The sequence below is a fragment of the Nelumbo nucifera genome, chromosome 8 (genome assembly GCF_055504915.1).
Source record: "Nelumbo nucifera cultivar China Antique chromosome 8, China Antique-T2T, whole genome shotgun sequence".
In the NCBI taxonomy this organism is placed as follows: domain Eukaryota; kingdom Viridiplantae; phylum Streptophyta; class Magnoliopsida; order Proteales; family Nelumbonaceae; genus Nelumbo; species Nelumbo nucifera.
The window spans coordinates 44,391,567-44,535,745 of NC_142656.1; the positions used below are offsets into that span (position 1 = coordinate 44,391,567).

The 144,179-nt window shown below is 40.1% G+C and overlaps 3 protein-coding genes and 1 long non-coding RNA gene across 7 annotated transcripts; 2 read left to right on the plus strand and 2 right to left on the minus strand.

Annotated features, from left to right (window-relative positions):
- Nucleotides 1-438: 438 nt before the first annotated feature.
- LOC104611382 (hsp70 nucleotide exchange factor FES1-like) lies at nt 439-9,268 on the minus strand. The gene is made up of 6 exons (XM_010278398.3): nt 8,988-9,268; nt 8,282-8,424; nt 8,123-8,173; nt 1,856-2,077; nt 1,658-1,760; nt 439-1,293 (listed from the first exon to the last, which is right to left on the minus strand). Exons 1-6 carry the CDS (start codon nt 9,071-9,073, stop codon nt 768-770), a joined length of 1,131 nt encoding a protein of 376 aa, XP_010276700.1. The 5' UTR covers nt 9,074-9,268; the 3' UTR covers nt 439-767.
- A 15,028-nt stretch (nt 9,269-24,296) lies between these two features.
- Nucleotides 24,297-69,592, plus strand: LOC104611380 (Cation efflux family protein). 2 transcript variants are annotated; one of them, XM_010278397.3, is made up of 13 exons: nt 24,297-24,921; nt 25,011-25,086; nt 41,765-41,897; nt 42,089-42,144; nt 43,101-43,215; nt 43,376-43,433; nt 43,506-43,624; nt 51,128-51,247; nt 51,645-51,746; nt 51,828-51,900; nt 52,415-52,482; nt 69,100-69,160; nt 69,251-69,592. In XM_010278397.3, exons 1-13 carry the CDS (start codon nt 24,600-24,602, stop codon nt 69,373-69,375), a joined length of 1,428 nt encoding a protein of 475 aa, XP_010276699.1. In that variant the 5' UTR covers nt 24,297-24,599; the 3' UTR covers nt 69,376-69,592. The 2 variants fall into 2 exon arrangements, with proteins under 2 accessions (XP_010276699.1, XP_088749350.1); XM_088893224.1 differs by lacking the exon at nt 52,415-52,482 and having other exon boundaries at nt 24,307-24,921.
- A 48,045-nt stretch (nt 69,593-117,637) lies between these two features.
- Nucleotides 117,638-118,258, plus strand: LOC104611379 (uncharacterized). The gene has a single exon (XM_010278396.3). The coding sequence runs from the start codon at nt 117,766-117,768 to the stop codon at nt 117,967-117,969; it is 204 nt and encodes a 67-aa protein (XP_010276698.1). The 5' UTR covers nt 117,638-117,765; the 3' UTR covers nt 117,970-118,258.
- Nucleotides 118,259-129,951: 11,693 nt separating this feature from the next.
- On the minus strand, nt 129,952-142,130 carry LOC104611378 (uncharacterized). 3 transcript variants are annotated; one of them, XR_016079777.1, is made up of 2 exons: nt 140,867-142,130; nt 129,952-138,598 (listed from the first exon to the last, which is right to left on the minus strand). It is a non-coding gene; the product is annotated as an uncharacterized LOC104611378 (long non-coding RNA). The 3 variants fall into 3 exon arrangements; XR_016079776.1 differs by having other exon boundaries at nt 129,952-138,634; XR_016079775.1 differs by lacking the exon at nt 129,952-138,598 and adding an exon at nt 139,384-139,807.
- Between the last annotated feature and the right edge of the window lie 2,049 nt (nt 142,131-144,179).

Sequence of the window (144,179 nt, forward strand, 5' to 3'; positions counted from 1 at the left end):
TTAGTCCCAAATTGGATTGGGTGTCGAATTGCCTCTACACCGAGATGGTTTTTTGAGCCGAGGTGGCTAATACCCGAGCTCCGAATGTTGTGAACTAGGTTCACTTGGCTGAATTATCACCCCTCGCTCAGATCGCGCCTACGTATCCCCTTCTTGCTAGGTTGTGCCAAATCACCCTTCATCATCAACCAAGTACAAGTCGCAACTCATACGGGTGAAAGAACAAAAAATTTCCCCGGAGACGGCCATTTTCTGTGTGGAAAACCTCAAACAACAGGGGTTAATGCCTCAAGGCCCTGACCGAGTAAAATGAACCACAAGTTACCTCGATTAAGCATTTCTCATAGGGCAGAAAACCTAATGGACACACCTATATCTGGATTTGATACGTTAATAATGTGGATTCAAATAAATACTTTATCCATGGAATTCCGATGGGAGCTTAAATGGAATTCACATATTCAATGCCATTAAATATAAAATAATGAATCAGAAATATTGTATATCATTAACAAGAAATGAACTGAAAAGGACTTAAAATGTTGTATAGCATGAAAAAAATACTTTAATATTGTATAGCATATTCATGACTTCAAAATAACTTCTCCTGACTAAAATCCATGACTCTAGCAAACAAGCCAACTATTACAAGCTTATACATTTAAATCCTATCAGATTGGACAAACGGACAAATACCATTTGTAGCTCTAATTTTCTTTTGATAAATCATTTGTAGCTCTAATTTCTTGAATGTGCTTTCTTAATTTCTAGGTATCAGTTCTTGCATCACCACCTATGCTCGGACCCGCCCCCAATAGCAAAGGTGTGTCTTTCCTTTTGCTGGTTGGGTCTCTATCAGCAGCACAGGCTCTCAGTGGAGGTTCAAAAAACTTGCTGGCAACATCAGGTGGGGGTGCATCTTCTCCCGGCAGAACAAGTAAACCTTTCTCTCTGAGAGAGGACGGCTCATTATAACAGGCGTTCCACAGGGAGTCAACAAGCTGTCTTTCCTCCTTGGCTGCCCCAAGGTCATCGGAGGACATGGAGCTGATATCTTTTATCCGATCCTGGAGAATTTGCTTTAGCTTCTCATCATCTTCAGTAAAAACGCTTATGCTTTCACCTTTTCTGTCTTGGGTAAGCTCCAGAAGGCCCCTAAGTGCAGCTTCTCGTACATCAGCATCACCACTTGATGCTAAGTGCATCATCAGACGGGGAAATCCTAATTCTGTAACCACACTGCAATCGGAACTATTTTCGTGTAGAAGGTACTGGATCAGGTTGAGTGCCTTCCTGTAAATGGCTTATTTATTAGAAAACACTGACATTCAGAGAGAAATAAATGAAAAATAAGGTGCTAGTCATGCCAACTGAAGGACAGGCAGCAATAGAGGCAAACTAGCATAAACCGGTTAAAATAAGCAAAAGAAAGGCACTGGATCAGGTTGATACGTCAACCACAAGGCACAGAAGGCAGGCAACAACAAGGAGAAACTAACATAATTTGGTTAAAACAAGCACAAGCTTTTGTAAACAAATTAAATGCAAGTAAGTTCACCTACTTTTCAACAATCATGCAATGAAGATCAAAAAAATGGCTACATAAGACCAATGAAAGAGCAAATAAAAATATCTGGAAAATCTTTGGAAGAAATACCTTTGAAATCTGGCATTTTCTGATCCCAATGCTTCCCTCAGTGCTGCATAACCATTTGCTAGACGAAATGCAGAAATCCCAGGTTTATTGTGTTGTATAAGAGCTGAAAGACCATACAAGAAACAAATTGTAAGCAGCTTGACCAAACTTAATATAGGAGCTGGTAGGCAGGGGGAGAGAGAAAGAGAGAGTACTTACATGATATTGCACCAAGTGCTTTGGTCCGAACAGTTATGTCAGAATCTGAAGTGAAATTATGGAGGAGAGATTCCAGACCATTTGCCTCCATTACAAGTTGCTGACTTCTGGGGTTGTTCTGAACAATGGTGGTTACAACCTCTGCAGCCTTTGCTCGGATGCCAGCATGGGAGTTTTTCAAGTAACCTAGAAGAGGTACTAAACCACCTATTGAATGAAGATCTGCACAACCAACAGAAGATACTAAGCAAGTCCCATTTAACAATATATAGATTTGAATCCTCATTATCACAGGTCATACAATTTTGCATGAGAACAAAAATAAATTAGATGAATGGATTTGGAATCTACATGAGTCAATCATCTAAAACAAAACCATTATCAAATTGTTAATGATTAATGAAAATTAGAAAGATTCCATGAAAACCAAATGTGGTTCTTTCATCAACTTTTCAGTAATTAAACCATATTATAGGGTGAACTTACATATCCAAACCTGAAGAACATCAAATAACATGTATTCATTCCACATGGCTTAAATTGCCCATTAATCTTCCCTTAGTCCCTATTTTTTCACATAAAAAATGAACAGGGAAAGAAAGTATTCTTCCCAATCGAACTGAACTAAACCATAGTCATAGATCATAATCTTGACAGCTGGAGGTGGAGTAAATGAATCATAACAATTAACACATCTGTCCCTCCCCAGACCCCACATTGGTGGGAGCCTCGTGGGCTGCCCTTTTAAACACTTCTATAACAATAAAAAACAAAAGATATCAGATAGAATTGATGAGTGAAAACAAATTTCAGAACCCAGAAAATGATCCAAAAGGATATGGAATAATCAATCCAACAAAGCACAAGTACACCAGCTAAATGGCGGTCACCATATGGTATCAATTTAGAGCATTTGTAGGACTGTAAGGAGTAAGTAATCAGCCAATAACCAATTACTATTTGTTTGAGCTTATGAAAGAAAGGAAGAAACAACAGAACATTTGGAAGCAATTGGTTTGAAGCACAGCTGATGCTTGGAAAAATTGAACAGAACATCTCTTTACTAGTCTCCAACACCCCATCTAGAAGATTTTGAAACTTTGGTTCTCCAACCTTAGCAATGACCAGAGTTCATAGAGGATGTGCATAGTAAAAGCTTTTCATGAGCAGATATCCTATATCTACGTCTTTTTCTACTGCAGGGGGGGGGGTGCCGCTGATCTTCCTTTCTGCAGTTAACACAACATTGCATGGAGACTCATAAAAGACAAGGACAACCAGGTACAGATTAACGGATGAAGGATTTTGTAGCAAGAAAACACACCTGTGCAAGAGAAACATGCTATTGATTCTAATGCTAAATGTTAGTAACCTACTGAACCTAGAAACTAAGTATAGAAGGCCATTTAAGTCCACCAAAATGGAAGATCATAAATAGAGCATGCACACGGCATTGTGCAAAGGACTGGTTCTGGTTCTTTTTTGTTTGCAAAATATGGGCCATGTAAGGCCATCTCAGCAGAGTATGCTGAAGTTTTCGCCATAAGGGTGTGCTGTTCGACTGCTAAAGCCCTGGGCTTCAGAAATGTTTGGTTGGAAGTTACTCACTGAACACTGAAAAGGCTTTATCTTCCTGTTCTTTTTATTGCTCTCCAAAGGTTTGGCCTTTGCTGCAGGACATTTACATTTTACAGTTTAACAGGGCTAAATGTTAGGTTCATCCATGTTAGCCAAAGAAACATTTCGGCTGCCCATGCCCATGCTGCCAAAGCCAAGGCTGCTGATGCAGCCCTTGATAGCTCTTTTGTTGCAGGTGTTTCAGGTTCTCCTGGTTAGGTTGTGTGTTGTTGTTTGGTTCCTATGCTGCTTTGGTTTACTTACCCAAATAAATAAATAATAGAGCATTCACTAATAGTCTAGTGTTGTTTCCCATACTCTCCCACAGCTTCAAGAAATCTTATGTTCCAACTAGACCATATCCAAAAGCAAGAAGTTTTCCAACTTTCCCAACTAGACCAGCTCCAAAAACAAGAAGTACAACTAAATGCAAAAGGTTCCTAGAGCTTGAGGCATGGGCATGTGACTGAATAATGTGAGGCACCACATATGAGGAAAATAATTAAAGAAATGCCTAACATATATAGCAATATGCAAGCAATCTAAACTCAGGAAGAAATAAAATCCTGTTAGCTCAATTGGTTAAAGCTCATAATATTGCCACACCTAACCTTAGAACTTTAATGAAATTCAGATACCCATAAAACACTCTTATCCAATTTCAATAGAATGACTTTTTCATGTTTTAACTTGCTGAATGCCAGGCTAGTCTTTTGTTTTCTACTTCCAATCTATGACTGAAAGCAGATCCTTCTGACATAGATGGGTCTTTCAAGGACCTAGTTTTAGCCTTGTTCATATTTTAAATATGTTTATCTCAATTTCTTCTTCCTTCCCTTGGTCCTCTCTGCTTTTCAAAATAATGTAGTTTTCTTTTCCATCATAGTAAAATTTCATTGACGTTTGTTTTTTGCATGGCATTATAACTTGTATCATTATTTTATACTTTTTCCTTTCTAAAAACAAACCTTTTCCTTTCAATCTATTGGTAGTTTTGAAAAGTCGATTTTAGTCCTCCTAATTCAAACATCATGATTGCAACTCTTATGCTACTTATCTTATTACATAAATAAACAAATAATCTTCAGGTGGAGGGTTCTAGTTCCTTTATTTTGGCAAAAAAAAAAGGGAGCAATTAAAGAAAAATTAAAAATCTGGAAGTTGGAGAACAATTTGAGTTCATAAACAGAAAAGAAAGTCTTATTGAGCATTATTGAATAAATTGATTCAGCAGAAGAGGTAGCTCCCTTATCAGAAGAGTTGAGGCTGAAAAGATCCCAGGCAAAAATCAGCTTTGATGAAATGACCGTTAAGGAAGAGATCAAGTAGAGGCAAAGAACTAAGGTTTCTTGGTTGAAGGAGGGTGACAAGAACACTCGTTTCTTTCATAAAATGGCAAATGCCCAGGCTAGAGTTTCCTCAATCAGCAAGTTGAAATGGGAGGGAAGAATTGGGAAATCAGCTCCAGAAATTAAGGGGGTGGCAACTGCCTTTTATAAGAACCTTTATAGGGAAAATTGGACCTTTAGACCTCTTCCTATGAACCTTCCTTTCAAGCAGTTGAGTGAAAACCAGAAACTTTCACTTGAGAGACCCTTTACGGAGGAGGAAACTAAGGTTGCAATCAGCAAGTTAGAAGATGATAAATCCCCAGGACCAGATGGGCTCACAAACCTTTTCTATGTTAAGTGCTGGGAAATAGTGAAACAAGACTTGATGAATGCCTTCCAGGCTTTCCATTCAAATGCTTCCCTACAAAGAAGTCTTAATGCTACCTTTATTACCCTTATCCCAAAAATTGAAGGGGCAGTGAATATTAAAGATTTCAGGCCAATTAGTCTCCTTCACAGCTTCTACAAAATCTTGGCTAAAGTATTAGCTGAGAGAATGAAAGGGATTTTAGGTAGTGTAATCTCGAACAATCAAAGTGCTTTTGTTCCAAGAAAGCAAATGCTTGACTCAGTTCTTATTGCTAATGAACTTATTGATTCAAGAAGAAGAAAGGGAGTCCCTGGATAGGTCTGTCAATTAGATATTGAAAAGGCTTACATCTTGATTTTGTATGAATTACCTGTTATGGGCCCGCGAAAAGGATCTCGTCACGGGTCGGTCCATGGGGAAAACCTCCTGTTTTCCCTTGTTCCTCCCTTTTCTTGAAGAACCTATCTTGCCGCCCCTAAGGTGATTTGTTCAAGAGATCACCAACTCTCCTTTGCTCTCTTTCTTGACTGAAATTTCCGATGCCTTTATTGAATAATATCAGCTCCTTAAATAGGAGATTACAAGAGATAAGAGTCCTACTTTTAGGAAGACTCCTTGCTAATTAGGAAGACTCCTTACTAATCTATCCTACTGAACTGATAAGATAAGATAAGACTCCCTTAATCTATCCTACTGAACTAATAAGATAAGATAAGACTGAACTGATAAGATAAGATAAGACTCCCTTAATCTATCCTACTGAACTGATAAGATAAGAACTGTATCTAGCTAGAATTAAATAAGATGAGAATCAGCAAATCTTGCTCCCTTTACTGCTGCTGCCGGCGGTGATATGTCTTCCCAATAAAGGCATCCACATCATAACCTCTCCTAAATTCTCAGTCTTGATAAATGGACAATCTGCAGGGTTTTTTGACAATTCAAGGGGATGAGACAAGGTGATCCCCTATCTCCCTTACTTTTTATTTTTTATTTGTATTATGGAAATCCTTTCCCTTTTTTGCAAGAAGGCAACAGATTCTGGTTGTTGGGAAGGCTTTGCAATTTCTCCTGAGAGGGAAAAGGTCAATATTCTCCAGTCTAGTTGGAATTATTACTTGGGATCTTACCATGGTTTGAGGTGGTTCCTGGGCTTAGAGTTAACTTGAACAAAAGTTAGATTAGTCCAGTTGGTCAAATTTCAATTTTAGAAGATTGTGCTGAGGTGATGGCTTGTCAGACTGAGTTCCTTCCTATGAAGTATTTGGGACTTCCATTGGGGGCAAAACGGTCTTCTTCAGTTTGGGATCCAGTCATTGGAAGAATGGAGAAAAAACTAGCTTCCTAGAAAGCAAAATACCTTTCTTTTGGGGGCAGAGTAATTCTAATAAAAAGTACCCTTTTCAATCTTCCCACCTATTTCCTTTCACTTTTCCCTATCCCAAACAAAATAGCAAAAAGATTGGAGCAACTACAGAGGAACTTCCTTTGGAAAGGTTGGGAAGATGAAAAGAAAATACACCTAGTTAAATGGGATCAAGTATGCCTCCCAAAAGAAGAAGGTGGGTTGGGAATAAGGAATCTGAAGAGTTTTAATTCAGCCCTTCTCAGTAAGTGGATCTGGAGATTTGCCTCTGAAAGGAATGCTTGGTGGAGAACCCTTTTGGCTGCAAAATATGGGGTGGACTGGTGGAGTGAGGTAACTGGAGATCTAGGGATCCTCCTCCTAACTGGGGCAGCTCCCTTTGGAAAGGGGTTTCATTCAAGGTGGGCAAAGGGGATAGAATTAAATTTTGGAAGGATTCTTGGTGCTTGGAGGGTCATTTGGCTGATGCCTTTCCCCTCCTATTCCAGTGTGCTACTAACCAAGATTCTTCAATGGCTGAGAACTATAGTTTTTCTGGAGATTCTATTTCTTGGACCCCCCCCCCCTCTTTAGGAGGAACTTATTTGGCTGGGAGCTGGAAGAAATTATGGAACTTCTGGAGAATTTACAGAATCAGAAGATAGATTTATCTTTGGAAGACAAATGGTGCTCGAAGTGGAGCTCTGATGAATGCTTTTCTGTCAAATCTTTAGCTTCCAAATTGTGCAGCTCAGGTGCCACAGGCTTCCCTGCAATTAAGATTTGGAATCCAATAAATCCTTCAAAATCCAACTTTCTGGTGTGGACAATGGCCCTGGACAAATGCCTCTCCAGATCTAATCTTGAGAGGTGTGGTATCCAAATTTGGACTCCTCTTGTGGATTGTGTGGTTCCCTCCCAGAATCTATAGATCACCTCTATCTCCACTGTTCGGTTTCCTCTCTGGTGTGGGAACATTTCCTAAAATCTACGGACATCAGCTGGGTTATGCCAAGGTCGGTCAAGGAGCTGCTATGCTGCTGGGAAGTTAAAGGCTTAAGCAAGAAAGGAAAGTTGGTGTGGAAGACTATCCCTGCAGCTGTCTTGTGGTCCATTTAGACCGAAAGGAACAATAGAACCTTTTGTAATAGAAGTAAAAGTCCTGAAGATTTAGTTCAGAGAGCTGTGGGCAAGCTGTTCTCTTGGGTGTCTGTTACTGAGGAGTTTAGACATCTGAACTTGTCCCCCTTGTTTCAGTTTCAGTCTTGGTGGAGTCTGTAATTTGTGTTGTTCTCAGGCTGTCTTTGAGGCCTGGGTTTTGTTGTATCTTCTCTTTTCTGTTAGAATAAAATTACCTTACCTTTTCAAAAAAAAAAAAACAATCATGTTTACAATGTTTATGACTTATCATGGAAACATAGTTGACACTCCGTGTGTTTTATCTGACTTATTATCTGTTTGTGTCACAGGGGATTTCTGCTAAAAGGTTAATTAAGACAGAAAAAGAAAGAAATAGAACACACATCCATCCTCCATTTCACAAATCCAACATTGGAAAGAGAGAAAAAATAAAAAGATAAATGAGACGAGTGCAGCAAAAGTACCATTAGCCATGTCAATGGATTCAACATGCTCTTGCAGTTCATCTAACATATCTGCCAAGTTGTAAAACGAGTGGTGAGTAAAAAGTGCTAAATAGCAACAACAACAACAAATGTGAATAGCAGTGGAAGTTCAGTAATATGGAATATCAAATGTAGCACCTTCTATGTCTGCTGCAGTAACACCTTGAGACTCCAAGACTTGCTCGGGAGTTTGCATAACAAGAGTTATCTCTTTCATTCGTTTAATAACATCTATGGTCTGTGACTGCATAGCTTCCATGAACCATTTTCGGTCTTCCTCGCTGGCAAACAAGTAAGGCTTATTAGGTGATTATCAAATAGGTCCTCTTACGGGTTAATAGGTATGACCACTATGATGAAAGTAATTACAGCTATGCTTATGAGACAAGTCCAAAAGCAGATATCTCCCATTGACTAATATCATTGTGGGCACGCATAGTATTTAACAGTCCAAACAAAATAAGGGAAAATAAGATATAAGGAAGAAAAAGAAGCGAAAGTTTATAATGCAATCGGTTTATTCTTCAGAGTTCTATTGTAGCAAGGACTTGCAATGCGTTCCTAAGTCTCAGTTTGGAAGGAGTACAAATGCAAATATGTAGAGTGCAAAACCTTATATTTTGTATTATTTTATATGTATTTGCACTGTACATATTTGCATTTGTACTCTTTCGAAACTGAGCCTAAGAGAAAAACTCTTACAGTAAGCAATCTGCATTTTAGCTCTGAGAAAATCGAATAAGCTTCAACTATGACTATGAAACAACGCCAACCCAACTAAAATTGGGGAAAAAAACTCTCCTATCTACAAATTAATTCCAATTTTTGAGAGAAGGAGAGAGACCTCAAATTGCGAGTGGGGCGAGTTCCATCGGAGTGTGCGAGACTCCACTTCAGCAAGCCTTCCCAATTCGGTCCTTCTTTGGCCATTGCTACGAAAAAAAACCCTAGAAAGAGAGACAGTCAGAAAGACAAAGGATGAAAGCCGTTTCGGTTCTTGTAACACGCAATGAAAGCTGCTGCTGCAGCAGAATCAATCACTCGATCTTACGATCCTTCTGGAAGAAGAGAGCGATTAAGGTGTTTGATTTTGTAGCGGAGGACCGGAGGGAGAACTCGGGAAAGATGTGGTGTAGTTGAACCAATAGCCAGCGGCGAGACTCGGTGTTCCATCTCATGGGTCCCATTCTTGCAACTCGGCTGGCCCAACCCAAATTCAGTCCGGCCCAACTTGTGCTTTTGTACAGTGGGCTAAAATTGCGGACCACAGGCTGGACCTGGACCAGTAAAGACGGGATGACCAGGGTTGAGTTAAGGCTTAGGAAGGTTGAATTGGGCTGCTTGTGTAACCCATCACTTAACCTGGACCCGTATATCGGAGTCTAGACAACCAGGCCAAAATTTAAGATAAGTCACAATTCCTAAAACATCCATTGTCAATACCTAATTTTTATTCGGTCCGCTGCATAAACCCCTAATTCACCCTTAAAGCCCAATCAGACCATCTTGACCTCTTTGAAACACCCAAAAACCTCAAGAACCCGAATTTTAGCCCAAAAGCCCTAGATTCATCATTAAATCTACTTGATACTAATCTGATGGTCACAATCATCCCTCATTTACACCTTGACTCTTACATCATACATCACCATTAAGCCCTAAACATACTAAAACACCTACCCATTAAATTTCAACCCAGGATTCCCCCACTTGGCCTTTCATCAAACTAATATTCCCTTTTGAGCCCTCTTGTTAGTTTAAAGACCAGTAACTCATATCCCCTTTTATCCAAACACATCTGAACTAATCAGATCACGCCATTGAACTCCAGACATACCAAAACATCTACCCATAAAGTTTCAACCCAAGATTCCTCTATTTGCCCATTCATCAAACTGAGATTCCATTTTGAATCCTCTTGTTTACCCAATTTTCTATGATCTTGACCCTCCAGAATCAATCAGAGATCACCACCAGATCTCAGATTCCTAAAACCCCTACTTATGAAATTTCACCCAAAACTACCTTTGTTTACCCTTTAATCACACAAATATTTCGTTTCGAAGCTTCAGGTTAACCAAATCAAACCCCTTTCAAATTTACATAATATGGGCCTACATAGGCCAATGTTACCCCACTAATCAATTCATAATGTCCATAAACCCCACCCTTGCCAAATTTCAACCAAAAATCCCCATGTTTACCCACTAATCCAAAAATATTCCATTTTAGTTAAATCTTATTGCCCCCTCCCCCCTTCCCCCCTCCACACACAAAACCTATATACACTCTCAGACCCAATTGATAACCCTCTTAGATCTTTAACCTAACAACTCCCTTTCCTCCCTAGTTGCTCCAATGTGGGTCATTAGAGGACATTAAGTTGATATCTTTTATTTAGTAATAAAGAATTTGCTTTAACTTTTCATCATCTTTAGTAAAAATGCTTATGCTTTCACCTTTTCTATCTTGGGAAAGCTCGAAAAGGCCTAAGTGTAGCTTCCCATACATCAACATCACCACTTGAAGCTAAGTGCATCATCAGGTGGGGAATTCCTAGTTATGTAACCACGCTACAATTGGAACTATTTTCATGTGGAATGTACTTGGATCAGGTTGAGTGCCTTGTTGTAAATGGCTTAATAGCGACGACTTGTACGATGCATAAGATTTGTTAAGTGAAAGCTAAATAATAAAAAGAGTCATTTACTAAAATACCCCTATAATTTTATGGATTTACTAAAATCTATCATATAGTTTGTATTTTATTAAAACACCACTTATAATTTGCAATGGATTTAATCAATCTTCTATTAGATGATAATGGAAAATGACAATGTTAACCTTAATGTTCATTTAAATAAATTTAACCAAAAGGCCACTTTTTCCCCTAATAAGACACGAACAACCACTTTATTGGCAATAGTTGATCAATTTTGTTTTTTGTATAAAAAAGTGTTAAGGGTATTTTTGGAATAAAAAATCATGGGCCTAATGGCAAAACAAACACTCCTTAATGAAACGTTGATTAAGTACATAAGTTATAAAATATATGGGATATTTTAGTAAAATAAAAATTATAAGGTAAGTTTAAGTAAATATGTAAAACTATAAGTTGTGTTCTAGTAAATGACCCTAATAGAAATACATAAGAGTATGCAATTATTTTATATTTTCAACTTTTTAAATAATTATTAATATTTTATATTATACTTTTAATAATATTTTTATAATACAAAAATAATAATAATTAATTTCAGTTAGGTTTATTCATCAAATTGATGAAACCGACCAACCCGACCAACTTGACTCGAGTTGGTCAGTTTTCTAGTATTTTAGGTTGGTTTTGGTTCAAAAATTTCCCAACTCGACCAAGTTGGATCAGTTTCACTTTGGCCATTTGTAAAATGACCAAAATAGAATGACATAATCATTGATATATATTAATATTTTATATTTTAAATATAATTTTTAATATGGAAAAGTGGGAAATTTCCTATGTTTCATAGTCTAAAATGTTTTATATCATAAATTTATTTTTTAATAATTGCACTATAATTTTTAAAATTTAAATTTAATTTTTAAGTTTAAATCTTTTAAATCGACTGACCAAACAAAAAACGACCCAAATCGGTATAACTCAAGTGGGTCGATTTTCACAAATAGTCAGGCGATTTCAGCTGACCAACTCCCCAACCTGACCAGGTCAATTTTGTTGGACAAACAACCTACGACCAAACCAAACCAACTCATGAACACTTATAATTTCAACTAAATTAATATTCTCATCACTGCAAGAAAATTGACCTTTGGCAACAGGCACTTCATTACAATTGCAAGAGTTGTTGCCAAAAATAAATATTAACAACAATTGATCAACGTTGTTGCTAAATCAAATGAATTGACAACAAAGGCAACCTAATTGTTGCTCATTTTATATATAAATGTTGCTAAAGCAATAAATTAGAAACAAAGCTTACCACCGTTTGCTTATTGAATATCCAACTGTTACTAAATCAGAAACTAATGTGAATCGAATGTTGTGAATTCCATTCAATGCGATTGAATCTTTCGCAACAATCATTGAAAATTGTAGTTATAAACATATTTAATACATCAACAAATGGAATAGATAACAAAAATCTTAATGAGTCATTGGACAACCAAGTAATTAATTAATCAAAATAGGGTCAAATTATGGCATCACAATTAAAATAATAATATACAGAAAAAATTATTAAATAAGATAATAAAATATAAAAAATTGAAGAAAAATGTAAAAAATTATATTAAATATTTAAATATAATGATTGAGATGTTATAAATATAGAAAAATGAAAAAATGGGAAGAAAACTCAATTATTTTTTGTTTGAACCTTTTATTTATAATTTTGGAATTCAACTATGATAACAAACTTAAGTAGTAATGAGACCTTAGGTCAAATAGGTTAGACCATGCTACATCAATGAACCGATATTAGTAACCAAATTAATTAAATCATGGTCCTTGGGTCACAAATTACACACTAAATTAAAATTAGATCCTAATATTTAGAATTTTTGTCTAAATAAACAATTCAAATTAAAATATAAATATAAACTAAACAAAAATAAAACTTATATGTATACATGTAATTGACATGTTTGACCTAAATGATGATCAAATAAATGTATCACCTAGAGGCAAGACATTGGATATTTGGGATTTGATCTAATCTGATTTTTTTTTCAAAAAATAATATTTTATTAACATAAAAATAAATATAACAATTTAACTAAAGCAAAACAAAAAATGCAAGTATATTTCAACTATTTTCATCGTTTATATACATGTTTTTATACAAATAAATAAATAATATATATAACAAATTTACAAAAATTCAATATAAATAATATATTTATAAATAAATAAATAACATATATATATATATATATGTGTGTTATATATATTTAAATAAATAAATGACATATATATTGGCAGATTGATGGGATAGGGGTTGATTGTGCACGATCTAGATGCTCTTAGTTGGAGGGCAACTCAGACGTTGGTTGCTCAGCTCTCTGTCTTCATACTTTATGAACTTTCTCAGGTAACCATGGCGAATCAGCTCCTCGATCTCGTCATTCAAGTTGCGGCAACTTTTTATATCATGCTTGATGTCCCGGTGGAAATGACAGTACCAGTTTTGGGTTTCGGTTTGCGGGGTCTCCTCTCATCGTAGGCGGCCACTTGACATAGCCAGTGTCTTTGATGGACATCAGAATCTCGCCTCACTTGGCATTCAAGGTGGTGTAATTGGATTTTTGAATTGGAGGGGTTCTAGATCGCCGACCTGACCTAGAACCCTGAGGTGGTGACCAACTTTTTCTTAACGACTTGCTTCACCTACTACGCGGTGAGTTGCTCTTTCATCGTTTCTGCTTACTGTTGATTCCATCTTCATCATTCCTCTTCTTCTTCCCGGCCTAGAGAAGCTCTAATCGAGACTCGAGAGCCTCTTCTGCCTGATAAATTTATCGGTTTCAGCAAGGAACGCCTCCATGGAAGTAGGAGGGTTCAACTCGAGTTGCCACCTTAAATCTGGTTGGCGGACTCCCTTTTGGGCTGTAGTGAGCTACACAGCGCGATCGAGGTTCGGTACCTGTAGTTTCTATGAGTTGAACCTCTTGATATAGTCCCTCAAGGACTCATTCTCCCACTGGACCACGTTTAGAAGGCACGTCACGGACTTTGGGCACTTCTTACTTGTGATGAAGTGGGTTGTAAACAAGTCCACGAACTGCTTCCAACTTTTGGTTGAACTCAGAGGTAAGTTTTTGTACCACGACCTTGTTGTCTCTCTGAAGGTCATGGAGACGGCCATGCAGAGGCTGGCTTTGTTTGCCCCAGCGAGTAGCATCAAGGATTGGGAACTGTCCACATGGTCGTTTGGATCGGAGTTTCCATCATAAGTCTCCAGGGCGGGCGTCTTTAAGTCCTTTAGTCTTGGAGCTGAAAGGATCTCGGGTGTTGGGGGGAAGGCCAACTCAATGAGATGGGAGCCGGTTGTGCTGCTATCGGTCCCACTTCTTCCATCCTTTTCTCTACTTCAACCGTTGGGACGGTGCTGGTCTTACTTGAGGTGCATCGTGCGTGTCGGTGGTGTTACTTCCTCTTCACCTTGTTGGTGTTGTTCACTTCGATACTAGCCAGAATCTCGGCCCTAGTGTTCTCCCGGTCTCGGACATTGTCACGAACAGGAGGAGGGGGCTGATCTCTGTTACCGAGGTGAGAGAAGGGATCTTAAGTTGGATCCTCCCCTCCACCCCGGGCTGCTGGTTGCTAACTTCGTTAGACAGTGTATGCCCTTAGCTCCAATCAGATTGATGTACTTATGACATTTATTGTAAATGAATAAAGTACATATTTGATTCATGTTATTGTGGTGTGTTTCTGTGTATTGCCCTTAAGCTGGACACTTATGAGACTCGTGTTAGTATAGAATGTTCACAGCCGTTGGATAAGTCTGGGGAGATTTATCCTACTAAGGCTGACACTGATGTGCCGCTAAGTGTTGGGGTGACCTGTCTCAGCTGCCAAGGTGAGACCCGAGGTACATGCAGTGTATGTTTACTTGCAACCCCGAACCGGACCAGATTTCCAATATTAACCTGGACCTTGGTGATTAGTGGGAAAAACTGAAAAGTTACAACTGACCCCTATACTCGATTATGATACTGCACTAGGTGTCAGATGGATTGTCTTTGATATGTCAATCAGTGAGATCCTTAGCGATGGTCAAAACCTGGGTATGTTGGGATAGTCCGAAAATTCATCTGAGTGGATGATCATAGTGACAGGATCAACCCCTTTGTCGAACAAAGGTAATGATCAAGGATGCACTCTCTCTGATGGAAACCAAGACTACCTGCAGCCGATTTCAATCGTTGAAATTTGTTTTGCAAAATATATTTTATATATGGATATGAATATATATATATATATATATATTATATAATATATATATTATGGTTTCAAATTGTTTGCAAAAGGTTTTAATTCCCGGGATCCATGTGAGTAGAGAGTGCAGCACTGTTCCTTGCAGCCGAGGGAGAGGTCCTCTCTTGTCGGGCAGTGTTTGATCATTATGGGCTAAGAGGTTAAGTGTAAGACCATAGAGGGTAATACCTGATGGGATAATCTTGCATCTGCCCACAGTCCATGGGTTTTTATAAGGTGGCTTGGCCTAGGGACCACTTAGTGTAAGTGTTGGGCCCATTAGGAGTCCATGTGATGGGCTCAAGGGGGTTCACTGTCTTTTTAGTGAATTCGACCAGGCCTTGTAACAGTGGCTGGGCCGAACCCATGTGGCTGATGTGTAGATCAATGTTTGGGTCCCACACCATACAAAGAAGCCCAACTGGGCAGCAGGTTGGAAGTAGTTTGAGCACTTAGACTTATTGGGCCTAAAGCTCATTTCAAATTGGCCTAGTTTGACTAGTTAAATAAAGGGGGCGGATCTGGGATTAAATCAGCAGATAGGATAGGGTTACCCTATCCACTCAGATAGTCCATAGCTGAAAACCTCCTAATGAGATTAGGAGATACCTGATCTAATCTGCAGACAAGATAAGGGTTATCCTTATCTCTTAAAAAGAACTTCTTATCCAAATACAAATTTGGATTAGGAAACTCCTAATGAGATTAGAAGCTCTCTTTAAGGCTATAAAAGGAGGAGGGGGCGAACCATTCAGTTTGATGGAGGGTGATTTGGCCCGACCTCATAGCACGGAGACACGCGGGTACAACTTAATATAAGTGACAATTCACGTGGCAGCTTGGCCATAACGCCGCGTAATGAACTCGTCGGAGCCCAGCGATACAATTCGGTGGATGTGGCAACTCACCGAGAAGAAGCATCCAGCTTACCCGGAATTCTCCCGAAGGGAGGAGCGCCCCGAGCTCCCTCAAAGCAAGGACTCCCGAGCCCCTCCTAGTGGACCCCGAACTCTTCCTTCCTGAGAAAGGAACAGCCTGATCTACGGGTAAGTATCCCGAAGTGTTTCCACTTCGGGACAGCCCCATTAACACTCCTGCCCAAACTTGCCTAAGGCTCACCTCAAGCATAAGCACCTCGGCGTACACCCAACACCCCAGCGTAAGGTAGCTCGGACCAAGGCAACTCGGTGCAAAGTAGCTTGGCAACCTGTAGGAAAGATTTGCCTGACAATAGTACTTGTCGAATCTGGAGGTTGCGCCCACATCTCTTGTCAGGCGGCGTCGTGCCTGCCACTTCTGCCAGATGTGGCACGCCTGACAGGTCCGTACCCTGCAACGGCTGCCTGCATCCACCACCTCGGCTCTGGCAGTAACGGCTGCGGCAGAGGCCGTTATGCCTGATTTGAGAGATCTCCAATATAGAAAGGCCCCGACCCCCAAGGAGCCAAGGTACTGAACTTGCGCCATCTACACTAAGCTGGAAATGGACATCTCGGCTGTGCGAATGGGCTCAGCGGAAGCTTCGGCCACTGCATCAGCGGCCTCGGTGGCGACCTCGGGCTCCGCAGCTGCCTTTGGAGCAGGCTCTGCCGATGTCTCAGGCTCTCGAGGTGGTAAGATCTCCTCCAAATCGATGATCGGAGGTACATCAGGGAGCTCAGGCTCAGAGGTAGGAGCCTACAGAAGCTCGGGCTCGGAAGTGGGGGCCTGCGGGGACTCGACGCGAGCTCTCTTGGCAGCTCGCTTCTTCCTCCGCTTCATATGGCTGAAGAGCCTCTCCCCCTTGAGCTTCTCTTCTTCCATGGGTCCTACAATAAAGCTCGACGTCAGCAACTCAAAGGTACACCACAAAGGGAAAATGTTTTAACTCTAGGTAAGACGACCTACCCGGGCTCAAGCCAGCCTGTATGAGTTTGCTCTCGGCGATATAATCCTTGTAATTACACCCGAGCTTAACCCATTACTGGAGCATCTCCCTTGTCTTTTTGTCCAGGATAATGCCGGGGTCTTGAATAGCCACCCTCCAATGAGTGGGGAAGGGCCACCCCACGGTGTTCCGGACTACAAAGTAGTCCTGCTTCCAGGCCGGGACTTTGCTAGGAAGCTTGTGTAGTAACTTGAAACCCGGGTGAGGGGATAGGTAGTAGGCCCGCCTTTGCTCGGGGAGAACGCTTGAAGCGCTCTTCTTTATTGAGAAAATCGAGCAAAAAATGTCTAAGTTCAAAGGGAAGACGTACTCGAAGCAGAGGGAAATAGTCTCGACCACATTACGAATGGAGTTCGGGTGAAGCTAGTCTATTGTGACGTTGAAGTGGTTTAGGACCTCTATGATAAGGGGGTGGAAAGGAAGACGGAGCCCGGCTATAAGTTGCTCCCGAAAGATTACGATCTCGTCAAGACCGTGCTCCCATGGGAAGTTACCCGTAGGTAGACTGTAGGTATACTCCCTATGTAGATTGTATTGCCGGATGAGGTGTCGGAGCCTCTCCAGGTCATAGTGGAGGGACCGAACCTATCCGGCATCCGACCTCGGTGAGAGGTGAACGCCAGATTACGCGAGGCCTCCCGCGCCTCGTGAGACTGGACTTCGGTGGGGTCACCCTGTGCCGAGGTACCCACCTCGGGCTCATCCAGTTGGCAGTCGAAACTAGACATAGCGGAGAAAATGAAAACGAACTGGAAGGAAAGGAAACTAAAAGAAAAGCTAAGGGCACTCACCAAGGAAAAACAACCGAAATGGGGAGAATTAACCCGAGCTAGAGACCTTATACGCAAGCTCAAGACGAATGCTGAGAACTTATGGCGAGGGAAAAATGACCAAGACCCCCGCTATTTATAGCCACTGTACTCGGGCATCAACGGTCAAGATCAAGATGATCTGATGGCTCTCAAGAAAACCGGCTATGCGACCCTCGAGGCGTAACCGGTTTAGCGCATTTTTGACATCCGCGGAGTCCATAGATCGCGTGACGTCCATGCGTAGACTGTATGTGACCCGGGTTGCCCTTGATTGAGCCGAGCATTGAACTGGTCTGACCAATAAGTCGCTTGACCAGAAGGCCAGAGTTCCGAGCCAAATCCACCCGGTACACTGCGGACTCCCCATGCTGGGTCAGAAACCCCAGCACGAGGAGTGGGGGGCAATTGATGGAGGGTGATTTGGCCCGACCTCGTAGCATGGAGACACGTGGGTACAACCTGGCATAAGTGACAACTCAGCGTGGCAACCTGGCCATAACTCGGAGTAATGAACTCGCCGGACCCGGCGATACAACTTGGTGGACGTGGCAACTCGCCGAGAAGAAGCATCCAGCTTACCCCGAATTCTCCCTAAGGGAGGAGCGCCCCGAGCTCCCTCCAAGCGAGGACTCCCGAGCTCCTCCCAGTGGGCCCCGAACTCTTCCTTCCTGAGAAAGGAACACCACGATCTACGGGTAAGTATCCCGAAGTGGAAACACTTTGAGACATTCCCATTAACACTCCTGCCCATACTTGCCTAAGGCTCGCCTCAAGTATAAGCACCTTGACGTATCCCCAGCACCCCAGCGTAAGGTAGCTCGGACCAAGGCAGCTCGGTGCAAAGTAGCTTGGCAATCTACAGGAAAGATCTGCTTGACAATAGTACCTATCGAATCTGGAGGCTGCGCCCATGTCTCTTGTCAGGTGCCGTCGTGCCTGCCACTTTCTGCCAGATGTGGCATGCCTGACAGATTTGTACCCTGCAACGGTTGCTTGCATCTGCCACCTCGGCTCTGGCAGTAACGGCTGCGGCAGAGGCGGTTATGCCTTATTTGAGAGATCTCCAATATAAAAAGACCCCGACCCCCAAGGAGCCAAGGTACTGAACTTGCGCCATCTGCACTCTTAGCTCTCTCTCTCTTTGTATTATTCAGTTCTCTCAAAGTTCTAACTTAAGCATTCCCGCCGGGCGAGCTCCCCAGGAATTCTTCACCTTCCTCTTCATCTCAGGTACCGTCTGTCACCAGCTAGGTGCCAGGTTTTCGCCAACTAGGAGTGCCTAGATCGCGTTGCACCACAGTTCATCCTCAACATCCCAAGCATCTTGAGATCAGATCTCTAGAACACCTAGAGAGAAGACAACAATAGTGTGACTGCACCATCTTCTTTCTGCATTTCCTCTAGTTGCCACCACACTGCCAACAGGTTTTTGGGCTATGATAGATTCTAATGAATGGAGACAGTTGAAAGCAACATCAACATCAATTGGGAGAGATGTGGAAACCATAATCAGTGACATTAACTTTTGAAGGCAGTGTGAAATATATTATCAAATGATTGAAGCAATTGTGAAACTACTAAGGATTATAAATGGTGAAAAACAAGCAACAATGGGTGTTGTCTATGAAGCTATGCATAGAACATGTGCTGCTATTGAAAAAGCTGGTCCAAGATCTTGCAATAAGATATTAACTATTATAGAAAAAAGATGGAATAAGCAACTTCTTCATGATTTGCATGCAACATGTATGTTTGGTTAGTCATTTTTAATTATATTTACATAATTTGAATATTTAAATTGATATTAATAATATTTTGTTATTTTTGAATTTTAGCATATTATTTACACCCAAAATATCAATACTCTTTGGATTTCGGTGTTAATAAGATTTATTAAGATCCTTAAGGCTTGTTATCATAAAGTTGGAACGAAATGAAGATAAGACAACTAGGGCATTATAAGAGATAATAAAAAGTAAAATTTGAATAATTTTATAATAATATATTAAAGCTCTTGTATTAACAATAATTGTTGCAAAATAGATAAAAACATTTTGTGAGGCACAAGGGTTTTTTGGAAATTCTTCAAGCAAAAGATTAAGAGATAATTTCGATCAAGGTAATTTAATTTTCGTAACTTTTATAATATTAAATATTTGGAGATAAATTATGTATTATACTAATATATGATTTTTTTTGTAGCTGAATGGTGGCTTTTATTTTGGAAAAAGCGCTCCAAATCTACAATTCATTGCAATGAAAGTATTGTTACAAATTGCATCATCTAGTGGGTGTGAACGTAATTGGAGTACTTTTGGTCTTATACACTCAAAGTAACGAAATCGTTTATCATATAAGAACTTGAAAATGTTAGTTTATGTTCACTATAACATGATGTTAAAAATGATAGGAAACATTCAGAGGGATATATGATGACGATGATCCACTAATAGAATGGCTACAAGTTCAAAGTGCAAAAAAAATATAATGTTGCTAGATAAACCTAGTGATCCACCTAGACCCAATACATTTATTACTAAAAAACTACATGTAAATGTTGATAGTTGGGTTGAAGAATAATGCACTCAAAGGGATATTGATGAAACATAACCTGCTGATGATTATGATAGAATTGATAGTTACGGTAGTAATGGTGGTGATGATGGAAGTGGCAATGATGTGGAAGGTGATGGTGATGGTTATAGTGAAACTCAATATACACCACTAAGAGGCAATGTTGATAATGATAATAGCATTGTATTTACTGAAAAACAATATTTTGATCATGTCACACAATACCAAGATCATTCTAATCGTAAAAATACACAACCAAATCATAATCATGAAAGACAATCCCATTATTATGATGAAATGATGCAAGGTTTTATTAGTAAGAATTTGTCTTTATCAACTTCAAGATATGATTCATATGGCTATGGTTATGGTTATGATTCATATGGATATAATAGTTCTTACTAGTTTGTAGTTATTTGTTGGCTCTTTGGTTCTGTTCCTTTTGAGGGATATTGTGATAGTTGTGGTGTATCTTCACGTGAATTTGGAACACAATACGTCCCTCAAGAGAGATATCAACTAATTTTGAATGAGTTCAGAGATTATTATCGCAATTTCATGTTGGGACTGATGTAACCGGTTCCGGTCACGTATCATTTTTTCGTGATATCTCAATTTTTTGGCTAAATACCTCGTCATTTGATCTGCTCCCAGGTGGCCTATGGCTCAGAGGATGAAGTGGAGCTCTCTGGTGGCGAACTGCCTGGTGGTGAGCTACCTTGATGAGCTGCTTGGCAAGTTGCCTTGAGGACGAGCTCCCTAGTGTAGTGCAACTCGGTTGCTCCCTGCATGAGATGATCTGCTTCTCTTTGTAGACGGCGGGAGCTGAAGAACCTGCGAGAACTGAATTAGAGAACCCGGGGGTGTTTACCCGACGAGGTCACTTCGATGGCTAAGTTAGTACTCTGATAGCAGGGAGCTTAAAGATGATACTAGAGAATGAGAGAGCTAGAGAGCAGAGGTTACCATCCTTTTTCCTCCCTCTCCCCTCTCGGGGGTGAGGTCCTTATATACTGGAGTTCTCGTGGGTTAGTGTAACGGTCACTGGATCCCTGCTGTGATGGGACCTGCTGCGTGTTAGGTGGGTGAAAAGCCTTCAAACGGTAAGACTCGTCACATCCCGTCAGAATCGGAGTACGGTGGTGAGCTCCTCGGAGTTGTCAGCCTGGCGCCTGTGTCAGGCTGCTAGGTTGGCGTCTGTGTCAGCGGCCAGGTCGGTGCCTGGGCCGGGTTGTCAGGTTCGCGTGTGTGTCAGGCGGTGGGTCGGTGTTTGGGCCAGGTTGCCAGCTTGCGCCTGTGCCAGGCTAAGGGTGAGTTGCTTGTGGCGAGCTGCCTGTGGCGATCTGCCTATGGCGAGCTGCCTGAGGTAAGCTGCCTTATGGCGAGCTGCTTGTGGCTAGTTTGGGCTGTCTAGTTGTCAAGAGGTTGCATAGTTGGCATGAGGTGCCAAGTGTCACAATTTCACTAGAGGGCCAAATACGCCATCAACATTTGCCCCCCACTCTCGAGCTAAGAGTAACTTGGCGAAGGGAGTAGATTTCTCCTTTTGGCCCGTAAGTCAACGAGCTAGTAAGCGATGATCCAATTTCTTAGGCTTTGGGAGCTGCCTGTAAGTGACGAGCTGCCTGTAAGTGGTGGGCTGCCTGTAAGTGGCGAGCTGCCTATAAGTGGCGAGCTGCCTATAAGTGGCGAGCTGCCTGTAAGGTGAGGAGGTCTCTACTGTAGCCCTTAGGTTGTGGGGGCAACTTATAGTCCATTTTTGTTGATTTTGCCCATGCCGATGAGGCGGCTGGGTCTTGAGCAGTAGTATGGCCCTTAGGCTTTGGGAGGGTCCCGTAGTCCACTCCTGAATTTTGCCCATACTGAGAAAGCGACTTGGTCTTAAGCAGTAGTACGGCCCGTAGACTTTTGGGAGCGACTTGTTGTCCACTCTTCTTGACTTTGCCCATGCTGAAGAGGCGACTGGGTTTTTCAGCAGTAATGTTGCCCAGGCCGTAGAGGCGACTGGGTCTTTCAACAGTAATGTTTCCCATGCCGTAGAGGCGACTGGGTCTTTCGGCCGTAGTAGTGCCCATGCTGTAGAGGCGACTGTGTCTTTCAGCAGTAGTATTGCCCATGCTGTAAATGCGACTGAGTCTTTCGGCAGTAGTAGTGCCCATGCCGTAGAGGCGACAGGGTCTTTTAGCAGTAATAGTGCCCATGTCATAGAGGCGACTGGGACTTATGTGGTGCCGAGGTCTTTGCCAGTCCGACACTTTAACTCTTAGGCTCTGGGAGCGACTCGGAGTCCACTCCTAAACTTTGCCCAATGCCGAAGAGGCAACTAGGTCTTAGGCAGTATTGAAGCCCTTAGGCGCTGGGAGCGACTCGAAAAGTTCATATTTTGTTATATTTGGTCTATGATGTTTAGAGGAAAGCAATAAAAAGATATACACAAATAGAAGTAGTGGTTAAACTGTTCTCTAGATCCAACTTCCTACATCGATTAAACAACTAAATTTGTAGGAAACATAAACCAAAAGAAACAACTAAAATTACAACTCTTCAATTAACATGGTTCAAACTACTGATTGAGCTAAGCTATGAATTAAAGATAAGTGCGATAGAACTATGGAGGCTTGAAAATTTAACAAACAAAGCCTTGAAGCATTGTCTTCTTCACAAGTACTGGTCTCATGCAAAATTTAAATCAGTTACTAAATAATGTTTTGGCCCATTAAAAGTGATGAATGTTGTACGGTGGGAGAAGTTTTTCCATACGCAAATTTCAACCCTTTGTAAATTGTCCATAATTGTTGGAATTGGGCAAACGAACGGTGCAGATAATAGGGGTTCTCACCGTAAGCATGGCGATGGCATTGAGGACACTGTGCCCACCAATAGTGAAAGTGATGATGCAAGCACTAATCCCCTTAGCTTGAGCGTGCCCATCAACAGTATATTTGGCATTAAACTCATTGCAACACACAGTGAGTTTGAACTATAGTTTAGCGATGAGGTGGTTGAGCAGTGTGACCTCCTCCCCTTCTTTCTTTTTCTTCTTCCCATCTCTCTCTCTCTCTTATTTCTCTTCTAAACTCTTTTAGCCGTCGATAGCTTCTCAAATCTCTCTCATTCTCAAATGGTCAAGCCTTATTTCTCTTATATTTATATGCATCTTACTCTAATATTCCAATCTAATGGGTAAGATGACATATCACGTGTTAAAATATTAAAACCATTCGAACCGTTTGACCCAGACGGTCGAATCGCTGACCTGGAAACCGGTGGCCAAAATGGTTTCATTTTCGGGTCGGTTTTTAAAACCTTGCTCTTAATGGGTCTGGTAGTTTACTACTTTGTTACTAAGGCTTGTTTGGTTGCACGTAAATAAATTTCACTAATGTAAAATTATGATAATACAAATGAATTGAGTGTAAATTCTGATCTATTTTTTATTTTAAATTTTAGCTTATTTTGTTTAATTGTAGTACAAATGAAGTAACTTAAGACATGAAATAGAACAAAGACACCCAAAAATAAAATCAAATAAAAATTTGCATTTTTTCATTTGGACTACCATGCATTTGTATTAATGCAAATAAAATTGCACTATAACCAAATGCAGCTTAAATGCCAAATTATTCATTGAAATTCAGGTGAGTTTGAATCTCCTGCCCATTATAACTCTGCCCACGTCTACCCACAACACACTATTCCGTGCAGAACAGTAGGAAGATGAGATGTTCTCTATGTGTGGCTGCAATGATACGTGGACAGAGATCCGAACTCAATTCAGGTGGGTTTCTGATTGCATAATGTTTTTCAGGTACCGGACTTTTCGGGTATCGTAGAAAATGCTATTAGCTTTGCACGGAACGTATTTTTGTTCTGGGCTTATAAGTGGGTAGATGCCATTGTAAAGATGTCTTTCTCGCTGCAACGTTTCTGGCAACGACGTAGCGGTGGAAATGGAGAGAAGTTAGACTAAGTATATTCTCTCCGAGCTTAGATTCTCCAGAGTTTTCGAACTTTCTCACGCCATGAGTCTCGTTCTTGGGGCTTCCAAGCATCGCAAACCCTACCCTCATCGCAAAGCTAGAGCCTCTCCTCTCAGACATTCATCTTTTTCCGCTCCTCATCCCTTTTCTGCTCCATTCGAACATTCGATGGAAATGCTGTAGCATGAACTGCAGTATCTTCCGCACCCGTTTGATGACAACCTTTCGCATTCTCACGCACCTTCGGGTATCTACATTCAGCTCCTGGCCGGCGAGAATCTCCTCTTCTGTTCCTTGCAGTCTGTGTGAAGTGTCTCCGGTCGCTGATCAGATTTTTGAAGAATATCGACGGTTTCGGTTCGATACGACTCCAGAGTTTGGAAGGCGAACGTTTCGGACTTCACCAAGTGCGTTGAGCAATTTTTTGTCGGTAAATTGTTTCACTGGAATCAATTCTGTAGGTTCGATTTCGTCGGATTCTTACCATCGATACTCGTTTCGCCATCGTAAGTTTGATATAGATTTTTACACTTTGCCTCCGCTGAACCCTATAAATGGTTGTTTTTTGGCTTAAGTTTCGGTGATGTGGGTTTAGATTTTTGGTCGAGAGTTTCAGATGTTAAAAAGGTTGAAATCAAAGAGATTAAGAAGACACATATCATTGATCCAAGGTAACCACGAAATGCTGTTTTTGCTATTTTTCTTCGTAATTTCTTTAGTGAATTAAGATTGAACTAATTTCTGGACTATCAACTCTGTCTATGAAGTTGTGACTATCTTTAAATCTTTGTTCTATTTCTTCTCAAAGAACTTAAAATGGGGAACGTAAGATGTGATATTCAAGCCAGTAATCTTATTCTGCCTGGCTGCAAGCGAGGCTGATTTATTGATAACCCAATTTGGGGCTCAGTCATTTCTATCAGTTCAATATGGTGAACTTCGATGGGGATTGGGCAATAGTATTGGTAAGGAAGCATCATTCGGGAAGCAATTAAAAGTTCTCTTACGTACTTAAGTTAGAGAGCCCCATGCATTCCAGGCCAGTTTGTACATCTTGTTTGCTTGGATTTCTACGTTTGCTGATAACTTGGGGAGGACCTTGTAAAAAGTGGTGTATCAGAGGAGCATTTGTTTCATTGGTTTAATTTGCGCTGATTTAGTATTCCTTATGCTCTATTTTCCCTTCTCCTAAATGGGTCTAGAGATGGAGGTGTAATGTAGGGGCTCATAGATGGAAGGCAAGGTTGATGGGTAGCCTTGCTTCAAAATCCAACTAAGTATGCTCTGAATCTGGGATAAAATCTGGAGGATAGTTGTTAGTTTTCTTCTACTAGCAGAGAACTGCTGGAAAATAACAAAGGAAAAAGAAGAAATCACATGTTTCTCCAGCACTGATATCAAGAGTAGAAAAGAACAACTATAGAGGAAAGCAAAAATTAACTCATTCAATTTTCATGCTCTACAGATTTATGTGTATATGTAACTCAAAGCTTAGAAATTTGACAATTACTAAAACTGTAGCTGACTCCTGTTAGAATCCTAGAAGCTCCTAATAATGAAAACTTAACAAAAATAGAAACTCAATGAAATAGTAGTTGACTTAAACTAGTAGCTTCCTATTCTACTAATTGCAGACTTTAGAAAAACAGGACACTCCATAAAGAAAACAATAGGTGGTTTGAAAAAAAAAAGAAACCATAATTTAGGAACTGCTGTCAGCTTCCAAATTTAGGTGCAGCTATTGATTCCGACTTCTTCTACCCGTTTTAGTAACTTTGAGATGCTCAAAGTCTCCAGAAGTTAATTGTTGTATCATCCATTGTTATAGAAGGATAAACCATATCACTGACCCCCTCTTTAAGAACTCGCCCTCAAGTTCTCACTGTCATGCTCCCTGTAGTAAGGTGAAAGGTGCTTCACATGAAGGTGTTACTTATTTGCAAAAGTGCAGGAAACCTTACTTTGTAAACATGATCATTAATCATTGCCAGAATCTTATAAGGACAAATCTTCTTAGGCTTGAGCTTATAATAATTTCCACCATGATACCTCTTTTTAGAAAGATGGACTTACATTTTATTTCCAACTTTAAGTACAAGTTGACAATAATGTAGATCAGCTTGCTCCTTTGGAGACATCTTTTAATAAGATTAATATGACGTTGCATGCTATGCACATTTCACAGGAGGCAATTCAAGTGGCAATTCTTTAATGAAAACGTCCTTAAACTCTTCCAATAGGGGCTGTACTTGTTATGGAGTACCATCACCATCTTGGTGGTCCAAAATATCCCCTTTTTCTACACAAGCAAAAACCATCTGTTCTCCTTGTAGCATTGTACAAGGGCAACTATTTAGGCATTGTGTTCAGGACCAATTGGTTCTGGTGATTCATTGAGGGTAGGGATATCAGTAGTATTGCATGGTCTGAGACTAGGCAAACAACAAATCTACAAAAATATGGATGTATAGACTAGAAAGAGATTCCAAACTGGTGGTGTGGTGGTTGAACAATAACTGTCAAGGAACTTGGGTCCATAGACAAGCTATGAGGGAGATCAGATGGTTAGAAAGGGAGACGAAAGCTACATTTAAGTGGGCAAAACGAACAAGAAATAGTTTCACAAATACTTTAGCCAAGCAAGGTAAATAGGGACCAAGTTTGCTAAAGTGGAGGAGATCAAAGAAGAAATTATTTCAAGGATTGAGGAGCTAGATAAGGAAGAAGCTCTTAGAACTATGAGCAGTGAGGAAAGAAGGTGGAAGTTAAAATGTGAACTAGAATAGTCCTTAGGAAGGAAGAGATTTCTTGGGGGCAAAAATCTAGATGCAAGTGGCTGTTGGAGGGGCATGGCAATACAAAGTTTTTTCACTCTCTAGCCAATGGGAGAAGAAGAAAGAATCAAATTGCTAGGCTAGAAGTGGATGGCCTTGAGATAACCAAGGAGGAGGAGATTCTTAGGGGTTTTGTGGGTCACTTTAAGAATGTCTACCTGAGTCAAGGGGAGAGGAGCCATTTCCTACCAAATGTTCAATGGAATAGAGTGCCTGAAGCTATGGTTGCAGCCTTAGAGGTGGAGTTTTTCATAGAAGAAATTAGAGAGGCAGTTTTCTCAATGGGTCTAAAGCCCTGGACTGGATGGTTTCTGTTTATCTTTTTATCAGGAGTGTTGGGATCTTATCAAAAGAGATTTGTTGGAAGTGTTCAATGAGTTCTACGTTGAAGGGGAAATTTCTCAAGGTATAAACTCAACTTTCATTGCCCTAATTCCCAAAAAGAAGGAAGCAAAAATTCCAGAGGATTTTAGACCAATAAGCTTAGCAGGAAGTCTCTATCAGATTATAGCAAAGGTTGTAGCCGGGAGACTAAAAAAGGTGTTACCTTTGGTCATCTCACAACATCAAGGTGCCTTTGTTGAAGGAAGACAGATCACCGATCAGGTATTGGTAGCAAATGAATGTGTAGCAGAGAAGAGGAGGAGGAGGAGGGGGGGGGGGGAGGGGCTTGGTGTGCAAGTTGGATTTAGAGAAGGCTTATGACTTTGTGGATTGGTCTTTTCTTTTGGAAATTATGGGGAGAATTGGGTTAGGGGAGCGGTGGAGGATGTGGATGAAAGGATGCCTTAGTTCAGTGCAGTACTCGATCATGATTAATGGTGTGCCTAGAGATTACTTTCCAGCAAAAAGACGACTGAGACAAGGGGATCCCCTTTCCCCCTTCCTTTTCACTTTAATTGCTGATGTCCTAACTAGGATGATTATGGAGGCTGATCGGAGAAACCTTTTTAAGGATGGAGGATAGGAAGACTTGAGGTGACAGTCATGACAGTGAGGGACGCAATCAAGAGAGTATAAGGAATTTGTGTGAGCTCATTACTTCCTTTGAATTGCTTTCCAAGTTGAAGGTAAATTGGGGAAAAAGTTATATAACATGGATTAACTTGGAAGATGAAAGTTTGAGAGAGCTAGCTGAGCTTGTGGGGTGTGAGGTCAATCAATGGCCATTGGAGTACTTAGGGTTACCTTTGGGAGGGAATCCAAGATTAGAAGTCTTTTGGAAGCCAATGGTGGAGAGGTTTACAAGGGCGTTGGCACTTTGGAAGAGGAATTATTTATCCATAGGTGGGAGAATTACCCTAATTAGAGCAACTCTAGCAAATATACCAGTCTACTTCCTATCAAGCTTTAGAATTCCAACTAGAGTGGCAGGATAATTAGAAAAGGGAAGGTAATTAATTAGAGAGGGAGAGAAAGAGAGAGTAATTAATGAAAAAAACATTAGAAAGAGGGAAGGGTTTAAATTCATTATGCATCCATTGATACGCTTAGAGTATTGGCCTGTTTCAGACTGATACAAACGAAAAGGAACACTATATATAATTTCCATGCATTCCACATATTGGATCCTTGTTGGAACGATACATATCAGTCGATACATTGCGAAATTTTGAACCTTGTTGTGGAGTGACTTTGGTCTATGAACTTTTGAAAGTTGGGCAGGAATGGATTGGTTTTGACCTAGGGTTTCGAGCTTTGGGGTTTGAGTTGGTGGAAAAAGATGTTTGAAAAGGGGTGTTAGGATAGGCAAAGATATATGAAATAAGTATTGAATGTCTTGGAAAAAAAATCCCTAGAGTGGGTTCAAGTGTCCTATTTATAGGAAAAGGCTGCCTCTCAGGGACCCAAAAAGAATGAACAATAGGCTGGAGGTATATTCTAGAAGAAAATGGAAGAAACCAACTCAGCCACAGGGATAGCTCAACACAACTAACCAAGAACCAGCTGGCAACTAATCAAGATTCAGTTACAAGCAACAAATCAAGTAATCGAGGGGCAAAGTGGTTAGCTATAATAAAATGTCACATGACTATTACAAAAAAGAAAGATGCTTCCCACCCGAAGGATTTTAGGCCAATTAGCTTGGTTAATAGCTTGTATAAGATCATTGCAAAAGTGCTATCTTTAAGGCTGAAGAAGGTTTTTCCAGATATCGTTGCACACTACCAAGGAGCTTTTGTGAATGGAAGACAAATCACTGATCAGATTTTAATTGCTAATGAGAGTTGGACTTGGAAACGGCTTATGACTTGGTGGACTGGGAATTTTTGAGGAAAGTTTTGACTAAATTCGGGTTCGGGGCTAGATGGTGTAAGTGGATCATGGGTTGTGTCCGGAATTGTCATTACTCAGTGCTAGTGAATGGGACAGTGGTAGACTTCTTTCCAACCAGTAGGGGTATAAGACAAGGAGACCCCCTTTCTCCTTTCTTGTTCATTCTAATTGCGGAGGTTTTGGGGAAATTGATTTACAGAGCAGATTCTAGGGGGCTTATTAGAGGCTGGAGAGTTGGGAGGGCGGAAACCCCTCTTACTCACTTGCAGTTTGCTGACGAAACGATTCTGTTTTGTGAAGGCGGTAATGTGAGCTTTATTAGGAATTTGAAGTCGGTGATACAACTGTTTGAGCAAATATCCAACTTGAAAGTTAACCTTGGGAAAAGTTGTGTTGTGGGGGTGAATTTGGAGGAGGGAGAGATCAAGGAGAGTGCTGAAGTATTGGGGTGTGAAGTCTCGAGTTGGCCTTTGAACTACTTAGGGTTGCCTTTAGGGGATAATCCCATGAGAGAGAGCTTTTGGAAGCCGGTGGTGGAAAGGTTTGAAAAAAGACTGGTGTCATGGAAAAAGAACTACCTCTCTCTTGGTGGGAGAATTACTCTTCTTAAGGCCACACTTGCTAATTTACCTATCTTTTTCCTGTCGGTGTTTAAAATCCCAGTGAAGGTTGCTGATAGATTGGAGAAGTTAATGAGAGATTTCCTGTGGGAACCGGGAGAGGAAAAGAGGGATCATAGAGTAAGCTGGGAGATAGTTTGTAGGAGTAAGACATGTGGTGGCTTGGGGCTTGGGAATATTAGGAGAAGGAATATGACTCTGTTGGGAAAGTGGTAATGGATGGGAATATTAGAATAGTGGCAAGTATTCATGGACTGGAGCATAATGGATGGGACGCTGGAATCAGAGCTAGGACCACAAGCAATTCTCCTTGGAAAGCCATTCATGACCTACTTCCAGTTTTCTCCCCTAATATCAGGTATGATTTGAATTCCGGTAACTCCATAAAATTTTGGGAACAAACCTGGGTGGGGAGTGCCCCTCTAAAGGATCAGTTTCCTTCATTGTTTGCTCTTTCTGATTTGGAAAATGAGCCAATTTCGTCTTTTACCACCCCGTCCTCTTCCATTTTTGGGGTTGGGTGGAACTTGGGTCTAAGAAGGGATTTGAGGGACTCAGACTTTGACACTATTTTGAGCCTTATTGCAACTCTTGATAACGTTGTCTTAGACCCCACTAGGGCAGACTCTAGAATTTGGACACCTTCTCCCAATGGCATTTTTACTTGTGCTTCTTTCTTCAAAGTCTTAATTCAGTCCACCAGTCCTACCTTCCCTCCTTTTTCTGTTGATGAGGTTTGGTGCAGAGCAATACCTCCTAGGGTTGGTTGTTGGGAAGCCTATCTAAAAGAATCAACACTGGTGATTTACTCCAAAAGAAGAGACCCAATACTTGTTTGTCACCTCAGTGGTGTGTTCTCTGTAAAGCGGATGGGGAGACTGGTCTTCACCTACTGGTGTCTTGCCATTTTGCGAGGTCAATTTGGGAATGGGCTTTGTCCCTCTTTGGTTGTTGCTGGAACCCCCCATCAGACTTGCAAGGCCTTTTTTCCCCTTCTTTTTTCAGGTGGCGGATAAAAGGGGGAAGGACAATGTGGAGAGGACTAAGGGCTGCAGTATGTTGGACACTTTGGGAAGAAAGAAAATCCAGGATATTCTCAGAAGCTCAGAGAGGAGTAGCAGATCTGAGGGCTATCATTCATATTAGGGCGGTACAGTGGCTGAAATCTTTGGAGCTTTTCACAGATTACACTGTGGATGACATGTTGAGGAAGTGGGGTGAAATTGCAAGTTGCACACAAACTAAGTCAGTAATGAGTGTGGCTTGGACCCCTCCACCTAGTGAATTTGTGAAACTAAACTTTGATGGGTGTAGCAGGGGAAATCCGGGACAATCGGGGATTGGGGGTGTTTTTAGGGATGGAAATGGGGTCATTTCTACCATGTTCTCAGGCCCAATTGGAGTGGGTGACTCCCTTAGAGCTGATATCTTTGCAGTTACGGAAGGAGTCCAAAAAGCTAAGGAGTTGAACATCAGGAAACTCTTAATTGAAGGGGATTCAGAGGTGGTGATAGGGTGGCTGCTTAAAGATCACAATGGCTTATGGAAGTACAATAATGAGAGGAGGAAATTCAAGTGGCTGGTGCGGGAGATGGAAGTTAAGATACGTTGGGTTAAAAGATCGACTAATTCCCTAGCTCACGGTTTAGCTAAGCAAGGGGCAGAAGGGGATTCACTTTTTTGGGCCAAGCTGTAACTTTAGTGTGTTTTCTTTCTTTTCTCTTTCTTTTTTCCTTTTCTTGAGGTTCTTTGTTGCTCTTGGAAGATAAGCGTGTTTGTCTTCCTTTTGTAAATCTTCTATTGATGAATTAATGAAAGTGTTATTGATAAAAAAAAGAAAAATAATAAGAAAGAAGTTTACCAGATCCCATTTCTCTCTCTCTCTCTGTTTTCTTACTTTCTTCGACGAATGAGTAGATCGCATGGAGATTCAAATTCACAAAGTCATGGGTGCAGTGTTTTAAAAGCGAAAGGCGCAAAGCGAGGTGCACACCTTTTTCAAAAAGGTGCACAAAATTAAAAAAATAGAAAAAACATGTAGAAATTCTAAGAAATCAGGAAAATTTCAAAAACAAAGTTAATTATTAGTTCAATTGGTTAGATACTTAGATTATTAGACATTAGGTAAAGTATGTAATCAGCAATCTAAAGTTAATCAGGAAAAAATGCAATCATCAATCTTGAGTCTATAGAAATAAAAATTAGAGATAAAGTGATAAACTGATAAAGTATGCAATCAGCAATGAGCAAATCTAAAATCAATTATTAGTTTAATTGGTTAATCAGCAAAATATCCAATCAGCAATCTACAGAATTAAGAAATCAGCATTAAATAATTAAAGGAGACTACAAAAAAAAAGCAATAACAGAACAGTATAACACATTCAATGATTCAATATAAAACATAAAAGAATTAAATAATATGACTATGAGCACAACCTATATAACATTAAATAATCAGCATTAAAGAAGTTAAAAGACTCTTACCTCTTGGTATCAACATCCTCCCCATGGCTCACACATAACAAAATCAATATAAAAATTAATCATTTACTGTAATAAGCAAATAAGGAATCAGATTTGAAAAATATTAAAATTAACAAGCTATATATTAAGTATTTAAATATGCCAATATCAATTTTCTAATATAAAAAAAGGTTCTTTCATCAATCAGCATTCACAAAGCACAACCTATACAAAAAGCAAGTTTACTGCCTATACAAAATCTCAAAATCATTTTGTCATATGTCCATTGACACCATTCATCCATTCTTGATTCTTCTTTCCCCAAGATTTTTTTGATGAATGATAATAAATTTATTAATTCAGAAGCAGATTTAGAGTGAGTTCATACAACATCCCAAGGAGAGGCGCGAGCTGCAGCCCGTCCTTGAATCTTACAAGTAAACTAGGAAAGAAAAGCAAGAATCACAACTGAGCCCAAAACAATTCTTCCCTATTTACCCCTTGCTTAGCTAACACATCTGACAAAGTATTTGCTGATCTCCCCACCCACTGTACAGTGACCAACATATTCCTTGTCAACCAACTAAATTTCTTTATTTCATTCTTGTAACGCCACATAGCCTCTTCAGGATTTTTCAACCAACCCACCACCACTTTGGAATCCCCCTCGATTGTTAGGTGTTGTACCCCCAGTTGGTTTGCAAATTGCGCCCCTTGTACAACAACTAAAAGTTCTACCCTGATGGAGTCCCCAATTCCCAAGGGACCTGAGTAGAGCAACAAAATCTCTCCCTTCTCATTTCTCAAAGCACCTCCCATTTCGGATAATCCTAGATTACCCATGCTACTTCCATCAAAATTCAACTTCAGTGAGCCTTCGGATGGAGGAGACCAACTTGTAATTGATTTGTCCTTTAGGGATGAACACCTCGCTATTGCTGACCAATTTCTCCAAAGGTCATTAAAGGAGAATTGATGAAAGATTTCCAAGGTCTTCAGCCAAGGTATTGCCCTATTTAACACACAGTCTTTCAATTCCTGACTGTTCCTTTCCTTTTCTTGAAAAATTCTAACATTCCTTTCTTCCCAAAGAGTCCAAATCAAGGCAACACGAGCACATATCCACATAATTCTCCTTACTTTTGTAGGCCAATAAAAGGTAGAATGGTTGAAGAGCATGTGAACTTCTGCTGGTAGACTCCAACTACTCCCAAACAACGAAAGTAGCCAAGCCCAAAGGTCTGATAAAATTGAGGAATTCCACATCATCAATTTTCTTTTCTTCATTTAGAAATTCCACATCATCATCTTCATACTCATCAAATTTGTAACATAGTTTTTAAGGCACCAAGGCGAGGCTAGGTGACGGGGGAGCACCTTGTCGCCTAGGCGATGGATTTTTTTTTAAGTAAAACCATATATCCTAGGGTAGTTCCCTAGGTTCCATAACCATATTTCCTTAATAATTATTCATAATTTTCATAAGAGAAGTATAAATTTCATGTTTAAGTCTACAAAATCAACATTTTATGAGAAGAAAAAGAACAAAGGAAAGAAAATTAAAAAAATATAGGGGCTGAACCCTTACTTTTGTTATAGGAAAGAAGAAAATGTGTTGATTAGACAAAATTTTAACTTCTTCCCTTGCTTATTATTTGTTCAGGTTTTGAAAATTTTGAGGGTTCAATCAAGGATCAAAATTTCGATAAGATACGCCCGTATCGGGTGTATAGTATCGTATCTTTGGGGTCCCAATACCTGTTTACATGTGTTTTTGGGGACCCTTTTTTTAAATTATATATATATATATATTTAAAAATGAAATTAAAAACCAAAGAAATAAAAAAAATAGGGGGAGTATTGTTATAAGTATCGATACACCTCTGCCAATACACAGAGGTGTATCGATACTTTGAACCATGGGTTCAATACAACAGTTAGCAATGTTTGCGTTGATCAAACCCTACAAATTAAGAAAATAATAAAAAGAAAGTAGTATATAAACACATAAAATGAATATTCTAGTTTAATAATGTCTATTTTATAATTATAATGTCAAAAAATAAAAAATATAAGTATTTTATAATCAGTGCACAAAACTGCTTGGCGACTGGGCGAGGTGAGCCTCCAAGGGTGCCTTGTCGCCTAGGCGTTGCCTTAACAAATATGATTTGTAATCATCGACATTCTCTTCTTTTGTTTCTTCTCCTATGTCAAATTCATCTTCATCTTCCAAATGAAGTTGGGAACTTGATGTGCTAGGTCTTTTGGAATTGGTTGCCTTGGGCCACTTGGCTTGTAATTGTGAAGTTGAGCTTGAGCCCCTAGCTCTTGTATATTTTAGTGGCTCTTCAACTCTAGAAGCATGAGCTACATTTCCCCATGTCAATGAATCACCCTCAAACACCAATTCATCTTCAGCCCCATCCATCTCTCCCAATAACCAATCATTGCTCTCATCAATATCTTTTAGAGAGATGGGATCAATGTAACTGCGTGAATCAAAACTCTCTTTCAACATCTGGTTGAACTTAATAAACACTGAATCATTTAATCACTTTGTTCCAAGCGGTTCCTCTTTTTAGTATGAATTTGTGAATTCATAAAATAGCATTGAATTACTAAAAATTTAAAATTTAAATGTAAAATATAAATATAAGATAAATTATTACACAAGTAAATTTAATAAAGGCATACATGCTCAAACACACTCCAGTTCCGCTCGCAACCAGATGCACTGCATGTTAAACTTAGAATTTTGATGGCAATTTTTTGTAGATTTGGAGCTGAAGCACCAGATGCTGTCCACCAATCAGCTGAAAATATAAATATTAACTAAATTAGCAAATTGACCTAATAAAATTAGCAATTATTAAAATAACTAAAGTACTAAACACAAATATTAATTGTCTATATATGAACATTTACTTGGTGCTTTTTTCTTTCTCTGCCAAATAGCCATGTTATTACCAAAAATCCCTTCTGCATTCTTATACCTTGATAATTCATCAATGATTGTATTCAGCTTGTTCTTGTCACTTTCAAACATCTGGATTACTTTATGAAGGCCATTTATAATCTCTTCACCTGAATCAATTCTTTCTGCATCATCATAATAAAATTGAGGATTCAAATAGAAACCAGCCACATGCAATGGTTGGTGGAGTTGGCACTCCCATCTCCGATCAATAATCTCAAAAATTTCTGAGACCTTTTCCCTTTTACCATCAAATGCCTTTTGAATTGCTTCCTTTGCCCTATTAATAACCTCATAGATGTAACCCATAGTTGGCTTGTTTTCATGATCTACCAAGCGTAAGACATGAACAAGAGGGCTGCACACCTTAAGAATATATACAATATTATTCCAAAATGAAGGTATCATTGCTGTCTCTACAACCCTTCTACCCTTGGCTTCCTTCGCCCACTTGCTATCACTCCACTCAATAGAATTGAACATCTCCCTTAAGTTCATCTTTTGCTTAAAAATGCTTTGTAATGTAAAATAGGAGGTAGCAAAATGGGTTTTGGCTGGAATCAATTCCTTTTGACTTGTGAACTTTCTCATTAACTTCAACAGGCCCGGATGGTTGTATATGTATCCTGTTAGTGCTATAGCCCTCTCAATAGTCCTCTTGACAATAGGTAATTTGCCAATGTCTTTCATAATGAGATCCATACAATGGGCATCACACGGTGTCCAAGTCAAATGAGGATATTTAGCCATCAAATATTTTCCTAATAACACAAAAATAACAATTTAAGAAACAAGACAATAAAAAATAAGTAAAAATTATACAGAAAATAAACAAGTTAGAAAATTTACCTGCTAAAACATAGTTCGAAGCATTATCGGTAATCACTTGAATGACATTCTTTTCACGAATCCTCTCAATCATTTTCTCATTTAATTCAACTTCTCCACTGTTTTTATTTCACCTGATGCATTGATACTTTCTATGAACATCGTTCCAACACAACTATGGATAAAAAAATTGATTAGGGTTCTATCCTTTCTATTGGTCCATCCATCAAACATTAGAGAACACTCCCACTTTTCCTTTGTGGCCATGCCTCCTTATGATGTTGCTATAATGTCTTTGTGTAATCAACATCCTTTTTCAAGAAAGGAACCTTCACTTCATAATAGCTTGGGATCTTTAATCCAGGCCCAAATTGTCCAATTGCTTTTACCATAGCTTTAAAGCTTTTCAAGCGGATGGTATTTAAGGGAATATCCGCTTGATACAACCACTTAGTAATACGTACACAAACTTGTTACCTCCCTTATTTATTATATGTTTCACTTATAGTGGTTTGCTTCATTCTTTTTTGTTCCTTCTCATCTAGCAGTGTAAAAGGCCTAGGACATGAATTAGAACTACCACCAACACCATGAACTTGTACATCATCATCTTTTTCAATTTCAATCATATTTTCATGATCATCAAAATCAGGGATCCTATCCCTTTCTTCCATCACACTGTTTTCTTTTACCGTTCTTTTCTTTTGCATATATGCCAAAATTTCTTTTTAACATTCCTCTTACCATCAACAATGTGCTCTTTTGCCCTATAGATTCCTTCATTGGTCACTTTTCCATAGAACTTGCAAGTGACTGAGTTTGTATTATTAGGGCCTTGTAGAGAGCAATACTTCCATGCTGGATCTTTCCTATTAATTTCACGAGAAGTATTGCCTTTATCCATATCTAGTTGTACAAAAAAAAGAGGAAAACTAAATTAATATTTAATAATCAATCAAAAATAAAAATATAGAATGAAACTAAAAGTCTAAAACTCTAAAACAAATTAACTAAGTGACTAACATAGCTGAACTGAAAATAAATTAATATTCAATACTTCAATTTATAACTAGAAGTTCAGAAAATAATATGCAACAAAACTGAACCAAAATAGAAGTTCAGGAATATTTGAAACAATCCATTCGCAGTTACTCCATCCACTTCTGGGATAGAGCCCTGTTTTCGTGTAAAAAAGTTTAGAAAAAAAAGGGGAGAAGAAGAAGAAGAAAATGGGGAAGGAAGAAATAAAGAAAAACTGAAAATCCAAAAAAAAAAAAAAAAGAATGGGGCAGAGCCCTGTTTTGCTTTTTTTAAATGAAAACATTGTGATAGTGGGGGTGTAAAAACATTGGCAGGGTGGACTGTGGAGCCCCTGCTTTTAATGTAAAAAGCTAAATCAAATATTGGATAAGAAGGTTGGGCGTAGTCCCTGTTTTAGTGTAAAACAGTGAAGGAAAGAAGAAGGGGGTGGAGCCCCTGCTTTCAATGTCAAAACAAGAAAGGAACAAGGGGCGGAGCCCCTGTTTTACTGTCAAAACAGAAAAGAATGGAAAGCACGAAAAGAAGAAGAAGAAGAAGAAGTACCTTGTTTGTGCCAAACTGCTGAAGGCCTGAACCTGATGATTGAAGAATTAGAATCCTGGAGGCTGCACTTGCCGTTCATCTAACAGTGAGAGATGGTCTGAACCTGATGATCGAAGAAGAAGAATCTGGAGGCTGAACTTGCCGTTTGACTGAGACTGTGAGAGTCTGAGAGTTTGAGATGTTTGGGTTCCTTGTTGAAAGCCTTGCATGGCAAGTTTTTTGTCTCTCGATATGGCATGTTTTTCTCTCTTTCAAACTTTGACATACGATATATGATATTTGATACATAAAAGGAAACAAACCATTCATGTACAATTATAATGATATATAAAGTTAAATTTAAAAATAAATAAAAAAACAATGGACAGCTTAAATAGGTGCTCGCCTGGGCCACCTGGTGCCTGGCCTGAGGCGCACGCCTTAGGCGTAGAGGTGAGTGCCTTTCTAAAGTCTGGCCGCCTTGACCCATGCGAGGCGCCTAGTCTGGAATGCTCCTCGCCTCTGTGCCTAGGTGCACCTTTTAAATCACTGATGGGCGATTAGCAAGAAATCAAACAATTGCTAGCGGCGATAATGGCACAATTGGAGAAAAATTCATTGGAAGGAAACCATGAGAATGAGAATGAAGAAGCCAGTCGAGAATCAAAAGGAAATAAATGAGACTCAAGAGCATCAATGAGAATGACCAAACTCAATTTCCCAAACTACTCAGGTGAAGACCCCATAGCTTGGATTTTTAAAGATGAGAACACCTAGTCACGTGGTGAGATAAAAAAAGCCACGTTGGTCAGTACCAAATTCTCTCATGTTTTCACTCAGCTTCTTATGCTGATGTGGCTTAACTAAGGAACTTTCTCCAATAGAATATTCTAGAATCCCATCCTAGGTTGTATGCAAGTTGCATGGCAGTGTTGGGGTACTGCCCAATACAGGCTCCTCTTGAGAGAGTGAGAGATGGGATTCAGTAAACTTCTTTATTATTCTCAGAGTACAAGACCTCTTTTTATATATCTGTAATAGTCATGTGACATTTTATTACAGCAAACCACTTGCCCCTTGATATCTTGATCTGTTCCTTGTAACTGAATTTTGATTAGTTGCCAACTGGTTCTTGGTTAGTTGTACTGAGCTGTCCCTAAGTTGGTTTCTTCCTTTTTCTTCTAGAATATACCTTCAGCCTATTGTTCATTCTTTTTGGGTCCCTAACAGCTCCCCCCTCCTTGAAATTGTCTTCGTCCTTGAGGTCCAGGTGTGGAAACTGGAGTGCTAAGTCAGTACAAGGTGTTCCCATGTGGCTTCTTCCGTAGGTAGCCCAATCCAACTGACTAGAGCTTCTCTAGAAAATGACTGACCACTTTTCTAGGAGGTAGCTTCTCCCTCGAAGAGGAGCCTGTGTTGGGCAGTACCCTAACACTGCCATGCAACTTGCATACAACCTAGGATGGCATTCTAGAGTATTCAATCGGAGAAAGTTCCTTAGTTATGCCAAATCAGATTAAGAAGCTGTGAGTGAAAACATGAGAGAATTTGGTACTGACCAACGCGGCTTTTTTGATCTCACAACGTGTCACCATCCTATGTTTTGCTGAGATTGTTGTGTCATTGTGTGTCAAGAAGCAAGGTTTGTTTTGGAGAGCATGACTGCATCTAGCATGTCTCACAATGCTGGCTTTGCATGCCCAAGATTGAGAGTCACAAGGTACTGTAGCAAGCTAGTGGTGTTGAGCATGTCTATGCTCTTACATAGGCATGATGGGAAAGAGAGACCTATCTATTATGCTAGTTGTGTGTTCATGGATGCTTTGAGAAACTATTCCCCTATGGAGCAACAATACCTCTCCCTTGTCTTTGCAGCCTAGAAGTTTAGTCTCTAGCCACACTACCTCTTAGGTCACAAGGTCTTGCTCATAGTCAAAAGTGACCTTATAAAATACTTTATAGACAGGCCACCTCTGTCAGGAAGATTAGTCAAGTGGTTGATGCAACTTAGTGAGTACTCCTTTGTTAAGGCAGTCCTGGACTTACCGAGATATGGTAAAGAAGATCAAGTGGCATCTAAGAGGTGTAACAATAGCTTTTCAGTGGGTTCCAAGTGCTGCTAATGGGATGGCAGATTCTCTAGCAAGGCATTGAAAGGGAGCAATTATTTTGGGCTCAGTTACTTTAGGGAGCAAGTGTTCACCTTCTCCTGTGGGTAAAGGATGGGTAAGGAGTGATTGTCTTGGGCTTAGTTGTTCTATCTGTTTTTAGGGGTACTCGTACCCCGGTTGTAATTCTCTGTATATTCTTGTTTATATTAATGAAATACTTTCTGTTATCTATCAAAAAAAATGTGAAGGTTTCTGCACAAAACGACTTGGCCATACCTGTAGGCATAGTCCACTTGCAACTAAAGAATGAGAAGAAAATTTCCTAGATATAAGCAAATAATGGACAGGAGATTAGTAAATTGTAACAAGTCTTGCCATTGGCCTTACAATGTGTGCATCAATTTGGGGATAAACATGAATTTAGTATTATTCTTTGTAATGTGTCCTAAGTGTTGATCTTCTCATGATACACCTTCCAGCAGGGGGTCCTGACTTTAGGAGGAACAGGCTTGCTTTAAACTTCTTTGACAGGGAAGGACAACTGAGGGAAAAGGGAGGACCTGGAGCCTTGTAGAGGGAGACACATGAAAAAGAACCCAATGGATGGGGAGTCCAAAGGAGTCCAAATATGCTTATCCAGTTTAGAGGGGTCCAGGTAAACATCATTGGGGACTTGCAACAGATTGATCACATTAAGACCTCCACAGTCCGTCAAACCTCTTCAAAAACCCAAATCCCAATCAAAGCCCTTAGGCGAAGAGGAGGATACAAATTTTGGAATTGGTTCTCTTTTAAGGTTGCAAGTAAAATACAGGGAGGGAAAAGGTCTTTAAGAGTAGAATTACCCATCCATAGGTCTTCTCAAAAAAGAATTTTATTCTCAAAACAAACATCATATCTGACAAAATTTAGAAATTTTGGAAGAATACCATGGATAACCTTCCAGGGGAAGTCCAAGGTAGCTTGATGTGATGAACCAGCATTCCAACTGTTATCCAACATCCTGTGAATGCTTACCACTACTTTATGCCACAAATTCTCATTATCAAGAGGTAACCTCCACAACCATTTTCCCAGTGGTGCTTCATTCAATGTTCCCAAATCACTAATTCCCACTCTACCTTGGTTCTTGCTCCTACACACTACCTCCCATCTCACCAAGTGGTCCTTTTATTCCTTCATCCAGTTTCTCAATTGAACCTATTTAACATTATATTTTGTCAACATGACCAATAAACCTGTAGTCCTGATTTTTTATCTTTATACCCCATTTTACACCGCATTACTCTTTCCTTGCTAGTATTGGCTTTATGAAATTCTGAATTATGCTTATCTATCAAAAAAAAAAAGGAAATTCTGAATTATTCTACAGCCACTGTCAACCCACTTTTCTCCATTGCAATTTTTATTTCAGTTTCTTTTGTTGTCAAGTGTCTGATATTTCTTGTTTTTTTTTTTTTGTTTTTTTCTTTGGGCGTTTGTTCATTGAGCATTTGACCTTGTTGGAAAGAAACTTTGCTATTCAAACTAAAAGCAATAGTGGTAGATCTGCAGCTTAACTCAACTTGTGCTCTATGTTAATCCAGTATCTTGATTTTTGATTTGCCCCAAGTAAAGCAACCTTTCTTGTCTTCTTTTTGTTGTACCTAATTTTGTATAAATGCTTATTCCAGTCAGCGAGCAGTTACTACAGCATTATGGTGCAACTTCCTTGTTTTCTCTCTCAAATTTGGGGTCTGGTTAGCAACTTCCAGTCATGTTATGTTAGCTGAAGTTGTGCATTCTGCTGCAGATTTTGCAAATCAGGTATTTTGTTACTGGTCATTGGGGCATTCAAAGCCCATCTTGTGTGGTGGAGCTCCTTTTGTTGAAAACTTGCAATTATTACTTGTGTAACTTAATGTCTTTATTTTAGTATTTTTTATGCAATAAAAATTGACATTGATTGTTTTATCTCTTTTCAAGCTTTAAAGAATTAATCCTGTTAATGCCTGTAGGCTCTTCTTGCTTATGGTCTGAGTAGCTCAAGGCGTGCTCCAGATGCTCTGCATCCGTAAGTCTTCTATCCTGAGCCTAACATATCCAACATGCTCTCTCTTTCCGTGCACTCGAATGCTTAATATTCAATTGTAATCTAAATTGTTTTGCATTTACTTTATTTTGATTGATGATAAGATCAAAAGGGTCTACGTATAATGCTCAACAGTATGACCTTTCTCACTTATAGGGTGGATGGGGGGTCAAAAGAGTCCTGGTTTTTGACAATCTCAACTTGTCCATCCTAGAAATCAAGGCTCTAGCCTCTATAATAAGGTGTTAGAATCATTGCAGGCTTGTCTACAACTCAACTCAAGTCAATTCAACCTTAATCCAACTATATGGTTGGCTACATGTAGGGATTGGGTTCAGATTGATGCCAACCCATGGCAAACCTGACCCATCGACATTTATAGCATTGGAACATTTGTACATATAGCCTTGATTGAGTACGGGCGTACTAATTCTGGGCTGGGTTGGATCAGGTTCAGTATCCCATTTTATTTAGTCCGATTGGGTTGGGTTCAGGTTGAGCCAAACCCATATTGACTTATACTGGATCAGATTTGCTCTGGAGAATATAGAAGCATAAATAGAAGTGTGTTTAGAAAGAGAGAGAGACTGAATCATGTTGGCCTCTAAATATTATAGATAATACTTTAGACTGACAGACAAAAGTATCTCCGTAGCTTACATGACATAGAGAAAAGCTGACATATTGGCCTCTAAATATTACAGATAATACCTTAGACAAACAGAAATACCTATGTAGTACATATGGTTTCTGACTTTCTAACAAAATAGGATTCAAATATGATCACCTAGGCTCATAGAAGCAGTTGATTTTTGAAACATGGCAGATTGGATTAAGAATTGGCACTTTATTTGTACTTTCATAGTTTTCTGTCTGTAACACGATTTATTCTGTGTTTCATGAAGGTGCTTAGTTGCTTATTAACATCTTTTTGACAGTTATGGTTATTCCAAAGAAAGATTTGTTTGGTCCTTGATATCTGCTGTTGGTATTTTCTGCCTTGGTTCTGGTGCCACAATTGTTCATGGGTTCCAGAACTTGTGGACATCACAGGTAAGAGCCCGACTGGATTCACTTTAATGTATGCTCTACAAATTTTGTTGCTAAATTTGCAGTTGTTCAAGCCTCTACTTCTTAATCATGGTTCTTCGTGAACGCCTTCTCACCTGTTATTTGATATCCACTGATTTATATAAGCATGTCTTGATTATAGCCCCCTAGCAATATTCAGTATGCTGCTTTGGTAATTGGTGGTTCGTTCATCATAGAAGGTATATATCGGAATTATGTTTTTTAGTATTTGCACGGCTCCAACGTTCCTTTAATTCTGGTTTTCCTCTTAGGTGCTTCTCTTGTTGTCGCTATACATGCTGTAAGGAAAGGTGCAGCTGCAGAGGGATTGAAGGTGTGGGACTATGTATGGCGTGGACATGATCCCACATCTGTTGCTGTTATGACGGAGGTAAATTTTCTAATGATAACAAATGCCATGCTTTTCCACTTGGAACTTGTCAAAGCGGGTAAGAACATCATTTCAAAGGGCCCTGCCATTTTTTCTGAACCTGAAACTTCAATCCAGGGAGAGGGACAGCCACCATAGAAGTGTACAATCATTACTTTTGTGAAAAGTAAAAATTGAATTTGAATTTGACTAAATAATTGAATATTCAATTCAATTCTAATTCGAGTGACTAATTGTTTTAGGCAATATATGTATATATATAAATATAACAAATATTTTATATTTTATTTATATAAATTATTTAAATTTATCATCACAATCATCATCAAGCCTTATCCTAACTATATGGGGTTGGCTATATGAATCCTGTTTTTCCATTCCGTTCTGTTTAATGCCCCATCAACTTGCAAAAAATCACTTCCTCTTCAGGTGCACCAAACCATGTTGATCTACTTTCTCTCATTTTATCACTTGTTGGAGTTACACCTAAATTCCTTCTAATGACTTCATTTCTGGCCCTAGTGTTATTTGTATAATGAATGGTCAATGGTTCAAGGCTCTGTATGTACAGGGGTAAGGCTGTGTACATCTGTCCCTCCCCAGATCCTGCATTGGTGGGAGCCTCGTGCACTATGCTGCCCTTTGTTGTAGATATACAGTTGCCAGACTCTTTGCATTGCCCTGTGTGGAAAACTTTGGAAGCACTCTGACTGTCATCTCTTGGACCTCTGCCATTGTAAGGGGGGCATCAGAAACTTCACCGTCACCTCTCAGGCCTCTTATTATCAATTAATGTCTTGGGAAGTGAAGTCAATAGTCAAGTCGTTGGGATAAGTTTTGTGGTGTTTTATATAAAATTCTTGGTCGGAAGGAATTTATCTAAACTTGGGTAACACAAAGGAAATTGATGTAAGTCTAGAGTCTTCGTAGGGAGTTTGTTGAAGATTTAGTCAGTTTTGTGTTGTTTTAGGAGTAGTTGTTTTATGTTAACTGTTAGATAGGAAGTGGGGACCACAACAGTTATGTTGGGTCCATTATTTATTATTTATTTAAGTATTTTATGTGCTTTTTAGTGTTTGCCGCCCTATAAGGGCATATTAGTAATTGTACTCTTCTTATATTTCTAATATAAATATTAAGTGAAGGGGGCGACAAGACATAGCTCTCTTTTCTTTCTCAAGTTCTCCTTCTCTTCTTCAAGAAAATACTTTTTTTTTTCTTTCATAGTTTTTTAATTCAACGGATTTCTACTTGGTATCAGAGCTTCGGCTAGGGTTCTTGGAGTTTTCTCATGTAGCCCTAGATCAGCTGACTACATGAGGTGATAAAGGGCTGATTGATCTATTACAAATTGCCCAGTTCTTGGATTTTTTGGTGGGATCTAGTCATCAGGAAGGTGATCTACTTTTTGGCATCAAAATCATGAAGAACTGGAGTACGTGGAAGAGTCCTAGAAAAGCTGGATTCTTGATTTTGATATGATCTTGGGCGCTCAGGTATCATTGGATTTATCTTGTTTTTTTGTAGGGGGCGGTTAGGTTTCTGGAGTTTTTTGGGCCTCTTGGAGTGTCCTATTCACTTTTCTCTATCGTGGGAGACAGTGGGAGGAGAGAGATTTCTCTCCGGATAGGGTTTTCTTCTTCTAGAAGGGTTTGCTCCTTTGTGTGTGAGATCGAATTGCTCTTGGAGTCTCTCAACCTATTTTTTTTTTTTTTTTACTGTTGAATTGTTTGAAGTAAGATGGAGAGTTGGAGTACCAAGCTGAAATCCATTGGTACCATGGGACCGGGCGTTGGAGGTAGTAGTGATATTTTTGGGTTTGGAATCATTACTACAGTGAAGCTTGATGGTACAAATTATTTAGAATGGGCACAACCAGCCAAGATGGCTATTGGTGCCCATGGAAAATTAGGGTACATCATTGGGGAGGAGAAGAAACCTGATACAGATTCTTCTCGATGGGTATAAGAGAATTACATGGTAATGTCTTGGCTGTATAATTCTATGTTACCTCACATTGGCAAAATTTTCTATGGGCTAATACTGCAAAGGAAATTTGGGATCAGTGTTTTAAAAGCGCAAGGCGCAAGGCGAGGTGCTCGCTTTTTCAAGAAAGGCGCAAAACTACAAAAAAATAGCTAAAAAATAAAAAAAGGTCAAAAAATTAAAAAAATGTCAAAAAATTTAAAAAATGCAAAAAATTCAAAAAAATTGAACATAATGTTAATAAAAAATATAAACACAAATTTTAAAATAAATGTTTTAAAAAACCAACTATCTAAAATTAAATACATAAACATAACATGTAAAGCATTTCCAAGCATGTAAAACCCATAATCTCTTTTGTTCCTTAATTGCATTGCTTCAAGTAGCTAATGTGATGTAAAACATATTGCATTCTTGATTATATGAGTTGCCTTTGTACCATACCCCTCGAGGCAAGCCTGAACAAGTCTATGTTAGGGTTTGAAATTCTTATTTCTCACATGAAAAATAATGATTTTATAACTTTATTTGCCTTTTACGAAGATATTTTATTGGAATGAATGAATGAACAACATTAACAAATAGGGGGTTCTTGGAGCTTCGGTGAACGAGTGAATAAGAATTTCAAACCCTAACATAGACTTGTTCAGGCTTGCCTTGAGGGGCGTGGTCGGGGGTCCAGGGGTGGAGCCCCCGACCCAGCCATTAGACTCAAAAAGAGGTAAAAAGCGCAAAATTTTAAAAAGGTGCATGCCTAGGCTGGGGCATACGCCTAGGCGCACAAGGTGCATGCCTTTTGAAAGGAGCGCACCTAGGACTTGAGCGAGGCACATACCCCAAAATGCGCCTTGCTTATGCGCCTAGGCATGCCTTTTAAATCATTGTTTGGGATGGAGTGGCTGAAACCTATTCTCAGAAGTAGAATGTAGCCAGAGTTGTAAATGATGCATTAACCTATCAGAAACTGGTTGAGAAAAATAGGGCTTTTGAGTTCTTGGTAGGGTTAAACCCTGAATCTGACATTGCTAGGCAGCATATCCTTTCTAGAGAGAGTGTGACACTCTCTCAAGCCTATGCCTTTGTTTCTAGAGAGGAGAGCAGGAGGAATGTCATGCTGAGACAACCTGGGATTGACCAGTTTGCTATGGTTAGTACAACCATACCTAAGCCAAATGGAGACAGGGGGAGCAGTGAGACTAGGAGGGAGGATAAGAAGGACTTGGTGTGTGATTATTGTAAGAAGCCTAAGCATACTGGAGACACTTGCTGGAAGCTCCATCACATATAATACCTACTCGGATCAAGAACAAGAAGGGAAATGCAAATGTGGCCACTACAAGAGACTCTTCGGTCCCCCTTCCCAAACTAATTGGGAGTCCATTACAGTAGCAACAGTTAGAACATAATTGGAGAGGTTTGGACAGTTTATGAGTAAGAAAGATGTAACTAGTTCTAGCCCTTCAGATGGATAACAGAGTGCAGGAGTCAACTACGCCACTTCTTTTGCTTATATAGGTAGTTCATATGCAAATGCAAATTTTGCATCCACTTCAGGTAAGGAGGGACCTCTCTGGATTATAGACTCAGGAGCATCTGAGCACATGACTAATGTATTTACTCTTTTCAGTTCTTATCAGTTGTGCTTTGGTAGAGACAGAGTCTCTACAGCATATGGTTCACATATTCCCATTGTTGGGAAGCGGACAATTAGAGTGACCAATGGCATTACTTTATCTTCTGTCTTACATGTCCCTAGACTTCATACCAACCTTCTTTCTGTTAGTTCTTTGACAAAAAAATTGAATTGTTCAATGACCTTCCTGGTAATTGTGTTTTTGTAGGATCTAGTGTCAAAGAAGATTATTGGGAGTGGTCGTGAGTTGAATGGAGTCTACCTTTTGGATGAAAGCCAGTAAGTCAGGTTATGCTCTGGCATAATCGGTTGGGTCATCTTTCTTTTACTTCATTAAAATTCCTTTTTCCAAAGTTGTTTGAGTCTGTCCAATTATCTACCGTAGAGTGCGAGAATTGTCAGTTGGGAAAACATTGTAGACATTCTTTTAATCCAAGTAATAAAAGAAGTGCTTTTGCTTTTGATGTTGCTCACACTGATTTATGGGGACCATATCATATTCCTTCCATGGGTGGCTACCATTATTTCCTCTTGTTTGTGGATGATTATACACGGTATTCTTGGACATATTTGATGAGATCCCATGATGAGGTTCTTAACTTGGTACGATAGTTCCATCAGATGGTTCTCACACAATTTGGAGTGAGAACTAAGGCCTTCAGATTAGATAATGCCAGAGAGTATTTTGAGAAGGACATCACCACATATTTTTTGGAACATGGTATAATCCATTAGAGTAGTTGTGCATATACACCGCAATAGAATGGAGTAGTAGAGAGAAAAAAATAGACACATTGTGGAGGTGGCAAGAAATTTTGTGGTGTATGATTCAGTTCCTATTCATTTTTGGGGAGATGCAGTTCTTATAGCTGTACACTTGATTAACCGTGTTCCTTCATTTACCTTGGGGTTTAAGGTACCATTCAGTCTTCTTTTTCCAGATGGGGAGATGTTTCACATACCTTTGAGGGTTTTTGGGTGTGTTTCCTTTGTTCACATTCTTGGCCCCCAACGCAAGAAATTGGATCATAAGGCCAAGAAATGTGTTTTCCTTGGGTGTGCTCAAGACCAGAAAAGGTATTGTTGTTATGACTTTGTGTCAAGGAGCAAATTTGTTACTATGGATGTTACTTTTTTTGAGTCTACCTTCTTTTTCTCGAGTGGTTCTCCTTAGGGGGAGCTTGGGGAGGAGAACTCACAATCTGTTCCTCTTCCTGTTTCCTTTGTGCCCCCAGTTTTTCTATCAACACCTCCATCAGTTCCATTACCTGAGCCATTACGGGCAGCCTCACAACACTATCAGTGCCGCCAAACGATGGTTGACTCCACACATGCTCAACCAGTAGAACCTGCACCACTCTCCATCATTCCTTCTTAGGCTCCAGATTCAGTAGATACAGTTCCAGGTATTCCCCTTGAGTCTGAGCTTGTTATTTTTTCTGATGATAATGTTCTTGTACCTAACACTATTGTTGCAGCTAATCCCATTGACTTTGATCTTCCCATTGCACTTTGCAAAGGGAAGAGAAAGTGTATAGCCCATTGCATTTCACACCCTCTCTCCTATAGTGCCTTATCACCCTCTTATCGAGCTTTCCTTTCTTCCATGGATTCTGTGTCTATACCTAGGAATGTTACTGAGGCTCTCTCCAAACCTGAGTGGAAAACAACAATGCAAGAAGAGATGGAAGCTTTGGTTAAAAACTAAACTTGGGAAATAGTTGATCTTCCTCTAGACAAGGAGATAGTCGGATGTAGATGGGTGTTCACTGTGAAGTACAGGGCCGATGGCAGGAAAGATAGGTACAAGGCAAGGTTGGTTGCAAAAGGGTATACTCAGACCTATGACATTGATTATCTAGAAACCTTTGCACCGGTTACTAAGATGAGTTCAGTCCGTATGCTCGTCTTTAGCAGCCACCTATATTCATGGCCCCTATTTTAGCTTGATGTTAAAAATGCATTCCTCAATGGTGATTTGTAGGAGGAGGTATATATGGACATTCCAATATGTTTTTATGAAAATGTTGGTAAATGAAAGGTTTGTAAATTGAGAAAATCATTGTATGGCCTGAAACAATCACCTAGGGCTTGGTTTGACAGGTTCAGAGGGGCACTTATCTGTTTTGGGTACACACAAACCCATTCTGATCACACCCTCTTTGTGAAAGGAGCGATGCACTTGTGTCAATTCTGATTGTATATGTGGATGATATAATGGTTATAGGAAATGATCTAAAGGAGATTGATGCTCTCAAAAAATCATTGTAGCAAGAATTTGAGATCAAAGATTTTGGTGAGTTCAAATACTTCATGGGGATTGAGGTTGCAAGATCCAAGCATGGGATCTTCATTTCACAGAGAAAGTATGTACTAGACCTACTACGGGAGACTGGGAAGTTGGGAACCAAACTAGCTGACACTTCTATTGATCCAAATCATAGAATTAGTGTTGTAGATGGTGAGTTGGTAAAGGATGTGGGGAGATATCAAAGAATGGTGGGCTGACTGCTATATTTGTATATGACATGCCTAGATATTTCTTATGCCGTCAGTGTTGTGAGTCAGTACATGCATGCACCTCGGGTTCAACACTGGGAAGCTATTGAGAGAATACTTGCATACCTGAAGAAACACCTCGACAGAGGTATCTTTTTCTCAGATCATGAAAATCTGAAGCTGGAATCTTATACAGGTGCAAACTGGATAGGCTGTTTAGATGACAAGAGATCTACATCAGGAGTATGTACCTTTATAGGTGGAAACTTGATCTCATGGAAGAGTAAAAAACAGGCAGTTGTGGCTAGGTCAAGTGCAGAGGCTGAATATAGATCCATAGCTCATGGTGTCTCAAAACTACTTTGTGTTAGATCCCTATTGAGCGAGATTGGGGTAAAAGCAAAGGAATCTATGATGCTATACTGTAACAATCAGTTTGCAATCAATATTGTCCACAATCCAATCCAGCATGACAGGACAAAACACATTGAAGTTGATAAACACTTCATAAGAGAAAGGACAACAACTAGAGAAGTTTGCTTGCCTCATGTCTCTTTAGAGTTGTAGTTGGCTGATGCCCTCAATAAAGGGGTTGCAAAGAATAAGCTTGAACATAATTTACACAAGTTGGGAATGTGTGACATTTACTCCCAAGTTGAGGGGGAGTGTTGAAGATTTAGTCAGTTTTGTGTTGTTTTAGGAGCAGTTGTTTTATGTTAACTATTAGATAGGAAGTGGGGACCACAACAGTTATGTTGGGTCCATTATTTATTATTTCTTTAAGTCTTTTATGTGCTTTTTAGTGTTTGCTGCCCTATAAGGGCATATTAGTCATTTTACTCTTCTTATATTTCTAATATAAATATTAAGTGAAGGGGGCGGCAAGACATAGCTCTCTTTCCTTTCTCAAGTTCTCTTCTTCTTCTCTCTTTCTTCTCTTCAAGAAAATACTTTTTTTCTTTCATAGTTTTTTAATTCTGCAGATTTCTACTGAGTTCATATACATGGGTCTGAGAATCCATTTGTAGTCAGTCATCTATAGAATTGAACATGGCATTCTTGAATTTATTGAAGTTCTTGCTTCCTTGTTTCGTCCAGCAACCATAATCATCTTCTTTTCTATTATACTACTTAGCTTTTATATTATTTCTTCTTGCAAGATACGGTTTACTGTTGATTTGCTTCCAAATCTTGGATTCCTGTGGTTATTCCTGATGTTAAGAATGGAGTCAAAATATGTCCTTTAAATTAGTTGGATTAGTTGATATATAATGCTTTATTGTGACGAGTCTATTGCTTCTGGTTCATCAATTATGTTCCTCCTAGTCATGTTATTGCTTAGAATGTATTTGGCGTTGATTACTATATTGATCTCGATTTTGCAGGATGGTGCTGCAGTGACTGGGCTTGCTATTGCTGCAGCATCATTGGTGGCTGTCAATACTACAGGAAATGCAATTTATGACCCCATAGGATCTATTATTGTTGGAAACATACTTGGAATGGTATCATTATCTGTCCTGAAGTGTTTCTTTGTTTCTTTCTTTTCTCCTATAGGTGGCCTCTACTAATTTGAATTGCATTTTTCTTGTCTATAACTATTGGTATAAAGAAATGAAATTAAAGTGTAATGACTCATTATCTTCTAGTTCTAGTTGGTGGGGAAAATCTTATTTTATCCCCCTAATGGTCTCTTGTTAAACATGATTCTTTGTAGTTTCATGGGTCTTGAGTGTTTGATTTTGTACTTTCAGCACTGCCAGAATTTCCTTGAATATTTCCCTGCTTTTTCTCCCAACTATTGATATACATTTGCAAAATATTCTCATTTTAATTAAAATTGTTTATTATAAAAAACAATATTGAAATTGTTTGTGTGTATGAACTCAAATTGCATTGCAGGTTGCTATTTTTCTCATTCAGAGGAATCGACATGCTTTAATTGGTAGAGCAATTGATGATTATGATATGGAAAGGGTTCTTCGCTTTCTGAAAAATGATCCAGTGAGATTCTTACTCATAGTTCTATTTACTCTTGCTTTGTTGATTAATTTTACAAGATCAACTAATATTTCTCCATTGCAGGTTGTGGATGCTCTTTATGATTGCAAAAGTGAGGTGATTGGGCCTGGATTCTTTAGATTTAAAGCAGAAATAGGTAAACTTTCCTACTTGTCTCTGATTAATAGCGGCAGTAGAAGACTTTTGATACAGCTTGTATTCTTGTAAACTCCAGTTAACTTGTGACACACAGTTTGGTAAAAATACCCTTTAAACCTGGTCTTCTAAAGTTCTAATTCATATGTATTATACATTCTATGATTCCATAGAAGAAAGATTTGCTTAAACTATCAGCATATATTTATATTTATGCTTGTATATGTATAAACTAGTGTGGTACATACATTTAGTTTATACATGTATAAATATGCAAAAGTTGACACATTGAATGGGCTTGCTTGGAAGCCCTTGCATGACCATGACCTAAGATGAGGATAACGATGGAGTGAATGGAGCAAAACCCTTCTTAGAATCTCAACTTACATTATTGAAAATGTTTCATTGATAATGTACACACAAAAATATTGGTTCATTCAGTTGTCAACTTTTCACATTTTGGAGATTCTTCTGGTCTCACGGTGATTTGATTGTGACTTGTATTATGCAAACAGATTTCAACGGTGTGGTGGTGGTACAGAATTATCTAAAAAGGACTGGGCGTGAAGAATGGGCCAGACAGGTTGTTTGTTAATCCACAGTTACCCAAATTCTATTTCTTGCATCCGTAAGCCAAAAGCTAGTTGCAAATCCATCACATGATGGATCAAGTCAAGTCTATGAAGTGCCAATTTCCCACCTGCAATCTACAAAGACTACAACTGTTACGAGTTCATAATTTTGGGAATTGTTGTTTATGGTCAATACAGTAAGATTATCTTAAAAAAGATTTTAAAGAGGTAGTAACAGAATTCCTAGAGAATGTGGTGAACAGTGGTTTTCAAAGTTATTCATCAAAAAAAAAAAAACAGTGGTTTTCAAAGTTTTCTTTCTAAAGGGAATGCAATTTATTCTTTTAAAGCAAAACTCCCAACCCTGGGATGTCAAACAATTTAATCTATAAATATTGCAGAATAGCTCCATGTGGCTCCACAAGTGTAAAGATCTCCTTTGGTGTTCAAATCCAATTTGGGGTCAAATGATCCAAGACCTTGGTTGATAGTGTCTCAACATACAAAGTCACTAAACGTCCTCCCTTGCTTTCCCTAAGCCTTAGAGGAGCATCTTGGGTGTATACAGGTTCTCCCTACAGTCTTAAGTCCTTTCAAGAGTAGGATTCAATTTCTACTTCAAATATGTCTTAATTGACTCATTTAACTCAACATAGAGAACTCTCTTCTATATTTTTAGACTTGTGTAAGTCTTAATTTGAGATATATGGGGATCACAAGGTTTCCTAATCCAACACTCAAATGGAACTTGAGATAAAACCCTAAAATCCATTGATACATTTCACAGGAAATCAATCTTTGACATTGATTGGCTTGTTTGGGACCCATAAAGTTCCCCGATTGATAACCCAATAGTGATTCACCTTTGTATCTTTCTTTTCTGTTGGCATGCACTTATGTAACATTGTTTTTTTTTGCCATTGCAGTATTTTCATGCATGTTGGTGCAGGAGTGCTTGAATACATTTTCTCATAGGTGATGGTGCATATGATGCATCTAACAGATGTGCCAGTCCAAGTCAGATTTAGATCATAGAATTCTTTTTACAAGAGAAGTGGTCATCCAGTAAGTCAAGGTGCTCCTGTTGTGTATATTCGAGCACTCCTGCACCATGCTATAATCATACCATGGTTTATAACAGGACCATCAACCAACAGCTTATGCGAAGTTTACCTTTTCATAAGACCATTAGTGATCTTATAATGGTTCATATGCCCTAATTTTTTTATGATGAAAGATTGAAAATGAAGTTGTGGAAGTGGTTTATAGTCATATAAAAGTGAAACCCGTGTTCAAAGGTTGACCTAGTGATGTAGGAGCTGAAGAGTCAAAATTGGAATTTTATGAAATTTTGTATTTTTGGACAGTAGGGGTATATCTGTCATTTTGAAATTTTTTGTGGGGTCCAACGATAGGGTTTAATTTGTCTAGCTAGAGTTTGTTTATGTTTAAAATTTCAGAGTCATTGCATAAGTAGGATTAGAGTTATTGAGTCTTCTTTGAATTAAAATAGGATATGACAACTTAGTTTGAGTCCTACTAGGATTATTGAGTTTAATAATTTGACTCCTAAGACTATTATGAGTCTAACAGTTTGACTCCTAGGATTATTATGAGTTTAGAGTCTATAAATATGTATGGACGTTTTACACAAGGCAATGAATTATATTGAGTTTTCTTCACCTTATGCTAGCTATGGCGAGTGATTCCCATGCCCTAGAGTGATTATAGGCACCCTGTGAGTGATTCCAGGTATTTTCTCTCCTTTCCCTATTTTTTCTCTTATTCCTTCAAGAAGCCATTACAGCCATAAAACTCTAATCAAGAAGACCATTCAACATTCTCTAAGGACTAGAACTGAGCTGGTCCTACATCAGTTTAGTATCAGAGCTAATGGTTTATTCACTATATTCTCACAAAGTGGTCGATTCTATAGGCCTAGGGTATCTTCTAGACAATCTTATAGGTCTAGAATCAATGATGATTGGGTTTCTGAACCATATGAAGAGGGTCTTTGGTTGACTTATTTGAGAAGACTAGTATTTGTGTACGTGTTTTGCACATGATAAATTTTGTGATGATTATGGTATATAATATATTTCCAATTTTTTTATATTTCCACATCTATAAAAATTATTCTTATTTATCACATTTATTATGGTTCATTAATATAAAGATATATCCAAATAAAATTCTTGCAATGGTAACTAGAATTAATAAAATTCTTGTTATTCTTATTTATCATTAATAAAATTCTTATTATTCTTATTTATTATGGTTCATTAATAAAATTAATAATTTTTATTGGTTACCTTCGTTAGAATTTTTTTTTTGAATTCTCGTTACCTTTGCAAGAATAACTTCTATATGATAAATCCAACTTCAGCTCCTTCAACCATTGAAAACCTTACAATGAACTACTATAAAAAATATTACTTACTCGTGCAAATATTTTGCCATCCATTGATGTGGGCTTTAAGATAATGGAAATGAAAAATTAACCCACCATATGGTGGGATTAAAGAAGAGAAAATCATCTATTACCTTAATGATCAAGAACTAAACCAATGAAAACAGGTTAGAAATTTAAAAAATTCAAGAAAATAGTTTAAAGAATAAATTGCTCATCCATTTGCAAGTTGGAAATCTCTTCATGGGCGTTAATGCGATGTAACATTGGCTATTGAGAACATAAGATGTACTTTCAGTTTTCTTTCTTTCTTTCTCTTTTTTTTTTTAATTTAAATAAATGAAAGGGTAATTTGCTAAAACCTCCCGTAAAATTTTTGATCATTGCTGACCCCCCTAAAGTTTGGTAAATGCAATCACCTCCCATGAACTTTTTGACACAATTGCAATTAGACCCTCTGTTAGAATCTTCTTACAAAAAGCACATAAATGTCCAAAATACTCATGTAGTTACTTTTAACAAAAATGTTTATTTTCCAATTTCTTCATACTAATCACCACCTCAATCCCTTGTAATCTCTTTTTTGGAATTGATGTATTTTCCAAATTTGCCCTTCATATCAATTGCTCAAAGGGAAAATTGCATCTTTAAACTCTCTTTTTTGTTGTTCATAACATTTATATTGTTTTTTATTTATAAACCAGCCTTAATAATAATTACATGGGTATTTTGGATCTTACAAAGGGGGTCTACTTGCAACTGTGTCGAGAATTTTAGGGGAGGTGATTGCAATTACTAAACTTCAAGGGAGGTTTGGGCAATGATCAAAAACTTCAAGGGAGATTTCAATAATTATGACAGTTTGTTTTCCAATTATTGATAAAAAAGAGGGATTTTTGTGCATTTTCCCTAACAAACATTAAATGGGAATGTTAAATAACATTATTGCCATTGACTTTTTTACAATTATGAACAAAAAGAATGGAGTTTTGTGTCTTTTTTGTAATAAGCATTAAATGAGAAAGAAGAGTCATTTCCTAATAAGCATCAAATGAGAAAACAAAATTACATATTTACCATTACTCCTTTTCTGATTCAAACCTTAGAGATGGGGTATTTTAGTCTAGTGAAAATTCCAGAAGCCAATCACATGTATTCATACTTTTATAGATAATATAGATGGTGGAAGAAAACAGGTCTAATAATGTTGGCTACGGGAGCAAGGTTTTCAAACATGTTAGAAGAGAAAGGGAAATACCGGATTTCAAAGGAGATGATGATCCACAAGCATTTTTTGATTGGGTTGCTGAAGTAGAAGACTATTTTAATTGGTATGATATGCTTGACAAACAAAGGATTAGATTTGCACGCATGAAGCTGACGGGTCATGCTAAAGTGTGGTGGAGAGCAATGACCAGAAAATAGAGGCGATGATCCAATTAGTACATGGGCTGAGATGAAGAGGTGTTTGCAAGAAAAGTACATCCCACTAGATTTCAATGATGGGCTATATATGGAGTTGACTAATTTCAAGCAAAAGAAGCAGCAAGTTACAACAAAGAACTTGAAGTCAAGGGGAAGAAGGTACAAAGTTGAAAATAAAGTAGATGATTCCTTGCATGTTGATGCCTATCCTATATGTTAGAAACCAAGACCGAGCCAGTAAACCAGTTATCAAACAAGTATACTCAAGGAGAAAAGCACATGGGGTAAAAACAGCTAGGCAAGATCCATCTGTACAAGAGACAAATGGCAATCTTGATTCTTAATTTCTTGATTTGTTACAACTACTAACTTGTGCATCTATAAATACAAGGCAAAGTAATAAGAAAGCTATGAAAGATTCAACCTAGAAATCTCAATGTTCTCTCTCCCCTCTCCTAATTCTTCTCTAAGAGATCACACTATCTCGAATCAGTGTTTGTGTTGGGCAGAAACCCAACAACTGGTATCAGAGTCAATGCCAAGCACGCGATCTAACTCCATGGAAGACAGGGTTGACCAGATGGAGATCGGCTTACACTAGGTCACCATCAACTTCCAAAATATCAAGGAGTCGTTGAATGCCATACTGGCTCAGACTGGGAGGAGTGCCATTGACAGTAACCTGAAAGGCGATCAAGAAGTCACTGGTCGAGAACAAAGACAGATCAGCACTCGATTGGGAAAACTTGACTTCCCAAGGTACTCAGGTAACGATTCAGTCCCTCGGATTTTTAAAGCTGAAAGTTACTTTGAGTTCCACGAGACACCCAACAACCAATGTGTTCTGATTGCTTCGTTCCATTTAGAAGATGAAGCCGTTGTATGGTTTCAATGGTTTTAGCGTTCCCACCCTCAAGTTTCTTGGGCAGACTTCACTGAGGCTTTGTGCATAAGATTTGGACCCATCGGGTTCAAAAATCATGATGAAGCCCTGTCCAAAATACGCCAAAGGGGTGCTGTCCAGGAATACCAACATGAGTTTGAGAAGCTGGCAAATCGTGTACAAGGGTGGCCTGAAACTACATTGCCTGGGAACTTCATCGGGGGCGTGTGTGACGACATCAGAGTCGAAGTGAAGAGCATGCAGCCCTCCTCTGTTATGGCGGCCGTGCAAGACTGCAAGAAGAAAAACTGAACTAGTGGAAAAAGATTGGGTGACCCCCCAGTCCGCTCCTCTCATCAAGAACCCACCCAGAATCGAACCAATTCAATCCAAACCCATAATATCTCCAGCTCTATAACAGAATTCATAGGCCTTAGTCCCTTACCAGAAGCTTTCTTGGACTGAGATGCAGAATGGAAGCGCGGCCTCTGCTACAATTGCGAAGAGAAGTTTGGCCCAAGACACAAATGCAAGATTCAAAGGGCCTATCTACTCCAAACTGATGAGTCAGAAGAACTTGAGAATTTGGCAAACTTTAGCAGCCTAGAGGAGAACAACTAAGACTCACCGGAGATCTCTTTACATGCCCTGAGCGGTTCCAGCTCCCCAAGAACAATGAGAGTCAAAGGTATAGTGTCGGGTAAACCCGTATCTATTCTGATAGATAGCAGCAGCACATTACATTTCATTTCTGAGATTTTATCTAAGCAGTTAGGCCTAATTGTGTATCAGACCCAACCTTTCAACGTTTGGGTCGCCAACGGCCATAACCTTCCATGCTCCGACCTATGCAAAAATGTCATCGTGAAGGAACAAGGCTACCTTCTTCAGGCTGACCTGCACCTTCTTCAGTTCTCAGGAATAGACATTGTGTTCGGCATCCACTGGCTCACCCAACTAGGCCCAGTGGTATGTGATTGGGGGTGCATGACAATGGACTTCTCTGTGGATGGCGTGGATTGCCATCTTCAAGGTGTAAGGCCCATAACAACCCATAGTCAAAGTCTCCAGTCCATGATTAAGTGCTGCATACAGCAAGGGCACCACCTTTTGATGAATATGGGCCTAAGCTCAGACAGTCCCAAGTTGACAGAATTGAATTCAAAGTACCGTCTGTGCTATATACAAGAATATCGTCAAAAAACACAAGTATGAAATGACGAAGGTATGGTCGAAATACCTCATTCATGAGTGACTGAAATGTTGATGGCGCATTTGTGAGTCCGAATGGTATTACTAGGAACTCGTAATGGCCATCATGTGTTCTAAACGCCGTCTTGTGGACATCATCTAGGCAAACCCTTACTTGATGATAGCCGGATCTTAAATCCAGCTTGGAGAAGATAGTGGCTGATTTAAGTTCATCCAAGAGTTCTTCGATCAGTGATCTTGCGAGTCCTACGACATCCATAACAGAGGAGGGCTGCATGCTCTTCACTTCGACTCTGATGTTGTCACGTAGGCCCCTGATGAAGCTCCTGAGCAGTGCAGTTTCAGGCCACCCTTGTACACGATTTGCCATCTTCTCAAATTCCTGCTGGTATTCTCGGACGGTACCCCTTTGATGTATTTTGGACAGGGCTTCGTCGTGATTTTTGAACCTGGTGGGTACAAATCTTACGCACAAAGCCTCAGTGAAGTCTGCCCGAGAGACTTGAGGGTGGGAATGCTGAAACCATTGAAACCATACAACGTTTAGCTGAATGGAACGAGGCAACTAGAACACGTTGATTGTTGGGTCTCGTGGAACTCAAAGTAACGTTTAGCTTTAAAAATCCATGCGATTGGATTGTCACTTGAGTACCTTGGGAAGTCAGGTTTTCCTAGTCGAGTGCTGATTTGTCTTTGTTCTCGACCGGTGACTTCTTGATCGCCTTCCCGGTTACTGTCAGTGGCGCTCCTCCCAATCTGAGCCAGTATGGCATTCAACGACTCTTTGATATTTTGGAGGTCTGTGGTGACCTTGTGCAAGCCGATCTCCACCTGATCGACCCTGACTTCCATGGAGTTGGATCACCTGCTTGGCATTGGCTCTGATACTAGTTGTTTGGTTTCTGTCCAACACAAACACTGATTCGAGATAGTGATCTCTTAAAGAAGAATTGGGATAGGGGAGAGAGAATAGAGAGGTTTTTGGGTTGAATCTTTCATAGCTTTCTTATTACTTTGCCTTGTATTTATAGATGTACAAGTTGGTAGTTGTAACAAATCAAGAAATCAAGAATCAAGATTGCCACTTGTCTCTTGTACAACTGGATCTTGCTTGGCTGTTTTTATCTCATGTGCTTTTCTCCTTGAGTATACTTGTTTGATAACTGGCTTATTGGCTCGGTCTTGGTTTCTAAAACTATAGCTGAAGTTGAGGATGAAGCTAAAGAAGAAGAATTTCATGCTATTGAAATTGTACATATTAAAAGTCAAGAGGGTGCATGCTAAGAAAAAACATTGTTAGAGTTTCCAACACCCATGATCAGTCTGAGATTAATGATCAAGAAGAAATAGAAGAGAAGCAAGTTAAAGAAATTCAGGTGCAAGATACAAATGTGTTGACTGTAGTAGATGCTAATAAGAAAATAAGTGACTTTACCTTTCAAGTTCAACTAGAACTAATTCAAGTATTACAACCTAACATAGCACAAGTTCCACCAACATCAACAATGGAAGGAGTCCTGGAGTTTGTTGAAGAACCAAGGATAGCATAACACATAGAGATGGTGATTCCTAAGCTAGAGGTCGAAGGAAAGGTTCCAAATGTTGCAGTTAAGAGTTTGGATAAGTGAGGGGAAGATTCATCACAATGGTTGGTTGATGAATTAAGTGTTCAAGAAGCTAATGTTATCGATGATTTAATAAAGATGGTTAGGGAAGGCAGTGTTTCAGAAATACATTTCTTTCAAGATCCTTTTCTAGTTCTGTGTGTGGCCTCTACTCTACAGTCCAAGCATGTAGCTGTGGGAAGTCCTACTCCCCTTGTAATTAGGGCATACCAACTTTTCATCCTCAAGTTCTTCAAAAGTTGAGGACAAGTTTTTTTGAACAAGGGGAGAATGGTGCAGGAATTTGAAGAGTCAAAATTGGAATTTTATGTATTAATGTATTTTTGGACGGTAGAGGGTATTTTTTTCATTTTGCAATTTTCTATGGGGTCCAATGATAGGGTTTATTTTGTTTAGTTATAGTTTGTTTATATTTAAAATTTCAGAGTCATTGCATAAGTAGGATTAGAGTTATTGAGTCTTCTTTGAATTGAAATAGGATATGACAACTTAGTTTGAGTCCTACTAGGATTATTGAGTCTAATAAAACTCCAAAGACTATTATGAGTTTGACTCTTAGGGTTATTATGAGTTTAGAGTCTAAATATGTATGGACATTTTACTCAAAAGGCAATGAATTTTATTGAGTTTTCTTCAGCTTATGCTAGCTATGGTGAGGGATTCCCAATTTCCCATGCCCTAGAGTGATTCTAGGTACCCTGTGAGTGATTCCAGGTATTTTCTCTCTTTTTTCTCTCCCTATTTTCTCTCTTATTCCTTCAAGAATCCATTATAGCCATCAACAACCATAAAATTCTGATCCAAGCAGACCATTCAACATTTTCTAAGGACTAGAATTGAGCTGGTCCTACATCAGTTTGGTATTGGAGCTTATGGTTTATTCACTATATTCTCACAAAGTGACCGATTCTATAGGCCTAGGGTATCTTCTAGACAATCTTATAGGTCTAGAATCAATGGTTTTTGGGTTTTTGAACCATATGAAAGGTCTTTGGTTGACTTATTTGAGGAGATGGTGGAAGAAAACAGATCTAATAATGTTGGCTACGGGAGCAACTGAGCAAGGTTTTCAAACATGTTAGAAGAGAAAGGGAAATGCCAGATTTCAAAGGAGATGATGATCCACAAGCATTGTTTGATTGGGTTGCTGAACTAGAAGAGTATTTTGATTGGCATGATATGCTTGACAAACAAAGGATTAGATTTGCGCACATGAAGCTGACGGGTCATATTAAAGTGTGGTGGAGAACTCTTGAGCAACGACTCGAAAATAGAAGTGATGATCTAATTAGTACATGCACAGAGATGAAGTGGTGTTTGCAGGAAAAGTACATCCCACTAGACTTCCATGATGGTCTATATATGTAGTTGACTAATTTAGAGTAAAAGAAGCAGCAGCAGGTTACAGCAAAGAGCTTGAAGTCAATGGGAAGAAGGTACAAAGTTGAAAAGAAAGTAGATGATTCCTTGTACATTGATGCCTATCCTATGGCTGAAGTTGAGGATGAAACTAAAGAAGAATTTCAAGCTATAGAAATTGTAGATATTACAAATCAGGAGGGTGCATGCCAAGAAAAAACAAAAATTGCTGAAGTTTCCAACACCCATGATCAGCTTGAGGTTAATGATCAAGAAGAAATAGAAGTGGAGCAAGCTAAAGAAATTCAGGTGCATGGGTGAAACAAGGTGAAAGCCTTTATTAAAGAGGCATTAGTCTGCTGGGAAGGGGTACCAAATGAAGAAGCCACATGGGACCCTGCGCCGAGCTGATGCAACACTTTCCACACCTTGGCCTCGAGGATGAGTGCCAGCTTGAGGAGGGGGGAGATGTTAGAGGCACAAGGAGGCAGGAACTACAAGTATATTCTAGAAGGAGAAGAAGGCCACCTCAGCATAAGGAAGCCAGTGCAAAGACAGCTGGAATTAACTGAATCAATTTGGAGTTAACTAAATCAAACAAGTTGGCAAGTTACAATTCTGTTGTAAATTAGTTAAGGCCACCTCAGCATAAGGAAGCCAGTGCAAAGACAACTGGGGTTAACTGAATCAAACAAGTTGGCAAGTTGTTATAATTCTGTTGTAAATCAGTTACATTGAAGGCAAGATTGAATATAAATACAGAGGTGTACTGACAATAAGGTAAGAACATTTGATCTCTTTCTCTCTTCACTCTCACTTTCCCCTATTCTGGAGGTTATCCTCCCTCGAAGAGGATCTGAGTTGGGCAGCTACCCAACACTCTGCCACTCCGTTTTGTTGTGGAGTGCCAGGACAAGATCTTTGGAATTGAATTCCATTGTCTCAAGAAAATTTGAAAATCTCCATTAAGGTATTCACCCCACGAGTCTGAATGAAGAACTCCAATGTTTGCATCAAATTGGTTTTTGATTTTTGCTAGGAAAGATTTAAGGTAGAAAAAGCTTCAGATTTGTTTCTCAGGAAATATATCCATGTAAAGCGAGTACAATCATCAATACATGTAACAAAATATTTAAATTCCAACCTGGAAGCAACTGTAGACGACCAAACATCACTATGTATTATTTTAAAAGGAATAGAAGCATGTTCAATAATTGAAGGAAAAGATAAAACATGGCTCTTACTCAAGAAACAAGAAATGCAAGCCTTATAAACATTATTAAAAGAAGTAGCTTTAGAAGGCAAATAACCATCACGAAACAAAGACTCAAGTTTATTTGCATTAGGGGTGCCCAAGACACCTATACCACAAGCACCATTATCTTTGCAAATAACCTCAGTACTAGGTGTGGTAGTAAGTAAATAGGATGTGGATGAATGTCCCAGTGTCTTTTCAAATTCCAAGGCAAATAGCCGACCTAGTCTACGCCCCTTCCCTTTCACCGTCCCAATGCGTTGGTCGTGTATCAAACAACCATCATGGGAAAAAGGAAACAATGTTACCATCCTCAACTAGCTGACTGACTGAGATCAAATTCGTTGTAAGTTTAGGAACAAAGAAAGTTTTGGTTAGATGAAAGCAAGAATTGACAGATGTATTCAAGGACAAATCATTGCAACCAACAATATCCAATTTCTCTCCATTAGTAGTAATAATATGTTTATTCAAGGATTTGGGTTTAACGAACTGACCGGTGTGAGCCCCTGTCATATGGTTAGAGGCCCCGGAATCAATGATCCATAAGTGACTAGGAGAGGAACAATAATAGGATGACTCACCCGAAAGACCGATGGCTGAAAATACAGAGGAAATAGCTGAGGATACTAGCTGGCGCATTCTTTCTTCTGTAAGAGTCCCAAAATTTTCATCCATTCCTGCTGAAGTTGTACTTCCTGTATCTGCACCTTCAGTTGTTGTTTGGAAAGCCTTATGTTGACTCTTCTTAGAACTTGAACCATTCCCCTTTGCTGTCTTGGTAGGACATTTAGGAATAATATACCCATGCTGTTTGCAGTAGGTGCAGAAAATTTTCTTCCGATAGTGTGAGATAACATGTCTGTATTCCTTGCATTTATAGCACTGTACACGGGACATTCCTTCTTGGTTTTGGGTTTGTTCATCAGAAATGTTGTTTCTGTTCCTGAATCAGATTTCGACCTCAAGATTGATTGAGTAATGAGTCTAGTTTCCTCCCTGAGAAGCTCCCCCAAAATTGTGTTAAGTGTGGGAGTGCCCCTACTGAGAATGTTGGACCTTAAAATTTCATATTCAGGTCTCAGATGCATAAGAAAATGCATGATTTTCCTCCTATCAAAGTGTTCTTTCAGATTTTTGATGCAACAAGCAGAGATGCTTTCACCCATGTGAACTAATTCATATTCCATCCACAAGTTCACAAAACCAGCATAGTAATCCTGTATTTTCTTCTCACACTGATTGTAAGAAAGTATCTTTGTCTCTATCTAATATTGATGAGAGATGTTGGACTATTGGTACACCTTTTCAATATAGGTGGACATCTCACTAGCAGTTCGGTAACTTCTCATTGGAATAGCAATCTCAGTTTCAACGGACCCAAGAAGTCAAGGCACTACTTTGGCATTGTCGATCTTCCACTATTTCAGCCCCTTGGAATCAGACTCATCTGGTTGTTTTGTGGAACCATCCACAAATCCCCATAAGCCATTTCCTTCAACATAGAATTGGAAATGGAATTTCCAAAAGGCGTAGTTTGTTCCATTGAACTTTATTGGTAGAATATCCCTTTTCTCCATGATCACTTCAGCAATGAGTAAGCAAAGAAAACTAAGAAAATAAATCAGCCGAAGGTCCAAATAAATCCAAAACTCGATGGAATATGCGTGCCCAACCACACGTCACAAAGATGAATCAAAATCCAATAAAGAAACCAGTCACACAGAGTTTTCAAACTGATAACAGTCCAAAAAAGGTAAGTTTTCTGGACTGTCGAACAAGAAGAAGGGCAAAACACCCTTCAAAAGGAATCCGAACCAGAATTAAATTATAGATCTATATAGATCTGACCTGGGTGACTTCAGATCCGAGTTTCATAGTGTTTGGAGTTGCTGATTGAGTGAAAATGAAGAAACCCTATTTCTAATGGCGATCTTCCAGAGAAAAAACAGCAGAGATGTGCAGATCAGTACAGCAACCTACGAGATCCAAAACTGAAGTAGATGGGTCGATCTCACAGACCTAAACAGATTTCAATCAAGGACAGGTTGAAAAAGCTGCTCTGATACTATGTCAACTTAGATCAAATCAGAGAAGGAAAAGCTGAGAATGAAAGGGTGTGTTCTCTCTTGAATCTCACACCCAGAAATGTTTAACTTATATATGAAAGAATACAATGTTATGGAAAGGACAGTTATGCCCTTGTCTTACAAGAAAGAATAAAACAAAAGATAGTGTACATAAGTTACAACATAAAAGAGTGGCCCCAAGAGCCAAAAAAAGGGAAGATGTAAGAAACATAAATCAGTCTCTACATGTTGAAGAACCAATGATAAAAGAACACATAGAGATGGTGATTCCTAAGCTAGAGGTTGAAGGAAAAGTTCCAAATGTTGCAGTTGAGAGTTTGGATAAGCGAGGGGAGGATTCATCACAATCGCTGGTTGATGAATTAAGTGTTCAAGAAACTAATGCTATTGATGATTTAACAAAGATGGTTATGGAAGGCAGTGTTTTAGAAATACGTTTCTTTCAAGATCCTTTTCTAGTTCTTTGTGTGGCCTCTCCTCTGCAGTCCAAGCATGTAGCTGTGGGAAGTCTTACTCCTTTTGTAATTGGGGCATATCAACTTTTCATTGTCAAGTTCTTCAAAACTCGAGGACAAGTTTTTTTGAACCGGGGGAGAATGATGTAGGAGCTGAAGAGTCAAAATTGGAATTTTATGAAATATTGTGTTTTTGTATTTTCGGACAGTATGAGTATATTTGTCATTTTGAAATTTTTGTGGGGGGTCTAATGATAGGGTTTAATTTGTCTTGCTATAGTTTGTTTATGTTTAAAATTTCAGTCATTGCATAAGTAGGATTAGAGTTATTGAGTCTTCTTTGAATTGAAATAGGATATGACAGCTTAGTTTGAGTCCTACTAGGATTATTGAGTATAACAGTTTGACTCCTAGGATTATTATGAGTTTAGAGTCTATAAGTATGTAAGGGCGTTTTACACAAAGACAATGACTTATATTGAGTTTTCTTCAGCTTATGCTAGCTATGGTGAATGATTCCCATGCCCTAGAGTGATTCTAGGCACCCTGTGAGTGATCCCAGGTATTTTCTCTCTTCTTTCTCTCCCTATTTTCTTATTCCTTCAAGAATCCATTGACAGCCATAAAACTCTAATCAAGAAGACCATTCAACATTCTCCAAGGACTAGAACTGAGCTGGTCCTACATCACCTAGTCCCAACTTGGTCGAGGTTTTGACAATTCAACCAAGTTAATAAATATGATTATAAAAATGTAGGAAGTATAGAGAAAACCCGGAAATTTATATTTCTGACCTTTGTTCAAAGGAAAGGTTAGAACCAATTGAATTCTACAGTTCCTATCTAAAAAGGTCATTACTGAATGTTGGTCCCAGATATCTGGGGTCTTGGGAGGGGTAGAGTGGGTATGGTTCCAACATTTGGCTTCCCCCCCTGCTAAACTTGCATTCTCACACATGCCAGACTGAGATTTTACCATTACACCAAGTAATGCCTATAGTTCCTATCTAATAATATAAGTGAAGAGAACAGGTAGGAGTAAAAACACTCATATTTAGTTCTATGTATTATTAAACTTGTCCAACAGCCAAGGCTAATGAAAACAGACTGATCTCAATTCTTCGTTCAAATTCAGTTTTAAATTGTGTCCAATTGTAATCTGGATATCTTTCCATAAAATGCTTATTTTGCTCTAAATGTTTGGGTTCTTATCATGTTTATTTTCTTGTTATATATGTTTGGGCGATCTGGATTTGTTGATCTGCCTATATTCTTACCTTAATGGATGAAAAGTAAGAACTAGAATTCTTATTTATAATGGAACTCATAGGGGAAAAATGGATTTATGGATGAAATAATATATGCAGTATTTACAGAGAAATGTATTTGGTTATCAGAGAGCCCAAGTATTCCTCAATGACCGATAGTGTATTACTGCCCTAAAGGAAAGGTGGAAAGACCCTATTTAGGGAGTACAATAGAGAACCTGGATCTGATTCAAGCAATTGGTTGAAAGAGTGGAGCTTAGAGCCAGAAAGCACACTCACTTTTAATGGTATACCTTTTGTATGATGGGCAGGAAAAAATAGGAACAATGGCTTAAGCTATTAGGCCTTTGTACTTTATAAAAGGAAACTAGTTCTTCCTATTTGATCTGGAACTGATCAATCTAGCCACAAGCAGGTTGAACTTTGAAAAGAACACAAGAAGAAAACCAGCCCAAGAATTTCCTACTTGTATAACAAGAAAAATAAGAAGGAAGAAAAGAGAAAGACCTGTTGAAGAGAAAGAAGAAGAAGAAGAAGAAGTTGGAAGAAAAGAGGAAGAGAAGAGAAGAGAAGAGAAAAACGTCCCTCTCTCACTCCCTTAGTCTCTTTATATATGTTTTGGATTAATGTAAAGGAAAAATTACATGGGTGCCCCTGGTTAGCAGCTGACCCAATAAACATAAGAACTAATGTGTTAAGGGCCTATAAAGACAGCCCGTTACAGAAGAAATAAAACAATAAATAGCTGAACTAAAGCAAGGCCCATTCGGGCACCAAACTAAGGCCCAGTTGGTCCAAACTCTCTACAAACACTAACAGGCCTTGAGGGACTGGACATGTGTATGTGGCAAATTACAGGGATGCCTTATGGCTAGGGGTGAAAGGCCAACCAAGAATTGATATAGCTGATTTTCTGGGAGATCTATTTCAATAATCAATTGAAAATTTCAATTGGATTTGGATTGATGATCAAATAGAGAACCAAGTTGGCTTCTGGCAGTATTGTTATCTGGTATACAGATGTATATGGATGATCCTGCCTAACTTGCTTCCAATCCAGATGGGGTGATTTCCTATTCAGATCGCCTGGTTTTTGAATGAAACAGAAAATCAACATGCTGACTGTGCCCTCACCCTGTGTAAATATTTTTTTTATGAGTCTCACCCTGTGTAAGTATTCCAGGGCCTGACTTGTTTTTATTTCATGCACCTCTGATAGTTAGAAGTTTGGGTTAATTTTGAGATCCTAAAGAGCCTAAATTTTATGAGGATGAAAGGGTGATTAAGCGTTATTGATAAAAAAAGGGCAATAAGCATTCTTGATAGGTAGAATTAATTATCGTAAATATTTGTTGAGTGAATCTTTTACTGGAATTTTGAGATTTCTTCCATGGGGGAAAACATGTTCGTCTCTTAACTTCTGAGGATTTTAATTATCGTAAATATTTGTTGAGTGAATCTTTTACTGGAATTTTGAGATTTCTTCCATGGGGGAAAACATGTTCGTCTCTCAACTTTTGAGGATTTTCTTAATTTTATCTGTGCAGAAAAAAAAATGAAAAGGGTTTTCTTTAGGCCGCATTTGGTTTCTCAGAAAATTATCGAGAAAGGGAAAATTGCGTAAAAGTCCTCAAGGCACATTAAGAGCTTCTCTACAACTTACTTTTTTTCATTTATTTCCCAAGGAACAAAATATAGCCTAGTTCTATTGTAAACTTATTTCTCTACAAAATTGGGTACTGACACAAAGGTTTCTCAAGAGTCTGAATTGGGCCACTACTTTTGATTGTACATTGCAAAAAAGATTCAAATAGGGAATGGTTGGAACAGTGATTTAAAAGGCGTGCCTAGGCGCACAGGCGAGGCACATTTCATGGCATGCGCCTCGCCTAGGTCCTAGGCACAGCCCTTTCAAAAGGCGCACGCCTGGGCTGAGGTGCAAGGCTCAGGCGCACCAGGCGTGTGCCTTTTGGAAATTCGGAATGTGAACTTGTTTGGGCTTGCCTCGAGGGGCGTGGCAGAAAGGTGGCTTGTAGAATATGTAATATGTTTTACATTACATTAGCTATGTGAAGTACTGCTGTTGAGTGAAAAAAGAGATTAGAGGTTTTACATGCTTGAAAATGTTTTATATGTTTGATTTTATTTTTAAATTCTCATTTGAATATGCTTTACGTCTTATGTTTATGTATTTTAATTTTAGATAATAGGTTTTTTAAAACATTATTTTAAAATTTAACTTTATATTTTTTTAGTAATATTATGTTTAATATTTTTTGGCATTTTTTTGAATTTTCTGACATTTTTTTTGACTTTTTTAGCATTTTTTTTTGTATTTTTGCGCCTTGCTTCAAAAAGGCATGCGCCTCGCCTTGTGCCTTGCGCCTCAGGTGCAAATTGACCCCTGCGCCTTTTTTGCGCCTTGCGCTTTTAAAACACTGGGTTGGAAGTTTGCAGGTTATTTTTTCTCCTTCCTTTTGGTGGTGTCCCATATTGAGGTTGCCTACCAACAAACCTTTACTAACTTTTGTGCATATTTTCCTTTTATATCTTCTGTTTTTATTTGTATATGGGGCACTGGCATGTGAGGATTCACTTGCAGTTCAGCATGCAAGGATTACCTGACAGCTGTTGATGATGTCCACAGTTCCGAGAAGCAGTGAAGGACAAAGACGATACTTTGCTGCTCAAGGTCATGTCGAGCTATGGTATATATAGATTACATAAAAATTTGCTTTTTAATTTTCATGATATTAAATATATGATACAACATAAATAAATATTGGTCCTTATGACAGGTGAAGAAGTGGTGGAGGCTTTAGGAAGTGAGGTTGATAGGCTAGAAAAGGAGATTCAGAATCTTGTTCCTGGGATCCGTCATGTCGATATTGAGGCTCACAATCCAAAAGGTCCATCTCCATGACCTAAAGTTTCTCTGAATATTATTGTCTGTGCAGTTCTCTTCTTTTTTTTGCTTATCTTTGAATTATTGAAGAGACACTTCAACCAAGAGGCTTCTTCTGTATTGCTTGAGGTGAGTTTGTAATGCTATATCTGGGAATGCGATGTAGATGCTTTAAGTCAATTAAAACAAGGGTTTACATTTGTTTTTTGATAAGTAAAATGAACATTTCGAAATATTGTTTGAGTTTCTGTTTTTGTTAAGCTTATTTGGAGTTTGTGGATGCCATCATCATAACCACATGTTCATTGAAAAATCCAAAGTGAGCAGTGCTAGGGAGGAAATGACAGATTGTGGGCCTGGGGTGCATTACTGTTGTCTGACATTTTGTTGCTTTGGCACTTCCCATGAAAGACACACATATATGTACAATTTCTTTGCTGCTGATAGTCAGAGAAATAGGATCTTTTAATTAGACAATGTTATGTAGTGTTCTCTACTACTTGAGAAATGATTTCAGACAGGTATGTAGGAGAATTAACAAAATATAAGCCTGAGAGACTCAGACCAAGATGTAGCGCTTTGCTGATCTATTAGCATCTATTAGATATATTTGTAGCAGATCACATTTATTTAGAAGAGAAAAGAGGAAAGAATCATTAATAAGGGATTGTTGGATTCTATTGGTGCTGGCAATCTTGGAGGAGGCATTGTCGGAAATAATCATTAATAATCATCAGCCTTCTATGCTGATGTTTTTCACACCTATCTACCTACCTGGTTTGTTAGTTTTCCTTAAGTGAATGAGGTGATGAAGTTCACAATCAAGTTCTGGCAGGCCATTCTCTTGAACAGTGGATTTTATTTCTGTTCCACTGTTTGGTTTATACAGCCATCCTTGGATTAGGATGTATAGTTCACTACAGATGAATTGTTGCGAGGAAATGGAGATCCATCTTTCACCCTCGTATCTGTTCCAGAGTCCATGCACTTGTAGGCTGGATGGTGCACCATCATCATCTTCATCTAAGCACTTTCCAGCTTTATAATTGGAAAACAGTTCTTTACATGTGGCAATCACTTGCCAACCTCTGATACTGTTGCAGGGGATGAGTTCTACTACCCCCTTCAGATTCAGGGCTACTTTTGGCAGCAAGTCTTTGTTTGGTTATATCCAGCTTGCATATATTTGCAAATGGATTAGATGTTGACTAGCTGGAGGGATGTGCAAGATGGTTAGGTGCCTGAGTACCTGAGCATATGAGTAGGTTCATGTTCAGTACAGTTGCCTCAAAGAGATTGCCTCTGAGCTGGAGTGGGGGAGGATGGTAGAGGAGAATGTTTAAGAGAGATTTCCAATGGCAGGTCTTTTGCAATGGAGGGACCAAAATTGGTTTGAAAGGGCTCACAGATGTGTTCAATCAACTCTCATACAGAGAATGGACCTTTCAGAAGCAGTCAAACAACTTCCAGACTTACTGTAGGAAAAGCATGCACATGTAAACACACAAGCATGCCCCATAGACACACAAAAACATGCACACTCTTCCTGAAATGCAGGAGAAAAACGAAGTTTATTTCCTTGGGTGGAGATTTGACATGGTCGAAAAGTTACTAGCGGGTATATGAATGTGAGAATAAGCCACCGCAGACACACATACATGCACATACACCCTTCCTGAAATTCAGGAGAAAAACGAAGTTTTACCTTGAGTGGAGATTTGGCTTGGCTGAAAAATTACTAGTGGGTATACTAATGTTTGAGTAAGTTACCTTCTATCTGTAGGGCATGCAATATATTAAGAAGCTACCATCTACCTGTGCCTGAAGGAGTGGATGCTTCAAACTAAACTTGATTAGCATCCAAAAATACTTTGTTCTAGTGTGGGGTCTGAAATGCACGAAATCGTTAACAGTGTAATTATCTTGGAATTTCTTATTTTACTTTTCTGTTGCATACTTGCATTGACCTATATCCATGGACTAAAATATCCAACTGATAATTTCACTTCACCTTGTTTTCCATGAATGTGCCCCTAAGATCCAATTTGGCTAGTGGATCAAATGCAAAGTATTACTCTATGTATGTATATACCTGACATGTCAAAATGTTCTATTGGAAAATAAATCATCCAACAAAACCCTCAAGTGCCATGCTTCTTGACATTAGGCATCTTGTCAAATTGGAGTCCCCATGGGCCTTGCATTAGGCCCTTAAAGAAGCCTGGGAAGCCTGAAGGTTATTCCTTTAATTGGTTCTGTTAGTATATTGTTATCTTTCCATGTACTCGCTATAAGGTCAGACGATGGGGACCTGACCATGTGAGAGGCACGGTGCAAGCCAACAGATCACAGGCACCCATTTAGTGGTTTGATGATGTAGCAGGTGTAACAGTAATTGACCAGTGAAAACTTCTCTTTTCTTTGCTGTTATTGTTAATTATCTGGGTATTTTGAGATTTATTTTTAGTGTAAATTGCTGAAAGCTCTGCTGAAGTTGTTGCTGAAACCTCCCCTAAACTGACATGGTTATAAATAGACTTATAGATCCCATTTTGTTAAAATCCATTTCAAAGAGGCATAAAAATGTCCAAAATACCCATGCTGTTGCTTTTCACCAAAATGTTTATCTTTTATATTTTCTCTTCATATGAATATTAGTCCTTTGCTTTTCATATCAATCGCTAAAGGTAAAACTACTACTCTAAATTTTCTTTTTTTTTATTGTTATTGTTTTTTTTTTTTGTATAAATCAGGTAATTGCATGGCTATTTTAGACATTTTTATGCCTCTTTTAAGAGAATTTTAACAAAAGAGGTCTACTTGCAACCATGTCACAAAGTTAAGGGGAGGATTTTAACAAAAGGTTTCAGCAACAACCAGAAATTTCAGGGGGAGGTTTTAGCAATTTACCCTTATTTTTAATTGTCCTTGTAGGTAGAATTGTTTTTGGGATTTCAGTTTAAGTTAGGGCTGCAGGGACCACACCACACCTATACCTTGGATTACCAAATTAAGCATTTTTTTTGGGGGAATGCTTCTACCCAATGTTCTACCCGTGTAAATTGTTCTACCCAATGTTCAAAATATCAATACCAGGTGAATCGATACAGTTTTTGGTGCTTTTTTTATTTTTATTTTTTTTTTCACAATTAGTTCAGGGGAGCCGGTTTAAGCCTCCACACCCTAAACCGGTCAGACCCCCGATACACCCACTGTAGGGGCATATCGGAGGGGTCCCGGAATGATACGTATCAGTCGATATGGGCCGATATGTGTCGATACTTTGAACCTTGGTCCTACCCATTCTCGAACCCACTTTTGTACCCTTGACCCCAAACTGTCCCAAACCCGTTTAACTTTTCCTCTCAAAATTTCAAATCCATCCCATCTCAAACCCATTAAACTCATCCCGACCCACTCACTCGATTTGAAAAGTTAATTAATGTTTTCTATTAAAAAAAGGTTTATTAACACTTAAAGCGTGATTTGAACCCATATCAATTAATGAGAGTGCAAAAACTCTTAACAATACTTTAAGCCACTAAGCTATCTTGCCTTTTATGTTATTTAATAAAATAAAATAATTTTTATTAACTTTTGTGTTCATCCAAATAAACATTATGATTAACAATTTCAAATAAAAATTAAAATAAATAATATTTAAATTTAACATTTTATAAATAAATAGAATAAATAATCTATTAAATCTAAATTTATATCAAAAGATGATTTTAATCCTAAGAATATATACAAATAAAATATTAATAATAGAATAATTATCTTAGTACTTAAAATTTCTAAATTTGTGTATGCTATATATATTTATAACTATTAGTTAATATTTTAATTTATATTAAATAACATTATATTTATCTTTACAAAAAAAAATGTTTACAAAATATTCAAGAATGTAATACTATATTGAGCATATCAAATCCACTAATTTGCATTTATATGAAAAATGATTAATAGTTTAAAAAAATTTATACAAGTTCAAATTTTAATAATCAAATAATTGTTTTAGTAATTAAAAATTATGAATTTGCATATGATATATATCTTAGAAAATTTAACATATTTGATATATTTTAAGTAAAAAGTATATATTTTTATAAATTATCAGAAACGCCAAGTATATATTTGATATAACACCCAAGGTTCAAATTATCAGAAACGCCAAGTCTATCGGAAAGACAATTTTAAGAGACGTATCGTGATATGCTTTGGATACATGTGTATCGGAGAAAAATTAAGATACACATAGATATGTTTGGAAACATTATAAATACTTTAATAAATCATAAAGATACATCAATAACACTAAATATAAGACCTTAATGAGGTGTATATATATTAAATTAATATATTTTAACTGTTTTATGAAGAAATATATTATAGGTAATTATAATTTTATTAAAAATCCTATGCTTAACTACAACTTATAAATTATAATTCTTATGTTTTAATGTTTTATGGGATGAAAAAAACTCAATTCTCCTATCCAACCATAAAACATGCATGGCACAACTTTTAAGTGAAAATATAATCAATAATTATTTATTATTTATTTTAAAAAATTATAAAAAATAAATAAACATTATATAATATATTCAAAAAATAGTTATTAAAGAAGAAATTTCAATTGCTTTGTGGATATGATAGATCATCCATAGAATTATAATACATTCAATCATTGTGATCAAATGATAAAATATAATTAATTAATTAATTAATTAATTTTTAATTCTAAAAATATAAAAATAAAAAAAAGTATTAAATAAGAAATTTCAACTGGTTTGTGGATATGAAAGATCATTCAAAGAATTATAATATATTCAATTGTTGTGATCAAGTGATAAAATATAAATAATTATTATTTTATTTATTTTTAATTCTAAAAATATAAAAAATAAAAAAAATAAAAAAATACTAAAGAAATTTTAATTTCTCTATGGATATGATAGATAAATCCATAGATCTAAAACATATTTAGTCTTTATAGGTGGGGAAAAATTACATTTTCAAATTTTTTATTAATTTATATTTTCCCAAAATATCTTTAAGAAATTTCCATAAATTTATTAATAACACAAAAAAATTATGATTTTGAATGTAAGAAATGTAGATCAACGTAAATTTAAACATTCAAGAAAAAAGAAATCACATGATATAAAAAAATGAACAAATTTACCTATTTTGCCGTAATTTTTCAAAATTTGAAAAATTTTCAAAAAAATTAACAATTCACACTTGTTTCTTACATTTTTTTTTTTTTGCAAACCTAGCACTCTAGGAATGATGTTTGGAGTTTTAGAATCATTTGGGGGGGTGAAAGAATGCTTATTTCAATGAAAAGAAGTTTGCTTTTCCCTTTTACTTTTTTATTTTTCAGTTTTTGGCCATATCTTTTTTGTGGATCCACCCTGATACGACTTTGATATGCCCCGATATGGGTCCGATATACATGAAAAAAAGATGAGACGTCTGTTTTCCGTGTGTGTCCCGTATCTGTTTTTCAAAGATACAATACGATATGCCCTGTATCGGACTTATCGTATCAAAATTTTAAACCTTGTGTACACCATCAATATATATATGGCTATTTGACCTTAAATTTAGTGTTATTAATATATTTATGAAATTTGTATTTGTTTCCTTAGTCTAACCATGCGTTTCTAAGGCATATATATATATATATATATATGGCTATTTGACCTTAAATTTAGTGTTATTAATATATTTATGAAATTTGTATTTGTTTCCTTGGTCTAACCATGCGTTTCTAAGGCATATTTGTATCCATATCCGTATCTGTATCAAAGTTGTCCAATACAATACTCAATATCGATATTTTAGTTATTGGTTTAATATTAATTATATAAGAAAATGTTTTTTAAAGTTAATTATCAACCAACAAGGGAATGGATAAACAAATAGTTTGTAATTTCAAAGAACTAAACATCCAAAAAACCCAAAAGTTACTCGTCAATAGGTCTTGGGCTTTGTTCTTAACTATTAAACCATAAGGGTAATTAGGTAAATGGGTAAACAAATAGACATGAAGGTTGAACGATTGAAACTTGATTTACAAAAAAGAAATTCTCTTAATGTATTATAAATTATTTTATACTATATATTATACCATACCCTATATTTTATTTCTTTTATCCTAAATTCAAAACCTAAACCCATAAAGGGTTTTAATCTAAAATCCTAAACCTGTCCCAAACCTTATACGATTTTGATAATGGGTCCTATTAGGGTTGGGGTTGGATATCCAAAAATTCCCATGAAATTGCCATCCCTATATTTGATACTTACCAACTTCTATCCAATTAAACGTTCTAATTCCACTCACTCAAATTTCTGAACCTTTCATCCCTGAAGATATCCTTCTGTCACCCTATTTCATGAAATCCTAGAAAGTTACCATGGAACCCTTGTTTCCCCCCAAGGTTCTACACCATATGGATTCCATGGGTTTAGTCCTTGTTTACCAGTGGTCAAAGTTTGAGTTATATGGGTCACATTATCATATCCGTAATTCCGTATATTTCTTTCAAAGGATGAAAGTTGGTCGTCTTAACTAATGTGCAATTGGAGCAAATAAAACTTGTTCTTACGGCTTGATTTTGGCAACAATGTTATATACTTATGGTTTCTACAATGATATGGGAAAGATATGATATCTGAAACTTTTTGATCGATCAACTGATATCATAAATGTTGTAGCCAATCAGGTATTATTTATCAAAATTCATGGGTGGTTTTTGATTGGTCAAAACTCTTTCGATAACGTATCTTTCCTACATCATAGATTTTCCCTATACTTGTACCTATCTAAAAAGCACAGGAAGTTGCTAAATCCTATGTGGTTTAGGGAGTTGTAACTAGATTAAAGAGTGGTAGTTAGTAGAGGAATACGGATTTTTAGCAGCTTGACATTGTTTGGGTTATCATTTGGTAATTTATTAGAATGAAAGAGTTTGTACACGTTGTGAAGTTGGGTCCGATTAGGATGTCAGAAGGATAGTACTGGAAAAATTTATAACCAATCAACTAACATCATAAAAGTAGGAACCAATCAGGTGGGATTTTTATTGAAATTCATAGGGGGTTGTGTTGGAAATATAGTAGTAAAGGGAGAATGGAACTTATTGTTGTGTGCCTTCTGAACCCGTAGAAATGTGTGAAACACTGCCACGTCTAAGATCTGATGTGCGAAATTATAAATTGAAGTGTAGCAATGGTGAGAGGTTGTGCTTGAAGTTGTAAAACGATAATCTAAAATGTGATAGTGGTGTGGAATCACCTTTAAAATTGATTATGAATTGCAAAATAGCAAACTGAACCTTATATAGAATATAGAATGAGCTGAATTGTGAGACTTGGTCACTCTTTGTAAAACCACATTTGCCTCCTATAGTGCAATCGATTTTCAGGATAAAACAACCCACATAATTTTAATTAATGAATCAAATTTCATTAAAATAATAATAAAATAACCCACATCTGGGAGACATGCACTTGTTTATCAATCCTCCACAAATCGTTGATGGAAGATGCTCATAATTGATGGATAGAAAACAAAATACTCTTATAGTAGTCTATGCCACCGGGCTGATCAACACTCTGTTTATAGAGTTTTCAGCCATTCAAATGGATATAGAAATGTCCTTACAGGGAGATGTATTTTTCTTAAATGTTCAAAGAGACACTAAGAAGAAGATGACATGACATTCAAACCCAAAACCTCTTTAGATAGAGTAAAAATTAAAAAATGATTAATACGATTAATGGGATTTTTTTAAAACAAATGGTTGAAGTTTAAAAAGGATATGGTGTAATATGCATATACACCCATGCCCATGTGGCCACACCCACACCCACACCCGACTTAGCAGGAGTGTGTGTGGGAATACGCTTGGGATGTTTCCGTTGAATGGAATGAGTTTTTGTGTAAGTGTTTGTTTCTTGAATCATTTCAAAGGGCTTTACAGATGTTTTATTTTTGATTTGTTTATATTTTAAGTTTCTCCTTTTTCCCATCATGCCTGGTGCTTATTGAGTCAACCTCCAGCTATCTAGTAGGGTATACTGGATAGAGATACCTATAGCATTTTAACAGAAAGTGGCTATTCTTAGACTTGATTCCACATTCTCATGCTTGCAGCTGAGGTTCTATCATCACACTAAGCAGTGGTGCTTAATGAGTCACTTTCCATATCACCGAGTCAATTCCTTGTATGAATGCAATTAGAAGTTTTTTCCTGCATTATCTCTAGTCCTGAGAATGCATGAGTGGTATCCTCCATGTAATTGGAAGAAACTGTCAAGGGCTTTGTCTTAGTAAACCACTTCTGAGGAGTGATGGAATAGAAATATTGATCTAACAGTATTTACTTTGAAGGAACATCTTGGCTTCAGATAATTTCCATCTGATATGACTTGTATGCACATATATAGAAATGTTAGTTTGATTACTTATTACTGTTGCACAGCATTTTCCCCCATCCAAGCTTGATGCTAGGTGGCTGTGGAAGTTGGGTAGTTCAAAGTATCGGAAACTCAAGGTATACTAGAAAGACAATTTTAAAAGACGTATCGAGATATGTTTTGAATATGTATGGATACGGACGAAAAATTGAGATACACATAAATATAATAGAAAATTCAAATAAATCCTAAAAAATATATTACTAACAATATTTACAATTTTTATATGATTGTAAATAAGTCATTTAAATGTAAAAAAACCATAATTTAATGGTTTATATAAAGTGTGACATATCGGGACACAATTAGTAACCGTTGAAAAATGATGGAATAACTAAAATGTAAAAAAAAACAAAAAAAAACTAAAATGTGAATGTCAATTTTCAAAAAACCAATATAATTAATCTTAATATTTATTAGTATATAAATTTTAATAATTAATTTTAGCATTTATTAATAAACACTTCTCACTCATTAAGAAAAGTGAAAGTTTACTTAAAATTAAAAATACATGTGATCATAACAAACAAATATGTGTGGTTCTTTGGTGAATTTGTGGTTGTTAAAGTCAAGTGACCAATGTTAAAATCTTGCTATAGCTAAAATTTGAAGTTTTTACACTAATAAAATGAAATTAATGAGAATGGATCATTAATTAAAGGAATTAATGAGAGAATTTGAATTAGGCGCTAAAATTCAAATTTAAATTTGAATTTGCTTTGGAGTAATTGACTAATTAATGAAAGAGAAATTAGACTTAAATATAAGAGTAATGACATTAATGAGAGATTTGACATTAAATATTGATTAATGAAATTAATGATGGACCGAAACGATCAAATGTATCAAGCTGTTTCGGATCTATATATATCTGTTACGAAAGAAATGAAACAAAGGATTTATACATGTTTCGTGTATCGGGTTCTTGTCAAAACGATATATACCGACTGATACAGTCCAATACATTGTGATATTTTGAACTTTGGGTACGATAAATCCTTTAATTCAATCTTTCTATACATGCCAGAGAATGTTTGGAAAAGGTGCTCTACAGATTATTTATTGTTTTAGCTTGATTTAGCAATAAATTCTATATAAAATGGCCCTAGCTTGCAATTAGATGATTGTGTATCCAGTTTAAAAAAAAAAAAATCTAGGTCACATCACGTATAAAAAACGTAGCCAGGCTTCATTGTCTTTGACAAGGACATGGAGATTCAATTGAATACCTATTTGACTAAGGGAGAGAGGGATCCAATTTTCTTTGGGCATTGGTAATTTCCAGTGTCGGCTTAGGAGTAAGCAACTAAGCTCTGCCTATTGAGAATTTGCTCAAAAAAATAAGAAAAAAGAGCCTGTTGAGAATTTGAAATCTTCCCTGAAATCCAATCCATTGTAGGCAAATATGGACGATCAGACCCTTTTTACATGAATTAACATCATGGCCAAAGAGATGTAGAAAGTTCAACTAAAATTATTGATCTAGGGCTGAAGTGTAGTGTGCATATTGTTAGAACTAATTAATAGGAAGGTCTGTTTGGTTTTCTGGAATAGGTGCTTGGAATCGGAATCCCAATGGTCCATTCCAATTCCAATTGTTTGTTTAGAAGGAATGAGATTCTGATTCTCATTCTTGGGGGAATGGGATTCCCCATATGAGAGAATGGCCATTCCAAGGCCGCCCTTCATAATCTGTTAAGAAGTAAAGAACTCATGACAAAAACTCCCCAAACCCTAGTATAACTAAAGTAATAAGAAAATATTAATAAACAATTCATGAAATAATAATGAAATATTAATAAAATATTATACAATAATAATAATAAAAATAAAATAAGGATATGTTAATAATTAAAATAATAATAAAATATTAGTAAAATATGAATAATATAAAAGTACTATAAAATATTAAATAATAAAAAATTAATTTAAAACAATATATAAAAATAATATAATATTAATGAACTAATAAGAAAATAATGATATAATATAATTAAATTAATACTAACATATTAATTATTAATGAAATATTAATTATCAAATAATAATAAATTAATTTTAAAATAATAAGTAATAATAATATAAGAAAACAATAATAAAATAATAAATTATTAATACAATATAATAATAGAAATATACTTAGAAATAATAATATAATAATATATTACTAAAATATTCATAAATTAATAATAATAAATACTAAGATATTAATTATTAAATACTGATAAAATAATAATAACAAAGTACTAATAAAGTAATAATTATATATTCATAAATTATTAATAAAATAATGAATAGACTAATACAAAATTGAAAATTTTCAGTTAATTCCGATTCCAACTCTAAATGAACCAAATAGCTACAATTGGAATTCAATTCCGATTCCTAATTGAACCAAACAGGCGTGAGGAATAGGTGAGTTTGATTCCAATTCCGATTTTAAAAGGCTTAAGCCTTGAGGCACAACGCGCAAGTTTTGCCTTAAGATTAAGTCTCATAACTTTGTTGTGAGGCTCAAGCCTTTATTCGAATATGGCATAAGGTTCAAGCCTCAAGGCGTGAGGCATAAAAAGGTGTAAGCCCTAAGTATCAATGATTAATTAGTGATATAATGCAAAAGAAATATTCTATGCACTTTTGTAGAAAATATATGGAATAAGCACTTCAATAAATTTATAGGTCAAATAAAAAGAGTGGAAAATGAAAGACCAATAAGGCAAATCAAGTTCTATTAGTTTCTCTTAGTGTTTAGCAAGGTTCAAAGTATCGATACGTATCGGCTGATATGTATCGTGCTGATGGCTTACTGATGTATCGGGTCAGCCCCCGATTCAGAGGGTAGTTGGGCCTTAAACTGACCCCTCTGAACCGGTTTCAAAAAAATAAATAAAACATAAAAAATGTACCGATACAGGCTGATACGATATTTAGAACCGTGGTGTTTAGAAGAGTTCAATGCAAAAAGGACCAATCGACTTCCTAGTTTCTTTGGGAGAAATCAAGTGTTGTTTACTATTCTAAATCTAACATCTCAAGTTTGTTGTTTTTCTCATTTCTTTTCCTAATGGATTTATTCTAATTTTATTTATTTTCTTTTGCTTAGATCAAATTAACTAAGTTGATTCCTTTCTTCTAAATTATTGAATGACCATGAATATAATATTAGTTATATTAATAATTCTTCTTATGTTTTCTTTCCTCTAATTGTTTATTTGAATATTATGAGAGCATTGCATTTTGAAACATGAAATGTAAAATATTTATAATTGTTAGCTAGTTGATTAGCTATTATTTTATTTAATGCTTCAATGATGAACTTATTCATTATAAGCTTTTATATTATGAATCTTTGTACCTCCTATCATTCTAACTTGGTATTTCTATCAATTTATTAATTTTAATTAATTTTTTTCTTAAGCTTTGAGGCTTACACCTTATCTTTTTGGGCCTTTATGCCTCAACTACACCTTTAGCATTTTAAAACTTTGTTTGGGATATTCTTATGCCGTCATCACAAGACCTTGGATAGTAAGGAAAATTACGAATTTGGATTAATCGAATGTGATGGCATGTTAGCCAGCTGTGAAACCAATGACAATGCTATGTGCCAGCCATAAATGAAATTGAGAGAGTGAGTGGTTGTGGGCAATGTACATTTAATGATTGGCATGGGGCATTATTTGGAATGGCAATTTCCCCATCTCCGACGGGGACCTGACTTCCCTGACCCAATGGGGTTGGGGATGGGGAATGTTTTGGCGGGGTGGGGACGGGGATTAATAGGAATCACCAATCGGGGTCGAGGTTGGGGATGGGGATTGTGGTCTCCGCCCCGCCCTGACCCTGATTATATATATTAAATGTTATTTATATTAAATATATTATACCAAAATATATTTAAAACATTATTTATAGTTTAATTTATTTATTTATTTTAAGTAAATTTATTTTTCAAAAAAGTACTGTTATCTAAAAAAAATTTGGGGATTCGGATCCCCGTGGATTTTGAAAGTGGATGCCTATTGTAATACATTTTTGATATGTATGGATTTTGAGGGAATGATATGGATATACTTGGATAAAACTTTAAGGAATTCCACAAATACATTAATAACATTAAATCTCAAGTTGATATAACCATAAATAGGTTATAAATACATCATTTATCAAAAATAAAAAAAGGGAAAATGCATTGCACTCAATATATTGTGGGAAAATCCATAGATCTACTAATACAAGTCAATATATCATTACATTCCAAACACCAAAATATTTAGATTATTATTGAAGAATTAAATGAAAAGAATGTATTCTTCCTCTTATTTTTGGTAGCTTTTTTCCATTTTTTAGTGCAAGATCTTAGGATGAAAATTGGAAGTGAAAATATGTTAGAAAAGTGAAAGGTAGCAAACAAAAATCATTCAACAAGTATGCAATCCATATCGATCAATGTTGACCCATATTGATCATTAATGGTTGTGATCGAAATAGGTTGGATATGGTGTGATACAAATATACCAATCACCGATGGTTGTGGTGTATATGTATTATTCATATATACCAGTGCAATATATGAGATTTTGGGTGGTGTATATGTATACTATGTTGGCTAGGAAATCTAATCAAGCAGATATGCCGGAATCATTAAGACAACCCCGGCTAACATCACCGAGCACATCTTTGTAGAAATCGGAATGTGAAAAATCCGTAGAACCCTAGCTCATTGGTGTCGGTGGTGGCAACACTCTCTATGACAGAGCAGGAGGGAGCCTGGATTTCCTACCCAGGGTGACTCTACCTACACCTATCCACATGAGATAACAGCCACACGGGGAACATCTCATGTTATTATACGATATTATGCATGGGGAGATGTTCCTAATGCATGGAGAATTCAGATTATCTGAACGCTTTAGGTGGCGTTAGGTAGTGTGTAAATATTGTTGATGGGACCATTTTGGTCCTGTCCTCGATAAGATATGGTGTTCTGCTATGTGTGGACGGTTCCTGTCCACAAAATAGCATGGACAAGGATGGGCCAGACCCCAATTTATTATTCACAGTATTTTCTTGTGGATGGTTCACATTGTGGTGTGGTGGGACGGTTTCAATGTAACGCACCTGTGTTACATTGGTCCAATTACTCTCATTTTATTTAATCTTCTAAAGAGTTTTAAATTTTAAATTTTAATATTTTATTAATAAAAGTAATTTTTAATGTTAATTTTAGCACAAGTCCGCCGGTCACACACTCTCCCCTACCTAAGGTGTCTCCCCCAGCCGAGGTTGATTACATCCTCAGGGAGATACATGAGGGTATCTACGGAGATCACCCCGGCGCTCGAAGCTTAGCTCATAAAGCACTTCAGCAAGGGTACTTCTGGCCCACCATGAAGCAAGATGCAACTCAACTTGTCAAGAAGTATGGTCGCTATCAGAGACATTTGAACCTTCACCACTAGCCAACAGCTCCCCTAACACCCATCACCAGTCCATGGTCCTTTGCTCAGTGGGGGATGGACATCCTCGGGGCCTTCCCCACCGCGGTTGGGCACAAGAAGTTCCTCATTGATGCGGTGGACTATTTCACTAAGTGGGTGGAGGCCGAGCCCTTGGCGTGCATTACCGCATAGAACGCCTGAAACTTCTTATGGTAGAATATTATTTTCTGTTTTGGCATCCCTTGGGTCCTTATCATTGACAATGGCTCTCAGTTCATTGATCGAAAGTTTGAGGCTTTCTGCACAGAGCAAAAGATAGACCACTGGACCACAACCATTCACCGTTCACTGACCATAGAGCAACGGGCAAGCTGAAGTGACCAATTTAACCTTGCTCCATGGCCTAAAGACTAGACTTGACAAGGCTAATGTAGGTGGGTCGAAGAATTGTTGAGCATCCTCTGAGCCTATAGAACCACACCACGGACAACTACTAGAGAGACCCCCTTTAGCCTAGCGCATGGAGCCGAAGTGATGATCTCCGTAGAGATTGGCTCTTCTACTCTCTAGATCGAGCTCTACAACGATGAGTAGAATAGTGAAGGCCTTCGTGCAGAGCTTGACCTAGTGGAAGAAACCCACGACCGAGCACACCTCAGAATGGTAACGGGGTAGCAAAAAATGGCCAAGTACTACGACTCTAAAGTCCGAAGGAGGGAATTCAAGACAAGTGACCTTGTACTCTGCAAAGTCATAGTACCCACGCCAGGAGAAGGGAATCTCAGACCAAATTAGGAGGGTTCGTATAGAGTAATGAAAGTCCTTGGCCCAAGTACCTATATGCTAGAAGACCTCGATGGAAAGATGGTGCCGAGGAGCTAGAACACAGGAAATCTAAGGATGTACTACCAATAACTCAGTTAATAAAGCTTTCTATTTTTCATCCAACTTGTAAGAACGCATTGCATGCACCACCTAGCCGAACCCTAACGGTTGAAGAGCTCAAAGTGTCAACACACACTTGCCCAGCCGAACTCTAACAAATAAGGTACCCAGGCACAACACACACATACGCCACTGCACACACCTTCACACAACAGTAGTGTGAAGCCGATCTAGTATGACTAGAAGACTTGGACGACTTTAAATGACTGAAACCCAAAGCAGGTATGATGTCCCTGCCCAAGGGGCAAGAGGACGACCATCGAACTTTGCACACCTGACTGACAAATTGTCAAAGCAGAGCTAGTCGAGGAACATGGATAGCCCGGAAAGAGCACAAAGCTCCTCGAGACCAGGTTTTCCCGAGCATCCCCAAGACATCGATAACTTGGAAGCACCTCGGCCAATGCAAAGCCGAAGTGTGAAATCTATGACATCGGCTACCAAACACCTCGGTTGACTATAGATTGATAACCACAAACAACCAAAAGAACAATAATGAAAGGAAGGAAAGACTTAGAAAAAAGTTGCTTGGCAAAAATTTGATTCTTTATTCAATGAAAAATATTTGCATAAGTTTAGAGCTTGTCATATCGAGTCGTGTACATCATAACAAAGAAAAAGGAAGAAAAGACAAGGCGCATCAATTATCGATATGAGGGTCCTCGGCTTGCTCCTGGATCTCGACAGTGGCACCTTCATCATCGGACATAAGAGGGTCAAACGTGCCGAACTCCTAATTGGCCTCCGCCACCTTTGGGAAATGACACTCAACCCTTTGCTGACAGAGAGCAAACCCCTACTACCAAGACTCGGTGGCGAAGTCGTCCAAGTTGTTTCGATAAGCCTTTGAAGCCTTATAATGGGAGACCCCCTCTTCCTCTGCCTGAGCAACCTTCATCTCGACGTCCCCAAGCTCCTTTCTTAGCGTGTCTTGCGTCTCCTTCAAGTCATGGACACGGCTCTTCATCTTACGAATGGTGTTGTCCCTCTCTTTGACACCGCACATGAGCACAGACGGCGGCTCCGCTTTCAGCTTGGCATGCTTTGTCTTCAACTACTTGAACTCCACCTCCCACACCTCTCAAAGGTCCCTCAATGCGCGGAGGCAGTTGACGAGGCCGGCTACCGAGCAAACAGACTGCAAAATGACCAACTATTAGTATGAGGAAAGAAGTGATGAACAACTACAAAAAAGGAAAGAGAAGCTGAACTCACCACCACTATTGGTGCATGGCCGCACTCTTCAAGGAACCGCTGGTCAAGCTGCTGGCCTCCTACCTAATGACAGGGAGCATTAGAACCTTGACGAGTTGCTCGGGCACCCCTCCGTTTCAAGGCTCTCCTCTAGTCGGATAGTCCATTGTGGCATGTACAACCCTGCCGAGCTCTCTGCCGCAACACGCTCTAGCATGCTCTCCATCGGCAGCGACAGATGATCAAATTGAGGTGTAGCCTCTTCTGCGTCGACGACCACAACATCCTCTAGAAGCCTCGGGCTCTTCCCTTGCTGAGGTGTGTGGTCTGCCATTTGTCCCTGCTACTTGGCGACCCTGGGCTGTGTACTCGAAGCTCTAGTAGCCTGTGACCTCCTCTCCACCGCGGTCGTCATGCGTCAGGTCATCTCCTCAAAGTCAGCCATGTCCCTACACAAGTCATCATGAAGCTAGTACAAAGTAAAGAACTCATAAAGTATGGAAGAACAAGACCTAGTATGACCCACAGATCGGGCTGGTTGTGCTCAGTCGTGCCACTCATCAGCCCAACATGTATCAACATCGAGAATGACGTGTACTCTTTCATGTCTATCCTCTCTATCTGCCTTATAGACGCCAACTCCTCCTAGAAATCTTGGCATCGATTGACACCTTCACCTTGGTCCTCAGCACAAGAAGCTCAGTGGGAAATGGCTAGCTTCCCGGGCAATGCACGAAGAAGAATCTCTCCTTCTAGTGCTTCAACGAAGAAGGAGCCTCGACAAACAATTTGTTATGCTGCTGAGCCGAGAAATAATAGTAGCCCTGCTGGTGCTTCTTCTGTTGTAGAAAATAGACAAACATTAGTAGGGTAACATTGAGATCATGTACCGGGCAATAACAAAGAAGGCTAACCAGGTACCTAAAGGAGTTGGACATCAACTGGATCGGTTAGATGCGGTACCACCTCAATACCGTGGCTATACCCTCGCTTAATAGAAACCTTAGCCTAGACATTAGGCTATGCTCATAGTACAAGGCTTGATTCAAGCTAGATTCCTAGGAGTCAAACAACAAGGAGTAGATCCAAAGTGGCTTCCGAGCTACGGAGGGGCGTTGGGCCCCTCCTCAGACACTACTTCCACTTTGGCTTCATTGGCTTCGGTCCCCTAAACCGCGGCCTCCTCCACCGCCTCAACCTCACCCTTGAATCCATTGACCTTTCCCCCTTACCATTGGCTAGGGGTGATCATTTCAGCCCGGCCTGGCCCAGCCCGCACAAGCCCGACCCAAAAATTCTAGGCTTGGGCCTAGGTTTTGTGATCAAGCCCGGCCCGGGCCCAGGCCCACATCCGGCCCACAAATTTTAGGGCTGGGCTTGGGCTTAATACTTCAAACTCAGCCTGGGCCCGACCCGGTCCGCATATATTTAAACATACACATTTTGTGTATAATGTATACATATGTATACATGTTATTTTACATTACATTATATATTTTATATATAAATGTTATAACATGAAATGTATAATTTGTATTATATGTAATATTTTATATTGAATAATGTATATAATAAGTTTATATGCATGCTATGCGATTTAATATATAGATATGTAATGTTTTATACATGAGTGACATTGGCCCGAAATCAGGCTTGGCCCGGGCCGGGCCCGTATAGAGCTAGGCTAGGGCTTATGTTTCAGGCCCAGAACCCTGAGCCAGGCCGGGCCTAAGCTATAGACCTTATCATAAGTGCAAAGCCCGGCCTGGGCCCGACCCATGATCACCCCTACCATCGGCCTCATGGACCATGAGTGCGGTAGTCTCAGCAAAAGACCCCTGCTCGGACTAATTACTCGAACTAAAAGAAGAAGACAAGCAAGAAGAACTAGAGGACGAGGAAGAGGTCATCTTACCAGACAATGAAGACTACACCATAGAAAACCGAAGCGCCAGTCGAGGACTACTTCTCACTGAAATCCAAGGAGCAAACTCTTTACAAACGACAAAGTGAAATGGCTCTCCGCTCCTCTTTTATAGGACAACCAACAACCCAGATCAAATCAGATCAATGACGTCAATTCAACATTGCACTCTGCACATGCATAACCTCGAGAAGACGAAATGACACCTTCACACTCAGCATGCGTATAACCTCAGGAAGACGAAATAACGCACCTGTCGACTCGTCATGGAAACGACATGGGCGTCAAATTGGCTGGTTCATATAGCAAACTAGTTTCACCCAGGGCCATTTAATTCGAAAAGGTAAAATCAACCAAAGTTAGAATTCTTCAACTGAGGACCATAGAAGCTCTTCAATGCCAAACCGAGACCGAGCACTATAAGCATGGCCATGGGCGCCACGTGGCATCCTCTATGCCATCTTATCTCTCTAGCCACATTGGCACCACATAGAACAGATAAGCATGGCCAAAAAGGAGAGTCCAATATGGACAAGGAAGATAATTCCGTCAGGGAGGAGGACTAATCCTGAAGACTTCGGTGGGCAGCCTCATCCTGACAACCCTGAAAGCCTCATCCGAGTAGGACACGAATCTTTGGCTATAAATAGGTAATCCCCAGTCAGGGTAAGGAACTTATGGATCTTTAGACTTTTATCTTGCCTTTTATGCTTGGACCAGCATTGTTCTCACCTGCTTGGCCCAACCATTTACCCTTCGTTCCACTGACTTGAGCGTCAGAGTGTTTGCCTGAGGAACAACTCCTTGGGCCTTTGATCTTTTTCTTGATTTCATATCTTGGTGCGCAACATCATTCTTCCACCTCGGTTTCACCAGTTGGTAGGATTATCCGACTGCGATCTTGGTTCGAGTCACCTCAGATCAGACAACATCTGTAACCTTGGTGAAAAACAAAAAGGAAGAAAGGTCGATACAAAGCAAATTCATTTGTTCAATGATCTTATGATCACAGGCCGATAGATTTGGGATTTATGGGCCTTCCCTTGATTTGGTCCAACCGTAGAGACAAGGGTTTGGTAGTAGGAAGAAGTGATCACTAACCAATTGTGCTCTATACTTATCTTAAGACCCCGATTGTTCTTTGGTAAGTTACTTACCCAGGTAAGTGCATTTACCCATGTTCTTTTATTTCCTAGGTAAATAAGACAATGACCATTTTATCCATAAAAATCCATTATTAAAAGGGGCATTTTTGTCACATTTAAGTGTTGGAAACTTTCGTAGGTGGGATACTTATTTATCCACCTAGTAGATTGTAAGTGAAAAAAGAACATGGGTTTCTTGGTCAATGGCTACCACAATCCCATTGAAAAAATTTTCCCTTCTCAAAATCCCAAAAAATGAATGCCATCAGTAGCGGAAAGTTGTTCCTTCAAAGCAACTTGGACTAAATTAATCAACTACAAGAATGTCGCGGGAAAATTTTGGAATTAATAACAAAGGTTTTTTCAGAGAGAAGTTTGATAGGTACAAGCTCAAATTTTCTTAGTTGGGTAGACATAACCTACACAACTTTGGCAAGTAAATAAAGGAGATTTAAGAGAAGCTTTCTAATTGCTAGTGGAATGTTTCAGAGGAGACAACTCTTAGGATTAAACTAAATCGTTTGAAAACTTTGATGAACAGTTGATCCCTATCTCTATTCTGAGGATATGAATAAGTTGTTAAAAATCCCTAGGGAGGGCAAAGCAAAACATGCTCTGCTCACTATTGGGCCTCTAAATGCCCCTGGTCTAGATGGTATCACGTATTGTTCTATCAATCATGCTGGACAGAGGTGGGGCCTGATCTGATGAAGTACGTGCAAAAAATTTTCGTTGACCCAAAGAAGATTGAAGAAGGCAATAATAAGTTTGGTTCTCATCCGAATGTAGAGCACCCAAATGATCTGTAGCCCATTGGACTCTTTAATCTTGTTTATGTTGGATTTTAATCTCATTAGAGATCAAATTCAATGAGGTTTGATTGGTCAATTGCATGAAAAACACAATTGCATGCATATAGGTGTGGCAATTTCTTGTTGAAAGTGTACGTATGATAATGTGGAATGGGATTTCTTACTTTAGAGCCATTAAAAGTGTGGGTTGTCTCCACGATCTGGAAATTCTTTCAAATTGAAGCGGGGACTGAGACAAGGATGATCCCTTTTCCTATATTTTTTTTATCCTTTACATGGATTCCCTCTCATGGATATAAGCTTGCACGAAATTGGTCGAGGCTAAACCACATATTCTTTGCAGATGACATTCTCCTCATGGGATGATGTACAAAACCAGAAATTCACAGTATCAAAACCATCCTTGTGGAGTTTGAAGGCTATTAAAGGCAACAAATAAATCTCTCCAAATATTCCATCTTTTTAGTAGAAATGTCCACCCTAGAAGGAGAAGAGACTAAGCTAGGCAAAGTTCCTAGGTGTAAACATAGTGTCTGTTTGGCTTCGATGCCATTGCTCTAGAAAATAATGACACATCAACACCACGTTGGAAAAAATGGTGCACTAGAAAACGTCAATATGTTTGGAACTGTTTTTCCATAAAAAATTAGTGCTCCAAGCCATGCCTTAGAAATTGAGAAGGCGTGGTTTGCAGCAACACCGAATTTGATATTTTCTCAGATTAGAGTTTGTTGCTGCCAACGAGTACAAGATGTGGTAGTGACATGGACTTCTTATAATGGGTACCCATGTTAAAAACAGATATGGAGCACTGGTACCAAATAGAAGGTATTGTTGTTGCTCCAGGAAACATCCTATCTGGCAGCAACGTTTCCAAAACAAAAAAAGACATCATTTTCTCAAAAAACGGTGTTGTATCTGCAGCATCGATGCCAAACATATACATAGTGAATGGCAAGGGAAAGTATTTTGGACTTCCACTTTTTCAAAATAGTAGGAAGAGTGAAACCCAATATGGCAATTTATTATCAAGGAAAGGTTAGAATAAACTCAAGAATTGGAAAGCTCTAGTTGCTTATCACATGTTGGAAGAAAAGTATTAATAATGAAGTCTATTATTTCTCTCCTCCCCCTCTTACTATATGGCAACTCATTCTATTTCACAAATAATTTTTAGGGACTTTTGGTGAGGGTTTACTCAAGGAAGCAATCACATTTAACTTCAAAGCTTGTCTAAATTTATGGACAACAGGGACTAGGGCGGTTTGGGATTTCATGGCATTGCACTTGTAATAAGGTTCTTTTAAGGAGACTTAGGTGGAGATTTATTCACCAATAGGGCAGCCTTTGGGCTAGACTCGTGAACCTAAAATATGTGAGTTGGGATCATCTACCAACAAAAGACGTCCCAACACGACGAGAAGAGAAGGGAGAAGTAGGGTGGTGGTGGTGAATAGACCTGTTCATGGGCCGGGTTGGGCCGGGCTCGGGCCGGGCTTTCACTTGTCACTAATGAACATATACTAGGCCCGAGCCCGAGCCCAGCCCGACCAACGGGCCTATAACTTGGGCCCGAGCCCGGCCCTGGTAAAAAGCCCGAAGCCCGACCAAATTGAAAAAAAAACAATTTTTCCTATTCAAATTAGAATTAAAATTTCAGATAAGTATTTTTTTTCTATTTAAATGAACAATGGGCCTACAAGATGGTATTTTTCCCTTTCTTTTATATTTTAAAACACAATTTTACATTCTTAAATAAAAAAAAAATTATTCAAATGGATATAATCACATAAATAATTTTAAGTTTAATATTAGGTTGGGTCGGGCCGGGCTCGGGCCGGGCTATTTTGACAAAACCTGAGCCCGGCTCGAATTTATTGCGGGCCGGGATTTTTGGCCCGAATTTAAGCCCGCGGGCCTATAAAAATGTCCAAGCCCGTCCGGGGGTCGGGCCGGGCCACCCGGCCCATGAACAGGTCTAGTGGTGAAGTGGTGAAGCCGTACGTGAAGGCTAAAACGTTGGCGCCTTGGCGGAGAAGAAAATGGAATGGCGAGAAGAGAAGGGAGAAGCGGGGTAGACGAAAAAATGACTGACTAACTATGAGTTGTGATGCTGACACCGCTGTCAAAACAATGACAGTGAGTGAAGACAAGGACCAATGCCGGAGGAGAGGACTGTTTTAGCGATCTAGGTTTCTTAGTTTTTTATTTGAAAGAAAGGGAAAACATTGAAGAAATCGCACGGAAAGGGAAAAGGGTCGATAGGCGGGCGGTATATTTTGATTTAAAAAAATAAAAAATTAATATCGAAAATGATAAATTCGGTTAACTAGATTTTCATTTCGGTTTCAGTCAGTTTTTTAATTTGGTTTGGTTTTTGGTTTTACTTGCTCACCCCTAGTATGCATGTATATATGCAGTATAATGAGGTGCTGAGGCTTGGTCATTTCCTCCTAGATTCATCAAACCTGTACTGGATGACGAGTTGATACAATGAATTTTACACCATATAGCAGTTTTTTTAGGAAAGCACTCATTTCCTTGTTTTAAGGGCTTATTTCATTTTTTGGATTTTGAGGAGACCCGATTTGCTCCTCGCTTCAACCTTATAGGCACATCCCACCAAGCATTGGGAACATCTCTTGTACTTATACATTAGTATTCACGGGAGATGTTCCCAATACATGGTGGGATGTGCTTGCGAGGTTGGTGTGAGGCACCTGGTGTGAGGAGCAGATCTCAAATCGATTTTGAGAGGGGGAAAATTTGGTCAATGGGATTTTTCAGATTTTTGTGGGGTCTATGAAAAAATTTTCTATGGGCAAGTGATACCCATTTCCTAGATGAGTAAGAAAATTTCCCATGCGGAGAAAAAATTGTTAACACTTGGATGGTACAAAATTGCCCCTTTTAATAATAGTTTTTTTATGACTAAAAGGGTCATTATTTTATTTACAATAAAAATAAAATAACATGAATAAATGTACTTACTAGTGTAAATGTTTCTTAAAAAATAAAGGGGTTTTTACTGTTTAGTCCACCCCGGAAATCCTAACTCCACTATACAGTTTGGGTTAGGTGCCAACTCGGAATTGATGTGTTCGGGTCATGGTTGAGTTGGCTCTGGATGCCACATGGTGCCTACGTTGCTGCCCTTTCTCCTCGGCCACATCAATACCACACCACATCTGCATCCTACCTTATCTCCTTGGCCACATCAGCACCGCATTACCTCCATGGCCCCACTCCATCTTCCTAGCCACGAGGACTCCATATCATGTGGATAGACACGACCAAGACAAGAGTGTAGATGGGGATAACTCTGTTGGGGATTAGGTCTTATCCCGAAGACTTCGGCGGTGAACATCATCCTAACAACCCTGGAAACCTAATCCGTTCAAGACACAAATCTTTGGCTATAAAAAGGTACCTCCCACTCAAGGTAAGGGATCCAACTTCTGACTCTCATACTACTACTTGGCTCGGACCAGCACTGTTCTCCAACTGCTCGGCCCGACCACCTAATACCTTCTACTGACTTAAGCATCGGAGTACCTACCCGTGGATAACTCCTTGGGTCTCTAACTTGTTTCTTGCTCGCAAATCTCATTGTGTGGTATCGTCTTTCCACCTTGACTCTGCCCAGTTGGCAAGGATTATCTGACTATGACCTTGGTTCTTGCACTACCTAGGATTGATCAACATCAGATTGGCGTCGTCTATGGGAAACACACAAAAAGCCTTCCCTAAATCTCTTTCACCGTGCAATCAAGAATCGATCAAGATGCCAAGAAACCACTTTAAGCGTTCAACTGGCCGATCTGCATCTCGGGAATCCCGCAGTCGTAGCCCTTTGCGTAAGGAGACCCAACAATCGCAACCAGCCACAGTCGACCCCATCCAATTCCAAGCAATGCAAGAAAAGGTCGACCAAATCTTGGTGATGATGCAGTTGCTGGGGTCTGCGATACTGCCCACTTAGACCGTCCCCCTTGTTTCCCCGACGCGTACGAAGGCTGATCTTCACCTTGAGGAAGGGAGCATGGTCTGACCAAGAAATGCAAGACACCGTAAGAAGATCCATGTCCTTTGCCTAGTCCCACGAACCCGACAACCGTAGCAGGACACACTAGACTACTTGGATCCCAGCCAAGGAAAGGCTTGGCAAATGGACGCCGCCCTAGGTGGTCTCTGTTGTTGAGTCTAGTTTAGTTAAAGACCGCCTAGCATGACCCAAGAAGGAAAGGGCCACACACACCGCAACTCTAGCTGACAGGGATGCAAAGATCTTAGAGCTTCGACAACGCTTGACTGAGTTGGAGCACAACACGACCCGTAGATCAGCCAATGCAACCAATTGGCTAGCTTGTCAAAGAGCCACCCTTCGTCCAAGAAATCGTGGACGAGATTCCCCATGCAGGGTGGTGGGCACCACAGTTTGACAAGTACGATGGGAATACCAATTCCGACGACCACATCGAGGCACTCAAGGCCTAGATGTGCTACACGGATTGCCCGAGGACTTGATGTGCAAAGCTCTCGTGGCCACCTCAAAAGCCCAGCCTTGACATGGTACTCATCCCTTCCCTTACGCTCCATAGCATCACGGGAGCAACTGAAGAGCTAGTTTTTGGCGCAATTCACAACCAGGCAAAAGGACTGGAAAACTTTGGCCAGCCTCATGCAAGTGCGATAGAGGAAAGGAGAACCTATCAGAGACTACCTAGCGAGGTTCGACAACAAATCACTGTAGGTCCAGAGCCTGAACCAATCCGTGGTTGTCACAGCCATACAACACGAACTCTGCCCTTCGTCGTTCAACTTCTGCATATCCAAGAACCGTCCTCAGACATTAGCCGCGCTGATGAGCCACGCCTAGAAATACATCAATGTGGAGGAGGCCTAGGCATAGCTAAGAGATGAGGAGAAACGACTTGACAGGAAGAGAAGGGACACTGAGGAGTGAAAGATAGAGAGGGTGGACCGAGAAAGCAAGCGGCAGGACCGCCGACCCGAGAGGAGGCTACACAAACTGCCTCCCACCTTCAGGAATTTCACACCGCTAACTACTCCATAGTCTAAAATCCTGATGTAGATCCGAGATAGCAAGTATGTCTGGTGGCCCAAAAAGATGAAGACCTAAGCCAACAAAAGAAATCGTGACAGTTACTGCAATTTTCATTGGGACCACGACTACGAGACCAACAACTGTCTCAACCTCAAGCACCACCTTGAAGACCTAATCAAGCGCGGCTACTTGGCTTTTTTCATTGACATATAAGAAAACAACCCTCTAAGGTTTAGTCGTGCCCCTAGTCCCTAGGACGACCTCAAGGGGGTCCAAACCCTGCATGATGAAGCCCTGGTGATCACGACCGAGATTGCAAACTACGAAGTTCGGCGTATCCTAGTAGATATTGGGAAATTGGGCGACATCCTGTTCAAAAACACCTTTGATCAGATCGGCATCGGAAAAGATCGTTTCACACCGGTCAATACTCCCCTGATGGGGTTCTCTAGGGAGTCACTTATGTCAACAGGAAGAATCACTCTGCCCCTACTAATCGGCAATGGTGAGATCACTTCGACAACCTTGGTAGATTTTATCGTCGTCCGATGCTTGTCTTCCTACAACACCATCCTCGGCCGGCCGACCTTGAATTCTCTACGAGCCTCTATGTCTACCTTCCACCTGGCCATGAAATTCCCAACCCCATATGGAGTGGGAGTGGCCCAAGGAGATTAGAGGGCAGCATGGCAGTGTTACCTGACGTCCTGCTGAGGAAAGCAGCTAGCAGTGGAGACCCTTACGACTGTGAGTATAGATCTGCGCGACGAGCTGAGAACACAGCACAACCAACCTGTCAAAGGCCTCATCGAGGTGCCACTCTTTGAGGAAGACCCCGAGAAGACGGTCTAGGTCGGCTCTCTCCTAGACAACTGTCTACGCAAGGACCTCATCCAACTTCTTAGGGACCATGCCAATGTATTTGCGTGGTCGACAGCAGATATGTTGGGGATTGACCACAAGGTCATCACCCACCTCCTTAACGCCAACCCGCGCTACCGACCATTCAGGTAGAAGAAGAGGAGCTTTGCCGCAAAATAGTGGCAGATCATCAACGAGGAAGTCCAGAAGCTACTCGACGCTGGCTTTATCCGGGAAGTAAAGTACCTGGACTGGATGGCCAACGTGGTGATGGTCAAGAAGGTGAATGGGAAGTGGAGGATCTATATCGACTTTATGGACCTAAATAAAGCCTGTCCTAAAGACATCTTCCCCCTGCCAAGGATAGACTAGCTTGTTGACACAACGGTAGGGCATGAACTCTTGAGCTTCATGGATGCATTCTCAGGCTACAATCAGATCTAGATGCATCCTGACGATCAGGAGAAGACTGCCTTCATCACTTACCGTGGACTGTATTGTTACAAAGCAAGCCATTTGGCCTTAAGAACGCCGGTGCTACTTATTAGCGGCTGGTGAACGAGGTATTGAAGGACCAGATAGGCTGTAACATTGAAGTGTATGTCGATGACATGCTTGTAAACTTGAATCCGACCAAGTTTGCCTTCGGGGTCGGCTCCGGCATGTTTCTAGGGTTCATGGTCACTTAGCGAGGAATCAAAACCAATCTAGAAAAAATCGAAGCCATCCTTGACATGCAGTCGCCCTAGATTCATAGAGAAGTGTAGTGCCTCACTAGGCGGGTAGCCATCCATAGCAGGTTCGTGTCTAAGTTCGTGGACCGGTGCCTGCCCTTCTTCAAGGCCTTGAAAAAGGTCAAATACTTCCAGTGGACCGAAGAGTGCGAGCAATCATTCCAAGAGTTGAAGGGATACCTAAGCCCCTTCTCACTAAGCCGAGCCCTAGGGACAAGCTACTGCTCTACCTCTCGGCTAGGCACAAGGTGGTCAGCTTGGTGCTAGTAAAGGAAGAAAACCGAATGCAAAGGCCGATCTACTACACTAGTAGAGTCCTTAATGGCGTAGGAACTTTGTATTCAAACCTCGAAAAGGTATCCCTAGCTCTATTTATCGTAGCAAGGAAACTCATGCCATATTTCCAAGCCCACAACGTCTGTGTTTTCACCGACCAACCTCCCAAACAAGTGTTATAGAGGTCGGAAGCATCGGGCTGCTTAATCAAGTGGAGTGTGGAACTGAGTGAGTTTGACATAGAGAATGCTTCGCGGCACGCCATCAAGGCTCAAGCCTTGGCCGATTTCCTGATGGAGTGTACGTTTACAGTGCAAGACCTGGCCCCAACACCACAAATATGGACTCTCCATGTGGATGGTTCATCCAATAAGCAAGGCAATGGGGTCGTCCTCATCCTCTTTGGACCAGAAAATATGGTGCCCGAGCATGCCCTATGGTTTGAGTTCAAGGCCTCCAACAACGAAGCCAAGTATGAGGCTTTGATTGCTAGACTCTGACTTGCTCAAGACCTCGGTGCTCAGCATGTTGAAGCCTTCTATGACTCCTAGTTGGTGGTCAACCAGTTCCATGGCCAGTTCGAGACACGGACCCCAACAATGGCAAGCTACCTACAAACGGTATAAGAGCGTTTAGTGTTTTGACCATTTTGCTATCTGATGAAGGAAGATTTGGCCCGACCTCGTAATCACTCAACATGTGGCAAAGGCGAACAGCTCGGCACAGCAACGCGCCCAAGGCGCGAGCACCGAAGGGAGGAACCAGCAGTCCGAACTCCCTACTAGGAGCCTGAACTCCCTACTGAGAGCCCGAACTCCCTAGAAGGGGCCCGAACTCTCCCTTAGGCCCCGAGCCTCACACAAGGCAATGACCTGAACTGGCCCACCTCATGGCAGTTCGAGACACTCCCCTATCCGAACTCAAGACCACCTCGCTCACCACTCCAGCACTTCGCCTCCAGGATGCCGAGCTGAACAAACGTACTATACCTGACACTGAGGAGGTCCGTATCCAAGGGCGGCGCACCTGACTGACTTGGGATCTGACGCTTGACAGCCGCACTTCAACGGCCACTTGCCACCATCATCGCCAATCGTAGAGACGACTCCGACAAAGAGAGCAGTGGCGGTTCTGTCCAGCAGAAGGGATGACACCTGAACTGACAGGGGTCCAGGGGTAATCATACTCGACCTAGCAGAAGCTTAGAAGTGAGTGCGCGAGGTGGTTATAAAAGGCTCCCCACCCCCCGAGAACAAGGTATGTGAACTTTGCGCCATCTAGTTTTGTCCTGCCTTTGAGAGAATTCTAACTTGAGCTTCGGAGCATTCATACCGGGTTCCCCCCGGAGCTTCCTCATCTTCTCCGTTTCAGGCTCCCCGTATCTCCGCCCAAAGGCAGAATCGTTGACAGCTAGGACCAGCCAGATTGCGCTCCATCAATTGGCGCCGTCTGTGGGAAACGCTTCTAAAAGCCTCCCTCTAAACTCTCATAACCTCTTTTCTCCAAAAGCTCCAACACTCATGGCTTCATCCAGCAACGCCGGACGTGGCATGGAGACAAACACCACCGGGGAACAACTTCAAGTCCCTGTGGTGTCCGTCGGACAGTTCACCATCCCCCTTTCGGTGGATGGGATCTCTAGCTTGAATGCGCCACAAGTAGTGGCGCCCGTAAACTTCCCTGCCATGAGCATCCCCTTTCCTCTCCCTGTCGAAACAACCTTTACTGAACCGACCGCTGTCCCCCTGGCAACCTGCCATAACCGGTTGGACGACCTAATGCAATGCATGTGGGCAATGCAAGCCCAAATGCAACAATTCCAGCAACATCAGCTCCAGCAGCACCAAGTACTGCACAACATCTCCCAGTATCACTATCAGCAGCAGTTCCCCCAACTGCCTCTGAACCAACCACTACTTCCACCTCGGCACTCTGCTCCGAAGTCGGTTAAGGCCTCCCCTTAGGGTGGATGCCCCCACCAGGGAAAAGCCTCCCGACCCTAGAACCCCCCTAACAGCCAGGCCTCATCCCTAGGCCGAAGGGAAAGAAAAATCACCCCCGCATCGCAGCTCGCAGGCGGGTCAGGAACCTCGCCCGCAAGGTCAGCACCTCGGCGCTCCAGGCCCGAGTTCCTGCTCATGGAGAACCGATTCAGCACCCTGGCAGCAGACTTCCAACGTTCCGGGCCCATCCAGCTCGGCAACACAGAGGCCAGTAGCGCCAGTACCAGGCCCACTCAACGAAGGCGCCGACGAAGTCGCCGAACTACCACCCGTGTCCTGCCCGAACTCAGAGGTAAGAAAGAGACGAGCTCGGACGAAGTAAAAACTGCCCCGATTCTCTCAGTTCCTTCCCCCCTCGCATCAGGCTAGTGAATCATGTATGTGCATGGCATTCACCACCACCTTCAGGGGGGTGGCCCACACATGGTACAGGAACCTAGCCCCAGGGTCAGTAAGAAGCTGGACCCAGTTCGTGCAGGTTTTCACCGCACACTTCGTTACTAGCAAGCGTTGCCCCAGAACTGAGGAAAGCGTCTTCGGAGTAGTCGAAAGAGAATGAGAATCCATCCGGGGCTACATCAAGCGGTTCAATGAAGCATGCTTGCAGATACCACGATTAGACCCCGCAGTCCAGCTCGCAGTGGCCAAGAGAGGGGTAGCGCACAAGGAGTTTAAATGGCACATGGTATCCAGCCAGCCCGCAATCGTGGCCGAATTCCTCAAGCTCGCGGACAAGTTCATGAGAACAGAGGAAGAGATCAACCAAAGGACCGAAGGCGGGGTTGAGAAAAGGAAAAGAGAGGGTGAACCCTCCAACCCAGGCGACAGAAGAAACCCGGCCCGGGAGGCAAAGCCGAGCCAACCGTCCCGAGCACCATTAGCAATTCAGACGGATTATACGCCGTTAAACACGAGGCGGACCGAGATCTTGATGACGATCCAAGACGCCCCATACGTCAAGTGGCCACCTCGCTCGAAAGGAAATCCAAATGAGAGGAACAAAAATCTGTATTGTAGTTTTCATAGAGATCACGACCACAATACAGAATAGTGTAATAATCTCCGGGACGAGATAGAAGGACTCATCCATCGCGGATACTTGAGAAATTTTGTACAGCATAATAACAATAATAACAATAAGGCAGGTCAGCAAGGGGAGCACGGGAAGGACGCCTCCGAATCCAGCAGCAGACCAGCCGAAGTGTTGCCACAGCCTCCGGAAGAAAGGCCAGTTCGGGGAACCATCCATGCGATAGTGGGAGGTTCGATGGTAGCAGGATGTACCTCGGTAGCAGCCCAGACGTCAGTTCGCGAGGCAGCCCGAGAAGAACAGAACCCTCCCAAGAGGCCAAAGACAGAAGAACCGATCTTCTTCACTGAGGACGATGTGCGAGGTGTTCAGTACCCCCACAATGACGTTCTCGTCATAAAACTCAGGATCAGCGACTTCGAAGTCAGGCGCGTACTTGTGGATTCGGGTAGTTTGGTGGACATCCTCTTCAAGTCGGCATTTGACCAGCTACAGTTGCGGAAAAGCGAGCTGAAGCCTGCATGCACTCCTCTGGTGGGCTTCAGCGGAGAGGAAGTCAGGCCTATCGGAAAGATAACAGTACCTGTGGAAGTTGGCACATGGCCTTGTGCGGTCAGACTCAACCACGATTTCCTGGTGGTCGCAACTCCCTCCCCATACAATGCCATAATAGGGCGGCCAATTACTCATATCCTGCGGGCAATGGTCTCCACGTACTATTTGGCAATGAAGTTCCCTACAGACTTCGGTGTGGGGGTAGCGCGGGGCGACCAGCTTGAGTCCCGCAAGTGTTATGTTGCTGCTCTGAAGGGAAAAACCAAGGTGACCGACGACCTTGAACTGGAGCGGCCAACAGAGCAAGGCGAGGAACGAGCTTTGCCCACAGAGGAAATGGTCGCAGTTCCGACTTCGACTACAGACCTAGCTCGCACACTACAGATCGGTGCTTCCGTCAAGGAACCGCTATGAACCAAACTGGTGAGTTTCTTACTTCAAAATTTAGATATTTTTGTCTGGTCTGCGGCCGACATACCCGGTATTGACCCCAGCCTTATAACTCACAAACTTAATACTGACCCTGTAGTCAGACCCATTAGACAGAAGAAACGCAACTTAGCCCCAGAACGCTGGAGGGCGGTCGACGAGGAGATCGAAAAGCTCCTCGCAATAGGTTTCATAAGGGAAGTTCATTACTCGAGCTGGGTAGCCAACCCAATGCTGGTGAAAAAGGCAAACGGCAAGTGGCGCATGTGCGTCGACTACACCGACCTAAACCGAGCTTGCCCAAAAGATTGCTTCCCCCTCCTTAGGATTGACCGCCTAGTGGACGCGACCTCGGGACATGAGTTGCTAAGCTTCCTGGACGCCTACTCGGGCTACAACCAAATCAGGATGGATCGGACCGATGAGGAAAAAACCAGCTTCATAACCGAGTTCGGCCTGTACTGCTACAAGGTCATGCCCTTCGGATTAAAAAATGCCGGGGCGACCTTCCAAAGACTTGTAAATAGTTTGTTTCGGCCCTTAATTGCACGAAAATAGAATGTTATGTAGACGACATGGTCGTTAAGACGCAGTTTTCACATGAATTAATAGAAGACTTAGATTCTTTTTTCCAAATCCTGCGTTGATTTAGCATGAAACTGAACCCTAACAAATGTGTCTTCGGTGTCACCTCGGGCAAGTTCCTAGGGTACATTGTCAACCGGCGTGGTATTGAGGCCAACCCGGACAAGATAAAGGCCATCCTAGACATGAGACCACCCCAGAAAGTAAAAGAAGTTCAGAGGCTAAACGGCCGTATAGCCGCCCTGAGCCGCTTCATGTCCAAGTCAACAGACCGCTGCCTGCCTTTCTTCATAGCAATCAAAGGCAAGGGGTTCGAGTGGACCCAAGACTGCCAGCTCGCGTTCAACGAGCTGAAAAGCTACCTCGCTAGTGTGCCAACTTTAGTCCGGCCTGAGGAGGGCGATGTCTTGGAACTGTACCTCTCGGCAAGCGACGAGGTGGTCAATTCGGTACTAATCAAAAAAAGTAGATCGGATCCAACGACCCATCTATTATGTTAGTAAAATCTTGCAGGGAGCAGAGACAAGGTACCCGCAGATAGAAAAGCTAGCATACGCACTGGTGATAGCAGCCCGAAAACTCCGCCCATACTTCCAAGTTCACACAATCGTCGTCTTGACTGACAAATCTCTGAGGCAAGTTTTACTCAAACCCGAGGTTTCTGGTCGACTGACGAAATGGGCCGTCGAACTCAGCGAGTACGACCTCCAATACAAGCCCCGAACTGCTATTAAGGCCCAAGCCTTAGCAGATTTTATTGCCGAGTGCACGTTTATCCTCGAAGCCCCTGGACCGGCCGAGCCCGAGATCCCCAGTCCAGGCAAGCCTGGAGCTCCCAAGCCAATAGAGTCTGAACCCCGTGAAGTAGCAGCCAGTGTGACATCTCTCCTGGTTAGGCCAAACGCGAACTGGGATGAGGAGCCCTGGATCCTTCACGTAGATGGCTCCTCGAACCTGTAGGGCAGCGGGGCTGGAATAGTGCTACGCGGCCCGAGTGGCATGAAATTGGAATACGCACTTTGCTTTGAGTTCACGGCATCCAACAATGAGGCGGAGTACGAGGTACTAATAGCCGGACTAAACCTGGCGCACAAGGTAAGAGCAAAGCACGTAGTTATCCGCAGTGATTTCCAGCTTGTGGTCAACCAGGTTACGGGCGAATACGAATCGCGCGAACTCACTATGATTGCATACTTGGCAAAAGTAAAGGTGGCTCTGCTCAACTTCCAGTCACAATTCATCAGGCAAATCCCGAGGTTGGAGAACACTGAGGCCGATGCCAAGTCCCGGTTAGCAAACACGAGTCACAACACCATGAGAACTGTGTACATAGAGGACTTACCTCGGCCTAGCATTCTCGGTGGGGCAGATGTCACTCCCGTCCTTGAAGCAAAGCCGAGCTGGATCGATCCACTCACGAGCTTCTTGATAGATGGGACCCTCCATGCGGACCGCAATGCAGCCAAGAGGGTGCAGCGCCAAGTAGTCAAATATGTCATGATAGACGAACGGTTGTACCGACGGTTCTACACGCTCCCCTACTTGCGCTGCTTGTGACCTGTCGAAGCCGAGCTCGTACTCCGCGACCCTCATGAAGGTCTGTGCGGCAGACACTTGGGGGGCAGAGCCCTCGCCCAAAAAGCACTTCGACAAGGATACTACTGGCCAACGATGAAGGCAGAAGCCGTCAAGCTCGTCAGAAAATGCAACAAGTGTCAGAAGCATGCCAATATCCACCATCAGCCTGCTGCCGACCTCAAGTACCTCACCAGTCCATGGCCCTTTGCACAATGGGGCATCGACCTCCTGGGACCATTCCCGCCAGCAACAGGTGGGAGATATCAAGTTCCAAGAATGGTGCCAAGATATGGGAAATCATCAGAACTTCACATCGGTCGCACACCCGCAGGCAAACGGTCAGACAAAAGTAATGAACAGAGTCATCCTCAGCGTACTGAAAGCACAACTAGACCGAGCTAAAGGGTTGTGGGTGGACGAGCTACCGAGTGTTCTATGGGCTCATCGAACCACGGAAAAAACCGCCACAGGAGAGACCCCCTTTAACCTCACCTATGGCACCGAAGCGGTAATCCCGGCGGAAATCGAAATACCTACACTGCGACTAGAAGCATATGACGATCAAACAAACGGAGACGAGTTACACACCAACCTCGACCTACTGGATGAGGTAAGAGACCTCGCGCACATCCGAACAGCGGCCTGCCAGCAACAAGTAGCTCGGTACTACAACGCTAGAGTAAAGAAGCGGAGCTTCCGCGTCAGCGACCTGGTCCTCTGTAAGATCATGGTACCCGAACCCGGCGTGGGCAAACTCGGACCAAATTGGGAAGGACCGTACAGAGTAAAGAAAGCACTCGGGGGGGGGCATACGAGCTCGAAACCTTAGAGGGTAAGCAAATACCCCGAGCATGGAACATCGTCAACTTAAGGCGATACTACCTATAGACTACCAAGCGAAGTGCAACATCGTCAACTAGGATGCCGAGCTAACGAAGGAACCTCGGCATAGGCAAGCCAACAAAAATCCAAAGGCGAAACAGAGACGACGAACTAATGGGGACCGGCATCTTAGAGCACCAAAACCGGCCGCGCGAGTGCGGTAACCCAGGTAGGAGACAGACCGGACGTATGGTCAGTTCGGAAAATACGTTCAGTTCGGGAGAAAGAACAACCAACACTTAGCTAAAAGGAAAGTCGTTCTATTTCAAAATAAAGGAGTACATTTCAAAAAAAAAAAAAATTACAGGCCCGGAGCTACTTCTTCATTATCAGAAGGCACTTCAACAACACCCGAAGGTCCCGCCTCGCCCTCGGAATCTGGCTCATCGTCCGCAACATTGGCCATCTCCTAAGTTATGCGCGAAGTAGATATGACACTGATATCAAGTTCGGGGTACGTATTCCGGATCATCCACCGGTTTAACTTGAAACCCCTTCGGTACGAATCCACCATCAGGTTGTCAAAGCTCGGCGAGGCGATGTAATCATTGACAGCCTTCTTCTTGGCATCTTCAATACCTTGAGAGAAGATCTGCGTCCTCTCCCTAATGTCCTCCTGAAGATACTCGACCTGATGCTGCAAATCCAGCCTCAAGTCCGCCATATGTTTCACTACGACTCCCATGGCCTCGGCATCTCTCTAAGACCTTGCCTGCCTAGACTGTGCAACGCGAGCAGCCACCTCAGTAGCACGAAGGGCCTCTTCGGTTGCTCGCGCCTGCCTCGAGCTCCTTTCCACCTGGGACGCCAATGCGAGAATAGAAGAGTTCACCTGCCAAAAGGAAAGAACAAGTGATTAAAGGAACGACAACAAGAAGGATAAAAGCAGAGGAGCTCAATAAGAAGTCTGACTTACCACCATGGCATGAGTAACAGCACGGCAGGCCACCTGGAAAAATGGCCTCCTTACTCTTCTGAAGAGCATGGGTCAGCGACAACACACTCCTGAATTCCCCTGGGGCCCCCGAGCCCGAGGGCCCGGCTCGCGTATAAGCAGACCCATAATAGGTGGGAGCCCCCGTGTAAGTAGTTTCAGCATACGGGCCCCCTGCCGCTTCTTGCATCGGAGGAGCCATCTCGGGCTCCCTGGGCGGATCCTCTGACGGATAATTTGGAACCTCAAGCTTTGCATCCCGAGGCAGCTCGGCGCGAGTCCGCTTGGCGACTCGCTTCCTCCTCTTCATACCCTGAAACAAGTGCCCACCACGGGTCCCTCCTGAGTCCATCACACCTGCAAAAAAGAGTTCGGCATCAGAAGAAAGTAAGAGAGCAAAATAGAACCTCGAAGTAAGGAACCTACTCGAACTCAGGCCGGCCGCAATGAGCTTGGCCTCCGTCAGATACTGTTGGCACTTTAGCCCAAGCCGCGCCAATTGCCGGAGGCCTTTCGCCGTCTCCTTGTCAAGTGTAACCCCGGAGTCAGGGGCGGCCATCCCCCACCCGGTCTAAAATGGCCACCCCAGCACGCTTCGCACCCCGAATTAGTCCCGCTTCCACGTCAGGACCTTATTAGGGAGCTCATGTAAAAGCTTAAAACCCGGGCGAGGAGACAGGTAGTACGCTCACCTACGCCCGGGGAGAAGATCCGCTTGCTTCTTAAGCATTAAGATGGAAGAGAAGATCTCCAAATCTAAAGGGAAGCCTTGTTTGCAAAATAGGGAGATGGTCCCCACCAAATTACGAATGGAGTTCGGGTGAAGCTGTCCGACCATAACGCCGAAGTGATTCAAGACCTCGACAAGGAAGGGATAGAAAGGCAATCGCAGCCCCGCAAAGTGCTGCTCCCGGAATATCATGATCTCATTAGGACCGTGTTCCCAAGGAAAGCTACCCGAAGGTATGAAATAGGCGTACTCCCCAGGCAAATTATAATAGGTAATAAGGGATTGGAGCTCTTCAGAGGTCATGGTCGAGGGACCAAACTTGTCTAAAAACCGACCCCGACGAGAGGTGGACGCCAAACTACCCGAGGCGACTCGACCTACGGGTTCGAACTCTTCCTCGAGCTCTACCTCCGGCTCGCTAGAGCTATCAGGGGATGCAACTCGGTTCGTGGAACCTGCATCCGACTCACCGGAAGAACTGCCTGATCTATCCGAGCCGGACATTGGGGAAAGAAGGTGGATTCCAAGAAGGTACTTACTCGGATAAGAGCTTGAACGAGACTACAAGAACTTGAACGAGCAAAAAACCTTGAATGCGAACTAAAAGCCCGGACGCGAGCTGAAACCTGGACGCGAGCTCAAGAGGCAGTGCAGAAGTGACAAAGCGACTGGGGTCCCCCACTATTTATAACCACAGTGACCGAGAAGCAACGACGCTGATCAAAGCCGATCCGACGGCTCGTAGTCGCGCTGACCGAACGTCCCCTGAGTCCGAGACGTGATTGGCGCACGTCTTTCTGAAACTGACATGCGCCGGCGCACGTCTTTTCGAAACTGACAGAACACCAGTGCACGTCTCCTCACATTAAAGGCGGCAGCGACACGTTTTCAAATTTGAAAAGATGCCTGGTGTCACATCTCTCAGTGGCACGCTTTTTGAATTTTTGAAATAAGGAGCGCGCTGCCACGTCTATCAGCATTTGTAGGCAGGTCGTCGCGTTTTCCGCGCTATCAGTCAACCAAGATTCGAAGTACGGGACAAATCCACTGCCAGCTCGTGAACTCCCCGCACCAGGGCAAGACCCTTAGCACGAGGAGTGGGGGGCAATTGATGAAGGAAGATTTGGCCCGACCTCGTAATCACTCAACACGTGGCAAAGGCTAACAGTTCGGCACAGCAGCGCGCCCAAGGCACGAGCACCGAAGGGAGGAACCAGCAGTCCGAACTCCCTACTAGGAGCCCGAACTCCCTAGAAGGGGCCTGAACTCTGCCTTAGGCCCCGAGCCTCACAGAAGGCAATGACCCGAACTGGCCCGCCTCATGGCAGTTCTAGACACTCCCTTATCCGAACTCAAGACCACCTCGCTCACCACTCCAGCACTTCGCCTCCAGGACGCCGAGCTGAACAAACGTACCATACCTGACACTGAGGAGGTCCGTATCCAAGGGCGGCGCACCTGACTGACTTGGGATCTGACGCTTGACAGCCGCACTTCAACGGCCACCTGCCACCATCATCGCCAGTCGTAGAGACGGCTCCGACAAAGAGAGCAGTGGCGGTTCTGTCTAGCAGAAGGGATGACACCCGAAATGATAGGGGTCCAGGGGTAATCATACCCGACCTGGCAGAAGCTTAGAAGTGAGTGTGCGAGGTGGTTATAAAAGGCTCCCCACCCCCCGAGAACAAGGTATGTGAACTTTGCGCCATCTGATTTTGTCCTACCTTTGAGAGAATTCTAACTTGAGCTTCGGAGCATTCATACCGGGTTCCCCCCGGAGCTTCCTCATCTTCTCCATTTCAGGCTCCCCATATCTCCGCCCAGAGGCAGAATCGTTGACAGCTAGGACCAGCCGGATTGCACTCCATCACTATCCAATAGATCCCTCGAGCTGAGAACATCCAAGCCAATGCACTCTTAAGGTTGGCTTGTTTTCCATGGACCGACCTTGATGCAACAGTTTGGGTTGACATCCTGGCTCAACCCAGCATCGCTCCTAGGGCGCTCCCTGTCCTTCTGGTGTAGCAAGGCTCATCTTGGATAGATCTGATAGTGTAGTACCTACAGGATGAAAAGTTGCCCGAAGACCGCATGGAAGCCAAGAAGCTCGCGCACAAAGCCACCCAATATTGCCTTATCTAGGGAAAACTCTACTGCTGGTCTCACACTGTCCCCTGCCTGAAGTGTCTCCCCCCTTTCGAGGCCGACTACATCCTGAGGGAGATAAATGAAGGAATCTGCAGGGATCACCCCAGCGCCCGAACCCTAGCTCACAAGGCACTCAGGAGATGCGACCGATGCCAAATACATGCGAGTCTCCACCACTAGCCAGCAGTCCCCCTGGGGTTGATTACCAGTCTGTGGCCCTTCATACAGTGGGGAATGGACATCCTCAGACCTTTCCCTACTACGGTCGGGCAGAAGTTTCTCTTAGTTGTTGTTGACTAATTCATCAAGTGGGTGGAGGCCGAAACCTTGGCACACATCACCGCACACAATGCCCGAAACTTCTTCTGGTGAAGTGTTGTCTGCCGCTTCGGCATTCCACGAGTTATCATCACCGACAACAACACAAAATTCACTAATCGGATGTTCAAAGCGCTATCCATCGACCTGAAGATCGACCACCGGACTACAATTGTAATCAACCTTAGAGCAATGGGAAAATAGAAGTGATCAACCAAACCTTCCCTTGATTAGGCCAAGGGAAGGTGGGTCGAGGAGTTGCCAAGAATTCTCTAGACATACAGGACCACGCCATAGATAGCAACCGGAGAGACACCCTTTAGCCTAACCTATGGGGCTGAATCCATGATCCCCGTGGAAATAGGCTCACCAACTCTCCGGGTCGAGCTCTACGATGAAGAACAGAACAATGAACACCTCTGTGCAGAGCTCAACTTGGTAGAAGAAGCATGGGACCGAACACATCTCAAGATGGTCGTGCAGCAACAAAGAATGGCGAAATATTATGACTCCAAAGTTCAAAGAAGGGAGTTTAAGATTGGTGACCTTGTCCTTCGGAAGGTCATAATACCCGTTCCAGGAGAAGGGAAGCTCGGACCAAACTAGCAAGGACCATATCAAGTCACCAGAGTGATCAGACCCGACACCTACAAGATAGAAGACCTCAATGGTAGGCCTATACAGAGGAGCTGGAACACCAGCAACCTCCAAATGTACTATTAGTAATTCTACATTAATAAAGATGTTGCTTGCCCTACAAAGTGGATTATCCAATGCTTGACACACACTGCACACACTGCATACCGCGCAACATGCAACGTCCCATCGAACTCCTAATGACTGGAATTCTCGTGCATCAACTCGGCTGATCTGTAACGGCCCGAGCCTGTAACGCATAGCCATTAGCTAGCCCGACAGCATATAGCCGACCAATTGATTTGGCTGATTAACGGCCAGAGCCTAAAATAGAGAAGATCACTCCTATCTTCCGAGGCTAGAGGGCGGTCATTGAACTCCGTACACTATTGATGAAGCGCTAGGGCAGAGCTAGCTGAGGAACAACTAGCCCATGAAGAGCCAAAAGCTCCCGAGACCTACGATTAAACATTCCTCTAGGGGACGAGAGATTGGATAACCCCTCGGCCAAAAACCAAGGATTAAAGATCTCGGCCACACTTAACCTTGGTCATAAGAAGATCAAGATCCATAACAGACAAAACAAAGAAGGAAAAAGGGCAGTACACAAGCTCAGAGCAAGAAAAGCATACTTTCATTAAATAAGTTGAAGTCTGTACATCATTTTAAGCTCAGCATACCGAGCTATTTACAAAAAAGAAAAAAAAAAGAGAGAGAGAAAGGTCTACATCCCAACAACAATAGCAAAATAAAGTAAGACAGAAGCTCGGCCAAACAACAGCAGACAACAGCTTAATCCTCGGTAGGAGGGTCCGTGGCCTATTCATTTTCTTTGGCCCCTACATTCTCTTCAGGCATGTCCACGGCGATATCATCCTCGGCGGGCGAGGTAGCATTGTCATAAGGGCCCCAGGTCTACGCAACCTAGCAATGTCAGGGTAATGGCGTAGCACCCTCCTTCGGAAAAAGGTTGTACCCCATCTGTAAGGAGCTCGTGGCAAAGTCATCCATCTCATGCTGGTACTCCTCCAAGGTCTTAAACCGAGTAACTACCTGAACCTCCCTGTTAGCAGCTTGCTTCTTCATCTGCTCCCGCTCTGCCTTCAGATTGTTGATGTGCTTTTTCATGTTACAAATGGTGTTCGATTGCTCATCAACCCGGTGCTTAGCTCGGCTATCTCCCCCTCCAACGCAGTTGTCCGCTCACCAGCTGCCTTGAACTTGGCCAACCGAGCTCTCAGACCCACAAGCTCGGTGTGCTCCTCGTTGTAGAGGCACCATAGCGCCTGGAGGTGGTCGACCACTACAATTGCCGAGCAAGCACTTTGCAAAAGAAACCATGTTAGCACGGACAACTCCGACCGAAAAAGAAACCAAGAGTAAGCACGGACTTACCGAAGCAACTTGGCGATAAAGTGAGAACTCCAAGGTACCCATTGTTTGCGCAGCCTCCTGTTGAATGGCCATCGTCATAATCCCACGAAGAAGCTGCTCGAGCACGCCCTCCATCTCAAGCTCGTCCTTAGAATGGACGGTCCATTGCGGCATGTGGAGGGCCCAGCTACTGCTCCCGGGTATATCCATCTACGGAGAAGGGGAGACAGCAGCTTGGTAACCCTCCTTAGGGTCCACTACGACGACCTCCTCATCATCACCCCGCTGCCTAGCTCTCTTCTGTTGCCGAAACACCTTCTCGGCGAACCTCGACGGAATTGCTTCAGAATGGGGTAGTGACCTTGCACCACCTTGGCTGCGCCTCTGTTTCCCAACCATCATTCTGCAAAGAATCTGCTCCTCACTTGCCATATCAACACCTACAAAAAAATTGAGAAGTTAGTCAGGACAAGTATAAGCTTGGGAAAGAGAATCAACAAATGAACTGAAGTAACAAGACGGACTGGCCTCTCCGCGCATTAGCCCGGCATGAATCAACATCGAGAAGGATGTGTATAGCATTATGTTGATCTCTTCAATCGTGTTTATTGCCGCCCTCTCCTCCTCGGTAAGTCGGTGCCACTTGGGCTGCGGCACCTTAGTCTTCGATTCCTAGAGCATGGTTGGAAGGGTCGAGCTCCCAGAAGAGCGCACAAAGAAGAATCCCTCCTTCTAGTGCTTCACCGAGGACGGGGCCCCAACCAGTACCTTGATGCGCTACCTAGCCGAGGTCGTGGACGAAGTAGTACGACGTAAGGCCAATCAAAAATCTAAAAGAGTTCAGCATCAACTACACTGGTAGCACCCAGTACCACTCGAACACCATGACTACTCCCTCGTGCAAATGGAACCTCAGCCTAGACTCCAGACTCTTTTCGTACACACAAAGCTCGCCCGACCGAGCATCTGTGGGCCTCCAACCATCCTGCGGACATCTCAACTCGTACTCCTCGGGAATGCAGTACAAAGCTCATATCCAAGCAATATCTAGGGCTGTTCATAAGAAGGCTCAACCCAACCAAACCGACTAACCCGAACTGACCCAACCCGAGTCGACCGGGTTTTCATCAGCATGGGTTGGTTTCGGGTTGTGCAAATTCTTAAACCGATGATTCGGGTCGGTTTCGGTTTTCACACCGAACAGACTTAGTTCCTAGTTCAAACATGAAGTTCCAAAGCCCATTAGGCCACCTAGTTTTTGAATGGTTGCAAGAAACTTTGGATTAGTGAATAGTGATTAATGAACAACTTTTGTGATTAACTTTTCATTTAAATTTTATCATAGGAGATGGCTGAAATGATGTTCAATTTATGACTGTTTTTAAAATTAGCAAGATTTTATCACAGGGATGAACTTAGAACCGAAACCGATCCAAACCGACCCAACCCGACTCAAACCGACCAGGTCAGTTTTGCTTAACACTGGTCGGTTTCGGTTTCTATGTCAGGTAACCCAACCAGGTCGGGTCAATTGGAAAAAACCGCAGTAAACTGAACCTTGGGAAGCGAAGCGATGCTTCTAACAACTTGTTTCGGAGATGGTACGACCATTGACCCGATCGGACCAGCTCAAATGAATCGGTCCAACTTTGGGCCACTGAGCCGGACCAGAAGCTCAACCAAACTTCAACTTTGAGTTCCTCATCTGAGGACTAAAGACTTCTTCTACGCTACACCTCGGTCGAGCACTTTACTTCTCGAATTCGGAATTGGGGGAGTGGTGTTCAGGTCATGGTTGAGTTGGCTCTAGATGCCACATGGCACCTATGTGGCCGCCCTATCTCCTCGACCACATCAGTACTACACAACATCTGCGTCTTGCCTTATCTCCTTAGCCACATCAGCACCCTGTTACCTCTGCGGCCCCACTCCACCATCCTAGCCACGATGACTCCACGTAATGTGGATAGACACGACCAAGACAAGAGAGTAGATGGGGACTACTCCGTTGGGGATTAGGTCTTATCCTTAAGACCTTGGCAGTTAACCTCATCCCAACAACCCTGGAAGCCTAATTTGATCAGGAAACGAACCTTCAACTATAAAAAGGTACCTCCCACTTAAGGTAAGGGATCAAACTTTTGACTCTCATACTACTACTTTGCTTGGAACAACACTATTCTCCAACTGCTCAGCCCGACCACCTACTACATTCTACTGACTTAAGCATCGGAGTACCTAACCGGGGATAACTCCTCGGGCCTCTGACTTGTTTCTTGTTCGCAGATCTCATTGTACGGTTTCATCCTTCCACCTCGGCTCCGCCCAATTGGCAAAGATTATCTGACTATAACCTCATACACTATCTAGAATCGAACATCATCATGTTGCCAATTCACGGTAGGTATGGATGTTATAGGTGGAATTCTAACGTGGAGTGAAGTTTAAAAATCCCAAAAATAAATGTATTTACCTGAATAAATAACCTTCCGAAAACTGAACGGGGCCTAATAATTGTTAAGAAAAGTTTCCTTTTTTTTCATTTTACACGCAGATATTCAAACATTTTGTCTACAGACCATTCTAACATTTTAATTATTGAAAGATGGCTGACCAAGATGGACCCAGTTGCTTATTTGTCTTCTTCCTCTTGTAAAACATGCTGAAAAAAACACCCACAACTCTTCCACCACGCGGCCAAAATGTCATTTTCCTCCTGCCCCTTATCTGAGAAAAATAATAATTCAGATAATTCCAGAACTGAGACCAGCCAAATCAAGTCTGGGGGGCGGACATAGACCCTACACTAGAAAATCTAGACATATTAATCTGAACCACCTCAGCTGCCAGGAAAACCCCTTGCAATGTGAAAAGACCGAGTTGACCCAGTTGGCCCTGTCAAAACCAAACCCACGTGCTGATTTCGGATTCCATTTCTTTCTTAGGATAGGCTTCATAGAAGGCCACCGACTACCCTTTTATCTTTATTTATTGATTTCAATTCCTGCGTTATCCGTTTGGGATATTCTCTATTTAAGGACCAAAATGATAATAGGCCCAAAATAGAGAGTCAATCAAGGATGGATTTGGTAGGAGAAATCGAGAGAAGAAATCTCAAATCTGTGTACAGTATTTATATAAACGAAAATTTTCGATTAGTACTCTCTATTTTGGGCCTATTCTCATTTTGGTCCTTAAACCTTAAAATGTAACAATTTAGTATTTAAATTTTTAAAATGTGATAATTTAATATTTATCGTTAACTAGCTGTTAATCAACCGTTTAGTGAAATTTTAAGAAAACATAAATCTTTTTAAGTGGTTATTTAATTTTCTTTATCAACTATTTAAACATTGACAAAAAATTAACAGTCCAAAATCCTTGTCTTTTCTATTTAAGAAAGTTGGGATTACGTTTGAGTGAACATTCTAGTGATCCCAACTTTCTCGAATAAAAAAAGCAAGGATTTGAGATTGTTAATTTTTTGACAATGTTTAGATGATTAATAAAGAAAATTAGATGAAACTCGAAGAGTATTTCTCTCTTTTTCAAATATCATTTAAGAACTGGTTAACAACTAATTAACAACAGGTACTAAATTATTCTATTTTAAAAGTTCCGATACTATATTGTTATATTTTTAAGTTCGATGACTAAAATGAAACTAAACCAAAATTACAAATACTAATGGGGAATTTACCTGACCGACCTAACGAAGTGGCGGCAAGAAACTAAGAACCAGAATCATGCTTTGGCGTCCTCACGTGAGACCCCCGATCCTTCTAGAATATTCTATCTCTTTTTGCCTTATTGGATGCTAAATTGAGAAGGGACGTTTATGGTCGGTTGTTTGGCTATTGAGCTTTCTTTTCATGGTCAGAGATTAAGGTATTGGGCCTATTGGCCCCACACATGTTTAAAGAGACCAAATCCTTGATATTAGACCCAAGTCATCCAACTGAATGACGTGGTGGGCCAAGGCAAGTATTGATATTATTAATATAAGTAAAAAAAATATAAATATGTATATTTTGTGACAGGGATAGAATTAGAGATGCAATTTTCGGATTGATTTGCCCGAATTTATAGAATATAGGGATGTAAATGGATCGGATCTGGTCCAATTTGAGATCCGTTCCTATTTTATCGAATTTGCATCAGATTCAGATTACCCCTATTCGTTCTTATATATATGTTATTTATTTATTTATATTATATTTTTATAAATTTGTTATATTATTTATTTATTTATAAAAATACGTATACATAACAAAAGTAGTTGAAAAGATGTTTGTATTTTTTATTTAAATTGTTATTTTTTATTTTTTAATAAATTATTAAATTTTAAGAAAATTAAATCAGATCGGATCAGATCCAAGTATCTAACTTTTTCATTGGATTCGAATTCAAATCTATATTTATGAAATCGGATCGAATCGGCTCTTAACAATATCTGATTAAATTCGAATATACCTTGATTCGAATCCAATCGGATCCATTTACATCAATCATAGAATCCATCAATCTAACCTATGGAAAACCTGTTGATCATATCAATTGTTTGTATTGCATCAGCTTTTGAAAATCAGACCGGACATAAAACCACTTTGGCCGCTGGTTCGGTGGTTCCTGTTCCTAGGTCAAACAGTCCGATGACAGCATTGAAACCGGCCGGTTAAACGGTTTTAGAGTCTCAAATCGGATCAAATTCATGATTGATTCCCGGGTCAATTGGTCCGACCATGCAATCCCGCTCGATTTTCAAAACCATGATTCCGTCATCCAACCAGCCAGCCAGCCAGCCAGCCAGGTTTTGTTGGCTTGTTTATCCCTCTAACAATTTACTTGTAGAAGTACATTCACTTGATCAAGGATTTGTGTTGAATTGTTGACCCGTTTAATTCAATTAGTGGTTTATGGGTTAGACATTGATTATCTTGTTCTAATTCTCAATATTTTATCCATTTCTGTCTTTTTGCCTATCATATTTATATTTCTGTCTTTAATAACAGTTCTCGTTTATCATATTTATTTCGTGTAATATTATAAATTATATGTATTATAAAATGTTTTCAACTTTTATAATTTTTTGTAGTTATTATTTATATTTTATCTATGATTCTCTTTTTCTAATTCTCAATATTTTATCCATTTCTGTCTTTAATAACAATTTATATATATCATAAATATTTTCAATTTTTATAATTTTTGTAGTTATTATTTATATTTTATCTATTTTATACTTTTTATTATTGAATTTATATTTCATGCTTCCACGGGATGGTCCATATGGCCGGATGGTTAAATAAACCATCATCACGAGGGAAAAACATTTCCATTTTTGTATAATTTTTAAATAAAATACATGGGACCCACACCTCTTACGGTGGAGCCCATGAATTTATTACTGACATGGAATATTATCATTGGTTCTCCAGCATGAGGAATGGCCTTCAATTAATCAAATTAGTTAAGACTATTTAATTAATAATAATGTATCAACAAAGCATAAAAAACCAAGTACTTCAGCTTTTATGTGGTGGATGTTAAGGCTATTTATTTCATTCAAAATTCAGAAATTTTAAAGAAATAAGGGATCGCCGCATCATTCACTGCCAGGGCTGTAGTGTTGGATGAACTGCTTTGGAGAACCCACTTGAAAAGCATCATTCAAGAGCCATTTTACCAACTGAAAGGGGTAGCGTAGTTGGTGCATTGAATGAATTGTCCTAGTGGTAATGCGGTTTCGAATCCTACTATTATCAAATATAAAAACCTCACATAGATCAGATATCAGTATTGGCATTTTGAATGCAATAAACACAAGTAAATCTACTACAAGTACCTTGTCCCGAACAGCAAGTGATTCGTGACCATGACTCAATAAACTCACCTCAACACACAAACCAATCCCTTCCAAACAGGCTCTAAATGGGTTTCAGCTGTTTGGGAGGATTAAAACGTATTTAGACTATCCATATTTCCGGGTTTTTCAATTTTCACCAAACAAAACTTTTAGGTTTTAAGTATGGGCCCACTGCATGAAATCCCTCCGAAATGGGCAGATTAATGGCTGATATCAATTGTTAATAATCAAATTAATTAGCAGTTTTTAATTATTTTATTTTATTTATTTTGTGCATGCATTACAGCGTTAGCAGAGAATCTATACTACTTTAAAAGGTATGAATAACCTTTAAAAATTTCTCGAATTTTAGTTGGACAAATGTTGCCCTTTGTGTTAATGCTTTCAGATTTGAATTTGAAGGAAAATTTGATATTTTGTTGACTGTTTTAAATGAATTACTTAAGTGAATTGTAACTTAAATTTCATGGAGTGTTTAGTTTGATGTATTTATCTCTCTTTTAATTAATAATGAATTATAACTGAAATTTCATGGAGTGCTTAGTTAGATGAATTTTTATCTTTTAATTAATATTGAACAAAATCATTGGTATTTGGTCATCTTTAAAAGTAGGTTCAATTGTCATTATTTAATGATTTTAAAATGTGGATTTTGAGTGTGGCTCCACAATTTTTATTATGGTTTTGGGGTTATCTTTTCCATTGGTTTATAAGTAGTTTATGCCAAAGAATGGTCCTTATCATATAAGTTTTGAATGTGGTTCTTCTATTTACAAGGCGCCAACTGGTCTGTCAGTAAGGTCTCTTGTTGGTTATAGCAAAGAGACTTAGAATCAAATCCCACCTACACCTAGGTTGGGGGAATGGCCCCCCTATTGTGTAGTCCCCATGGAGCAAACTAAAAGAAAAAAAAAGGAAATTGCAAATCCTCTATTTCAAATGATGTTCAAATGAACATACTCTTAAAAAGATCAATAAAATTCAAATTCAATTCTTTTGAGGCCCATGAGAAGGCAAATGAGAGCAAATCAAGTATTTCCAAAAAGATCAATAAAATTCAAATCAATGACTATTATTTTTGGGAAAATCACTAAAAGGCCCTAGAGTTTTTGGAAAATCTATTAGTAGTAGTTTTCCCCTTTGTATTAATGCTTTTGTATTTGAATTTGAGAGCAAATCAAGTATTTTGTTGATTATTTAAAATGGGATCAGAATAGGGAAATTGAGCCATTCATTGTTTACTTCTTGCTGAATAGTGTAAGAGACAAAAATGAAATTCTTTTATGTTTCTTAAAAAACTACATATTGAATGGAGTATTTAGTTGGACAAATTTAACTATTCTAGGAGCTACATATTGATTTGTATATAAATTATGTTGTATATTGAATTATGTTGTTCATTTCAATCTATTCTCTCTCATTAAGTCTCATATTTAAGGTTAATTTCCATTATCTCTCATTGAATCATATATTTAATGCATTTTTGTTTATCATTATTAAATTCCACTAATTAAATTTGTGAATAACAATTTTAATAATATAAAAACTTATATATTCAAAATCGACTTAGAAACAAAACCAGATTTTAGGTATTATAAATAAGAAGAATTTTTATGAATAACGGAAATGGAAAATTTAAAACTTCCTTACCAATGAAACCATTGTCATGTTTGTTAAATGATAGAAATAAAATACAAAAATTATGAAAAAATAAAATTAATGCTTATTCCATAATTCTATCACCCTACTAAACAAATCAAATGATTCAATGATTTGATTAGCTAGGTGATCATGTTGTTGGCTAAGTCAATGATTTTTTACATATAAGCAATTTGGTGAAAATGAACCTTAAATCCTGGTCAAATAACTATTCAATTAGTCTAATTGGGTGTCTAGACAAGCAATGATTTAATTAGCACAATAAATTGAAAATATTTATATAAGTTATAGAGTAAGAAAGTTTGACACAAATCTTTAAGTTGAAAGGAAATAAATCATCAATATATATATATATATATAATTATTGTTGTTATTTTCATTTAAAATTTCCACGGTGCACATTTATTAATAAGATTAAAAGTGTAAGTAAAATGGGTTGGACAAAAAGTGTGCGTAGTACGCACGCTATTTTAATGTTTACGTGCTTACGTTCCTTAGAGCGTAATGATCTGGGAACGCGTAAGTTAGAGCGAAGCCTCTCGGAAACCGTCATATGTAGGTCAGAAACTTCTCGATTCTTGGATAAATCAAATCAGAGTGTTCCAGGTTGTCCACGATCTTTCTCTTCCATCTCTATAAATACTCTTCATTTTTCGGGAGCCGTTCAGAATCCATTCAATCAGAAATCGAGAGCAATTCTTCTTCTTAATTTGATTGATTTCATCAGAAATCTTCGAAAATCTCAGCTGTAACCGGCAAATCAGAGAGAACCCTGAAGGAAAATTATGTGTCTGGTGTTTGTTTGTGATGAGGAGGAGAGGGTGTTAGGGAGACAACCAGCTCCTGGTGCCTGTCCATATTGTGGAGGAATGGTGCAAGCCGTGGATGTGGAGAGCCAGTGGAGGTTTTGCTTTCTGCCTTTCTGCTTCAGGACCAAGAGGAAGTACTTCTGCACGGTCTGTGCCAGGCGTCTAGTTGTTTACCCATGAAAGCAGAGAGCTGATGACTTTGGGGAGAGATGAAGACAGTGGGAAGAGAAGAAGCCATGATCGGTTGATATTTGCTTGCTGAGATGGTTTCTTAAGTGGGGTTTATCAGGAAAGGCTATCGAAGAACAGAGTTGGGAATAGAAAGTAACAGATGATCTGACTCTCCGCATATTATGTTGTTATGGGGATCTTCCTTACTTTGATAAATCAAATAGATGATTTTAGAATGATAGATTGCTTTGCTAAATGCAGTTTTATCAATGAATTCATTTGGTTTCTACTTGATAAAGCTTTCTAATTCTCTAAAACTAGTCTCTGTTTCTTTCTTCTTCTTATTTTCCCTTGCTTGGCATTTTGAAGATGAAACTTCATGTCCTTACCTTAAATTGAAGGTTTTAATTAAAAGGTTCAACTGTAAGATAATTGTAAATGAATGGGTCCAGTAAGCAAAAGGGATTCGACTGTAATTAAATACTTAGTTAAACATCCAAATGTAACTTCAATAAAAACAATGTAAATGTTTACATTAATAATCACACTTCTCAGTTTACAACTTTCTGTAACTTTAAATCGATTGCATTTGAAGAAGGGTTCTTTGAAGTATTGGATGATGGGGTTTTGTTGATCATCTTCAAGCCTTTTTATTTGTCGAAGATTTCCCTTTCATCCGGCCAGCAAATACATCTGCATAATCACTATTCACCGTGAATGCTTGTTTACTTGTGTCATTGGGAAACACCGAAACAGTGTTTTTCGAATCGTTGTTGACTTGGAAGGTTGGATCTAGGGTGGCAAATGGGTGGATTGGGTTGGGTTGGGTTGGATTGGGTAAGGGTTGAATATCAACCCATCCATCCTGACCCACTAACCCACCGTGGTCCATCATGTTGTTAAAGGATCATAACCCACTCTAATTCTACCACCCATATTAACCCATTTGACTCATACTAACCCATCTACCATCACATATAAATATATAAATGGGTCGGGTTGACCTAAACAACAATTTTTTAGAGAATCAACTCTCTCGAGATTGTCAAGTGGTATAAACGGGTTAGGTCGACCCATGTACCAAAAAATAACGTTTTTGATGAAACACCTCTAAATGAGGCCACATGGTAGAAATGGGTCATGTCCGCCCGTAATATCCGAAAAATAACAACTTTTTGAGAGAAACAACTCTCATGAGATTGCCACGTGGTATAAACGGGTCAGCCCGTATAGCCTAAATAACAGAAAATACCAGAAAATGCAGAAATTAATCAGAAAAAATTGCAGAAAATTCACAAAAAATATAGAAATTGCAAAAAAATACAAGAAATTGTAGAAAAATATCAGAAAATTGCAAAACATAGCAAAAAATGCAGAAAATTGCAAAAAAAAAAACAGAGAATTGTAGAAAATGCAGGAAAATAGAAGAAAATTATAGAAAATAGCAGAAATTACAGAAAATATCAGGAAATAACAGAAAATGCAGAAAAATACCACAAAATAGCAGAAAATTGCAGAAATTACAGAAACTTACAAAAAATGCAGAAAATACCAAAAAATTGTAGAAAAATAGCATAAATTGCAGTAAATACCAGTAAATTGCAGAAAATACAAGAAAATAGCAGAAAATTACCAAAAAGTTGCAGAAAATGCAAGAAAATTCAGAAAATTCCAGGAAATTGCAGAAAATACCAGAAAATACCAAAAATAGAAAAAAATTGCAAAAAATGCAAAAAATACCAGAAAATTACAGAAAATACAGAAAACACCAGAAAATTGTAGTCAAATAGCAGAAAATTCCGAAAAATACCAGAAAATTGTAGAAAATGCAAAAAAAGTAGACAATTATAAAAAAAAAAGTGTATAACTTTTGCAGAAAAGAATTAGAAAAAATGTATCTTTCTAACATTTTGAACAAAATCTAGAAAAAAAAAACATGCAAACATACAATTTAGGTGTATGACAAAGAGAAAAAAAATAACATTTCATATTGTAAGTGTATGAGAAATAAGAGAAATAATACAGAAAATAACATTCATTATATTTACCCATGAGCAAAATTAAGTACATACTTTGACCATGCCTATAGATGCTATATATTAGAGTATGACATGGAACAATACTTTGTTCATGCCTACAATAGTTTGTTGCTAATTCAAGGATGCTCCTCTAGATGGAATAATAATTTGCTGCTTCAAGGAAACTGAAACGTATGCTTAATCATTTTAGCTAAATATCACATGAATTTCTAGGCATACAAAATTCCAGATGGCTGAACTCTGCTTTCAACCAAGAGATTATTGATTTGAGTTTTCGTTCTGTAAATACTGAGATGGTAATCAGATCCTACATTCCCGATATCTTTAGACCAAGTTTAGAAAAGCTTTGCCTTATTACGATCAGTAACCTTGAACATTTATATATTTGCTACTAAAACCAAATAAGCAATGTGGAACATGGACACAGAGACAAGTTTTAGACAAAAAATATCCATTTTTTGTCAACAAACTTACTTATTTTTCTATTTTACAAAAGCAAGTAATTAACCTATTCCTTAATTATAAACAAAATAAATAAAAGATTATGGCTTGTGCATGATTTACCCCAATTTGTAATTTTCCTTCATTATGAATCAAGGCCAATTAGTACCACACAAGTAGGAAGCTGAATCAGGAAACGATGGGTTGGTCTAGTAGATTGGTGAAAATGTTCATTTTATTAAATAATACTTTCTGAATTAGTGACAGTATACTAGCAAAACTCATGCCTTGCTATTTCTAACAGAAGAAAAACAAGAAGGAAAGTAGTAGGCCTTATTTAATTAAAAAGAACATAGATATTTTGAGGAAATATTTGAAATGTTTATTTTAGAAGCTAGATTGAGCATGATCAAGCCTTATCATGTTTGTGCTGGGTTAAAGTTATAAACCATAAGTATCAGAGTAGTTAAAAAGCTGAATTTGTTGAAGTGTGGCATTTCTGGTGTATAATGTTAATGTTATTTTAATCAAAAGAGTGAGCTTGGAAGATTAGACACATTGTGAATTGTGATCAGGGGCCATTGATGACAACTAGGGACTTTTCATAGCTACTTAGACACAGGACCTCTAACATAGTTTGGGGCCATATAACTTGCCATGTATTCCAACTTGGGGTAAGCTACTCAGGTGTCCCACCCTCCTAGAATGGAGAGTGATAGGCTCAAAAATCAGCTAACTAGAATATGATTCCAAATGAATGTTTATAGTATCAAATATTTAATTTGGATGACATAGAGAAGTTCTATCAATATTCTTTAATGTTCTGAAGATAATTCTTTATAAATGAAGTCATGTTTAAATTCAAACAGTCTGTTGAAACTTTGTTGTTCTATCCAATATTCTTTATTCATTGGAGACCATCCCATGGTGTTGATTGAAAACTTCTTTACCAAACCATATTATAATGAATAGAGCGGCGGATTTGAGGCTATAAATTATAATAATACAACTGTTATGAGCTTGGACTTGTGCAGCATAGTAGAAGATGTGACCTCCATTGCTCTAATTTAATTAACAATCAGTCAATGCCATGGACCTTAATTTAAATTTACAGAACTGATGTGGGGTTCAGTGTTGGATATTAGATAAGATTGTCATAAAACAATGACCATGTTCAATGGGCATGGGTGCATGGCAGCCTCAGAATCTAAGCTCAAACAAGTCATCGTCAATCTTAAACAAAATAAAATAAATGAAGTTATCAGGAATGGACGCTCACGTCAACCCAACTTAATTAGAACCATCACCTCTAGACAAGATATAAGGAAAAGACAAGCGACCATTAGATATTTGATAAAAGAACAAACTGAAGACATACTTGCTGGGTCGATTTGCTTTAGACTATACTATAAATCTACGGTGTTTAATAAATGAAACTCCATTACAAGCACCAAGTTAAGGGAGACATTCATTGATCCAGTCCGACAGCCTTGTAGCCATTTCGTTCTTTTCTCTGTTTTATCTTTTTCTTCCAACAATCATCCAACACAGAGAGATCCCCATGAACCCATGACTCAACTTGCCATGAATCATCCCACCTAACCAATGGGGATCTTTCTGTGTCCACTGGAGAGTAAATATATGTTTTGGGCACTTTTGGCGCAAAATATATGCAACAGGGACAAGTTTCAGATATGTTTCATGTTCAACCTTTTGATTGAACAATATGACTATGGGAGGCAGATAATTAATGAAGGTTGAGCAATGTCAAAAGATTTACCTATCCAAAACTCTGATGTACACGCGACTTGAGATTTGAGAACTTTGAGAAACAATGGCATTGAAGCTAAGAGGACAAACTTGTTTCAATGGCAGAGAGGACAATCTTGCTTCAATGGTGGAACAAATAACTGCAAATGGATTGAAACCCTAACACCTTTCGATCTTGCAATTGATCTAATGACTAGTGGAACAAAGAGCAAAGATCTGAAACTTAAATAATGGATTATTCTTCAATGGTGGAAGTTCATTCGGTTGAGAACTGAGAAAAACCTAGAGAAAAACCCTTCTTCGACAGTTCAACTCTTGCAGCAATTCTCTCTCGACCCTCTCCTCTTACGGTCTTACCCTCCCTCGACCCTCTCCTTATCCAAGTGACCCTAACCCCTTTTGACCCAATGGGTACCTTCGACCCAACCCACCCTGACCCTCTTTTCCTTGACCCTAATGGGTCACTTAACCCATATAACCCACTGTTGAAATGGGTGGGTTTTGAAGCGGATGGGTTGGGTGGGTCAAAAGGGTCAGGGTCAACATTGCCACCCCTAATTGGATCATTTGACTTGGGAATCATTTAGGCAACTGATTTTGTTTTACCCTTAAAGTTTTAACCCATTTTTGGGTAAAAAATCATTAATTTGGTCAGAGAACTACTGACCTGGGCGATCAAAAATGCTGACTTGGGTAGCGGTTTTCCATTTAATAAGAAAGCAGAAATGGGGACGGGCTAAGGCAAGAATGATCTCAGGTTAGAGATCACTGAGATCCAGAGAGAGAGAGAGAGATCACCGAGATCCAACTTTCCATTATCTTTTTTTCGCTGCCGATGTGTCCATTGTCATCATTGGTGAACATCAGATCTTCTTCTTCCTCCTTCCCTCTTTTGTTTTCTATTTTTTTTTCATTTCTTTCTTTCTGTTCTTTCTTGGTTGACAACCAGGCATGTTTTACTCTCTTTTCACATAAAAGACTAAAGAAAATCACATAAATATTTGCCCTAATCTAATCAAACTGCCTGAACATTCGACTCGAAGAGTTGAATGTTGGGAAATTCTAATCTAAGGCCCTGTTTGATTTCTCTTTTAAAAAGTTTTTCTTTCAACAAGTACTTCTTTTAAGACATATGAACACACATTAAGTGCTTATAGGTGTTTGATAAAAAAGTGTGGAAGAAGTACTTCTTGTTAAAAGTAGCACTTCTTAAAAAAGTGACTTGGATGTGGCTTTTTTTCAGCACTTTTTGAAGAAGTGCTTCTTTATTCAAATGGGATGAACCTGTCCCTATTTTTTTAATGACAAAATACCCTCATGCGAGGTTATCATCCTCCCCCTCCATTCAAAACCCTACAATATATCAGGAAATGATGACGTCAGTTTTAGGTCCAACAACGACGTTTGACGCTGAGAAAAAAAAAAGAAAAACGACCGGCAAACCTGTCATTTTGCTCTTATCTTTGTTTTTCTGTAGTATTTCATCGATTTGAGGCTATTTTTTGTGTTTTCTAAAGTTTGAAATTCCCCTTTTTCTCTCTGGTCACAGATTTGTGTTTGGGCGACTTCAACAACGATATCGCACCATCTAGCTGCCGATGACTAGAAGGTGAGTTCACCCAAACTCCTCCCTTCCATGTTTTTTTTTTTTTTTTTTTGGGGGGGGGGGGTGGATGATTATTTCTCTTATTCAATTTTTTTTTGTGTTCATATGAGAAATCCAAAATTCTTTTGGGCATTTTTTTGTTAGAAATCATGCAAAAAAGTTGCTTAAGTTGGATGAATATTTGTATGAATATATTCTTCAATCGTGATTGATTTTGTTTTCTTTAGTTGATATGAATGTTTGTGTGAATATATTCTTGAAGTGTGAATATTTGTGAACTTTTTTTATCATGAATTTTTGTGGGTGATGTTTTTAATATTTTTTTGATAACCTAAATTTTCATTTTTTTTTAACAATTTGAATTTAATCATCCTATTTTTATTAGTTTGATAATGGTGGTGTTTTTTTTGTTGATTTATATATGTATAGTTAATATTATCCTATTTTATTTTTTTGAATAATCTGAATTTAGTCATCCTATTTTATTTTTTCAATTTGGTATTGGTGGTGTTTTTCTTATTTTCTTGAATAATCTGAATTTCCAACTATTGATTTAGTTAAAATTATCTTATTTTAATTTTTTGTTGATTTATATGTATAGTTAATATTGTCCTATTTTATTTTTTTGAATAATCCAAATTTAGTCATCCTATTTTACTTTTTAATTTGATATTGGTGGTGTTTTTTTGTTTTCTTGAATAATCTTAATTTCCAATTATTGATTTATATGTATAGTTAGAATTATCCTATTTTACTTTTTTGAATAAGCTCAATATTAATATGTATAATAAATTGTATCCTATTTATGAAAACTCAGTTTTGAAAGTGCTTTCTGGAAGTAGTTTGTGAAAACTTCTCCATAAAAACACTTTTTGAAACTATTTTGTGAAAATTGGTCATTAAAAGCAGTTTCTAGAAGTAATTTGTGAAAACTGCTCCCTAAAAGCACTTTTGGAAAGTATTTTATGAAAAGTGTGCCTTGTAAGTGCTTTTTGGAAGGAATTTGTGAAAATTAGTCTTTAAAAGTGCTTTCTGGAAGTAATTTGTGAAAACTACACCATAAAAGCACTTTCTGAAAGTATTTTGTGAAAACTGCGCCTTGAAAGTGCTTTTTAGAAGCAGTTTGTAAAAACTGCTCCTTAAAAGCACTTTTTGGAAGTACTTTGTGAAAAATAATCTTTGAAAATGCTTTTTGGAAGTACTTTGGTGAAAATTGATCCTTGAAAAATGCTTTTTGGAAGTATTTATTATTATTATTATTATTACTATTATTATTATTATTATTATTATTATTATTATTATTATTATTATTATTATTATTATTATTATTATTATTATTATTATTATCATCTATGTGGAACTCCATGTGTGTGGGCTCTCATATGTCATGATATAGTGATGTGGTGATTTTTCATTGAAATGTATATTATAATGATATGGAAAGCATTATTTATAAGTATGTGTGGAGTGAACGCTAAAAGTGTCATTTAAGCCAATATAAGCAGTTGTGGGGAAAGTAGGTCACCAAACATCTCCGTCCCAATAAGTGCTTAAAAAACACAATAAATAGTTGGCAAGTGGGTTACCAAACAGCCTTCAGGCCCTGTTAAAAGAAGCACTTCTAAAAAGTACTTGTGCAATAAAGACTTATTTTCCAAACCTCTTATTCACCAAACATAGCTTAAATTAAACTGCCGTATCGGTTCTGTTTTCGTATCGATTTTTAAAACCTTGTTGGGAAATTTTAGATTTACTACAATATTTAGGGGACATTATTTTTTCGGATTTTGAGAGTGGGTCAATGGGATTTTGGTTCCCATTGACAAAGAATCCCATGTTCTTTTTTCATATTTATGTGGGGATCAAGGGAAATTTATTTTCTTGGCATGGTTGAAAGTATCGGAAACCCTAAGTGTATCTGAAAAGGCAATTTTAAGAAACATATTGGGATACGCCTTGGATATGCATGCGTATTGAAGAAAAACTAAGATACACATAGATACACTTGGAAACACTGTAAAACTAAGAAAAACTAAGATACACATAAAATATAATTAAGTAATTAATTAATTAATTTTTAATTCTAAAAATATAAAAAATTATTAAAGAAGAAATTTCAATTGGTCTGTGGATATGATAGATCATCCATAGAATTATAATATATTCAATTTTTGTAATCAAATGATAAAATATAATTAATTATTATTTATTTTTTAATTAAAGTAAAAAAAATATTAAAGAAGAAATTTCAATTGCTTTATTGATATGATAGATGAATCCATAGATCTAAAACATATTTAGCCTTTATAGGTAAAGAAAAAATTACATTTTCAAATTTTTTGTTAATTTATATTTTCCCCAAATATCCTCATGAAATTTCCATAAATATACTAATAACACAAAAAAATTGTGATTTTGAATATAAGAAATGTAGATCAACATAAATTTAAAAATTCCGTAATTTTGCAATATTTTTTCAAAATTTGAGAAATCTTAAAAAAAAATTAACAATTCACAATTGTTTCTTGCAAACTTTTGCAAATCTAATACTCTAGGAGTGAAGTTTAGAGTTTTAGAGTCATTTTGGGGGTGAAAGAACGCTTACTTTTTTCCCACTTTATTATTATTTTTTTCCTTTTCGTTGATACGCTATTGATACGCCTTGATACACCCCCGATATGCCCCGATACACCCCTGATACGCCCCAATATGGGTCCGATACTCATGAAAACGCCGATTTCTATGAGTATCCCGTATTTATTTTTCAAAGATACAATATGATATGCACCATACCGGGCATATCATATCAAAATTTTAAACTTTGTTTCCTGGGTATCACTTACCTAGGAAAGTGATGCACATCTCCTAGGTGGGACAAAAATGTCCCTTTTAATAATGAATTTCTGTAGCTAAAATGGTCATTACCTTATTTACTTGAGAAATAAAAGAACATGGGTAAATGTACTTACCCGGATAGTGTTTCCCAGGAAAAACTTATCCTAATAATTGCATTTACCTGGATAAATAACTTGACAAAAAGCGAATAGGACTTTAAGTTTAAGGTATGGGCTGACACTACCCGCCAGTTAAAGTGATGGGCTGTGTCTGTCACGGATGACCCCTAGGGCTAGGCTGGGCCTGAGGGTTTATGGCCCATGGGCTGTAGTGACCCGCAGTCTGTGACCATTTGCGCTAGCTAGCACAGCCTGTGGACTGTCCCGGCTTGACACGCTCTACTTTTTATTTTTTTAATTTTTATTTTCTAAATTTGATGGGCCAGCATTAGAATGATACGTTATGCCCGATGCACAGTTGAGAATTGGTATTCTTCCATAAAAACCCACCAAGTGAAGTAGGAACTTTATATGAAAACCGGGCTCTCTTTTCAAATCTAAACTGGATGCAATTTTCACACTCAATTCAGATTTGCAAATAATTTTAATTACTATTTGCATTTTTCTTTGATGCTAATTTTGAATTTCTTTTTTGCTTTATTTGCATTGATTGGAAATGTGAATTTTGTAATTCAAAAAACCGATGCATAATTTACACATTCTTTTCACGCTAATTTCCTTTTAAATACAATGGGACCACATCTTTTCACTTCCTATTTTGTTCCTCCCAAACAACCAACTTTTTCCTGCTTTTGCTTTCCTTTATAAAATGGGACCCATCGCTTTACTTCCCATATTATTCCTCCCAAACAATCAACATTTTTCTTAATATCATTTTCTTTTTCATGATGTGAGGATCCCATCATTTTTACCTCCATTTTTTTCTTATGGTTGCGTTTAGAAACAATGCAAATAAGTATGAATACAAAATATGTAGAGTGTAAAATGGTTCATATAAATTGTAAAGTTGAATTAGTTTTACATTGATAAATTCCAATAAAAGTATATGTCTTTTTTTTTTTTATCAAAAGCCCACTTGAATGCAAATTTACTTCTTTTTTATTGATGTACTTTTACATCTTATTATCAATGTAAATATGCATTAATCTGTTATTTGTCAATGCATAAATGTAATGTTGTCAAACACAGGCATAAACGAACCAGAGTGCAAATTTACCCTGAACCGGAATTTACACTCTATTTGCATTGTTTCCAAACGCAGCTTAATGAGCAAAAATTACACTTGGTTTATTTATATCCTTATATATTTTTACATTAGTGGAAATTTGATTTACATCAACTTAACTTTATTGGTGTGAGCTATGATGAATGATGCCAGACATGAACTGTGGATGGATTTGCATTTTTGATTTCCCCATCCTTTTACTGCTTCATACCAAGTCTGTATTGCCAAGTCTTTCCTTCATGGTGGGCAGCCATATTTCTTTTAGGCCCGGCCCAGCCCATACCGCATCAAGCCCACATGCAATGTGGACCATAACCGGGCCAAGCAAGCCTTAGGCTCGGTTGGCCCAGGCCAGCCCAGCCCAGCCCGGAAATTACGTGTGTATAATATAATAGGGTAAAATTAACTTCCACTGAAGTTTTTGATAAATACTAAAACCTCTCGTCCTTTTAGGAGGACTTAAACCTCCCTAGTCTAGTGAGGTCATTGAACAAATATTACACCCATCCATTGGCCATCCGTGGTCATCTGTTTGTATGAGACATCATCTGTGCTTCATATTATTTCAAAAACCCAGTTCCGCCGATATTCAAAATATGTTTGTAGAATGAATAAATATGGGTGTTGCTGCCAAGGATGGGTCAAGGGCAACAAGGTAATTTTGTTTTTTTAGACGAGGGTTAATCAAGTCCGAGGGTTTCAATGTCCGACCTGTGAACAAGACATGTCAGAGGCCCCGAGTATTATCTTAGGGGCAGAGACTCTGACAGTTAAGTTAATATAGTGGATAAAAAGGGATCGGACCAGACATGAGAAAAGAGAATTGAGACAAAGTCACCGAAGAGCTTAAGAAGCTTAGAGCAGTAAAATCCAAGATAACTTACCTAGGGAGGGATGCACATATTTACACTTGAGCTTGCATAGAATTGATTAACAATAGACGGCCAGGATTGCATCTAGCTGGTGCCACGTGGCACCATCTTAGGCCTTGCCACATGCGCCTAATCAATGGGCTTTTGGATTAGCATAGAATTTGACCTAGAATAAAAAATTAAAAAAGAAATGGTGGCTGTTTTATTTAGGGAAGAGGTTATTTTTTAATTCTTAATTACCTTCAAGTTTGGAGTAAACTTTGAATTACATTTTCCCGTTATTTATCCTTCATTCTCCTTTGGAAGAAAGTTCCTGTTTTCGTTTTCAAATGCCATGTGCAATTTTTATCCTTTATTATTGTGAGCATCGGAAAAACTGGCTTAATTGTCACTTGGGCTGAAAATGGAATCGCCACCCATCAGATTAGGAAAGGGAGGTGATGGGACCAACGAGAATGATATCGAAATTGTTTTGGTTCAATAGTGACTCTTACAGTCCAAGGTACCAGTCCAACCAATCCGAATAGGTCTTGGATGAGAGAGGAAAAGGGTTAGGCACCCCTCTCCCGATTCCAATCGGTAGGGCCCACATGGTAACACATGAACTATATCAGAGATAACACATGAAACAAGAATTCTGCCTACAGACTCAATGAGCTTAACAATCATTTAGTTCCAATTCAAGAAAAGAAATAAGAATAGTTTACCTGTCACTACCTAAACAAGTAAATTCTAGATGAGTATTACCTAAACAAGTAAATTCTAGATGAGTATCAACAAGCATTAACACGCACTCGAGTTCGGCAAACTTTAAACAACCAATTAATTAAAAGAAAGTTACTAACAACAAAAAAAGACTCAGCAATCCAAAAATCTCCAAATGACGAGTACACATACTTTCTCTTTTCATGAACAACCTGAAGATACTACCATTAGTATTACTTTCCTAAACAAACCTTAAACAATAACGAAAAGACTCTGCAACAAGGGGTCTATTGCTGTATTGCCATCTTATTAAACCAGAGGATGGCAATACAGTGAAGCAGATCATCCACAAGTTTAATAGTGAACCACAAATTTCTGGAGAAAGAAGGAAAAAGAAAAGAAAAAAAAAAAAAGACGGGACCTCTAACTAACTGACACACCACCTAGAAATATCAACAAAAGGAAGAAAAGATCTAGTGAGCATTCTAAAAACCTGAACCACTATTAGTCAGATCCACAGGAAAGGCAGAGAGCAAATGAGCGGCAGTTTAACATACGCAGATATACATAAAACATAACCGCACATGATAGCAGATAATAAACTTCAGGTCAGGTTTGGCTGGGTAACAGACCTACGGGAAAGAGTCCGGTGGGATCTACTTCATCGATCTGATCCCCAGCCTTGAATCTTCACTGTCAAAATGAAATGAGAGAGGGGTCGGTGCAGATTACCTGAAGGATGTCCTGGCCGAAGGTTCGATGCTGCAAACGGGTGACTGGATGAATTTGGTGTGTTCTGCAGGAGATGGTCAGAGATTACGACGGTCGCACGAATCCTCCCGACTTCTGGGATTCGCCGGACTCCGGATGAGGTTCGCGAAATAAGTGAGGTCGCGGTTCATTGCAGATGAATATGTGATAACCCTCCCGAAAACAGATGAGAGAGAATAGACTGTGTTGAAGATGACGAAACTCTCTCCGGATTTCGCAAGAGGAGAGGGGTGAATGAGGGAAGCAGACAGATATCGTCACTGTTCAACGAAGGAAATGATGAACAGTGACGGATGAGCAGTTCTGATTAGAGAAGAAAAAAGAGAAGGAGAAGGTGGTGAGAAGAAAAAAAAAGAAATAGCGATCATGGCTATAGTACCGAAAGTTATAAAAACCTCTGCAATGAGATAGAAGAATTCATCTGTCATGGATATTTAAGAAATTTTGTACAAATGATAATCAAACAGGGTGGTAGGTGGAGCAAGGTAGAGATGCTCCCGAGTCCAGCAACAGGCAAGGTGACCAACTGCAGAGGCAGCCACCCGAAGAAAGGCCAGTTCGGGGAACGATCCAAATGGTCACTGGCAAATCAATTGTCGCGGGCTGCACCTTGGCCGCGGCAAGAACCTCGGCTCGTGAGATCGAAAGAAAAGAGCGGAATCCCCCGAAGCGACCTAAGATAGAGGAACCAATCTTCATCACCGAGGATGACGCGCGCGGAGTCCAGTACCCCCATGATGACGCGTTCGTTGTAAAGATAAGTATCAAAGATTTTGAGGTGAAGCATGTCCTCGTTGACTCCGGCAGTTTGGCAAACATACTCTTCAAACCCGCTTTCGACAAGCTTCAGCTTCAGGAGAGCGATCTCAAGCCCGTGAACACTCCCTTGGTGGGCTTCAGCGGAGAGGAAGTCAGGCCCCTGGGGAGAGTCCTTGTATTAGTAGAGGTCGGCACCTGGCCTAGCATAGTGAGGCTCGAGTACAACTTTTTGGTAGTCGCAACTCCCTCCCCGTACAACGCCATAATAGGTCGGCTCATCACCCATGCTCTACAAGCGGTGGTCTCCACCTATTATTTGGCCATGAAGTTTCCCACGGACTTCGGAGTTGGGGTAGCGCGAGCGATCAACTCGAGTCTCGCAAGTGCTATGTTACCGCTCTCAAAGGAAAAGCTAAGGTGGCAGATGACCTCGAGCTGGAGCGACCTGTGGAGCACTGTGAAGAGCGAATTGCACCTATAGAAGAGACGACTTCCATGCCTGTTTCAACAGAGGACCCAACTCGGACCCTCCAAATCGGCGCTACAAACGAGGAGCCTCTACGATCTCAACTGGTAAGCTTTCTACTTAAAAATTTAGATGTTTTTGCATGGTCCGCGGCAGAGATGCCCGGCATAGACCCCAAAGTCATCACTCACAAACTGAACACTGATCCTATAGTTAGACCCGTTAGACAAAAAAACGCAACCTAGCCCTAGAGCGTTGGAGAGTAGTTGATGAGGAGGTCGGGAAGCTCCTCACAACCAATTTTATCAGGGAAGTCCATTACCCGAGCTGGGTAGCCAACCCCGTTCTGGTAAAAAAAGGCTAACGGTAAATGGCGCATGTGCGTCCACTCCCCAAGATCGACTGTTTGGTGAACGCGACCTCAGGGCATGAGTTGCTGAGCTTCTTGGACACTTATTCGAGCTACAACCAGATCAGAATGGCCCCTGCTGATGAAGAAAAAACGGCCTTCATAACCGAGCTCGGTTTGTAATGCTACAAGGTCATGCCCTTCGGACTGAAAAATGTCAGGGCAACATTTCAGAGACTTGTAAACTGACTGTTTGAGCCATTGATCGACAAAAAAGTAGAGTGTTATGTAGACAACATGGTCGTCAAAACCCAATTTTCAAATGATTTAATAAAAGATTTGCATTCTGTTTTTGAAATTTTGCGCAAGTTTAATATGAAATTAAACCCGAACAAGTGCATTTTCGGTGTCACCTTGGGTAAATTCTTAGGTTACATCGTTAACCGACGTGGCATTGAGGCTAACCCTGACAAAATTAAGGCCATCATAGATATGAGACAACCCCGGAAATTGAAGGAGGTTTACAGGTTGAACGGCCGCATAGCCGCTCTGAGCTGCTTCATGTACAAATTGGCAGATCGCTACCTGCCTTTCTTTAAGGCAATTAAGAGAAGCAAAGACTTCGAATGGACCAAGGAGTGTTAGTTCGCTTTTGACGAGCTCAAAAGGTACCTTGCTAGTATCCCGGTGTTAACCCGACCCGAGGAGGGAGACATTTTGGAGCTGTACCTCTCCGCGAGTGATGGGGTAATCATCTCGGTACTGACAAAAGTAGTAGATCGGGTCCAACGACCCATCTACTATGTTGGAAAAGTGTTGTAGCAAGCAGAGATGAGGTATCCTGAGATCGAAAAGTTGGTGTATGCGCTAGTTGTTGCAGCTCAGAAACTGCGACCGTACTTCCAAGCTCATACAGTCGTTGTCCTCACCAATAAGCCTCTGAGGCAAGTCTTGCTCAAGCCCGAGGTCTCCGGTAGATTGACAAAGTGGGCCATCGAACTCAATGAGTATGACATCCAGTACAAGCTGTGAACTGCCATTAAGGCCCAAGCCTTAGCCGACTTTGTCGCAGAATGCACTTTCAGCACCGAGGTCCCTGAGTTGGTCGAGCCTGAGCACAGCGAGGAAGCTCCAACCATTGCGGCTTCTCTCCTGGTTAGACCGAAACCGACCTGGGATGAGGAACCCTGGATCCTCCATATGGATGGCTCATCAAATCAGCAGGGTAGCGGGGCTGGAATAGTTTTGTATGGGCCAAGCGGTGTGAAATTGGAGTATGCGCTACGCTTTGAGTTCGCTGCGTCCAACAATGAAGCGGAGTATGAGGCGTTGATAGCTAGGCTGACCGTAGCAAGCGAAGTGAAAGCTAAGCATATTGTTATCTGCAGCGACTCCCAACTCGTGGTCAACCAGGTCACTGGCGAATATGAAGCTTGTGAGCCAACAATGGTCGCCTACTTAGCCAAAGTCAGAGAGGCCCTGCTCAACTTCCAGTCCTACTTCATCAAGCAGATCCCGAGATCCGAGAACGTTGAGGCCGATGCCCTATCCCAGTTAGCCAGCACAAGCGACAACACCATGAGAACCGTGTACATAGAGAACTTGCCTCGGCCTAGCATTCTCAGGGGGTAGAGGAGGTCGCTCCTGTCGTACATGTAGAGTTGAGCTAGATTGACCCACTCGCGAGCTACCTACTACACGGGACCCTCCCTGCAGATCGTAATGCTGCCTGAAGGGTAGAGCGCCAGGCAGCCAAATACGTCATAATAGACAGACGGCTATACCGAAGATCTTACATGCTCCCTTATTTATGCTGCTTACGACCCTCAGAAGCCGAGCTCGTGCTCCACGACACTCATGAGGGCTTGTGCGGCGGACACTTGGGGGGCAAGGCCCTCGCCCAGAAAGCGCTACGACAGGGATATTATTGGCAAAAGCGCTACGACAGGGATATTATTGGCCAATGTTGAAGGAAGATGCGATTGAGTTCGTCAGAAAGTGTGACAAATGTCAGAAGCACGCTAACATTAATCACCAACTCGCTGCCGACCTGAAGTACCTCACTAGCCCATGGCCCTTTGCACAATGGGGGATCGATATACTCTGACTATTTCCACCAGCGACATGACAGAGGAGGTTCTTAGTGGTAGCAGTTGATTATTTCACTAAGTGGGTGGAGGTAGAACGTCTCGCAACGATCGCAGAGCGGAATGTGCAGAACTTCTTCTAGAAGAACATAGTTTGCCATTTTGGACTACATTGAATACTCATCTATGATAACGACAAGCAGTTCGAGGACATTAAATTCCAGAACTGGTGCAAAGATATGGGAATACAACAAAATTTTACCTCGGTAAAGCACCCTCAAGCAAATGGCCAAGTGGAGGTCACAAACAGAGCCATTCTCTGTGGACTGAAGGCACACCTAAACCGAGCTAAGAGACTGTGGGTAGACAGGCTGCCTAGTGTACTATGGGCTTATCGAACCACGGTGAAGACCGCAACAGGCGAGACCCCCTTCAACCTCACTTATGGCACCGAGGCAGTCATCCCAGCCGAGATCGAGGTTCCCACGCTACGTCTGGAAGTGTACGATGACGAAGCAAACGAAGACGAGCTACGCACCAACCTCGACCTACTTGACGAGGTACGAGACCTCACATACATGAGGACCGCGACCTACCAGTAGAGAATAGCTCGGTACTATAACGCCAGGGTCAAGAAGCGGAACCTCCACGTTGGAGACATGGTTCTTCGTAATGTCATGGTATCTGAACCCGGTGTTGGTAAGCTTGGGCCAAATTGGGAAGGACCCTACCGTGTAAAGCGGGTGCTCAGGAAGGAACGTATGAGCTTGAAACCCTAGAAGGGAAGCAAATACATCGGGCATAGAATATTGTCAATCTAAGGCAATATTACTTGTAATCACCGAGCTGAGTGGACTATAAGTTGCCCCCCAACCTAAGGGCCAAAACGCCGAGCTAACAAAGGACCTCGGCACTATAAGACCCAGTTGCCTCTTCGGCATGGGCGAACTCTAGGAGAGTGGACTATAAGTCGCTCCCCCCTCCTAAGGGCCAAAACGCTGAGCTAACGAAGGACCTCGACACTATAAGACCTCGTTGCCTCTTCGGCATGGGTGAACTCTAGGAGAGCGGACTATAAGTCGCTCTCCCAGCCTAAGGGCTAAAAACGCCGAACTAACGAAAGACCTCGACACTGTATAAGACCTAGTCACGTCATCAGCATAGGCTAAGTACTTGTAATGCCTAAGGCGCAGGCAGTTCGGGTACGAACCTTATGATGCATAACCCACCCCGGCATACAATAGGTTGAACCCGTTAGGGACAACCGATGTCAACTTAAGTAACCCGGGTGCAGACAGGTCGGGCATATACGCTACTATGTTGCTCACCTCGACGTACATAAGATTACCCCTACTAAGCACTGGGAGACAGTTCGGGGTGACGACAATCAAGAAACCCCCACTTCGGGTACTTAGCTCGATAGCTTAACAGTTCGGGGTAAAATAATCACTTCGGCAAATAAAGTAAATTGCACAACACTTAGCAAAGGGTATTTTCATTACAAAGATATATTTCATTACAAAATGTTTGTTACAAAGGGGGAAGAAAAGAAAGAAAAAACTGAGCTCGCAGGCTCAAAGTAAAAGGACCACTCGAACTAATTAAGGGACTTATCATTCTCGGAGCCTCCACAGAAGTGCCAGCCTGGTCGGTAGCATCAGCCTCCCCGATGTCTTCGTCGCCCTCCTCCTCAGAGTTCGGGTCTTCAGCGGCTTGCAGGGCTACCTCTCCCGTGATTCACGAGGTGGTGATGGCGCTTACATCAAGATGCAGGAATTAGCTCTTTATCAACCACTTGTTGAGCTTGAAGCCTTTGCGGTAGGCCTCCACCAACACCCCGTTGAACTCCTCCGATTTGACGTAGTCTTGGACAACCTTGACTTTGGCCTCCTCCATGGCGCCAAGGAGAATCTCAGTTCGCTCCTTGACGTTGACTTCGAGGTTCTCTACCTTGCACTTCAGAGCCCCCTTATCTGCCTCAAGGTTTTCCACCTTGCGCAATAGCTCCTCCTTCTCTTGCAACCATCCCTCCTTCTCCGACATCAGTGCCTGAATGTAGTTTTTCTGAGCTATGGCATCGCTCTCAAACCGGTGGATTTGACTGCGAGCTAGCTTCAGATCGGTGTGAGCCGTGCGGGCTGAGTCTTCGACAGGCAGAGTTCACTTTAAGTGCTGCTCAGACTGGTAGGTCAGGGCATGCACGGTGTTGTTCACCTGCCAAGAATGCCAATTAGCATTAGTAAGGCTACAAATGCAAAATTTGAAGTTTAAACAAGACTTACCACCATGCAGTGGGTAGCTGCTCGAGTTCAGGATGCTCCGAGTTGTTCCTTCTATCCCTAAGGTAGTCTCGGGCACGGGAGCGGGCTCTACAGTGGTCTCGGGGGTGGGCTCCACAGTTTTCTCGGGAACGGGCTCCGCAATCGTCTCGTGCTCCCGAGGTGGGAGGTTCTCCGACTCCTCCAAGTCAATCACCAGAGGAGCATCAGCAGGCTGTTTGAGCTCGGGAGTAGGAGCCCGTGGAGGTTCAATGCGAGCTCTCTTAGCAGCTCGCTTCTTCCTTCATTTCATCTTTCCAAAGTGCCTTTCTGCACTAAGTTGCTCCATGGGTCCTGCGACAAAGCTTGACTTCAGTGATGCTACCAAAAAGTGCCAGCTACTGAGGTGAAGTACTAACTCTAAAAAAAGGCGACCTACCAGGACTCAGACCGACTTGAATGAGCTTGTCCTCGGCAAGGTAGTCCTTGTAGTCGAAGCCGAGCTCCGCCCAAGACTGGAGTGTCTCCCTTGTATCTCGGTCCAGCATAATGCCAGAGTCCTGAACGACCAACCTCGAGTGAGTAGGGAAAGGCCACCCCGCAGGGGTTGCAAACTACAAAGTAATCCCGTTTCCAGGCCGGGATTTTGTTGGGAAGCTCGTGTAACAACTTGAAGCCTGGGCAGGGGACAGGTAGTAGGTCCGCCTGTGCTCAGGGAGAACGCTAGAGGCATTCTTCTTTATGGAGAGGATGGAGGAGAAAATGTCGAGGTCAGGAGGAAGGGTGTAGTCAAAACAGGGGGAAATGGTACTGACCACGTTCCAGATAGAGTTCCGGTGGAGTTGATCTATAGTGACGTCGAAGTGATTTAACACTTAAATAATTAGGGGGTGTAGTGGAAGGCGGAGTTCGGCCACGAGCTATTCCCCGAAAATCACGATCTTGTCGTGACCATGTTCCCAAGGGAAGTCGCCCACAGGAAGGTGGTAGGTATGCTCCCTAGGAAGGTTATACCGAACTATTAGGGCCCTAAGTATGTCTGTCATAGTTGAAGGGCCAAACTTGTCCGGTACTCGACCTCGATGAGAGGTGGACGCCGAGTTATCCGAGGTCTTCCGTACCTCGTAGACTAACTGTGCCTTGGAGGCACCTACTTGAGCCGGGGCACCCACCTCGGGCTCATCTAAGAGACTGTCGAAGCTATGGTTTGACATAGCTACGAGTTGAAAATGAATAAAAAAGAGAAGTGAACTATGAACTGAAAAGGAGAGACTAAAGGGACTCACCAAGGGAAATTGACCGAGCTAGGAAGACTGACGAACTGGGAAACCCAGGCTGAGGAACTTAGCCGCAACTTCAAGACGAACGATGGTGAACTTATGGCGGAGAAAATGATTGGGGTCCCCCCTATTTATAGCCGCTATGTCCGAGATTCAATGGTTGAGATCAAGACGATCTAACGGCTCTCAAGAAAACCAGCTGCACGACCCCCGAGGTGAAATCAGTTTAGCACATTTTTTGACGTCCGCAAAGTCTATAAATCACGTGATGTCCGTGGAGTCTATAGATCGCGTGACGTCCGCGCATGAACTGCACGCAACCCGGGTTATCCTTGATTAAGCCGAGTAGCGAACTGGTCCGACCGACGAACTATCTGACGGGGCGGCCTAAACTTCGGGCCAAATCCACCCGTCACATCGTGAACTCCCCTCACCTGGTCAGGACCCCTGGCTCGGGGAGTGGGGGGCAATTGGCCCCCACTCAACGCGACCAGTCCGCCAAGATCCAACGTGGCAGCTCGCTACAAGATGACACTCTGATTACCCCAAGCTAAGATTCTTCCAAGTAGGAAATACCCCGAGCTAAGATTCTTCCAAGATGGAAATCTCCCGAGCTCAAGACACTTCGGGTTGAGCTCGGGAGCCTCTTAAGAATAAACTCGCCCGACCAAACTCAAGTAGGCCACCTCGGGTAGAAGCACCTCGGCATAAGGTAGCTCGGAAAAGAGCAGCTCGGCATATCACAAGAAGATCTCCTGCCTGACAACCGTACCTGCCAAATCTGGAGATTGCGCCCACATCTCTTGCCAGGCGGCATCATGCCTGCCAACCCTGAGAGGTGTCCCTTGTCTGGCAGGGCTGTACTCTGCAACAGTTACTCGCGCCCACCAGGTCAGCCCTGGCAAGTAACGGCTGTGGTAGAGAATCAGAGGTGGTTATAACAGATTTGTTAGGAAATCAGTATATAAGAGCTCCGACCCCCAAGAGCAAAGGGAACTTGCGTGATATGCACTCTAGCCCTTTCATTTTGCTCTGCTCTACAACTATCTTCATGCTACTAACTTAAGCATCGGAGTATTCCCGCCGGGAGAGTCCCCGGGGATCCTTCTTCTTCTTCACAAGTATCTCATTCGTCGCCAGTGAGGAGTGCAACCGCTGCCAGGTAGGAGTGATTAGATTGCGCACCATCAACTGTGAAGATTTTAAACTAACACGAGTTTCATAAGTGTTCAATTTAACGGTATTACACAGAAACACACCATATATAACATGAATCAATTATATACTATTATTCATTTACAATAAATGTCAAAAAGTACATCAATTTGATTGGAGCTAAGGGCATACATTGTCTAGCATCTTGATAGAATGTCTTCTATCGAGAAACACTCAATAGAAGGCATTGATAGTAAAGCATCTTGTAGAGAGAATATGGCACGGAGGAAAGCCCCCCATTTATTCTGCGAGATTTTGGAACATGCTAATGTGGATGTGATTTGAGCAACATACTGGTATTCTTGATAATATCGCAGATCATTTATTTGAATTTGTAGTGATATGGGGTGTGCATACGAAGTTCTTTTGGATTGTTGTTGTTTTATTTAGTTATGTCATTGCGACTTGGAGTACTAAGTGTTTGTGGTGTTCCATCTCCCTTGGGTTTGCTATGGGTTTTCCTTTTCCAAGATCCATTAGTATGGTTGGGATTTATCAAATCTTTCATGATCCAGTCAGGACATGTCATTGCACTTGATTATACTAATGCTAAGTATTGAGTTTGATTGTCATGCCTATTGTCTTGTCTATTTAGCAATCTCTTCCATCGTCCTCGAGGTTTCCGAGGTCTTTGGTATTTGCCAAATTGCTTTAATGCAATCGAGATAGCTAAGTGTCATCACATTTGAAAAAAATTAAATGTCATCGTATATGAGAGGTAAATATCATCGCAAATAAAGAAAATTAAATTTCATCCCATAAGAAGAGTAAGATTGCATCGCATGTAAAAGGTAGGGCTAGTCATAATGAAGGGATTAAGTACTATAATACAAGTGTAAAGCGTCACAATGTGTGAAGGAGTCATCATGCTTGGGGTTGCCAGGGACTTTGCATGGAGCCTACGGCATTGTGGAACCGGCCACGACATCCCGAAACCGGTTAGGGTATGTATATGTGTGCCTGGGGTTGCCAGAACCTTCACATGGAACATGCAGCATCGTGAAATTGGCCATGGCATCGCGGAACCGGCCGCGACATCTTGGAACTGACCAAGGTATGTGTGAGCGCTCCTAGGGTTGCGAGGGCCTTCACATGGAGCATGCGACATTGTGGAACCGGCCATGACACTGTAGAACCAGCCGTGGCATCCTGGAATCAACCAAAGTATGTGTGAGTGCGCTTGGGGTTGCCAAGATCTTTGTATGGAGCATGCGACATCGTGGAACTAGTCACGACATCGCGGAACCGGCCGTGGCATTCTGGAACCGACCAAGGTATGAGTGTGCCTGGGGTTGCCAGGGACTTCACATGGAACATGCGACATCCTAGAACCAGTCAGGGTTTGAGTGACGAGCTCCTAGGGTTGCCAGGGCTTATTACAATCGGGGTGTCAGCCTAGAGGCGGTGCCCAGGCCTAGTAAACTAGGCCTGTAATGAGTGGGCTATGTTGTTGATTAGTGCTTGTTGCTTAAAAGTTAAAACTTCCCTATGATACTGCAAGAAACATGTTAGCAAGTTGCAAGATATTTTAAAACCCGTTTTTTCTCTAAATAAATTTGAAATCATGCGAGGTGAAAAAATAAGATCTATGTTTTGAAAACCTTATTTTTTTTCCTGGAATGCAGAAGATGCATAACAATTGACCTAAGTAAAGGTATAGAAACTTGAAAATTGATCGATCACGAGGCCCAAGCGTTTATGAAGATAATCAGAAAACAAGTCCAATCTGACTTTTGGTTGGCAAAAATAAAGCAACAGTTTCAAAGATTTCAGTCCAATCAGAAAACAAGTCTAATCTTTTATGTCATTATCCGTAAATGTCTTGTAAAGAAAAACAATATACCTCATGAATTAGGCGTATGTAAGCCATAATTTATCTATCCAAACCAGCAGATTCATCCAAAGATTTTAGTCAATAACAAGCAGGTCAACTCAAAAGTCTATGGGTGGCCTTCAAGTGTTGCCTTAAACCAGGGAGATGCTAGGCACATTTTCATTGTGTTTGTATAGATATATATTTTTTAATTCAAGTTGAAAAAGGAAAGAACAAATTTATTTGAGCCAAAATCATGATAGCTATAGCTCAGAACAAAGGGTAATATATATACGTGTCAGTTTATACGATTGAAATACTTCAACATCATCTATGAAATCCAATCACAAAAGATTGAAAATTTCGGTTGTAAATACTGAGGGATTTTCTCTTACCTGAGCCCACGCACCTGAAGATGAGATTTTCCATTAAGAAAAAGAAAGCAGAATCCGATGCATAGGAATTCGATCTGTTTCCCCTGGTAATACCAATGAATTGTGTGGTGAAATCTATAGAAGGATCACCCTATGCTCACCATTCCTCTGTAAATTGCTGATTAACCCTGTATAGAGAATACAAATCGTTGACATGCTTATTCCCAAACGAAGGTAGGGAGATCTAGAGGGGAATCAAGAAACGCATAAAATAAGGTTTTCAAGGAAATCTCCCTTGCGCGTAATCCCTATGGGATTAATCGAAAAGCGGTTCTAGAACTCGTACAGAACAAAAAAAAAGGGATCCTGAGCTTCTTTCATGATTTCAAACCACCGACTCACGTTCGATTAAGAATATCGCCAAGAAAGACGAAGATGCAAGAAAGGCGGTGATCCATCATCCTGTGGTAGCGGATGCCAGAGTTGGTGGAAAGCACGTCTGTAGGGAATTTCTGATCCAACCACCGGTAATGGAATTTCTGGCATTAGAGCCCCAGCATACAGTATTCCGATTTCTCTCTCTCGTGCCCAATGTATTAGTTTGGGAAGGAATTATAGGACGCAGGAGGTGGGCGGATGAAATGCCTCTAAAATTTAATCCTTGATTGGGTTTTGGCCTAAGAATGATTGATGAACGAAGACGGGAAACTCTAGACAAGCTTCGGCTTGGAAGAATTTAATAGGGCGATGCTAATCATTGTAGCAGGGAGCGGGTGTAGGACTGATTGCTATTGAATCACGAACTTAGCTTAGACTCAGAAGGAATGCCGTTGTGGTGTTCCCTGCTGCCGCTGTGTTCGGTGTCGAGAAGAAGGAATAAGCGAATAGTTGCTTCGATGGGTTAGTGAAAACGACGAGTGATGGAGAGAGAGAGAAAGAGAGAGATTGTAGTGGCGACGGGAAGAGTTATAGTAGTGGGGGGCGGTGTTCTGTAAAAAAACGATTTCACCACTGCAACATGGTGAAGAAAGAACAAAACAAGAGATAGAGAAGGTGTTCGAGAGACTCCCTGCTGCCGTAAACCCCTGTTGTTGCGCCATTCTATTCGTTGAAAGAGAAAAGACAAGTGAATAGCGCTTCCTCCCACCAATGTGAAGCTGTTCGGATAAGGCAATGGCCAAGAGAGAGAGGACGTGGGGAAGAGGGAGGAAGAAAGGAAAGAAGGGAGAGTGTCATTGTTAGAAACCCTAGGTCAAAGTTATATTGTCCCGTTCCCTTAGGTGAGAGTTATTCCCCTTTATATAGCGAAAATCCTAAGGTTACAAGGAGAATGATCTAAAATGAGACATTTTCTATTAGAAAATGGGATATTTATTTTTATATTGACTATTAAGGGAGCATCGTTGGGGTTTCGTCACGTATCCGACGAGATCCTTTGGAGATAGGCTTTTCTTTCTCTTAAGGATTCTCATAATCCATGTATGTTTCTTCCATTCGTGTCCCTTTTAATACCGACGTGGCACGGGTGATGTCATTATTTACATTGTTCATCTTTAGTAGGCCCACGGGGCGTCCCATCACGCGCGTAATTTAAAGACGCACGTGTTTTTGATATTTATTCCCAATATGCAATAATTCCACACATGTTCAAAGTTCATCACGAGTCTGTGTGTCTAAAGCTCATCGCAAGTTCACACACGTCTGAGATTTATCGTAGATCTATGTAGGCCAAATCTTATTGCAACCTGTTTCGGGTATGAGTTCATCGTAGATGTGCAATGAGTTATGAATTCATCGCAAATGTGCGATGAGTTATGGATCCATTTTAGTCATTTGTGTAGTGTTGGTTTGACACCCTCTATACTCTGATGGTCTTAGTGACCACTATATACCTATACAACATTTCCCCACTATTTTTCCAAAAGTACAAACATTTTAAAAATGTTATCCCTCTAGCATGCTCAAGCATCAAATAAGTTGAATTCCACCTCACACACATTTCCATCCTTAACCATTTGGTGGTGTTCAAATGAAAACTTTTTTTTAGCAATTTCATAAAATATGTTCTTTCGAGCAATTGATTTCTTTATATATTTCACACCATTAGAAATTTTAGCAACAACATCATCAACAAGTCTCAAACTAGCTTGACAATAAGATTCAAAATATGGCTATAACAAAAAATCTTAAAAAATCACCACCACACAGAATTTCAAAGAATTATCCATCACATCATTATAACTTATATTATCTAATGTAGTGTTTCAACCCGTTGCTTACTTGGTTGGTCGAACCGCTTGAACCATCACCCACAAAGATTCTAGGTCTGGTTCAGTCAAGACCCGTCGGACTGTCAAAAACCGTTGACTTGGTCAAGAATTGTTTGACCTATCCAATTCGATCGTTGACCCGTTCAACCTAGTCATTGGGTTGCGGGTTGCATACTCAATGTATGCAAACTATTGGAAGCCATAACTTTGCAATCCGATGTCCGACTGGGGTGATTTTTTAATGTATGCAAACTTTTGGAGGCCGCAACTTTAATTCAGTTTTTAATGTATGCAAGTTATCGGAGGCCATAGCTTTGTCTTACTATTTTCACAAAAAACCCTTTTTTGGCCTAAAATGATAATTTATAATATTTTTATAAATAAAAAAATAAAAATTGATTTAAAAAACATTAATTAAATATAAAAATACATATAACATATCTAAAACATTTTATACATTATTTATTGATAAAATATATATTTATACACATATATAAACACATATACACATATATGTGTACATTTAATACATATATATAGCACGGTCTGAACCATTCAACCTAGTTGGTCAAATCGGTGACCCGTGACTTGGAGCAAAATTGGTTCGGCCTCCAAGTCAGTTTTTAAATCATTGATCCAATGTGATACTAAAATTTTTCTTATCAATATTCCATTCACTTAAGCACATAACCACCTCATTTGCTAAAGAAAACATTAAAAGAAGGTGTCAAAGATTTAAAATGAATAATCCTTTTTTGTAATTTCCAATTGTTATCAATCCAATGAACAATTATGCACATGCATTCATCATCAGTATGCTTAAATCTCTAATTATCAGATGTTAAACAAGCTTATCAAGTGCACGAGACAATTCATCTTTCACATCCTCTCTCTCTTTCACATAGTTATATATATATATATATATATATATTAAAATAAGGAAGTTTAGAAATTTTCTCCTTTTTTGATTTTTGATTTTTTTTAATTCCATGTCATTTTTAAAACATGCAATGAGATGCACTTTCCCAATAACCTAACTAATCTCTTTTCCTAAAATTTCTCCT

Excerpts from the sequence above, each read along its gene's own strand:
- LOC104611382 (XM_010278398.3), bottom strand. The coding sequence starts at position 9,073 with ATGGCCAAAGAAGGACCGAATTGGGAAGGCTTGCTGAAGTGGAGTCTC. Across the intron at positions 8,174-8,281 it reads TACTGCAGCAGACATAGAAG|ATATGTTAGATGAACTGCAA; the intron begins GTGCTACATTTG and ends ACAACTTGGCAG. Across the intron at positions 1,761-1,855 it reads AGCACTTGGTGCAATATCAT|CTCTTATACAACACAATAAA; the intron begins GTAAGTACTCTC and ends ATGGTCTTTCAG.
- LOC104611380 (XM_010278397.3), top strand. The coding sequence starts at position 24,600 with ATGAACTGCAGTATCTTCCGCACCCGTTTGATGACAACCTTTCGCATT. Across the intron at positions 51,747-51,827 it reads GCTTTCTGAAAAATGATCCA|GTTGTGGATGCTCTTTATGA; the intron begins GTGAGATTCTTA and ends TCTCCATTGCAG. Across the intron at positions 52,483-69,099 it reads GTGAAGAATGGGCCAGACAG|TTCCGAGAAGCAGTGAAGGA; the intron begins GTTGTTTGTTAA and ends TGATGTCCACAG.
- LOC104611379 (XM_010278396.3), top strand. The coding sequence starts at position 117,766 with ATGTGTCTGGTGTTTGTTTGTGATGAGGAGGAGAGGGTGTTAGGGAGA.